This window comes from Somniosus microcephalus, chromosome 4 (genome assembly GCF_052327205.1).
Source record: "Somniosus microcephalus isolate GS21.2 chromosome 4, FLI_Smic_1.0, whole genome shotgun sequence".
Classification (NCBI taxonomy): domain Eukaryota; kingdom Metazoa; phylum Chordata; class Chondrichthyes; order Squaliformes; family Somniosidae; genus Somniosus; species Somniosus microcephalus.
In genome coordinates this window covers 283,123,811-283,247,075 of record NC_140990.1, presented here as the reverse complement: position 1 = coordinate 283,247,075, position 123,265 = coordinate 283,123,811, and the positions used below count along the sequence as shown (strand labels likewise).

General features: G+C 45.8%; 1 protein-coding gene and 1 long non-coding RNA gene across 5 annotated transcripts; one reads left to right on the top strand and one right to left on the bottom strand.

Moving 5' to 3' along the window:
• Positions 1–18,820: 18,820 nt before the first annotated feature.
• LOC147120517 (uncharacterized) lies at positions 18,821–39,374 on the bottom strand. Its single transcript, XR_015078203.1, has 3 exons — positions 39,164–39,374; positions 19,958–20,209; positions 18,821–19,811 (listed from the first exon to the last, which is right to left on the bottom strand). It is a non-coding gene; the product is annotated as an uncharacterized LOC147120517 (long non-coding RNA).
• Positions 39,375–39,417: 43 nt separating this feature from the next.
• On the top strand, positions 39,418–76,157 carry insig2 (insulin induced gene 2). 4 transcript variants are annotated; one of them, XR_015078202.1, is made up of 7 exons: positions 39,433–39,586; positions 47,801–48,159; positions 51,790–51,914; positions 52,320–52,486; positions 65,248–65,347; positions 74,040–75,349; positions 75,402–76,157. XR_015078202.1 is itself a non-coding variant. In XM_085986557.1 (6 exons), exons 2-6 carry the CDS (start codon positions 47,910–47,912, stop codon positions 74,079–74,081), a joined length of 555 nt encoding a protein of 184 aa, XP_085842683.1. In that variant the 5' UTR covers positions 39,433–39,586; positions 47,801–47,909; the 3' UTR covers positions 74,082–76,157. The 4 variants fall into 4 exon arrangements, 3 of the variants coding, with proteins under 3 accessions (XP_085842684.1, XP_085842683.1, XP_085842682.1); XM_085986557.1 differs by having other exon boundaries at positions 47,801–48,030; positions 74,040–76,157; XM_085986556.1 differs by having other exon boundaries at positions 74,040–76,157.
• Positions 76,158–123,265: the final 47,108 nt, after the last annotated feature.

The window sequence follows — 123,265 nt, the reverse complement described above, 5'->3', positions numbered from 1 at the left end:
GAGAGAAGTGTAGGATTGGTCAATGGTCCTGTCACTCAACTGTAGGATGGCCCGCCCGCACACACATTGAACCCGCCCCCACTCGATGCAAATAAGCGGATAATGAGCAGAATTTGAACGTTCTTTGGATACCGTCGGCACAATTTTTGTCCGACCAAAAAGTAAATATGCCTACAAGAGTCCCCTAATGATGAGCTTTCTTTGATATAACACATGTGTAGGTACGCTCTATAACTTTTGATTGTATAGCCGGACAGAGAGACAGACAGAGAGACATATCCTTTTATATATATAGACTAGCTGAAGTGCCCGGCGGTGCCGAGGCTTTTTTGAGGGCATGTTGTTGTTGGAAGAGAGAGAGAGAGAGCGACTGGGGGGGGGGGGGAGAGAGAGAGAGAGACTGGGGGGGAAAAGAGAGAGCGACTGGGGGGAAGAGAGAGAGCGACTGGGGGGAAGAGAGAGAGCGACTGGGGGGAAGAGAGGGAGGGAGTGGAGTGGAGGGGGAGGGGGGAGGGGAGGAGGGAGGGGAGGGGGAGGGGGGAGGGGAGGGGGGAGGGGAGGGCGTGGGGAGGGCGGGGGGAGGGGTAGGGAGGGGAGGAGGGGGGGAGGAGGGAGGAGGAGAGAGGAGGGGGGAGGGGAGGAGGGAGGAGGAGAGAGGAGAGGGGGGAGGGAGGGGGAGAGGGGAGGGGAAGGGGGAGAGGGGAGCGGAAGGGGGAGAGTCCCCGAGCCCCCTGATCCCCGTCCCCCCAAACTCCCGAGCCCCCTGATCCCCACCCCTGAACTCCCGAGGTTGGCCCCCCCCGAGACTCGCCGCCCCCACCAACCAAGCACCGAACTCCGGAGGCGCGATCTTCCGAGCACCGGCCTCCCGAGCTGGCTTCAGATTGCGGCTGTGCGAGACGGCCGGCGGGCCCGGTTGCCAGGGTAACCCTTGACGCTCACCAAGCCCCGCCCCCCGGCCGAGCCAGAGAGAGAGACGCCGCGTCTCAGCTGCTCCTGCTGCGCGCGCGCGCACCCTTTAGTCAGGTAGCGGCGCTGGGCTGAGGCCCGCCCCTCCAGCCTTCAAGTGGGGGCCGGGAGGTGCCTAGCTCGGGCGTGGGTGCAGCGGAGAGGCCGAGGCTTCGAGGCCTACCTGGAAAAACGGGGAAAGGTAGGAAAATTAATGAGATTAGATAAGTTAATGACTTTCTAAATCATCATTTTTTTTAAAAAGAATATGTGTTTTAAAAGCAACGTTTTTTTAAAGACGCAGAAAGCGGGAAAAAGGAAAAGTTTGGAATCAAGATGGCGGCGACTCACCTCGGTTCAGAACGATAAGGCCCGCCCACACACGCACCGATTGGCCCGGGCGGCACACGCCAGCAACCCGGCGTACGATTGGTCGAGCTCGAGGTCACTCTGTCGCTAATGAGCGGATAATGAGATGCTAATGAGCGGAATGTTAAGGTTTTTCGGATACCGCGGGCGCGATTTTAGCCCGGCCGAAATGTAAGTACGCTTAAAACCATTTTGGAAAGGTAAGCTTTCTTTCGACGTAACGCACGCGTAGGTACGCCCTGTAACTTTCGAGCGCATAGCCGCCCAGACGCACACGTGCAGACAGACAGAAGGACAGACAGAAGGACAGACAGAAGGACAGACAGACAGAAGGACAGACAGATTGACCGATTTATATATATAGATAGATAGATGAGGCTGTGAGTGAAGGAACACATCCAGCTGACGACTGGGGGGTGTAAAGGCCACCTTGCTACATCTTGGGTATTGATGATAAACATTTTAATGGGTGTGAGGGGAGGTCACTGTAAGTGGCAGCCATCCTTATTAAGGTACATCCTTAGAAAGTGTGCTGACTTCTCTTTCTTGCCTGACTTTATAAGGTCTCCGTCTCCATCTCCATCGTTTTCAACTTCTCCATCTCTGGGGATAGGTTATTGACCAACATTCACTGCAAGCCCACTGACTCCCACAGCTACCTGGACTACACTTCCTCCCACCCCACCTCCTGTAAGGACTCTATTCCATTCTCCCAGTTTCTCCATCTCCGCCGCATCTGCTCTGATGATGCCACCTTCCACACCAGTACTTCCGACATGTCTTCCTTTTTCCTCAACTGAGGATTTCCCTCTACCGTGGTTGACATGGCCCTCAACCGTTCTATCTTCCGCACTTCTGCCGTCACCCCTGCCCCTCCCTCCCGGAACCACAATAGGGTTCCCCTTGTCCTCACCTTTCACCCCACCAGCCTCCACATTCAACGGATCATCCTCTGCCACCTCCAATGTGATCCCACCACCAAACGCATCTTCCTCTCCCCTCCCTTCCCCTTTCAGTATTCTGTAGGGACCGCTCCCTCCGAGACACCCTAGTCCACTCCTCTATCACCCCCAGCACCCCTTCCCCTTCGCCCGGCACCTTCCCATGCAAGCGCAAGAGATGTAACACCTGCCCATATACCTCCCTCCTTCCCACTGTCCAGGGCCCCAAACATCTCTTCCAGGTGAAACAGCGATTTACTTGTACTTCTTGCAATCTAGTATACTGTATTCGCTGCTCACGATGCGGTTTCCTCTACATTGGGGAGACCAAACACAGGTTGGGTGACCGCTTTGCGGGACACCTCCGTTCAGTCCGTAAGGGTGACCCCGAGCTTCCGGTCACCTGTCATTTCAATTCACCGCTCCATTCCCACTCAGACCTCACCGTCTGCGGCCTCTTCCATTGTTCCACGGAAGCTCAGCGTAAACTCGAGGAACAGCACCTCATCTTCTGATTAGGCACTTTACAGACTTCTGGACTTAATATCGAGTTCAACAATTTCAGATCATAACCTCGGCCCCGATTATATTTTTATATTTTTTATCCACACTTTTGGTTTGTGCCTTTTCCTTTTTTTCTCTCTCTCTCCCACATGGCCGCTGTCTCTCACTCTGCCGGCGCATTTCACACTTCATCTGGAGCCAGTCTGTTTCTTTACCTGTCCTATTACCATCTCGTCTCACCTTGAATATCTCTTAATGTCTCTTCTTTCATCCCCTCCCCCATTTCCCAGCCCCCAAACTGCCTTTTAATCTCTTTCATTTCCTGCCTTTTTTTCTCAGTTCTGTCGAAGGGTTTCGACCCGAAACGTTGATTGTTTCTCTCTCCACGGATGTTACCTGGCCTGCTGAGTTTTTCCAGTGTTTTCTGTTGTTATTTATGAGGTCATAACCTGGCTAGTTCCCTCCACTGACTCTGCACTGGCTGATTGGGGCCCTCCATAAGTCCATTCCTTCCTGTCTCTAACCTCCTGCAGGAGCACTTCCACATTTTCATCAACAGAATGCCCTGTAGCAGACCTTTCAGAACTCCTATTTAGCAGATCTTTGTGGTTGCTAGCAAAAAAGTCTTCCGAGGATGGCCGACACTTCAGCTGCTGCAGATGTGCAAAGCTTGCATATTATTTTCAAATGAGCAAGCTCCCAATCAGAGGCGTTTCCAATGTCTGGAACTCACCCGAATTATGCAAATCATGCTGACCCCAGAAACTACAGTGGCATTAGCACTCATAACATTGAGCAATTGGAAAACCTGCTCATCATACTTCCAGTGGGATAGCACCCCCATGGAAAATCTAAAGTGGAATATCTTGTTTGCGGCTGGTATAAGTGGAGTAAAGAGGCAACAGTGCCATGGAAGTGGACTGTTGAGTAGAGTCTAGAGAAGGATGGTGTAATAAACAGTGTAAAAGGCAGTGACGAGGTTGACAAGAAAGAGGAGAGATAATGAGCCATGGTTGCAATTACACAGGATGTTGCTTATGCTTTTGATGGGTGTTCTCTCGGTGCTGAAGCCAGGTTGGAAGTTCTGGAGTGGTGAGAGAGGTGGAGTGAAGTTACAAGGCAACAATACATTCCAGGACTTTGGAGAGAAAGAGAAAGATGGAAATAGGTCTGTAATGAGAGAGTGGAACTGTTAAGGTTGAATTTTTCAAGGAAAGGTCAATCATGGTAATTTTCAAGGTGATATGAATAGTGCCTGAAGATAGAGCCCGGTTGATAATGTTGGCTGAAAGGGTCTGAGGCGGGGAACTTGGGTTGTCAGGAGCTGGGACATGTGAGATCAAAGGAGTAAGTGCAGACTTCACTCATCGCCAATGGATTCTTCTTCCCTGTCTTCAGTCACCTCCAGAGTGTCTTCAGTCACCTCCAGGCTGCCTCCTAATCCTCGTTTATATGCAGCTCGTTTACATGATGGCTTTATGGGTCAGCTTTACATGAATTCTGAAGACACCCAACTTTACTTCTCCACCACCACCCTTGACTCCATTAATGTTTCTATGCTAATATAATTGCAAAATACTGCAGATGCTGGAAATCTGAAATAACAACAGAAAATGCTGGAAATACTCAGCAGGCCAGGCAGCATCCGTGGAGAGAGAAACAGAGTTAACGTTTCAGGTCTGGGACCCTTCGTCAGAACTGGTTCAGTTAACTCTGTTTCTCTTTCCACGGATGCTGCCTGGCCTGCTGAGTATTTCCAGCATTTTCTGTTGTTATTTTTAATGTTTCTATGCTGTTCGATTGCAAGCTATGGATGAGTTCAGAAATTTGTCCAGCTTAAATCGGCAAGATTGAAACCATTCTGCTTGGCTCTGAACAGGAACTGAATTTCTCATGTTCTGATTCTCTCGCCTTCCCATCTATTGCTCAGGTTGAACCTGATGATATGGATCACTGGTGTCTTGTTTGACCATGACTCCAAATCCCACATCTGGCCCATCACCAAGACTGCCTGTTTCTATCTTTGGAATATCACCCACCTATATCACTACTTCACCCCACAGTCATCAAGCCTCATGCACAACTTTGCCTCCTTCAGCCTTAATTTCTTGAATCCTTTCTTTACTGGCCTCTGAGCGGTACCTTACAATAACAGGAATGTTTCCAGACGCTGTAGCTCATTTCTTACCACATACAAAGTCTCATGCTTCATCATTCCTGATATTCACTAGCTGTCTGTCTCCCAGCACATCAACTTTGAAATCTTCATCTTCAAATCCTTCCATGGTCACATTCCTGCCTACCTATGCAATCTGCTCCAGCCTTACATTCCAGCACTCAATATCTGCTCTTCCAGTTCTGGCCAGATGTGTGTTTCTCCTCTCTCTCCGTTCCACCATCAGAGGCAAAGCTTTCAGCCACGATGACCCTGTACTCCAGAAATCTCTTTCTAAATGCCTTTGCCTTGCTACCCCTCTCCCTAATTTTAAAAAGTTCCTGAAAAAATACCTCTTTGATTATGCTTTATCTCCCAAAACTTCTCTTCCTCTTCCTCCTTCAGTCCTCTGACCCTTTTGTAAAGCACAGGTGAATGTTTTGTGGCAGGTATTAAAAAGTTGTTGTTTATCCCTTCTTCAAATTTTGTTTTATTTCAATTTTAGTTGCAACACTTGTCTTCTACTCTTCCGTCTTTGTTTCGGTCATACTGTTCACATCCTGTATTTCTCGCTGTTAATCTTCTCTCTCACTGATTCCTTTTTCTCCATTTACTCTCTTAATCACCTTTTACATTTTCTCCCAATCCGTCTCTATTCACTTATCTCCCTGATTCCTCTTCGGTTGCTCATTTATTTTCCCCAATCAGTCTGCTCTTTGCCTTTCTCCAGATCCTTTTGCTTATTTTTCTTTCAAAAGTATATAATTCAGAAGGATGGTGGTGATGGCATTTGGAGGGAAAAATTATTTATTACTTAGAACAGCATGAGTGAGTACAGTAGTGAAACACTGTGAGGATGAAAAGTGCCTGATAGGTATAGCACTAGAACAAAAAGTATACTGCAAATACCAGCAAGCATTGTGATCTAACAGCGGACACATGAGGGCTAAACCTCCAGGTGCCCTTACACACTTTCACAGATACCAGAAGATGGACTAGTTTGAATACGGATGAAAGCAATACAATTCTTCACGATAACTGCAGATATCTATTCGACCAATTAAACACCTCAACCAACCAGTGGAGAAATTTATCTGATCCAAAATGTCACGTGTTAATCAGAACAAGTCATCATAAGGCTTAATTATCAGAAGCTAAATGAGATAATTCAAGGATTCCCCAAGAATAGGTTGATACCATGTACTGGATTATCCTCCCATTGGCGAGTTAGTGACAAAGTGGGCCTACTGCCCATCCACATGACTGATAACTAAAGGCCCTTAAACTATGGACCAAAACTGAGCACAGTATTCTAGATGTATTTGGATGAAGGCCTTGTACTTATTTGACCTAGCTATACATCCTAACCCCCTATCAACTTTCACAACAGTTCCACATCACATACAAGGTTTAAGTTGGAATAACTGGATGTCTAACAAAGTAAGTTGAAATAACTGTGAATATTTAAATGTTCAAGACCTATTTGAAATTTGACTTGGTTGAAGGCCAGCTAAGTTCCAAGCTCCTGGACAACCTGAAGCTCAATTTATAAATAGGCTGAGTCAGAGGTGTTAGCTGATGAGGTCTACTCAACTCTGTGAACATGCCACAGGAAACCAACTGATAAATTATTGAAATACTGTGGAAGTTAGCAACGTGGCTATATTTTAAGGTCAATTAAGTTGGTGACTCATAATGATGCAACTTTATGCTCAAGCTGTCATCAATACCATTTTCTATCCGGCTATTGGAAGGTGTGTGAGAGTATACGTAGTTCTTAGGAGTAGCCTGGGGTGGCTCATTAGAAAATAGAAAGGAAGTTTTGAGAAAAAAGCCATAACGTTCTTTTTCTAGCGGACCTGTTTTCTGATTCACTGTACACCCCTATGGTGTAGAGCATTGCTTCCACTTTACACCTCTTCCTGATAGCACAGTTGAACTCAAAGGGGGTCATTTTCACATGAAAAAACAGGTGGGTTGGAGGCAGGGGATGGGGGGTGGGGGGGGTTAAAGTTTAAAAAATCTCAATCCTGGCCCCAACCCACCCATGTTCAACTATTACTCAGGTGGGATGGCGGGGGTGGGGGCCGGTGCTGCAGTGGGGGCAGCCAAACCCCACCCACTGCCAGGGGGCGGGTTGGCATTTTAAATATGATAATGAGGTCTGAAGCCTCTGCTTTAAACTCCTGTGCAGGTTTTACTGCAGGTGGCTGAGGATCCCGGGGCTCGGGAATCCCGGCAGCTGCAGCAAGGTGAGCACATTCTCGGGGAGCAATCCTTGTGGGCCAGGAAGAGCAGGAGTGCTTCCTCCCGGCCCCCCAAGCTCACCCACCAGCAGCCCGCCACTCCCCGGGGTCAGGGATCGTACCCCGGGGATTGAAGTCAGCCCCGGGGTTGGGGATTGGACATCCACAGCATGCCGGGTAACCCGGACTTCAGAGTTTCCCACAGTCTACCCCCCGACCCCTGCCAGGTGGGTCGGAAACAGAAAAGTCCAGGCCAAAGACTCAATCATCTACATTCTATCACCCTGTGGTGCAGTGCATTAGTACACCATCACATGGCAGTAGAAATTTGATAAAATGTAAATAAAATTACAATCATAGGTTAAAAAAAATTTCAGTTCAAGTCTACGCCTGGAACTTAAAAAAATTTCCAAATTGTTTTAAAATCTGTAATAGTGATGAAAGAATTTGTAAGTGATCTAGTCTTAATGAAGTATAATGTGAAAATTAACAATCTGTAACATTCTGAAATTTGCTGCTGTGCACAGTTCTCAAATATTAGAGCTAATTTCAACCAAGAAGCAGTACTCTGTGTATTAACTATTTCACCGCTGGCAGAGCTATGAGGATGGATGAATATTCTGGAGTTTTGCTTGATTACCTTTGGAGTTTTGTGAGTTTTTAATGCAGAACATTCTTTCAAAGGATTAAATGGTAGACAAGGGACCTTGATAAAATAAAAACAGAAAGTGCTGGAAATACTCAGCAGGTCAGGCAGCAACTGTGGAGAGAGACAGAAACAGAGTCAATGGGCTGAATTTTGCCTGTGCTCAGAGGGCAGGTTCGGAGGCAGGTCAGCTGTCAAAATAGCAAAGATTGACAGCGGGTAGGGAACCCACGCAAGTCTCCCAGGTGTCGGATCTGTCGGCGCTGAATAAACCCGACACCAAGTGGCAGGGGAGGCAATTCACTTCATTAAATAGGTGGTTAACATCCAATTAACTGTTATTTTAGGCCTATATTTCAATTTTACGTGCTCCCCCCACGGGTTACAGAATTTGTTCATCCCTGTTTGGCATAAAAATAAAACAAAAAAGGTGAATCAACCGTGGCTAACAAGGGAAATTAGGGATAGCATAAGATCCAAGGAGAGGATATATAAATTGGCCAGAAAAAGCAGCAAACCTGAGGATTGGGAGCAGTTTAGGATTCAACAAAGGAGGACAAAGGGATTAATTAAGAGGGGGGAAATAAAGTATGAGAGTAAGCTTGCAGGGAACATAAAAACTGACTGTAAAACCTTCTATAGATATGTGAAGAGAAAAAAATTGGTGAAGTCAAGCGTAGGTCCCTTGCAGTCAGAATCAGGGGAATTTATAATGGGGAACAAAGAAATGGCAGACCAATTAAATACATACTTTGGTTCTGTCTTCACAAAGGAGGACACAAATAACCACCCAGAGATGTCGGGGAACATAGGGTCTAATGAGAGGGAGGAACTGAAAGAAATCAATATTTGTAGGGAAATGGTGTTAGGGAAATTGACGGGATTGAAGGCCGATAAATCCCCAGGGCCTGATAATCTACATCCTAGGGTACTTAAGGAAGTGGCCCTAGAAATATTAGATGCATTGCTGGTCACCTTCCAAAATTCTATAGACTCTGGAACAGTTCCCATGGATTGGAGGGTAGCTAATGTTACCCCACTGTTCAAAAAAGGTGGTAGAGAGAAAATGGGGAACTACAGACCGGTAAGCCTGACATCGGTAGTGGGGAAAAGGCTAGAGTCCATTATAAAAGATGTAATAGCAGAGCACTTGGAAAACAGTGACAGGATCGGACAAAGTCAACATGGATTTACAAAAGGTAAATCATGCTTAACTAATCTACTGGAATTTTTGAGGATGTAACTGGTAAAATAGATAAGGGAGAACCAGTGGATGTGGTGTATTTGGACTTTCAGAAGGCTTTCGATAAGGTCCCACATAAGAGATTAGCGTGTAAAGTTAAGGCACATGGGATTGGGGGCAAGGTACTGACTTGGATAGAGAACTGGTTGGCAGACAGGAAGCAAAGAATTGGAGTAAACGGGTCTTTTTCCGAGTGGCGGGCAGTGACTAGTGGAGTACCGCAGGGGTCGGTCCTAGGACCCCAGCTATTCACAATATATATTAATGATCTAGACGAGGGAACTAGATGTAATATCTCCAAGTTTGCAGATGACACAAAGCTGGGTGGGCGTGTGTGCTGTGAGGAGGATGCCGAGAAACTCCAGTATGATTTGGACAGGTTGGATGATTGGCCAGATGCATGGCAGATGCAGTATAATGTGGATAAATGCGAGGTTATCCACTTTGGTGGCAAAAACAGGAAGGCAGGTTATTATCTGAACGGCAATAGATTGGGAGAAGGGGAAGTGCAACGAGACCTGGGTGTCCTTGTGCACCAGTCGCTGAAGGTAAGCATGCAGGTGCAGCAGGTGGTTAAGAAGGCAAATGGTATGTTGGCCTTCGTAGCGAGAGGGTTCGAGTACAGGAACAAGGATGTCTTGCTGCAGTTGTACAGGGCCTTGGTGAGACCACACCTTGAGTATTGTGTGCAGTTTTGGCCACCTTATCTGAGGAAGGATGTTCTTGCCATGGAGTGCAGCGAAGATTCACCAGGCTGATACCTGGGATGGCAGGAATGACGTATGAGGAGAGATTGGGTCGATTGGGCTTATACTCGCTGGAGTTTAGAAGAATGAGAGGGGATCTCATCGAAACTTAAAAAATTCTAACAGGAGTAGACAGACTTGATGCAGGAAGGATGTTCCCGATGGCCGGGGAGTCCAGAACCAGGGGTCACAGTCTAAGGATAAGGGGTAAGCCATTTAGGACAGAGATGAGGAGGAATTTCTTCACCCAGAGAGTGGTAAACCTGTGGAATTCTCTACCACAGAAGGCAGTTGACGCCAATTCATTAAATATATTCAAGAAGGAGTTAGATATATTTCTTAAGGCTAAAGGGATCAAGGGATATGGGGAGAAGGCAGGGACAGGGTACTGAATTTGGATGATCAGCCATGATCTCATTGAATGGCGGAGCAGGCTCGAGTGGCCGAATTGGCTATTCCTGCTCCTATCTGCTATGTTTCTATATTACCCGCTGCTCGGGGAACCCGTCAGCTCAGCATGTCGTGAGTGGATTCAGCATTGAATTATCTCATGACCTGACAGCTGCCAAAATTGTATAAAAGATCCCATGTTACAGCTGTTCACTTTCAAAGCTCAGAAGCTGTTGGTTACTGCATTTGGAAGACATATTGAGCTTTCTGCAGCTTGCAAGTGTTTGGAACAAAATCTCTATCCAGTGCCACCACATTGGAACAACCTCTCTCACCATTGACAGATCACTCTGTCGTCTCAACCTCACCTGCTTCTATTCCATGAGCATTGTTGCCCTTGAAAATATCTCACCTTGGTCCTCAGAATCCCACCAAGATCAGCCTCAACACCAGCATCACCAGGCATGCCAGCAGCAACAACAACAACACCAACCTTCTCCATAATCAACTGATGTTGCACAGGACACAGGGCATCAGCACCCGACCACATTGCTGCCAGGGATGGCCTCACCATGGCCAGATTTACTTCACTTGACGCTGTACACCTTGGATGCCACATGATGTGCCAAGTGGGCACCACCCCACACCATAAAGAATCCTTACAATACCCAAGCCATTCCTTTCACACTCATGACCATAGCGGGGGTACCCTTATGTCTCACCATTTACTGCAACTCTCTAAGCCACTTCCAAAGGTGCACACACATCTGTCCAAGAACACAAAATGCTGAAAATAAAGGTTTAAATGTTTGACAGCACATTACCAGAAACTTCAAATGAACATTGGCTAAACCACCCAAGTGCCTACACCCTTGTGTGTTGTTCGTTGGTATGCTTGCAGTAGGATGAGGGTGACTGTGAGGGGTGGCTAGTGAGATGGGAAAGTGATAATGTAGATAGAGAGGGATGGGTGGAGGTGCAAGGTAAGTTGGTGTGAGTAAAGATGTGCAGGAGTAAGTTAGGGAAGTCAGAGTGATGTGGAAGTGATGAGTGGCACAGCAGGATGAGGTTGAGTGTGACTTGGCAGTAACGTTTCGTGATCTACTCAGATCATTGAAAGGCTTGCACCACTGCAGCCTGGTCCTCCTGACGACATCCCTGCTTGTGTCCTCCTGTGCAATGTGCAACCAGGCTGCGTTGATCTCGTGGGGAGATCTCTTCCATCCATGGGAAGGGAAGGGAACCTCCCTGCATGCTGTGACTCCCTCCATAAGCATATGGAGGGAGTCATGGGAGAGCCTGGGTGCAGCCGTGCAACTTTGTGCAGTGCTTGTCAGTGTTTGCAGCACCTCAATGCTGTAAAACACTGACAGCACAGCTGTCAAAATCAATTTGGACATGGCCCCTTTAAGGAAACCGACTGATGACGCGTCACCAAATTACGTCATCAGACCCGCTTCCTTTTAATTGGCCGGGAACCTCACAGGGCGGGGGCTTAATAGTTAGCCCAATCAATGAAAAATCACTTGGAGAGTGCGGGCTGCAGTAGGCAGCGGGCTGGGACTGCGACACCGACCCCGGCCGCCCCGGACACGCCTTGGTCAGCAAAATCACGACCAACGTTTCAGGTCGCTGCCCTTTCATTAGTCTTTGATAAGGTAGATTGTACAGGGTCTGCAGAAGGCATGACACTGATGAGCCAACTACCCTTTCATTCTATCACTACAGTCATTAACATTTTTTTTACTCCATTTATCAAAAATGGGCTTTTAATATGCACCATATTTTTCTACATCAGATTTATATTAGAAAGATATGGTAACAAAAATTAAGCATTTTTATCTAAGATTTAACTTGGTACTGGCTTCAATTCTATCATGTATGTAAAGGTTTAAAAAACAGTTTTACTCACAGAACAATGGGCCAGAACTTCGGGTCCCCACGGGTGAGTACGCGCTGGGTGCTCACGTGTAGGCCCAACGAAAGTGCCGGTTTCGTGTGAAGTAAGATGAAAAAATGAGCGTAACAGGGCACATTTAGTAGAACGCAATTGCAGCAGCAAAATGTGTAAAGATGAGATGTACTAATTATTTTATGTTTAATTGCAGAAATGACCATACCAGTTTAGAGAGATGAAACTTACAAAAAGAGACACTGACATAACCCTTTTCTGGAAAAACGAAACTTAGTAGTGGTCAAGAGAGAGAATGACTCATTTCTCAGAAATCACATGTCCTGGATGACTCATTTCCAAGAAATCAGAGGGTCTACAGGCCCCTTCAGTGAAAAGTGAAACTTATGTTATAGGCTACCTTGTATAAGTTAGACACACCTAGTTAATGATTAATGTATAGACTTTTAAATCGATTGGATCTCTGAAGAAGGAGAGATTGGAAAATGTGTATAATTGTGTGGACTTTGAGAAGCTTGTTAGAGTTCGATTCAGACGTGATCTGGAGGCTCTCCTCAGGCCTGAGTAAACCGTTTTGACTTCAATTAGTGGTCTGTCTTTCTTTCGACAAGCTAGTGACGTCGACCTTGTATATCACTTGGTACGCACTTTGGGGGCTTACATCATGTGCATGCACTGGAAACCGGAATTTCCGTTCCCTTAAAGGAAGGGGTTCAGAGGTCGAACGCGTGCGCTGGAGAGGCACTGTGAACGCATGGAACTTCCGTTTTTTTTGCAGGTTTCTCCGGGAGGGTAAGTCTCCAGGAGTTACGCTTTTAAAAAGCAGTTGCAAGGCCTGCTTTTATCAAGGTAAGTGGTGAATTAAGTAAAATTAAAACATTTTTTCCACAGGTTTATTATTTTTGAATACTTTAAAGAAAGGTAAGTTTATTTTTAGCCCCGTTAGAAACTGTAATTAATTTTTTCAAAAATTTAAATTGTTGTTTAAAATTGTTATTTTAAAAATGTGATTTAAAAAAAAAATGTATTTGAAGTTTTAGTTATGTTTTGGGGCTGTCCAATCTATGAATACAGATTCCCTGCTACCATTGGTCCTCCATGGCCCACGTGATCCCAGGGGACGCTTCGAACTAACTGCGCCCCTGGGATACGCAAGCACTGCGCGCCGGCAGTTGGAGCAGGCCCAGGATCGGAATGCCACGCGGGCCCACAGCACAACGGCCGGCGCGCTAGGTAAGTGCAGGTCGGAGGCTTGAACCCGCGGGAAGCCTCCGACCCGAATTTCTGGGCCAATGTCCCAGGTTAACTTGATATATTGTTCTGACAACTGTTCAGTTGATTGCCAGGCAGTTTACTGCAGGGAGGAGCCAAGCCATTCAATTCAGATACAAACATTCTGTCTTATTTTTCAGATACACATTTAATTGGCAGCTCCTATTGAATTTAATAGACAGTTATTTAACTTCATGAATTCCTGGTCATCTTTTCAGAGTTATTTACTAGTCTTCCCTTTTCAAATCAATGAGTTTGATGAGGAGCCTTTGAAGAGAAGGCAGTGGGGGCGATCTTTTGAAACGGGCATGAAGTGGCTGCTAGCATTGGGATGTATGAACTTTTTTTAGTTTGGGCTTCATTTAAATGCTGCCAGTGATTTGAGGGTGTGGGTGAGGACAGAAACTGGGTGAGCAGGTAGTTAAAATCATCTGTGGGACTTAGCCGTCAAGGTTCCACTGTATTCCTACGGGTTCTGGTTTTAACCTCTTCTGAGCAGATGAGAGGGACGCCTGCTGAAAGCCAGCGGGGTCCTTCTTTGAATATGCAGATTGGTCTCTGATTACATCATCAGGGTCCCGGCTACAATTTTAACTGGAGGCCTGCACAGGAAAGCCACTGTGGCTTCCCCGCCGGGCCAACCTAGCATGAATGGGAGCTGAGCCCAGAAGAGGACTAAAGAGGGAAGTGGTTTTCCATTTTTATTTACTTTCCTTGTGGGGCCAGAAGAAAAATATATTCCACTGAGGAAAAAGGGGCGTAAAAGAAAAGACAGCCATCCGTGGCTAAGTAAAGTAATAAAGGATAGTATCCGACTGAAAACAAGGGCATATTAAGTAGCCAAATCTAGTGGGAGGATAGAAGATTGGGAAGCATTTAAAAGCCAGCAAAGAATAACTAAAAGATTAATTAAGAAAGGGAAGATACATTATGAAAGTAAACTAGCAAAAAATATAAAAACAGATAGCAAGAGTTTCTACAGTTATATAAAAAGAAAAAGGGTGGCTAAAGTGAATGTTGGTCCCTTAGAGGACGAGACCGGGAAATTAGTAGTGGGGAACATGGAGATGGCAAATACGCTGAACAAATAGTTTGTATCAGTCTTTACAGTAGAGGACACTAAAAGTATCCCAACACTGGACAAACAGGGGGCTATGGGGGGAGGAGCTAAACACGATTAAAATCACTAAGGAGATGGTGCTCGGTAAGATAATGGGACTTAAGGCGGATAAATCCCCTGGACCTGATGGCTTACATCCTAGGGTCTTGAGAGAAGTAGCGGTAGGGATTGCGGATGCATTGGTGGTAATTTTCCAAAACTCCCTGGATTCAGGAAAGGTCCCAGCCGATTGGAAAACTGCTAATGTAACGCCCTTATTTAAAAAGGGAGGTAGACAAAAGGCTGGAAACTATAGACCAGTTAGCCTAACATCTGTGGTTGGTAAAATGTTGGAGTCCATTATTAAGGAAGCAGTAACAGGACATTTGGATAAGCATAATTTAATCAGACAGAGTCAGCATGGTTTTATGAAGGGGAAGTCATGTTTGACAAATTTGCTCAAATTCTTTGAGGACGTAACAAACAGGGTAGATAAAGGGGAACCAGTGGATGTGGTGTATTTGGACTTCCAAAAGACATTTGACAAAGTGCCACACAAAAGATTACTGCACAAGATAAAAAATCACGGGATTGGGGGTAATATACTGACATGGATGGAAGATTGGCTATCTAACAGAAAACAGAGAGTTGGGATAAATGGTTCATTCTCGGGTTGGCAATCAGTAACTAGTGGTGTTCCGCAGGGGTCAGTGCTGGGACCCCAACTCTTTACAATCTATATTAACGATTTGGAGGAGGGGACCAAGTGCAACGTATCCAAGTTTGCCGACGATACAAAGATGGGAGGGAAAGCAGTGAGTGAGGAGGACATAAATAACCTGCAAAAGGACAGACAGGCTAAGTGAGTGGGCAGAAATTTGGCAGATGGAATATAATGTTGGAAAGTGTGAGGTTATGCATTTGGCAGAAAAAATCAAAGAGTAAGTTATTATCTAAATGGAAAGAAACTGCAAAGTGCTACAGTACAAAGGGATCTGGGGTGCATGAAACACAGAAGGTTAGTATGCAGGTACAGCAGGTGATCAGGAAGGCCAATGGAATCTTGGCTATTATTGCAAGGGGGATGGAGTATAGAAGCAGGGAAGTCTTGCTTCAGTTATACAGGGTACTGGTGAGGCCACACCTGGAATACTGCGTACAGTTTTGGTTTCCATATTTAAGAAGATATACTTGCTCTCGAGGCAGTTCAGAGAAGGTTCACTCGGTTGATTCTGGAGATGAGGGGGTTGACTTATGAGGAAAGGTCGAGTAGGTTGGGCCTCTACTCATTGGAATTCAGAAGAATGAGAGGCGATCTTATCGAAACATATAAGATTGTGAGGGGGCTTGATTGGGTGGATGCGGGGAGGATGTTTCCACTGATGGGTGAGACTAGAACTAGGGGGCATAATCTTAGAATAAGGGGCTGCTGTTTCAAAACTGAGATGAGGAGAAACTTCTTCACTCAGAGGGTAGTAAATCTATGGAATTTGCTACCTCAGAGAGCTGTGGAAGCTGTGACATGAAATAAATTTAAAACGGAGATAGACAGTTTCCTAGCTGATAAGGGAATTAAGGGTTATGGGGAGCGGGCAGGGATGTGGATGTGAGTCTAGGTTCAGATCAGCCATGATCTTATTGAATGGCGGAGCAGGCCCAAGGGGCCGTATGGCCTACTCCTGCTCCTACTTCTTATGTTCTTATGAACAGGAGTGCTCATCCAGGCCCCACAAGGAATGTTTAGACCTCCCCTACTCCAGGCTTTCCACCTTCTTCACCACCCCCCCACCCCCTCCCCCCCCCCCACCCCCAACTACCACAATGGCCTCCGGAACCCCCTCCCAACCACTTACCCGAGTGCTAGGGACTGTTCCTTAAGGTTCCCAGTGGCAGCCTCCTGCCACCCAACATTCTGCTCCTGCCAGCCAGCTAGCTGCTGCTTCCTGCTGGTTTCGGGCAGGAGACAGGCGAGGGCTATGCAGATGATGCCCAGGAGTTGAAATCTCCCAGGCCTCATGTTGCCCAGGTTGGGATGGCTCCTCTGCCTCCGCCTGCAAGTCAGCCGTCCCGAGTTAAAGGCAGGGTTAATAATTTAAATATAGTTTGAAGACTTCAGCACTGAAAATATGAATTTTATTAGTATAAATGAAGTACATTTGCTCTGTGCTAAAATGTATATAAACAACGTTGGTTTAATTATTTCTTTCTTTCATGTTCTTTCTTGCATGATTATGTTCTTTGCTTCTTTATTCCTGTTACTGTCATGCTCTGCCTGTTTCCTTTTCTTTCTGTTTCTTCCTTCCTGTCTCTGAAATTAATAATTTTTCTTGTTCTTGCCCTCAGCAGCAGGATGTCCTGTAACTTGAGGCACTATCTGATTTAATTAAACAAAAATGCTTTCTATTGGTGACAGACTATCTACTCGTCAATGCAGAGAAGATTCACCAGGATGTTACCTGGGATGGAGCGCCTCAGCTATGAAGAAAGACTAAACAGGCTGGGGTTGTTTTCCTTGGAGCAAAGAAGGCTGAGGGGGGACCTGATTGAGGTGTACAAAATGATGAGGGGCATAGATAGGGTAGACAAAGAGGAACTTTTCCCCTTAGTAGGGGGGTCAATAACAAGGGGGCATAGATTCAGGGTAAGGGGCAGGAGATTTAGAGGGGATTTGAGGAGGAACTTTTTCACCCAGAGGGTGGTTGGAATGTGGAACTCAATGCCCAAAAGGGTGGTAGAGGCAGGAACCCTCACAACATTCAAGAAGCATTTGGATGAGCACTTGGAATGCCAATGCATACAAGGCTATGGACCAAATGCTGGAAAATGGGATTAGACTGGACAGGGATGGATGGGCGGCGCAGACACGATGGGCCGAAGGGCCTCTTTCTGTGCTGTAAAACTCTATGACTCTATGACTCTATTCATTCCCTCCTCCTTCAAAAAGGAACCTGCAGCCGAGAAACCTATAAACTGCTCTTTCTACCCTGTTCACAAGGAAACAATGAATGCGTCTGCTGAAAAGCTGAGTGGTGTTTTGTGGGTCAACATTGCATGAAGTGTGAATAAACGCAAGAAAAAATGCTCAGTATGATTAAATTTGTAGTTTCTTAGTAGAGTTAGTTGTAGAGGTTCAGAATCAAAAGAATCCCTATAGCCAAGAGTTCCAAACAGTATCTTAGGGTGTACTCTTTTGTGCAAACAATAAACTGTATCTTAACAAAAAAACATTAATAACTTAAATTAAAATTTGGTTGCCGGGAGTGATGATGCACTCCAGTCCCCACGGCGCCCACCGGTCGCGGAAGACCTCGAGTGTGCCGGCGGACACCGCGCGCTCCATCTCCAGGGCCACCCGGGCGCGAATGTGACCGTGGAAGAGAGGCAGGCAGTCGGGCTGAACGACCCCCTCAACCACCCGCTGCCTGGACCAGTTAATGGCCACTTTGGCCTGGCCCAGGAGCAGTCCCACGAGGAGGTATCTTAGGGTATATAGTCAGAGGCAACATACCTTTAATTGTACCCATCAAAAAGAGCAAAAGCCTCAGTAAATGATAACGAACTTGTACAAAGCCCCAGTCCAGCCCTATTAAGAGGCACAAGTGCAGATTTTTAAATTGGACCTCTGATCAGGCGTTAGTTGGATTGGGGCATTATTAGCACTTGCCCAGCCATTGATGTGCTGACGCCACCTGGTTTTGGGGGTAGGGGGTCACTTTCACTTACTTAATGCGGGTGCGCTCCCAACCCATATTCGGCCTGGTGTTGGGAGCTCGCCGGATTGAGTGGAGTGATGGATAAAAATAAAGGGATACAATCACCTAAAAGTAAATAGCCACATACGGGGACAAAAATGTTGGGAGCATTTACAAAGGATTCTAATATTTTTTATGTATATTTCAGCCTTTCCAAAAGCCATTTGGGTAACAAAATTGGCTGGCACATCTGAGCGATTGACACAACAAATGTGGCTGAAAACCGAGGAAAAGAGCGGCACAATAATCGAACCCTCTGTTTAATAAATGATGAAATAGAACTGGCACTGTATGAAGTGAAAATGAGGGGTTGCGAGGGGGGCAGGAATAACCCTGTTTACCTCTCCATGCATAGTGCAAATATATCAGCCTGGAGTTTCCTTACATTTGCGACCAGAAAGGTGTGCAATCTGAGCGCAAAAAAAATTGGTAGCTTAAAAGATTGCAGAATTTTGTGCGTAATAAGTTACGCACAAAAATACAATACGCCCAAGCAGGGCTGTCGGAGAGTAGCTTGTGGCAAAGGCGTGCACCCACTGTGCCCCTCACCCACAGCAGTCGCAACCAGAAGAAGTCTCAGACACAGCTCTCTTCAAATTCAAATAACATTTTATTACAAAAATGTTAAAGTGCAAATTGTTAACAACAAATAGAACATCTCTAAAAAAATTTAACTTCTTATATTTTTCAAAATATCTTCTATTATTACATTTAAATAACAAAAGTGTTTATTTTAAATCTAAAATGCTGTTTAGAAATTTGAAAAAGCATTTGCAAAAATATAACTTATAAACAAGATCAAATGTTTGAACAGCTGTAAACCTGAGTTCAAACAATGTAACCATTTTGATTATTTTGTGCAAAATTTTGATAATTTTCAAAAAAATAAATACTTAACATTTTCAAACCTGTATCTTTTTTAAGATCAGAAACAGCAAGACAGTAGATATCTTCCAGCCTGACAGCTTCCCCCCCTTGACAACAAAGGAGGAAAAAGGAGGTCGTGGAGACAGGCTTAAAATTTCCACTACTCCCTCAAGGCACCTCGCTTGGCCCCTGTGCCCAGACGAGCTCTTCGGCCAGCTGCCGCCATGCACTGTCTACCAGTTACTGTGGATGGGTCGGAAAGTTGGGTGGGATGCCAGTTTGATGAGTAGTGGGCCTGTGGTTCCATCTGCTCCTGGAACAGGGATGCTGCCACTTGCATCGCAGGACTGAAATCCTGAGCTGCCTTGTGCAGCTGGCAATGTGCCTGCTGCTGTAAGGCAGGAGCCCAGGATGGTGCTGCCACCCATAGAGGTGGAAGCGTCAACCAATTGATCCACACAAGCCGAGGTACGGCTCCCAGCCAGCACCCTGATGGATGGAACGATGGCAGCCATGAGATCCTGCAAGGCCTCAGCTAGATCCTGAAAACCGTGATTCATCATGCACTCCAGTCTGTCTCCCAAAGCCTTAAGAGCTGAAGTTTGAGCCTCCATCAAGTTGGTGGGCCTGACTTCTCCATCATTGCCCATGACAGGGGATCTACTGGATATTCCAAAACAGTAGTCAATTGCTGGATTGGCACTTGCCGCGGTAGCATCACCTGTGGAGCAATTGAAAAAAGTCAGTGGTCTGCATCTATCAGGGCGGTGGGTGGTCTCAACAACGGGTCACTAATCAGAAAGTTTTGCCTGAGTATGGTGACCACATACGACATGGGAGACAGTTATGGCATTATGAGTTTGTTACCTTCCCTGCTATAGTCAAGTTGTTCAACTTCTTTCAGCACTGCTTCTCCATCCTGGGCACGATTGATGCGGCACTCAGTGGCTCTGCAACCTCAGTCCGCATCCTGACCGCAGTTGAGGGCTGGGATGTTGGGAAACTGATCAGCTGATCGCACCTCTCTTCTAGCTCATCCAAGACGGCCTCAAGGTCTCCAGCAGCAAAATTGAAAACCCTCTTTCTGGCAGCCTTCTCCTGTGATTCAGTAGTTGTCACCTGTGAGAAGTGAATTTGAGGCAATTCAGACTCCACAGAGCAATTGAAATGAATTAATTTAAAAATCTACAGGACAGAGAGCTCTTTGCTGCTTATTTTGCACTCTCCAGCTTCATTCTGAAGGATTTTTTCAACTTTTATAGGATCATAGCGCCCTGAGGCCCCATTGGCTTTATTCCAATTACGTTTCAACCACACTCGGATATCACGTGGATTCACATCTATTTCTATATTTGGATGTTTTCTCGTTAGATTGTGAGGATACTTGGGCACAATTCAACATCAGCAAAATAGGTGCAGCTTTGGGCATCATTTTGGTTCCAATTTTCCGGTTGCGCCCAGTAAGAAACTCCAGGGCATCCTTTTCAAACTCTAGGTGAGAACTCCGTTCTTGTAAGAATCAGAGTCATAGTCATAGTCATAGAGTCATAACGGCACAGAAGGAGGCCATTCGGCCCATTGAGAGTCCACGCCGGCTCTCTGTAGAGCAATCCAGTCAGTCCCATTCCCCCGCTCTATCCCCGTAGCCCTGCAAGTTTATTTCCCTCAAGTGCCTATCCAGTCTCCCCTTGAAAACATTGAGTGTCTCCGCTTCCTCCGCTTCCACCACTTCCTTTGGCAGCAAGTTCCAGGTCCTCACCACTCGCTGCGTAAAAATGTTTTCCCTCACGTCCCCCCTGTATCTCTTGCCCAAAACCTTAAATCTGTGTCCTCTAGTCCTTGTACTATCAACTAGTGGGAACAGCCTTACCCTGTCTAGCCTATCCAAACCATCATAATCTTGTACACCTCTATCAAATCACCCCTCAACCTTCTTTGCTCTAATGAAGACAAATCCAACCTGTCCTTGTAGCTAAGATCCCACATTCCCGGAACCATTCTGGTAAATCTCCTCTGCACCCTCTCAAGTGCCTTCACATTCTTCCTAAAGTGTGGTGACGAGAACTGGACGCAATACTCCAGTTGTGGCCTAACCAGCGCTTTATGAAGGTTCAGCATAACTTCTCTACTTTTGTACTCAATACCTCTATTTATGAAGCCCAAGATCCCATATGCTTTGCTAACCACTCTCTCAATATGTCCCACCACCTTCAGGGACCTATGCACATTAACTCCCAGGTTCCTCTGTCCCTGCACACTCTTTAAAACTGTGCCATTAAGTGTATATTGCATCTCCCTGTTCCTTCTGCCAAAATGTATCACCTCACACTTCTCTGTATTAAATTCCATCTGCCATTTGTCTGCCCATTCTGCTAGCCTTTCTATGTCCTGTTGCAGTCGATTGGTATCATCCTCACTGTTTGCCACACCCCAAGTTTGGTGTCATCAGCAAATTTAGAAATTCTACTCTGTATTCCAATATCCAGGTCATTTATATATATCAAAAAAAGCAGTGGCCCCAGCACTGACCCTTGGGGAATACCACTGTCGACCATCCTCCAGTCTGAAAAACAGCCACTTACCACAACTCGCTGTTTTCTGTCCTTAAGCCAATTCCTTATCCAAGCTGCCATTGACCCACCTATTCCATGAGCCTCAATTTTATTAACCAGCCTTCTATGTGGTTCTTTGTCAAACGCCTTCCTAAAATCCATGTAGACAACATTCATTGCATTCCCTTCATCAATCTTCCCCGTTACTTCATCAAAAAATTCAATTAATCAAACACGATCTGCCTTTTACAAATCTGTGTTGGCTCTCCTTAATTAGCTTAAACCTCTCCAAGTGCCTGTTAATTTTTTCCTTGATTATTGTTTCTAAAACTTTACCCACACCTGATGTTAAACTGACCGGCCTGTAGTTACTGGGATTGTCCTTACACCCTTTCTTGAACAATGGTGTCACATGTGCCACTTTCCAATCCTGAGGAACCTCCCCCGCATCTAGGGAAGATTTGAAAATTATAGCAAGTCCTTCTGCTATCTCCTCCCCCAATTCTCTTAGCAACCTGGGATGCAAGCCATCTGGATCAGGTGACTTATCCACTCCAAGCATACCCAGTCTTTCTAGTACATCCTGTCTATCAATTTTCACCCCTTCCATTGCTTCTACCTTTTCCACTTCTACCGATATTTTGTCAGCATCCACCTCCTTAGTAAACACCGATACAAAGTATTCATTGAGTATTCTAGCCTTGCCCTGCACCTCTAAGCATATATCATCTTGGCGGAGCAGGCACGAAGGGCCGAATGGCCTACTCCTGCTCCTATCTTCTATGTATCTATGTATCTTCTTTGTCCCTAATAGGCCCCACCCCAGCTCTTAGCACCCGCTTACTGTTTACATGCCAGTAGAAGATTTTTGGGTTCCTTTTTATGTTAACCCCCATTCTACTCTCATATTCTCTCTTTGCCAATCTTATTTTCATCTTCACTTCCTTTCTCAACTTATTGTATTTGGTCAGGTTCTCCCTTGAAGAATTCACCTGACATTCATCATACACCCTCTTTTCTTGTTTCATCATCTTCTCAATCTCCCTTGTCATCCAAGGAACCCTTGCTTTGGTTCCTTTACTCTTCCCTCTTGTTGGAATGTACCTAGCCTGTACTTGGAACATCTCCTCCTTAAAGATCACCCATTGTTCTGTTACAGTTTTTCCTGTCAGTCTTTGGTTCCATTTTACCCTGGCTAGATCCTTTTGCATCCCATTGAAGTTAACCCTATTCCAATTTAGAAGTTCCACTCTAGATTGTTCCTTGCTCCTCTCCATTGCTAATCTAAATCTTATGATACAATGATCACTCGTACCCAAGTGTTCTCCCACAGACATTTGGTCGACCTGGCCCACCTCATTCCCCAGCACCTGATCCAGCAATGTTTCCTTCCTAGTTGGGCCAAGAACATACTGGTCAAGGAAATTTTCCTGAACACATTTCAGAAATTCCTCTCCCTCCTTTCCCTTTACCCTAACATTATCCCAATCAATATTTGGGTAATTAAAGTCCCCCAGTATCACCACCAGAGTTCCTGTCTACAACATGTAGGGCTCGACTTTAACTCAGCCGTTAGGCGGGCTTTGAGGCGTGTGGGGGGTTAAAATTGCAAAACATGGGGGTCGGGACCCCCCCCCCGCCTAGTTCCCGACACCTAGCCATTTTAACCCAGGCGTGTCTGATGGTCCCGAATCAGTCCCGCCTGCAACAGGTGTGACTGGTCTTTAGGGCCCTTAAACAGCACTCATTGGCCTTTATAATCCCATTTTAACAGGCCCTTGCCTGTTTAACCCTTTTCCCACATAAAACACGCCTGGTGGGGATCACGCCTGTGAAACCTGGCGTGAGCACTATTGGCTTGCTGACTATCAGCTGCAGGTCAACCATTAAAGAGGAGATTTGATCAGCCATCATTTGCAGGTGGCAGGACTTTGTTGTTTCAGGCCTGGGGCAACTTTTACCAGGCTTAACCACACCTGTGGAAGGTTGGAGCCTCACACACTTCTCCAGTGTGACCTCCTGCAAAACCCCTCTCGCCAGCCTCACTCAGCACTTCCTCAACTGAGGCATCTACCAGAAGCATGGGAGGCCTTTTTTTCCTTCCCTTCTTGGCATTAGAGGACCTCCAGCCCCATTCGCGAAATGACACATGCCACAACTGCAGAAGTTGCCATCAGAATTTTTATGCAAATCAAACAACTGATGGCGTTTTTACAGAATACACAACATTTCACCCAAGTGACTACCCTTGTGACTATTTGTGCTTTATTTTCCTCTTACGCGTGCTCCTACGTAGTGGTTCCCCTGTGGCTTCAGCAGATGTGGAGGCCCCTTGCTCACTTTCCTGCTGCTCCTGTCTCGACACCTAATTGGTGGGCGTCCTCTGGGGTGGCGAGCCTGTGAGGGCTCGTCAGCAGTCTGCTGCTCCTGCGGCTGTGCAGGAGTTGAGACGTCTATCTCAGTTGGGTGTGGACTCCGGCGGGGCTCTGACCGAGGGCTCTGCAGTGGCATGGAAGTGTGAGCGCTTAAGGGAGGAGCCCCCACTTCCTTGAGGTCTGCCACCAACCTCCCTCTCATGGGTCAGGTCCCCCTCAGTGCCTGCAAGTGGCTTGAGAGCACCTTGCTGCACATCAGGGGGGCCATGGGGACCCGTATCTGCAATGGCAGTCCTACTCAGAAGGACTTCCATGAAGGTCTGGTTTCTCTGTTCAATAGATGCCCATCGCTCCTCAAGAGATGTCATTCTATTCTGAACACTCACCATGTTTTCCATACCCTGGCGACTAACCTCCTCCATGGCCGTAGCCCTCCTCTCCTCTCCCGTAGCCAGCCTTACCACGGAGGCAGCAATCATTTCCACGTAGGTAGCCATCCTTCCGTGTTGATGCGTTCATGCGCCAATGACTCCACAAAGGCTCTGCTCATGTTCGCTATGGACTCCTCCATTCGCTCCACACTCGCAGCGACCCTAGAGACAAAACCTGCCAGAGACTCCTGCATCTGTGCCTGGAGTTCCATCACCTCTGATCTTACGGATGGACCCAGAGGCAGAGGGTTGACATGCAGCTGAGCTGAGCTGGGAGAGTCCTGCGCCCTCCGACGAGGACTCTCCACTGCTGTCCCTGTCTCCACAATCTGCTGATGCTCACTTGTGAGCTGTGATACACCAGGTGACAACTCTACTCTATGTCCTGAAGGCACAACCAAGGTGTGAGTGTCTGCGCTGGTGCTGGGTGCACTTATTTCTGATGACGCTGCGCCCTTAGAGGTTGCAGATTCCTCTGAGGAGTCTGGCATCTCAGGCTCTTCCTCCTGCACACTGGGGACGGGGGCTCTCGATGGTCCTGTGGGGGAGTCAAGGATGCTCTGATGATGTGGAATCTGTATGGGTAGAACTGAGAAATACCAAAGGGCAGAACACATTAGTGGGAGTGGTGTATAGACCCCCAAACAGTAATGCAGAGGTTGGGGTTGGCATTAAAAGGGAAATTAGAGAAGTGTGCAATAAGGGCACAGCAGTCATCATGGGTGACTTTAATCTACATATAGATTGGGCTAACCAAATTAGTAACAATACTGTGGAGCAGGAATTCCTGGAGTGTATACGGGATGGTTTCCTGGACCAATATGTCGAGGAACCAACTAGGGATCAGGCCATCTTAGACTGGGTATTATGCAATGAGAAAGGAAAGCAATCTTGTTGTGCGAGGCCCCTTGGGTCGGAGCGATCATAATACGATAGAATTCTTCATTAAGATGGAGAGTGAAGTAGTTGACTCAGAGACTAAGGTCCTGAATTTAAACAAAGGGAACTATGATGGTATGAGACGCGAGTTGGGTAGGATTGATTGGGTAATGTCACTCAAAGGGTTGACGGTGGATAGGCAATGGCAAACATTCAAAGATCGCATGGATGAACTACAGAATTTGTTTATCCCAGTTTGGCATAAAAATAAATCAAAAAAGGTGACTCAACCGTGGCTAACAAGGGAAATTAGGGATAACATAAGATCCAAAGAGAGGACATATAAATTGGCCAAAAAAAGCAGCAAACCTGAGGATTGGGAGCAGTTTAAGATTCAGCAAAGGAGGACAAAGGGATTAATTAAGAGGGCGAAAATAGATTATGAAAGTAAACTTGCAGGGAACGTAAAAACTGACTGTAAAAGCTTTTATAGATATGTGAAGAGAAAAAGATTGGTGAAGTCAAGCATAGGTCCCTTACAGTCAGAATCAGGGGAATTTATAATGGGGAACAAAGAAATGGCAGACCAATTAAATACATATTTTGGTTCTGTCTTCACAAAGGAGGACACAAATAACCTCCCAGAGATGTCGGGGAACATAGGGACTAATGAGAAGGAGGAACTGAAAGAAATCAGTATTTGTAGGGAAATGGTGTTGGGGAAGTTGACAGGATTGAAGGCCGATAAATCCCCAAGGCCTGATAATCTACATCCTAGGGCACTTATGGAAGTGGCCCTGGAGATAGTAGATGCATTGCTGGTCATCGTCCAGAACTTGATAGACTCTGGAACAGTACCCATGGATTGGAGGGTAGCTAATGTTACCCCACTATTCAAAAAAGGTGGTAGAGAAAAAGCAGGGAATTATAGACTGGTAAGCCTGACATCGGTAGTGGGGAAAATGCTAGAGTCCATTATAAAAGATGTAATAGCAGAGCACTTGGAAAGCAGTGACAGGATCGGACAAAGTCAACCTGGATTTACAAAAGGTAAATCGTGCTCGACTAATCCACTGGAATTTTTTGAGGATGTAACTGGTAAAATAAATAAGGGAGAACCAGTGGATGTGGTGTATTTGGACTTTCAGAAGACTTTTGATAAGGTCCCGCATAAGAGATTAGCTTGCAAAATTAAGGCACATGGGATTGGGGGCAAGGTATTGACTTGGATAGAGAACTGGTTGGCAGATAGAAAGCAAAGAGTTGGAATAAACGGGTCATTTTCCGAGTGGCAGGCAGTGACTAGTGGGGTACCGCAAGGATCGGTCCTAGGACCCCAGCTGTTCACAATATATAGTAATGATCTGGACGAGGGAATTGGATGTAGTATCTCCAAATTTGCAGACGACACAAAGCTGGGTGGGAGGGTATGCTGTGAGGAGGATGTCGTGAAACTCCAGTATGATTTGGACAGGTTGGGTGATTGGGCAGAAACATGGCAAATGCACTTTAATGTGGATAAATGTGAGGTTATCCACTTTGGTGGCAAAAACAGGAAGGCAGATTATTATTTGAATGGCAATAGATTGGGAGAAGGGGAAGTGCAAAGAGACCTGGGTGTTCTTGTGCACCAGTCGCTGAAGGTAAGCATGCAGGTGCAGCAGGCGGTTAAGAAGGCAAATGGTATGTTGGCCTTCGTAGCAAGAGGATTCGAGTACAGGAACAAGGATGTCTTGCTGCAGTTGTACAGGGCCTTGGTGAGACCGCACCTTGAGTATTGTGTGCAGTTTTGGTCGCCTTATCTGAGGATGTTCTTGCCATGGAAGGAGTGCAGCGAAGATCCACCAGGCTGATACCTGGGATGGCAGGAATGATGTATGAGGAGAGATTGTGTCGATTGGGCTTGTACTCACTGGAGTTTAGAAAATTGAGAGGCGATCTCATCGAAACCTATAAAATTCTGTCAGGACTGGACAGACTAGATGCTGGAAGGATGTTCCCGATGGCCGGGGAGTCCAGAACGAGGGGTCACAGTCGAAGGATAAGGGGTAAGCCATTTAGGACTGAGATGAGGAGGAATTTCTTCACCCAGAGAGTGGTGAACCTGTGGAATTCTCTGCCACAGAGGGCGGTGGAGGCCAGTTCATTAAATATATTCAAGAAGGAGTTGGATATATTTCTTAAGGCTAAAGCGATTAAGGGATATGGGGAGAAGGCAGGGACAGGGTACTGAATTTGGATGATCAGCCATGATCTCATTGAATGGCAGAGCAGGCTCAAGGGGCCGAATGACCTACTCCTGCTCCTATCTTCTATGTTTCTATAAAAAGTTAGAGATGTGATGCCAAGGTTACATGCACATTGCATTTTGCAGATGATCATAAGTCCATATGATGTAGCTTCAGAATCATTATCAGCGACTCATGCAATGCCAATGAGAGAGATGGAAAACTATTCTGTCACCAGCTTGCGGGGATGCACCTCTCTCTCCTTCCCCAACTTCCGCATCTATGTCAGCCCCGACATTCTCCAGGACGCCTTCCTCCCAGGTTGTGAGCTGGGCTAATGAGGGCGGCCCTCCTCCTATCCTGGCTTGCTCTCTCCTGTTGTGAGCTCTCTTTTCCTGCAATGAGGGAGACAATTGGAGGTTGAGTGAGAATGAAGGAGTGAGTGCAGAGATTGCATAGAATACATACGTAGAAGGAGACAAAGATGGAGTGCGGTTGCAAGACCAAGGGTCCTCCCTGTGTGTTGTAAGTTGTGTTCAAAGCATCAGAGTGAGAGGGAGTGTGAGGGCTGCATGGTGGAATAGTTCTGTGATTATGAGCATAGAGAGAGAGGGAATGGGTAAGGGTGCATGGATGTGAGTGTCTAGTGGGATGTGGAAGAAGAGATTGCTAAAGCTGAGTGCTGGTGAGGAAAGGCAATGGGGATCAGATTGAGGGTGATGGAAACTTCATACAGTACTTACTTTTCCAGTGCGATGAAGGTCATGGAATCTTTTCCTGCACTGCATCCAGGTGCGCCATGTGAGCCCCAAGGAGTTGACTTCACCAGCCACCTGTAGCCACACAGCCTTGGTCTGACTGGGAGGCCTCTTCCTTCCTGAAGAAGGGAACAGGACCTCCCTGTGGGCCCTAGCACCATCCAGCAATGCCTGGCGTGATGCCTCATCAAATTTGGGGGCAGCTCTTGCCCTCCCGCTGGTCGTTGCTCCTGCAGGCTTCTGTGCCATCTCAATGGTGAAGTTTGGAAGCCTGCAGAAGAAGCAAGGCTTGCTGTGGACCTTAAAAGCAGCAGCAATGATGGCGTCATATTCTGCGACTTTCTGACTGGAAATACTCAATTGCCAAGGCTTCCCACACGTTGGAAATCAATTGGCCAATTGAGTTAAAATTGCATCAATCTCACAGACCCATTTAGATTCGTGTGGGAAACACCAAATTCGGGAACCCGACAATTCCCCGCACCCGAATTAAAATTGACCCCGTAAAGTCCGCAATTCCTGCCATCAGTGCTGGGAGTGGCAATGAGAGAAGAGGGACTCGATCTGCTGTGATAGCAGTCGGATTGGTCACGAGTGGGACTGAGGGTTATGGGACCCAGTCTGCGCTAATTTTCATCAGAGAAAGCTGACACACTGCCTGCCTGGCTCCCATTACAATGCCTGTCAGCACTGAAGGTTGGCACGCACAGCACAATGTCAGTTTTTTTTAAGCTGTTGGCTGGCTTATGCTAGTTTACTAGTTTGGCACGGATGCAGCATGGTTTATTTTTATAACTGAAAAAATATCATTCATTGTTCAAACATTACAAAACAAAATATTTAAAATTAGAAAATGACACCATGTACTTATCTATCTATCTATCTATATATATATATACTAGCTGAAGTGCCCGGCGGTGCCAAGGCTTTTTCGAGGGAATGTTGTTGTTGGAAGAGAGAGAGAGAGCGGCTGGGGGGGAAGAGAGAGAGCGACTGGGGGGAAGAGAGAGAGTGACTGGGGGGGAAGAGAGACTGGGGGGAAGAGAGGGGGGAGGGAGGGGGGAGGGGGGGGAGGGGGGGAAGGGAGGGGGGGAAGGGAGGGCGGGCGGGGGGGGAAGGGAGGGGGGAAGGGAGGGGGGAAGGGAGGGGGGAGGGAAGGGAGGGGGGAAGGGAGGGCAGGGGGGGAAGGGAGGGCGGGGGGGAGGGGGGAGGGATGGGAGGGAGGGCGGGGGCCCCCCCCCGAGGGTCGCGGCCCCCCCCGAGGGTCGCGCCACCCCCCCCCCCCCAAGTGTCGCGCCACCCCCCCCGAGTGTCGCGACCCCCCCGCCCCCCGAGGTGAAGGCCGCCGATTGCGTGCGCAGCAGGAGCTGAGACGCGGCGTCTCTCTCTGGCTCGGCCGGCGGGCCCGGTTGCCAGGGTAACCGTGACGCTGACCAAGCCCCGCCCCCCGGCCGAGCCAGAGAGAGAGATGCCGCGTCTCAGCTGCTCCTGCTGCGCGCGCGGCCACCCCCCCCCCGAGGGTCGCGGGCCCCCCCCCCCCCCCGAGGTGAAGACCGCCGATTGCGGCTGCGCGAGACGGCCGGCGGGGCCGGTTGCCAGGGTAACCGTCGACGCTCAGCAAGCCCCACCCCCTGGCCGAGCCAGAGAGAGACGCCGCATCTCAGCTCCTGCTGCACGCGCACCCTAGCGGCGCTGGGCTGAGGCTCGGCCCTCCAGCCTTCGAGTGGGGCCGGGAGGTGCCTAGCTTGGGCGTGGGTGCGGAGGAGACGCCGAGGCTTCTAGGCCTACCTGGAAAAACGGGGAAAGGTAGGAAAATTAATGAGATTAGATAAGTTAATTACTTTCTAAATCATTTTTAAAAAAAATATGTGTTTTAAAAGCAACGTTTTTTTTTTAAGACGCAGAAAGCGGGAAAAAGAAAGGAAAAGTTTGGAATCAAGATGGCGGCGACTCACCTCGGTTCAGAACGATAAGACCCGGCCACACACGCACCGATTGGCCCGGCGGCACACGCCAGCAACCCGGCGTACGATTGGTCGAGCTCGAGGTCACTCTGTCGCTAATGAGCGGATAATGAGACGCTAATGAGCGGAACGTTGAAGGTTTTTGGGATACCGCGGGCGCGATTTTAGCCCGGCCGAAACGTAAATACGCTTAAATCCGTCTCGGAAGCGTAAGCTTTCTTTGGAGGTAACGCGCGCGTAGGTACGCCCTGTAACTTTCGAGCGCATAGCCCGACAGACGCACAGGCGATGACAAGACAGAATGACAGACAGACAGACAGAATGACAGACAGACAGATGTACCGATTTATTTATATATATAGACTAGCTGAAGTGCCCGGCGGTGCCGAGGCTTTTTCGAGGGCATGTTGTTGTTGGAAGAGAGAGAGAGAGCGACTGGGGGGGAAGAGAGAGAGCGACTGGGGGGAAGAGAGAGAGCGACTGGGGGGGAAGAGAGAGAGCGACTGGGGGGAAGAGAGGGAGGGGAGGGGGGAGGGGAGGGGAGGGGGGTGGGGAGGGGGTGAGGGGAGGGCGGGGAAGGGAGGGCGGGGGGGAGGGGAGGGGGGAGGGCGGGGGGGAAGGGAGGGCGGGTGGGGAAGGGAGGGGGGAAGGGAGGGCGGGGGGGGAAGGGAGGGCAGGGGGGAAGGGAGGGCGGGGGGGGAAGGGAGGGGGGAAGGGAGGGGGGAGGGCGGGGGGGGAAAAGGGGGGGAAGGGAGGGCGGGGGGAGGGGGGGCGAGGGGGAAGGGAGGGCGGGGGGGGGAGAGAGGGCGGGGGCCCCCCCGAGGGTCGCGGCCCCCCCGAGGGTCGCGCCCCCCCGCCGTGTCGCGGCCCCCCCCCCACAAGGTGAAGACCGCCGATTGCGCGCGCAGCAGGAGCTGAGACGCGGCGTCTCTCTCTGGCTCGGCCGGCGGGCCCGGTTGCCAGGGTAACCGTGACGCTGACCAAGCCCCGCCCCCCGGCCGAGCCAGAGAGACGCCGCGTCTCAGCTGCTCCTGCTGCGCGCGCGGCCTCCCCCCCGAGGGTCGCGGCCCCCCCCCCCCGAGGGTCGCGGCCCCCCCCCAAGGTGAAGACCGCCGATTGCGGCTGTGCGAGACGGCCGGCGGCCTCGGTTGCCAGGGTAACGCTGGACGCTCAGCAAGCCCCGCCCCCGGCCGAGCCAGAGAGAGACGCCGCGTCTCAGCTCCTGCTGCGCGCACACCCTAGCGGCGCTGGGCTGAGGCTCGGCCCTCCAGCCTTCGAGTGGGGCCGGGAGGTGCCTAGCTCGGGCGTGGGTGCGAAGGAGAAGCCGAGGCTTCGAGGCCTACCTGGAAAAACGGGGAAAGGTAGGAAAATTAATGAGATTAGATAAGTTAATTACTTTCTAAATCATTTTTTTTTAAAACAATATGTGTTTTAAAAGCAACGTTTTTTTTTAAGACGCAGAAAGCGGGAAAAAGGAAAAGTTTGGAATCAAGATGGCGGCGACTCACCTCGGTTCAGAATGATAAGGCCCGGCCACACACGCACCGATTGGCCCGGCGGCACACGCCAGCAACCCGGCGTACGATTGGTCGAGCTCGAGGTCACTCTGTCGCTAATGAGCGGATAATGAGATGCTAATGAGCGGAACGTTGAAGGTTTTTGGGATACCACAGGCACGATTTTAGCCCGGCCAAAACGTAAATACGCTTAAAACCGTCTCGGAAGCGTAAGCTTTCTTTGGAGGTAACGCGCGCGTAGGTACGCCCTGTAACTTTCGAGCGCATAGCCCGACAGACGCACAGGCGATGACAGACAGAATGACAGACAGACAGACAGAATGACAGACAGACAGACAGATGTACCGATTTATATATATAGATAAAAAATGGTCCATCTCTCTTTCCGTCTGTCTTTCCGTCTTTCTGTCTGTCCGGCTATACAATCAAAAGTTATAGAGCGTACCCACACATATGTTATATCAAAGAAAGCTTATCATTAGGGGACTCTCATAGGTGTTTTTTCTTTTTGCTCAGACAAAAATTGTTCGGACACTATGCAGAAATCGTTCAAAAATCCTCAAAAATCCACTCATTAGCGGTTGACCAATCCGACCTCTCATTAGCGTTGAGTGACGTGCTGCTTCACCAATCCTACAGTTCAGTGACCTGATGGTTCAACAATCGGTCCCTAAACTTCGCCGCCATTTTTTTCATCCCCACAGGGACAGCACCAGCCAAACAAACCCCCACATTGCGACTCCGGGAGCGGCAGGTGAGTTTCCACACAGCGGGCGGGTCATCGGCAGTGGCCGGCCGTCAACCGCGCAATTCGCGGGGGAGCTCAGCTGGGGTCAGTCTCGGCCCCAGAGCCCGGCCGGGCCTCAAGCGCTAGGCCCGAAACACGCAACGGGCGGGCGAGCTCTAGCTGCCGGCCGTCAACCGCGCGATCCCCTGGGGAGCTCAGCTCGGCTCCGTCTCCGCCCAAGATCCCGGCCGGCCCTCAACCGCTAGGCCCCGCACTGCCGGTATCACAATGGCACCGGGCCTGACGCACTACGCAGGGAGACGGGTGGGAGTGACAGAGAGAGGGGGAGGGACGGGAGGGAGGGAGAGGAGAGGGGGAAGAGGGAGGGAGAGAGAGAGGGGACAGACACGGGCAGGGAGACCGCGCTGCCCAAAATTGCCCTGGCAACGCCGGGCACCCCCTATAGTTTATAATTAGGACATCCTTAATTCTAAACACGGATTATCAATCAGTGACGAGAGGTACTGAAACATTTATTCTGTTTCTCTCTCCGCAGATGCTGCCTGACCTGCTGAATATTTCTAGCATTTTCTGTTTTTATATCAACCAGCATTGGTTTTCATGGTCTCCCCATTATTTTTGTTAGGCAAGGGTATTAAGAGATATGGAGCCAAGGTGGGTAAATGGAGTTAAGAGATAAAAACAGAAAATGCTGGAAATAGAATCATAAAATGGTTACAGCACAGAAGGAGGTCATTCAGCCCATCAAGCCCATACCGACTCTCTGCAAGAACACTCCAGCTAGTCCCACTCCTCTGCCCTTTCCCCATACCTGCAATTTATTTTCCTTAAGGTACTTATTCAATTGAATCTGCCTCCACCACCCTTTCAGGCAGTGCATTCCAGATCCTAACCACTTGCTGCGTAAAAAAGTTTTTCCTCATGTCGCCTTTGGTTCTTCTGCCAATCACCTTAAGTCTGTGTCCTCTGGTTCATGACCCTTCCGCCAATGGGAACAGTTTCTCTCTATCCACTCTGTCTAGACCCCTCATGATTTTGAATACCTCTATCAAATCTCCTCTCAACCTTCTCTGCTCTAAAGAGAACAACCCCAGCTTCTCCAGTCTATCCACATAACTGAAGTCCCTCATCCCTGGAACCATTCCTGTACATCTTTTCTGCACCCTCTCCAAGGCCTTCACAGCCTTCCTAAAGTGCGGTGCCCAGAATTGGACACAATACTCCAGTTGAGGCCAAACCAGTATTTTATAAAGGTTCATCATAGTTTCCTTGCTTTTGTACTCTATGCCCCTATTTATGAAGCCCAGGATCCCATATGCTTTTTAACTGCTTTCTCAACCTGCCCTGCCACATTCAAAGATTTGTGCACATATACTCCAAGGTCTCTCTGTTCATGCACCCCCCCTTTAGAATTGTACCCTTTAGTTCGTATTGCCTCTTCTCGTTCTTCCTACCAAAATGTATCACTTCACAATTCTCTGCGTTATATTTCATCTGCCATGGGTCCGCCCATTCCACCAGCCTGTCTATGTCTTCTTGACGTCTTGTCACTATCCTCCTCACTGTTCGTATAGTTCTAAGTTTTGTGTCATCTGCAAACTTTGAAATTGTGCCCTGTGCACCCAAGTCTAAGTCATTAATATATATCAAGAAAAGCAGTGGTCCTAGTTGTAGTAACCTGGGAGGTTATTAGTAACCTGATCCACCAGGTGGTGCTGTGGCAATTGGTCTCCTGAGTTAAGTCTGATTTGTACTGGTTGTACTCTTTGTTTTTGCTGCCTCATGGCAGAAGCTTTATGTGCAAGTGTTGATTAAACCATGTTATGGAGTTAACCTGTGTCTGTCTCCATCTATGGCCACCTTAAGATACCACATATGGCGACGAGAATAAAGGACGGAAAAGTTTTGGTGGATCAGTCATAGTTAGGGAGTATTCGGAAGAGGTGCTCGGGTTGGTTAGCAAACTAGTCGGAAAAGCACGAGGCTAGGCCGCAGGAGTCGAAACGGAGTTTGATTTTTTGGCTGAAGTGACCGGACTTCAAGGATGGCAGGAACGGTAGGCTCCGTGGCACCTTTTGACAGCAAGTCGCAGTCTTGGGAGGAGTATTGTGAAATACTGAGCCATTTCTTTATGGCAAACGAGGTGGACAGCGCTGAAAAGAAAAGGGCCATTTTACTGAGTTGTGTGGGAGTGCAAACCTATACACGGATGAGGAATCTGCTGAGCCCGGAGTGGCCAGGAGAAAAATCTTTTGACGAGTTGGTGAGCCTACTAAAGAATCATTTCAATCCGAAACCTAGTGAAATAGTACAGAGATGGAAATTCAATTTGAGGATTAGGAGGCCGGAAGAAAGCGTTACTGAGTATGTGGAGGAGCTTCGGAAGCTCGCACAGGACTGTAATTTTGGAAATACGCTCACAGTCATGTTAAGGGACAGACTAGTATGCGGAGTTAACGACGACAGTATACAGCAAAGGTTGCTGTCAGAAGAAGGATTAACGTTTGAGACGGCACTTAAAAAAGCACAAGCCATGGAGACGGCTAACAAGGACATTAAGGACGTAAACAGTATGAGCAAGGAGAAATGGAGTAAACCAGTGGGAGGAGCTGTTTTCAAGATGGAAGCTGGCGTGAAAAGTCCACCAGTCGGGGTTGGGGATTGCTACCGATGTGGCGGGACGAGCCATTATGCAAAGGACTGCAGGTTTGCAAAGGCAAAGTGCCACAATTGTGGAAAAATAGGGCACTTAAAGAAAGTCTGTAAAAGGGCAGTGAGTGAGAGACGCAGTGCTAAAGGGGCAAAGCATGCTAAAGGGGGGAGGGAGAAGTACACAAAGCAGGCAAATTACATACAAGAGGAGGAAGAGTCTAGTGAGTCTAGTGAGGAGGTTTTCACTATATACAGTATAGACACTTCAAGGCCCAACGTACCCCCTCTCACTCAGTATTTGATAGTGAACGGAGGTCAAGTAAAGTTTGAGATTGACACCGGATGTAGTGTAACCATAATGTCGCAGACTGAGTACGCCAAGCTATGGGGGGAAGCAAAAGTACCAGAGCTAGGTACATGCCCCATTAGTCTCAAAACCTACACAGGACAGAAGGTGGACATTTTAGGGGCGGCCGAAGTACAAGTGGAACACAAAGGAGTCACCAAAGAGCTTACGGTGGTAGTGGTAGCAGGGTCAGGGCCAAACCTGTTAGGGCGAGGGTGGATCAGTGAGTTGAGTGTGGACTGGCAGGCAATGAATAAAATGGAGGACAGTACAGAGGCACTGCAAGAAGTGCTGATGAAGCATGAGTTAGTGTTCAAGGATGAACTGGGCACCTTAAGGGGAGCCACAGCCAAGATTCATGTAGCCAGTGATGCCACGCCTCGTTTCTTTAAACCAAGGTCGGTACCTTTTGCAATGAAAACCAAGGTTGAGGCGGAACTAGATCGCCTGCTAAAGGACAAAGTAACAGATCCAGTGAAATTTTCAGACTGGGCGGCACCAATAGTCCCGGTATTGAAGCCCGACGGTAACGTAAGGGTGTGTGGTGACTATAAGTTAACAGTGAACAGAGTATCATCACTGGAACAGTACCCCATTCCGAGAATGGAGGACATGTTAACATCGCTCGCTGGGGGAGAAAGATTCAGCAAACTGGACATGAGTCATGCGTATCAGCAGATATTGCTAGATGAAGAATCAAAAAAGTTTGTCACGGTGAACACGCACAAGGGGCTGTTCACGTATGCCAGGTTACCATTTGGTGTCAGTTCTAGCCCAGCAATATTCCAACGGACTATGGAGGGCATTCTGCAGGGCATTCCAAAGGTGGCCGTGTACTTAGATGATATTCTGCTAACAGGAAGTGATGATCAGGATCACTTAAAAACACTGGACAAAGTGCTACAGCGGCTGGAAGAGGCGGGGCTACGCCTGAAACGGAGTAAGTGTAGTTTCATGGAGAAGGAAGTTACATTCCTGGGACATCGAGTGGATGCCACAGGCCTCCATCCATTACCAGGGAAAATGCGGGCAGTGCAGGATGCACCTGCACCCACCTCAGTGACTGAACTGAAAGCCTATCTAGGGCTCCTGAATTATTATAACTGGTTTCTTCCAAACTTATCGATGCTGCTGGCACCCCTGCACAAACTGCTGAGAAAGGAGGAGCCATGGCGTTGGGGGCCAGAGCAAGCGAAAGCGTTTCAGCAGCCAAAGGAGCTACTTCAGTCCAGCAGGGTGTTAGTGCATTACGACGAGAAGGAGGAGCTGATAATGTCCTGCGACGCATCACCCTATGGAGTGGGGGCAGTGTTGGCCCACCGCATGCCAGATGGAGCGGAAAGGCCCATCGGGTTTGTTTCACGCACGCTCACAGCTGCGGAAAAGAACTATTCACAGCTTGAGAAAGAGGGGTTAGCCATTATATTTGGAGTAAAGAAATTTCATAAGTACATATATGGGAGGAAGTTTGTAATCAGTACTGACCACAAGCCTCTTATTAGCTTACTGAATGAGATGAAAGCGGTGCCTCAAATGGCATCACAGAGAATAATGAGATGGGCAGTAATACTAAGAGCCTATGAATATGTGATCACGTACAGAGCCGGCAAGGAAAACGGGAACGCTGATGCTCTTAGCCGCCTGTCCCTCTCAAAATCTCCTCGCAGTACTTCCCCTGAGGAGCACGTCCTGATGCTGGATCAGGAGATCAGTCCCCTGATGACTTCAGCGCAAATCCAGGGCTGGACAGCCAAGGACCCCGTTCTGTCAAGGGTCCGTGAGTATGTGTTGAAAGGCTGGCCAGATCACCGTGAGGGACCGGAGTTCGCGCCGTACAGACAGAGACAGCACGAGCTCAGTGTCCAAGATGGATGTGTGCTATGGGGAGCACGCATCATAGTCCCAGAGTGGGGACGCTCTACTTTGATGGAACAGTTGCATCAATCGCACCCAGGAATGACTAGAATGAAAGGACTGGCTAGGAGCTACCTGTGGTGGCCTAACTTGGATGCTGAAATTGAGTCAAAGGTAAAGTCATGCACTATATGTCAGGAACAGAGGAAAGCACCTGCCGGGGCACCACTCCATCCCTGGGAGTGGCCCAGCAAACCCTGGAGGAGAATTCACATAGACTATGCGGGACCTTTTAGGGGCAAAATGTCTTTGGTGCTGGTAGATGCTCACTCAAAGTGGATTGACGTTTATCCAGTGAGCTCTGCAACGACTGATGCCACACTGAATTGTCTCAGGAACAGCTTCAGTACGCATGGTATTCCAGAAATGATTGTATCCGACAATGCACAGTGTTTTGTTAGTGAAGAGAGCAAAGAATTCATGGTAAGGAGTGGAATCACACGTCACCTCGGCTCCATATCACCCAGCCTCAAATGGGTTAGCCGAGCGAGCCATGCAGACTTTTAAGGAGCTCATGAGGAAAAGCTCAGGTGACACCCTGGAGACCAAGCTCAATAGAGCCTTGTTTAGTTATCGTATAACACCCCAAGCTACCACGGGGCTTTCTCCGGCTGAGTTGATGATGGGGAGAAAGTTGCGGTGCACGTTAGACCTGATACACCCAGATCTCAAAAGCAAGGTTGAGACAAAACAGACAAACCAAAAAACGTACCATGACAAACATACGAAAGCTCGCCATTTCGCCATAGGGGACTCTGTGTACACCCGGAACTTCGGCTATGGACCTAAATGGATACCAGGACTAATCCAGGACATTACAGGACCTGGAAACAACTCCGTGTTGCTAGGGGATGGTCGAGGGGTTCGTCGGCATGTGGATCAGCTTTTCAGCCGGCAGCAGGGGGAACTGCCTCAGATGGAACAAAGGGCAGTAGAGGAGGCTGTTCCAGGACCCAGCACGACTTATAAGGTGCCAGTGGACACTGGTACTGCCAGGTCACAGCGGGACAGAGTAAAACCAACATCAGAGACAACTCCAATCTCAAGTGCGAATGAATCTGAGAATCCACCACAAGTGGAATTAAGACGTTCACAAAGGATTCGCAAGCAACCAGAAAGACTTATACAAACCTGTTAAATTAGTCAGGGGTTAACCATGGTTATAGCATACTGGTTAATTAAAACGTAGTACCTAGTAAGGGTTATTGTTTAAGAATTGCATACGGCAATCTTAAGGGGGGAGGAGTGTAGTAACCTGGGAGGTTATGAGTAACCTGATCCACCAGGTGGTGCTGTGGCAATTGGTCTCCTGAGTTAAGTCTGATCTGTACTGTGGTACTCTTTGTTTTTGCTGCCTCATGGCAGAAGCTTTTATGTGCAAGTGTTGATTAAACCATGTTACGGAGTTAACCTGTGTCTGTCTCCATCTATGGCCACCTCAAGATACCACACTAGTACTCACCACCGTATACCTTCCTCTAGTCCAATAAACAACCATTCACTGCTATTCTGTTTCCTGTCACTTAGCCAATTTCGTATCTATGCTGCCCCTGTCCCTTTTATTCCATGGGCTTCAACTTTGCTGGCAAGCCTATGATGTGGCACTTTATCAAACGCCATTTGGAAGTCCATGTACACCACGTTAACTGCATTGCCCTCATCAACCCTCTCTGTTACCCCATCAAAAAATTCAGTCAAGTTATACTCACCAGGTCAGGCAGCATCTGCAGGGAGAGAAAAAGAGTTAATGTTTCAGGTCGACGACCTTTGGTCAGAATGGAGTTAGGATACAGATCAGCCATGACCTCACTGAATGGCGGAACAAGCTGGAGGGGCTGAATGGTTGGCCACGTCCTCTATTCCACCCCAACCTGCCTAACAAGGACGCGCACGCGATCTCTCCCGAACCCGTGCGTCTATCGGGAGTGCGCGCGCACACAACCCCCGCACGCTGGTGGGGGCACGCGCCTCTGTGTTTGTGCTCGGTGTTTGGGGAACGATGCGGTCCGGCAGACAGTAGCGGCGGCGGTTGGAGGAGGAGGAGGAAGAAAAAGAGCGGCCTGGACAGACCCGGTTAAAGCGGATGCCTTCCCGTTGCGGGATCAGAGAGCGGCCGGATCGATTGGACTCGGGTAAGGGGCCTGGTTGAAGTTATTTGGCGGAAGCAGGCTGCGCTGCGTGTGGCCTACAGTGCTGCTGGGATCCAGCAGGAGAGGTTTTAGGTGCGGTGAGGGCAGTGGGCCGGAGGCTTGGCAGCGGCGTACACTCATTTTTAACGAAGGAAACTTTTTTTTTACTACTGATACCATTAAAACTGTTCAGGTGCCTCGACCAGGGTTAAATGAATGTGCTCCGATGTATCTTGTGTGCCGTTTACCATTGAGGCGAGACGGTTCCATTTACTCAGACATCAAAGCTACTGAACGCCGCGGGGGTTATTTCACACCTGTGCCACCAAATTTTCTACAGCACTCAGTCCCGATAGAGAGAACTCTGCTTCGGACTGGATCCAACCGACACTGTTCAAACTTGCATTGTTTTATTAATCACTCACTGTAGTACTAGAAAATATACTGCAGGCATGTTACAGGATGTCATACAGATCTCAAGCCCTGGCCCAAGACCGCACAAAGTGGAGGAGAAGCATCCAGGAGGGCACCGAGCACCTCAAGTCTCTTTGCCGGGAGCAAGCGGAAGCCAAGCGCAAGGAGCGCACCCCACCCACCGTCTGCCCCACCTGTGACAGAGGCTGTAGGTCCCGTATTGGACTAATCATCACCTGCGAGCTCATTTTTAATGTGGAAGCCAGTCATCCTCAGTTCCGAGGGATTGCCGAAGAAGAGATCGCAAGGCTCTGTCGACACCATATACCGCAAGAGCAAAGATTGTGCTGCAGCTGGTGGTTTTATAGGGAGGTTTGGTGATGGGGACCCCGTAGACTATCGAGAAGTAAACCTCCAAGTGATGGCAGCCCAACCATAGCTCATAATCTAACCTGAAACTCCAGTGCAGTCCTGAAGCAGTGCTTCATTATCAGAGGTGCTATCCTTCAGATGAAATGTCAAACCAAACCTGCCTATTCAGGTGGGCATTAAGGATCTCCTGGTAATTTTGAAGAAGAGTAATGAGGTTTCCTGGCCAACATTCCCCTCTCACCCAACACCAACAAAAAATAACTGGTCACTCAGCTCTTATTTGTGGGTTCAGACTGCATGCAAAATGGCTGGTGCATTTACCTACATAATAATGACTGCAGAAGTAATTCATTTTGTTGTATGACTTGCTTTGGGATGTTGTTGAGAATGTGTGATTTAAATGCAAAATTGTTTCATAAACCTAAAGGATTTTAAAATTATCCTCCACAAAAAACATCTATTCCCCCACAGGAACATCTATACACAATCAGTCCACAGTTGTGATATAAACTAATGTAGCTTGTTGACTGATCTGCTTCAGTGCCCTAACAATCTAGAATGTAGTTAAATTTAGGAGTGTAAAAAAACCTCATAGTCTGCTATATGATTTCAAACAATACAACAGCAGTTATTAAATTTCATCACATGGCGTCAGTGATCTAGACCATGTTAGTAAAGCCCAAGCACTTTACATATACCAACAAAATTACATGATTGAGTTACTGTCTTTTCATTCCTCATCAGATAGTTATCACACTTTGTAGTGCATACGGTTGATTTATTAAAAAAATTGAGCTTTCTTACTACTGAGTGGATTTTATGAATGGAATGGAGGCAGCTATTGCAGGTAGTATTTATTTACCCCCAGGTAGCATTTATTTTCTGGTAAAGTTTAGAAAGTCTGTCTTGTGGAAATTATATTGGAATTGACATGAAGCCGAAGAGTTCATAGCTTAGAAATTCCAATATATTTCAGTGTCCTGCCATATTTGCCACCACTGTGTTCTAATATTTAGGATTTTCTAACATGAATTTCTCTGTACCCCTTTAAGTATGGGTTGTGTTCTATGTGGAACTGCAGAAGAAATGTGTTGTTCATAAAAACTGTTTGCGAGAAATGGCAGTTGTGGTTTCGTGTAGGTTATTAAATATTCATGTTTTATACAGATCAAATATTTTCTTAAATATGCTAACATTGCTCAAAGAATGTAACTGTAGGAACTTGAATCAAAAATTTATACCACAGAAGGATGTTCCGCCCATCGTGCCTTCACTGGCTCTCTAAAGGAGCTTTCCACTTAGTTACATTCCCCCGCCCTTTCTTCATGCCATTTTGAAATGATTATTTTTTTCAAATATTTATTCGCATTCTTTTTAAATGTTGTTATGGATTCTGTTTCCACCACTCTTTCTGAGAAGACATTCTCTGCCTATTTTCTTATCCTAATCGCACTCTTATTTTTTGGATGACGAGCTTAAATTTATGCCTCTAGTTATTGATTTACTGGCCAGTAACAATTGTTCTTCGCTAGTTACTTTTCAAGACCACCTCATAATTTTGAACAACTCTATCATATTTACTTGAAGTTGCATGCTATAAAGAAAGAAAGAATGAACTTGCATTTAACTAGCACCCTACATAACCTCAGGATGTCCTAAAACACTTCACCGCCAATAAAGTTGTCACTGTTGGTAAATGCAGTGGTCAGTTTGCGCACTGCAAGGCCCCACAAACAACAGTGAGATAAATGACCAGATGATCTGTTTTTTAAGTGATTTTGCTTGAAGGATAAATGTTGACCAGGACATTGGGAGGACTTGCCTGTTCTTCTTTGAATAGGGAATGAGGTGGGTCAAGTGGAGCAAGTGTCAGTAGGGGAACATTTAGGGAACAGTGATCATAGTATCATAAGGTTTAGGTTAGCTATGGAAAAGGACAGGGAGCAATCTAGAATAAAATTACTTAATTGGAGGAAGGTAGATTTGGCCCAGGTAGACTGGAATCAAAGATTGGCAGGCAAAACAGTAATCAAACAATGGGGTGTCTTTAAAGAGGAGATGGTTTGGGTACAGTCGAGGTACATTCCCACGAGGGGGAAAAGTAGGGCAGCTAAAACCAGAGCTCCCTGGAAGATGAAAGGGATAGAGAGTAAGATGAAGCAGAAAAAGAGCATGTAAAACAGCTATCGGGGTGAGAATACCAGTGAGAATCAGGCTGACTATAGAAAGTAAGAGGGACAAAGAGAGAGTATGAGAATAGATTGGCAGCTAACATAAAAGGGAATCCAAAAGTCTTTTATAGGCATATAAATAATAAATGGGTAGTAAAAGGAGGGGTGGGGCCGATTTAGGGACCAAAAAAGGAGACCTACGCATTGAGGCAGAGGGCATGGCTGAGGTACTAAATGAGTACTTTGCAACTGTCTTCACCAAGGAAGAAGATGCTGCTAAAGTTATAGTGAAAGAGGAAGTAGTGGAGACACTGGATGAGATGAGAATTGATAGAGGAGGTACTAGAAAGGCTGTCTGTATTGAAAGGCTGTCTGTATTTAAAGTTGATAAGTCACCAGGACCCGAGGGGATGCATCCTAGGATGCTGAGGGAAGTTAAGGAGGAAATCGCGAAGGTACTGGCCATAATCTTCCAATCCTCCTTAGATATGGGGGTGGTGCCAGAGGCCTGGAGCATTGCAAATGTTACACCCTTGTTCAAAAAAGGGTGTAAGGATAAACCCAGCAACTACAGGCCAGTCAGTTTAACCTCAGTAGTGGGGAAGCTTTTAGAAACGATAATCAGGGACAAAGTTAACAGTCACTTGGACAAGTGTGGATTAATTAAGGAAAGCCAGCATAGATTTGTTAAAGGCAAATTGTGTTTAACTAACTTGATTGAGTTTTTTAATGAGATAACAGAGAGGGTTGATGAGGGCAATGCGGTTGATGTGGTGTACATGGACTTCCAAAAGGTGTTTGATAAAGTGCCACATAATAGGCTTGCCAGCAAAGTTGAAGCCCATGGAATAAAAGGGACAGAGGCAGCATGGATACGAAATTGGTTAAGTGACAGGAAACAGAGAAGTGGTGGAAAGTTGTTTTTTGGACTGGAGGAAGGTATACAATGGTGTTCCCCAGGGGTCGGTACTAGGACCACTGCTTTTCTTGATATATATTAATGACTTGGACTTGGGTGTACAGGAGGACTATTTCAAAATTTGAAGCTGACACAAAACTTAGAAGTATAGTGAACAGTGAGGAGAATTGTGATAGACTTCAAGAAGACATAGACAGGCTGGTGAAATGGGCGGACACATGGCAGATGAAATTTAATGCAGAAAAGTGCAGTGTGATACATTTTGGTAGGAAGAACGAGGAGAGGCAATATAAACTAAAGGGAACAATCCTAAAGGGGGTGCAGGAACAGAGAGACCTGGGGATATATGTGCACAAATCATTGAAGGTGACAGGGCAGGTTGAGAAAGCAGTTAAAAAAGCATATGGGATCCTGGGCTTCATAAAGAGAGGCATAGAGTACAAAAGCTAGGAAGTTATGATGAACCTGTATAAAACACTGGTTCGGCCTCAACTGGAGTATAGTGTCCAATTCTGGGCACCGCACTTTAGGAAGGATGTGAAGGCCTTAGAGAGGGTGCAGAAAAGATTTACAAGAATGATTCCAGGGATGAGGGACTTCAGTTACGTGGATAGACTAGAGAAGCTGGGGTTGTTCTCCTTTAGAGCAGAGAAAGGTTGAGAGGAGATTTGATAGAGGTGTTCAAAATCATGAGGGGTGTAGATAGTGAGAAACTGTTCCCATTGGCGGAAGGGTCGAGAACCAGATGACACAGATGTTAGGTGATTGGCAAAAGAACCAAAGGCGACATGAGGAAAAACTTTTTTACGCAGAGAGTGGTTAGGATCTGGAATACACTGCCTGAGTGGTGGAGGCAGATTCAATCGTAGCTTTCAAAAGGGAATTGAAGAAAAAAATTGCAGGGCTACGGGGAAAGGGCGGAGGAGTGGGATTAGCTGAAGTGTTCTTGCAGAGAGCTGGCACAGGCTCGACAGGCCGAATGGCCTCCTTCTCTGCTGTAACCATTCTATGATTCTATGATAATCGTGCGGTGGGATCTTTTATGCCCACCTGAGAGGGCAAACAGGATCTCAATTTAACATCTCCTCCGAAAGATGGCACCTCCGACCGTGCAGCACTCCCTCAGCACTACACTGGTGCAGAAGAGACTTATTGTATGATACGTAAGATGAGAGACTTTAGTTATGAGTAGAGTGGAGAAACTAGAGCTCTTTTCATGAGAACAGAGAAGATTGAGTATCACTTGAGAAATGTATTGGCAGAGCACTAAAGTGTAGCAGCTTAAAAGTTTAATTTTCATGTAGTGTATTGGCACCAATATCTAACCCTACTGACAACATTGGGAACATTTAAAAATATTGAATTTCAGATCCTCTATCAATCTTAATTTTATAAGGGTGAAATAAGATTTTCTTCAAAACTTAGTTTCTTAGAAAATATAACATTCTTTAGATCAAGATTGTATGCCTGAAAGTTGCTAACTTTTTTCCCTTCTGGATCCCTGTATTATATTATATTTACTCCTCTCCATGTTCCATTTGTATTTAATTTGTAGTAACTTCACTCAGTTGGGTAGGGTTTCGATTAAGAATATTCAACAACTTGTATTTATATAGCGCCTTTAATGTAGAAAAATGTCCCAAGGCACTTCACAGACACAAATTGATTATGAAATGATTATTTTTGGTTAATTATTTATTTTCTTGTATTATGCCCCTGAAGCACTTTGGGATATTTTACTACGTTAAAGGCACTGTATATTTTACTACGTTAAAGGCACTATATAAATGCAAATTGATGTGATGCTGAATACCTGTTCAGGATAGGTAAAAATCTTAGCTGCCAGCAGTTAAATTTAAAATTGTGAAATGACAGTTAAAGCTTTTTCTCTGATTTCAGTAACAAAATTAATGCTTTCTATTCATTTAGAAAATATTTGGGGCAAAAAAATATTTTATATAGAATAATTCAATTTAACTTGAACCAGCTAATCATTCCTTGTCAAAGTGGTCCAGATGGGCATTGCTAATATAATTCCAATAGTACAAATGGATATAGATGGAGAGGTAGAGCATGGATAATATGAAAGCTACAGTATGTGACACCTAGTTCCCATTACAGGCATAGTTCAGTGTTGAGTAGCAATATAAAAGCTTTTTGAATACTGATTAGGATTGTTCAAGACCACTGGCCAGTGAGTTCTATAATATGGTACTAGAAAAGGCAAAGGCTGACTTTCCCAAATTGTGTAGTACTTTTGGGGTGAAAAGGTAGATCCAGCTGAAGCTCGCTATATATCTGTTTTTCTCCCTTTTGTGAAGGTGCTGACTATATTAGAGTACAGTTCCACGAGTGCTACCACCATCCGCAGTATCTTTCTCAAGTGGCCATTCTTCATGTGTGATCCTAGACAGTGAGTTTAGGTAGGCTATTTGACCGTGGACGATATAACAATTGCACCCAATCTGGCATTCACCCAAGATCCACCCAAACACTCATACATTTTCCAAAAGGGGTTACTAGATAGTTATTAGGAGTGGGAAAGTTGCATGACTTTTCCACACCATAAGGTGCTATTAGCAATATTGTTGTACAGAGCTACAAGTTGATAGATCATGGTTCTGGGTAGTGTTGGACTGCACTCCCCTGGGATCACGTGAGCCATGGGGAGCCAATCGGAGCAGGGAATGCGACATTAAATAAATTTAAAATGGAGATACAGTTTCCTAGCTGATGAGGGAATTAGGGGTTACGGGGAGCAGGCAGGGAAGTGGACGTGAGTCTAGGTTCGGATCAGCCATGATCCTATTGAATGGCGGAGCAGGCCCGAGGGGCCGTATGGCCTACTCCTGCTCCTACTTCTTATGTTATATAAAGTGGGGTGATGTGTACAAGTTGAACTTTGTCATAAACATTCTACTATTTAAAGAGACTTGCAGTAGAATTCTGTAACATCCTTTTATTAGCTGGGTAAGAAGTAGGTCATTCTGCCTAAAATTCTGCAATGACCATTTTTCATCAGTTGCCTACAGGGAGTGCTCAATTACAGAGTTAATTCTTTCGATGATGGTACCATAGTACAAAACAATACTTGAGTTGTACAAACAGAGTAATGAATCAAGTCATTCAAATAAGACAAAAACTGATTTTTTTCTCCCTGGATTTAGTGGTCAGATAACATTGTGAATTTTAATCCTCGAGATGGGTTATTGGCAATTGAATGACGTTCTGATATCATTTACAGATATGGAATTTGCTTGAGCAGAACGTTTTATAGGAAGAAGATTGTTATAATGTCTAGAACATAATTTATTTAGTCTTAAAGCTTAAAGATTTTTGACCTTGATCAGATTCCCGAAATGCATTGTGCTTATGAAAGGAAGAAAGGGGATTGCATGAACAAACAGAATTTGGGCAGAATTCAGAAAAAGTTTGAGCAAAAAAAGAACTACTCAGAACTGTCAATAATTTGCGTAAGATACCTTTGAAATAAAGACACTTGGATCCACAGCGGAAAGGGCAAATCAATTGCCATTGCTAATGAAGAGACTAGAATTGTCCCTGAATCATTGCCGCATATCAGTTAATCTGTCATTAAATTAAAGAAATCATAGTCTTAGCTCTACAATTTAAAACATAAAACTGCTATTTTTGAGTGGGCCTCGATTCAGGCTTCCTTTGGAAACAGGTGGGCTTCTCATTTACCATTGCATAGCGGGGTCCTTTCACATAGTTGGGTCGCCAATGCTATTTTAGTGCTGTACATGCTGTATGCTGGAACTGTCCACTACACGGAGCGAGAAACGACCAGAACCAGTGTCCCTTAAAGGGACTGTTGGAAGCAGCTCTGGGAACATAGTTAGCTCTTTGAGTAGCAGAATGAGCATAATTGCTCATTGACACATCTCGCTGCTAATCGCCCCACCCCCTTCAATAAATACTCTTAAGTCACCCTTCTCTAGTCCCTTGCTGGCAACATAGTGACCTTGCTATGTAGGCCCACGCCCTGTGGGTGGCCTGCCAAATTTGCCACCTATATCTCTTCCTTCCACGAAAATGGCAAGCTGTCTATCAGCACTCAATGTGTTGGCAGCTTGCCAGTTGAATGAAAATGTGTCCTGACCGTCAAAATGGTTCGGCCTCTCGCTGGCAGCATAGTGATCTGTCTGTCCACCACCTGCATCAATGCCTATAGTATTTTTCATCTCGCGTAGTTCAGTAGCTCATTTGCTTGTTAAGGGGACTACTCCATTATGTAGAAATAATCCTTGTTTCATGTAATCTGTCATAGATTGTTTACTGTAGTAATTGTATAGCATGTTGTATTTCAATTCTTTGTAGGTTGCATACACGATGTGTATTAAAGGGCGAAAATAGATCCAGCTAAGTGGAGGTACACTCCTACAGCCAACATCTGTGAGAAGACAGATACTCAAATACCCTTACATAAATGGCAGAGGAGGAAAGAAACAAAACCACAACTGTGCAGATCGGACATGGCCTATATCTTTCTGTCATCACAAACCAGAACATGAACTTGCTTATTCGGGGAGTGGTCCTATTTTCTATTGGTGTGTTCTTAGCACTTGTATTGAACTTATTACAGATACAAAGAAATGTTACCCTTTTTCCTCCTGATGTCATTGCCAGCATCTTCTCTTCTGCTTGGTGGGTTCCACCATGTTGTGGTACAGCATCAGGTAAGTAATCACAACACGTTCTGTTTTGTGATACAGGTCCACAATCCCTTATCCGAAACCCTTGGGGCCAGATGTGTTTTGGAATTTGGAATTTTTCGGATTTCAGAACGGTATTACGGTAACATCCTAGCGGGGGTCTGGGCAGCACCCCGTAAGCGCAAACATTAATATTTTCACAGTGAAATTAAACTCAAAATCACAAAATAACAAAAAAATATCAGAGAGCAGCAGACGCATGTGTGTTTGCCGCCACTCGGGTCATGTCGTGCACACGGGTGACGCTCCATGAAAAAACTTTCGGTTTTCAGAGCTTTTCGAATTTCGGAATTGCGGATAAGGGATTGTGGACCTGTATTGTATTTTAGGAAGCACCTGTTACCAAAGAATGCGTGAGCAAAACAGTTACACCTTAACAAAACTTATTTTACAAGGGCATGCATATCAGCAGTTTGATCCACCACATTATTTCATGATCATTATCCCAAGAAAATTAAAGGCAACATAATAGGTTCTATTTGTGAGTAGTTGCATTTTGATTGTGTGTGTGACCTTTGAGGTCTAGAGCAGAATAATGCCAAGGGTGTTTTTTTTTTCATTTTTTAAAGCAACTTTATATATAGAATTCCTTTACTTTATACTGTAAACTTACAGATCTGTCTAGTTTTTATTTTTACTTTTTTGTAAGACACTAAACTAGTTTTGGTTTTATGTAAGGGCTGCAAGAAAACTATTATTGTTCTGTCCTTGTCATTGTACTATCACTGTCCATATAGTTATATGATTTAATTAGTGATATGTTATCTTTTATATTTTATGAAAGTTGAAATTTGTTGTACAAGGCTCCCTGACCCCCACTCATCTACAGAAATACAATTGAGTTAATTGGAAATTTGAGCTACCAAAGCAGTACATAAAATCACTTTTTTAAGAAGAAAAACTTCTTACAAATAACCTTAATGAAATATGTTGAGAGAACAGAGCATTTGTGCTACTGACTGACCCCCACAATGAACAAGTGGAAACTTTTGCTGCCTTACGTTTGAACACCTGTCAGTAACCATATCTGGTTATTGGCAGCTGTTTGAAGATATTGGCCCAGAGTTTGCGGTGGGTAATGACAGCGAACGAACAGCATTTGCTGTTATTACCCCTTTGAAACTGATTGCAACTTCAGGATGTAGTGCATGCGCATCTAAATGTGGAAATCCTGAAGTTGCGATCAGTCATTCACTGCTCCGACACAGTTTACGCTGTGCCGGCAATCAGTGTAATCAGTGAAACTGACGAAAACTTGCGCTTTCCGCAGTAATATCGCTGTTAAATACCCCATTAAAAGAGTTAGACCTTGTTGGATTAGGTGTTTCTGGGGTTGTAACAGTGTATTGACTACTAAACAAACGTTATGGCCCTGAAAAACTAATTTTACTTTTGTGGAGTGTCATATTTCTCCATTGTAATAAAAATTACAATTTTTAAGAAACTTAAATATATATATATTTCAAACATTTGTTCATGTTTATTTCAGGTTTACCTTTTCCCCATGTGAGAGCCCCATCTTTGTTTTGCTCTCTTTAGCATTTTTAAAAAGTCAGAATAAAAGCTGCTTTACATTTCTGCTTCCCTGTCTGAGAATTCCCCATTGTGATTGGCTGCTTAGACAGCTTGTTGACGTCACAGCAGATCGCCCTATGGGATTTCCACTACACTGTACTGACGTCAAAAAAGCCGAACTTCTCGCCACAGAGATCGCAAGATCTTTGTGGGCAGCTTTATTCCTGTGCCAGCGGCGATTGACTTTGCTTCGCCGCTGACCACAAATTACGGGCCATAAGAGTGACGAAACAACATTTTTAACTTCTGTGTTATGGGGTCAATTAGTATTTAGATAAGTTTTCCTTTTACAAATATCTCTGTTTGCTCTGGTACACCTAAAGGAGAGGTGCACATTCCATTTAAAGGGGAAGGGCACTATAAAGGTGAGAGCTATTGATCACATCTCTTCACGTGATAATGTAAATGCCAAAAGTAAAAATAAAAGTGGTTAGAAGGTAACATGTTGGTCTACAACCACAATTTTTTGGTTATATGGTTCAATTCCAGCATTCATTCATTCATTTAACTCTACCCCTGTAACTTGCTGCATGATATCATGGTTGAGAGTTTAAATATATTGAAGCTCAAACCAATTTGTAGTTTTGTAAAAACACCTGGTTCATTTTTCCACATTTAAATGACCAACATTCTGGAATCATTTATTATGTTACCCCACAATATTAGTTCAACAAACGTGAATGGAAAAAGTTAGTTGGAATTTGCCTTGTGGGCATTTATTACCACATTTGCCACATTTAGTATTGCTTTTAAAATATTTTATGATGGTGATTTTGTTGCTGTGTGCATGAGGTTAACATCTACTTCAAATAATTTATTTCAATTGTAGCTGAATGAAATTTGCACAGCAGTAAAAGAACTTGTGATTCTACAGGTGCATTTGAACTTTTTTAATGAGGAAAAACCTGAAATTGTAATCAATTTACTGTTTCTTAAACACAAACTGAATTATGAATATGGAAACAAATTTTGGGGATTTTGAAAATTGTACAGTAGATTCATAATTCTATATAGTTATTTAAAATATACTGTAAGCCTTCAGCAGTCCTTTGTAGCAGAACTCTTTTAAAAAGGCGCAGTGGTCTAATAGTGCAGTAGTTTATTTATAGAATGATAGCACCCGAGTTCCTGGTACAGGAAACTTTCGATTTACCGGCACCTAAATAACCGGAAATCTCGGTTAACCGGCAAAATTCAGGAGTAGGTTCAGGTAACTTTTATTACTTGCCTTCCTCCATATGTTGCTGTGCAAGGGTGTGGCTGCAACTGTTGCTAAGCTACAGAGACACTTGCAACTTGTGGCCATTGTTTTGAACCTGTTGGCAACAGGTTTGTTGCTTTATACGGAGCTCTCGGCTCCGTATCTTTTACTATAGCTTTCTGTTATCCGGAATTTTTGATGAACCGGCACCACGTCGGTCCCGTCCGTGCCGGATAAAAAAAAAAGTTTCCTGTATTAATGATGCAATTGGGCAAGATGAAGGGAGGGAGGGAAAGGAATAAAGTGAATCAGTGACCAATCCACTATTCCAGTGCTACTGGTATTAGGGCAGTGTTGGCAGATGTTTATCATTGGTCCATCCTCAGCAAGGAAATGGGATTCAGGTTGATTTTGGGGGGTGGGGGGACTTTAATTGGGAGACTAAATTACAAAAATGTCAGTGAAAAAGCAAGGTGAAAAAATGCAAAACTAACTTTACCCACACTGCTCGGTAAATTGTTTCTTTTTGGCAGTACAATTGTTCGTCTATGACGCTTGAAATCCTAAATTTTGACAAATCTTACACAGTAAGTTGATTAGCTGGAGAGAGTCATCAAGAGCTTATCCACTTGGCAGTGTTAAATATTCATTTTAAATGTTATACTGTATGGTGTTAGCTGAGTTTATGCTTGCTGAAACAACTGTTTTTTGTGTGTTTTTGAGCAGTGCTGTTGAACTAAAGTAACCCTAACTCCTTGTATGCAAAGAAAGTGCTATTTTAGGTCATAAAAATCAATGCTGTGTTTCTGTTCTTGCAGCTGTGATTGGTTTACTTTACCCATGCATTGACAGCCATCTGGGAGAACCACACAAATTCAAGAGGGAATGGTCCAGTGTAATGCGTTGTGTGGCAGTCTTTGTGGGCATCAACCATGCTAGTGCTGTATCCTTATCTTTGCTTACCAAACCACAAAATATGGATTTTGTTTTGAATTCATCTTAGAAAAATGTCCTGCATTTTTAGTTGTAAGGTTTTAGAATCTGTACATGTCACAAAACTAAACAAATTAGTTACTATGAATTAATTCCAAAAAGTAATTACCTCCAACTGTTTAGAAAATTATGAGATGAACTTTTTAGAAATTCTTCAAAACATTACTCCAGCATAATCGCTCTTCACCATAAGATGGAAACATAGTTTTGATAGAAGCTTCTGTTGAGATTTTTTGTGGTTTATCAACTTCTATATTTGGGATAAATGATTTCTTTCTTTATGGATATATAATTAAGAAAAAATGCAGTGTTAAATGCTGTCTCTGTCTCTCTAACCTTAACAAGTCTCTCATAGAAGGTGGACTTTGCCAACAATATGCAGCTGTCCCTTACATTAGCAGCACTTTCCATTGGACTGTGGTGGACCTTTGATAGATCTCGAAGTGGCTTTGGGCTTGGAATAGGAATTGCTTTTCTTGCCACGTTGGTCACTCAGCTTCTAGTCTACAATGGTGTTTACCAGTAAGTGCAAAATAGAAGATTTATCTAATTGGAACAATTTCAGTGTTTTTCACATATAAAGTTGCATTTACTGTGGGCATCAACTTGGTTGACTTCTTTTGTCTTGTGGTGAGTATTGTAGAAAACTAAATTCTATTGTATATAGATAACTCCAGTTGTGTTCTGTAAAACCGATACAAGGAACATTTTAGCTAAATATTGTAATACCCAGCCAAACATTTTCTGAGTCATAGATGCGAGTTTATACTTAAGATGAGAATGCACACATGGTGCTGGTGGGGCTCATTCTCCAGTAGGCAGGTGCAGGCCTGGGTTTGTAGAGATTGTGTGGCCTGTTTTGCTCTCTGGAACTTCCCAGACTTCTACCTGGAATGGTTTGAATCTGGGGCAAGGACTCGAATATATGTAGTAATGTGCTCTTCTGACCAGGAACAACAACAATTTGAATTTATATAGTGTTTTTAATGTAGAAAATGATCCACGGTGCTTCATAGAGGTATAAGGAAAAATTTAGTGCTGAGCCACAGGTGCAGATATTAGGAGGGATGACTAAAAACTTGGTCGGCGAGGTAGATTTCAAATTGGAATTGGATGAGGACAGGGATACAGTATGGCCTACAGAGTTTTGGAAGAGCTGGAGTTTATGGAGTGATGAGGATGGGAGACCAGTAAGAAGACCATTGTAGAAATTGAGTTTGTAAGTGATGAAGGTGAATGAGCTGAGGTAGGGTCAGGTAGGTGATGACACAGCTATTTGACACGGAGGGCATTGTGCACTCCTACCTGATCCAATCCTTACCTTATCTTGAATTTGGGGGTGGGGGAGGGGAGACAAGTACCACTTTAAACTGGGGAAAGAGAGAGAAAAGTGCTAGCTTGAACTGAGGGGGAGGGAGAAGAACACCATCTTGAACGAATACAAAAAGACCTGCTGCGTGTCTCCGGCATTTTCTGTTTTTATATCCCCTTGAACTAGGTGGGAGAGATGAGAATACCATCTTGAATAGCGGGAGGGAGAAGTGCCACCTTGAACTGAGGAGGAGGGGGAGAAGTGTCAAAGTATTAAAAGGATGTGAAATGGGCAAGAAACCCTGGCCTACCCTAAGTAGGTTTGTGCTGGTGGCAGTGGTAGTCTTTCTTTGTGATCCACATGCTTCAGAATAAGCACTGAATGGCCTGTGAAGAGAATTCGTCTGGATACCCCTGGTTTAGTGCTACCTGGGGAGCTATCTTTATTCAGTCGGCCATTAGGAGATCTAATAAGAGAATTTTTGTTTGGATGATTGAATAGTAGAATATCAGTTTTAATAAACTATTTGCTACATGCCAATTTGTTTACACTGCTCTTTTAAAGGCAATTTATTCCTAGTTTCCCATTGCTCTGTTACTTTATTTGAAAAATTCTGAAATTACAGTGCATTTTACAAGCGCTGGATGAGACACGCTGTTAATTTGATTTGCAGCACAGCTTCTACAAGGTCTAGAACTGCTGAACAAAAAGAGACGGGTCTGGCTATTGGGAGAATAATTTCAAACATCGTGGAAACATTTATTTCGCTGAAAACTTTGGACATATGCATATTTTTGTGTGTCCAAAAATCAATCATGGTTCATTCTTACAAACATTGACTTCCCATTTTTGTATCTGTCATTGTTCTTCTGTTTTGTTTTTACAGCCTGACTAACTGAACCACAGTTTCTATTGAATTTGATGGTCAAAGGCAGGTTGGGTACAGATACATAGTTTAAACTTTCTACTCCCAGGGGCTCCCTTATGAGCTAGTGGGTTAGAGAATGCAAAGGTAGCTTTGCCAAATTCACAGGTCACACCAAATTACTATGAACTCAAAGGAAGTACTCTTATTGCCTTATGGTATGCTTGGCTGAAAATGCTTTATAACAGATTAACTTTGAAAAGTTGAATAGATTAAAAACATTGTTTGGAGACAATAATTTGTTACCTGTTGTAAGTCAGTTTGCACAGCTGTGAAAAGCTTCAGTTGCACACCAACACAAATTGTTCTGTAACTCTTGGTCAGGTCAGCTATCTGCAGACTATTATGGCACGAAGTATGAGACAGCCTCTACAAGGTAGTCTCGCAGCACTTGGCCAACTTGAGTATAAAATCAGTTGAGTACCAAGCCAAGTTATTTTCCAATGTTTTTAATATTAGAGAGGTAATAAGTGGAGCTCTGCACATATATGCAGGTCAACATTGGTAGGTACAGAGAAACTATTTCCCCTGGTGGGTGAATCCAGGACAAGGGGGCATAATAATTTTAAAATTAGAACTAGGCCATTTAGGAGTGAAATCTGGAAGCACTTTTTCACACAAAAGATAGTGGATATTTGGAACTCTCCCCAAAAGGCTGTGGATACTGGGTCAATTAAAGTTTCCAATACAGAGATCAATAGATTTTTTTTTTTTTTTTTAAATAAGTACAGGTAATGAGGTACACGGAACAAAGGCTGGTTGAGGTACAGATCAGTTATGAGCTAATACAGTGACAGAACAGGCTCGGGGATCTGAATGGCCTAGTCCTGTTCCTAAAATAAAAACAGAAAATGCTGGAAATACTCAGCAGGTAAGGCAGCATCTGTGGAGAGAGATACCGAGTTACATAGAAACATAGAAGATAGGAGCAGGAGTAGGCCATTCGGCCCTTCAAGCCTGCTCCGCCATTCAACGAGATCATGGCTGATCATCCAAACCCTAGCACCCGGTCCCTACACCGACAGCCATCCCACACAAGCCCTATCCCCGTAACCCCACGTATTTAATCCCCCCCTAACACTAAGGGCCAATTTTTTTTTGTCATGGCCAATCAACCTAACCCGCACATCTTTGGACTGTGGGAGGAAACCGGAGCACCCGGAGGAAACCCACGCAAACACGGGGAGAATGTGCAAACTCCACACAGACAGTCACCTGAGGCCGGATTTGAACCCGGGTCCCTGGCGCTGTGAGGCAACAGTGCTAACCACTATGCCACGTTTCAAGTGGATGACCCTTCATCAGAACTCCTGACGAATCTATTGATCTCTGTATTGGAAATTTTAATTGACCCAGTATCCACAGCCTTTTGGGGAAAGTTCCAAATATCCACTACCTTTTGTGTGGAAAAAGTGCTTCCAGATTTCACTCCTTCACGTCATCGACCTGAAACGATAACTCTATTTCTCTCTCCACAGATGCTGCCTGACCTGCTGAGTATTTCCAGTATTTTCTGTTTTTATTTCAGATTTCCAGCATCCATAGTATTTTGCTTTTGTATTAGTCCTGTTCCTATGTGCCTATTGCAGTGCTGCATTTTGTCTGGGCAGAGAAGCAGTGTATTACCAGCAGTATAATTTAAGACTGCCAGCCTGCCATAATTGGCTTCTTACTGTCAGTAGTATTTGATAATTTTACTGTCCTAAAATGTGTGAACTGCAGTGACGTAATGCACATTAACTGCCTTCTTCAGACAATGTATTTGAGCATTTATGTGTTAGAAAAACTCCTCTTCACTAAGATATTGAATTGTTGATGTTGCTCTGGAGGTTCTTTCATTTGTGTAAATGACATGGAAGATAGTGTCTTTTATTAATGAATTAACCTCCCAACGAGACAAGTCATTTCGGGTCACTTACAGTAAGGATTATTCTGATGACTTGGGTTACAGATGTGTCTGGGAGCAGCTCTATTGAGTAACTCAGAAATAAATACTTGGGACTAGCTTTCATATCAAGCCAGATGCACTGGAGCTGGAAATATTGTACTAACTGGTACTGATTTTCCCTGGTTCCGGTATTTCCATCCACAGCAGTCCCTAGAACTGATTTCTGGGTTACTCTACGGAGACATTTATGAATGCCCTGATATCTTTGACTACTGGAATGGCTCCATGCAGTAACCACAGAGTAGCAAGGGCACAGAATGTACTCTGGGTGGGGGACTTCAATGTCCATCACGAAGAGTGGCTCGGTAGCACCACTACTGACCGAGCTGGCTGAGTCCTGAAGGACATAACTGCCAGTCTGAGCCTGCGACAGGTGGTAAGAGAACCAACGCGAGGGAAAAAGCTATTTGACCTCATCCTCTCAAATCTACCTGTCGCAGCTGCATCTGTCCATGACAGTATTGGTAGCAGTGACCACCGCACAGTCATTGTGGAGACGAAGTCCCATCTTCACACTGAGAACACCCTCCGTCATGTTGAGACACCACCACCGTGCTAAATGGGATAGATTCAGAACAGATCTAGCAGCTCAAAACTGGGCATCCATGAGGCGATGTGGGCCATCGGCAGCAGCAGAATTGTATTCCACCACAATCTGTAACCTCATGGTCTGGCATATCCCTCACTCTACCAATACCATCAAGCCAGGGGACCAACCCTGGTTCAATAAGGTGTAGAAGAGCATGCCAGGAGCAGCATCAGGCATACCTAAAAATGAGGTGCCAACTTGGGGAAGCTGCAACACAGAGCTACATGCATGCTAAAAAGCAGAAGCAGCATGCTATAGACAGGGCTAAATGATCCCACAATCAACGGATCAGATTAAAGCGCTGCAGTCCTGCCACATCCAGTCGTGAATGGTGGTGGACCATTAAACAACTAACGGGAGGAGGAGGCTCCATGAATATCCCCATCCTCAATGATGGTGGAGCCCAGCACGTGAGTGCAAAAGACAAGGCTGAAGCGTTTGCAACCATCTTCAGCCAGAAGTGCCGAGTGGATGATACATATCGGCCTATCCTGAGGTCCCCACCATCACAGAAGCCAGTCTTCGGCCAATTCAATTCACTCCATGTGATATCAAGAAACGGCTGAACACATTGGATACAGCAAAGGCTATGGGCCCTGGCAACATCCTGGCTATCGTGCTGAAGACTTGTGCTCCAGAACTAGCCATGCCTCTAGCCAAGCTGTTCTAGTACAGCTACAACACTGGCATCTATCCGACAATGTGGAAAACTGCCCAGGTATGTCCTGTCCACAAAAAGCAGGACAAATCCAACCCCCATCCGTCTACTCTCAATCATCAGCAAAGTGATGGAAGATGTCATCGACAGTGCTATCAAGTGGCACTTACTCACCAATAACCTGTTCACTGATGCCCAGTTTAGGTTCCGCCAAGTCCACTTGGCTCCCGACCTCATTACAGCCTTGGTCCAAACATGGACAAAGGAGCTGAATTCCAGAGGTGAGGTGAGAGTGACTGCCCTTGACATCAAGGCAGCATTTGGCTGAGTGTGGCATCAAGGAGCCCTAGTAAAACTGAAGTCGATGGGAATCAGGGGAAAAACACTACACTGGCTGGAGTCATACCTAGCACAAAGGAAGATGGTTGTGATGGTTGGTGGTCAATCATCACAGCCCCAGGACATCACTGCAGAAGTTCCTCAGGGCAGTGTCCTCGGCCCAACCATCTTCAACTGCTTCATCAATGACCTTCCCTGCAACATAAGGTCAGAAATGGGGTGTTCGCTGATGACTGCAGTTTTCAGCGCCATTCACAACTCCTCAGATAATGAAGCAGTCCATGCCCACATGCAACAAGACCTGGACAACGTTCAGGCTTGGGCTGATAAGTGGCAGGTAACATTTGCGCCACAGAAGTGCCAGGCAATGACTATCTCCAACAAGCGAGAGTCTAACCACCTCCCCATGACATTCAACAGCATTACCATCGCCGCACCCCCCACCATCAGCATCCTGGGGGGTCACCATTGACCAGAAACTTAACTGGACCAGCCACATAAATACTGTGGCAACAAGAGCAGATCAGAGGCTAGGTATTCTGCGGCGAGTGTCTCACCTCCTGACTCCCCAAAGCTTTTCCACCATCTACAAGGCACAAGTAAGGAGTGCGATGGAATACTCTCCACTTGCCTGGATGAGTGCAGCTCCAACAACACTCAAGAAGCTCGACACCATCTAGGACAAAGCAGCCCGCTTGATTGGCACCCCATCCACCACCTTAAACATTCCCTGCCTCCACCACCGGCGTACCCTGGCTGCAGTGTGTACCATCTACAAGATGCACTGCAACAACTCGCCAAGTCTTCCTCGGCAGACCCTCACAAACCCGCGACCTCTTCCACCTAGAAGGACAAGGGCAGGAGACACATGGGAACACCACCACCTCCAAGTTTCCCTCCAAGTCTCACACTGTCCTGACTTAGAAGTATATCGCTGATCCTGTATCGTCGCTGGGTCAAAATCCTGCAACTCCCTACCTAACAGCACTGTGGGAGTACCAACTGCAACGGTTCAAGAAGGCGACTCACCACCACCTTCTCGAGGGCAATTAGGGATGGGCAATAAATGCTGGCCTTGCCAGCGACGTCCACATCCCATAAACAATTATTTTTTTAAAAACCTGGTGTAATGTTAAACACAAAGTAGCAGGTTCCCTTGGAGGAAAATTCTACTGCACTATTCTCACTTAATCTTTAATATACAGTGTAGGCTATAAAAGATAATGGCCCTGAAATTGCGGTGTGTATGATGGCGTGAGTACACCGTCGGATTCCCTTTGAAATCCATTGCAAGTTCGGGATTTCCGCTTGCGCATTTGCGAAATCTGGAACTTGCAGCCTATCGACGCATGCGCTGACAAGACATCCGCGGGGGCCATGAAAAAGCAATCGCTGGCGCAGAGTTGGGATATTTGCCCACCAACTGGCCAGCGATTCCACACGGAAGTCTTCTGGTTGATGCAAGCAGGCGCCGGACCTGTTTGCAACAGCATAAGGGGATATCGAAGCTATTAATTAAACATTTTCATATCCTAAATTATGCACATACACTGTATGAAATGAGTTTATGCAAATATTGACCTGAATTACAGTGTAAATGATGTATAAAATTATCACAACATTTCATTTTTAGTGAGGTTGGTGGAATGAATGTAATTACAAATAAAATTCCATTTCTGTAAATTGTATAATTATTAGATTTCGGGATTCCATTGCATCTCATTAGGGGATTCCCTTTGTAAATGATTAAAATGAATTCTGCTTATTAATTGGAGGACCAGGCCCATGTGACCCCAGGTACGCTTCTGCACTGCCTGCATCCCTGGGATCCGTGGGCCATTACGTTGCCCTCCGCCTCAAGGCCCGAGACCGCAAGTTTTCGCAGTCTGGCTGCCAGCAGGTACTTTCATAATTCTTTCCCGGGTCGGAGGCGTACTCCGGAGGTACGCCTCTGACCACAATTTCTAGCCCAACAAAGATAGCTGAGTTTAATGCATAAGTTCAATCTGAAGTTCTAGTGACATTCATATATCACTTAACCTTTGCTCTCATGATTTGTAGAATCACTCAGACTGCTAAATTGAATCACTGCCGTCTGCCTAAATGCTAACAGAATGTCTGTCTTTCTCCTTATGTTGCATTATTTTTAAGGACCCTTTAAAATCATTAAAAAAAAAAAAAAATTATTTTAAAAAAACCTCTGGTTTTCAAGTTTTTCAAATATCTTTTTAGCATCAAAACGTGTGTGGAGTAGAATCAGAGCCCAAAAAAGGGTCAATTCAGAGAAAATTGGTAAAAATATTTTACATCAGTAAGCCTCAAGAAAACAAGCAACCAATTAACCAGGAAAAGTTAAACTGTTTCATAGAGCATGGCCGAGGGACTGAGCTCCATTGTTACTTTAACAGAAACATTGAGGGATCATTAAGTAATGTCCAGACGTGGCGTAGTCATTTTCTTTTGCCAATTATCTTTAGGTGTTTAAGTGGAACATGATTTCTTACAAACTAAAAGGTAGTTAGCAATTATGTCTAATCTAGTTTAACTCAAAGAAGAGACATAAATTTACCCAAATGTTTTGAAGCATAGAGGTGCTATTTCCCTGGCAGTCTAGAAATAGTTATTTGTATTGGCCACACTTGCCAACAGAAAATAAATTGTGTGATCAAAAAGATGTTGGTGCTAGATTGTTGCATCAATGAGATGTAAGGTAGGAATATGAAGTTATTACTTGCATACTATTATTTTTACCACTTTCTTCAGAAGTGGTCCAATAATATACTTGAACTGCAATTAGCCAAACAGATTTTAAAACAAATATCGAGATCCAAGAATTACATTTTAGAGTGTTATCCTTTATTTTGATAATTCTGAATGGCCCAAGTGTTTAAAGAACTTGCCTCATATTGCCTTCCTTCCAGAATTTGGCGCTGAAAGTCGGTTCCCGAGATGCATATGTATTGTGTTAATTATGTCATTGCGCAAATTGCGGCATGTCATGCACTGTGTGAAATCATATTGCTTATTCCCCCACTAAACAATGCTATAAAATGTAGCATTATCACTTTGAATTTATAAAAAATATATTTTATATTGTGGCTATTTTACCAGCAAGACTGCAATTTAAAAAAAGGTATGGTTTTATATTTTGTTAGTGTGGGGCATTACAGCTTATCATTGCAGGTATTTCTGGTAGTTTAATTGCTTCATTACCCTTAATAATGAATAACAGAGTTTGGAAGCTTTGAAGTTTTTTTACTGCAGGAGAGTGAAACTTCAAAGCTTTGGCTGCCACTTTAAATAAACATTCTGTCCATTGCAGAAAGAGTGAAAGAAAATTTGGCCTGGGGTAGCAGAATGAGTATAGGAGAGTTATGCTAATCTTTTTGGAAAAACTCCTCACTCTCATTTTTCAAACCAAAAACTAGCCTGGAAAATAATTTTCTACTTTTAGATGGCTTTAATTGCAGGTGGAAATTTAGTGTGAAATGAATGGACCCAGAACCTATTTTGTTCATAGGTTTGAAATAATTACCACCATTAAATTTCTTCCTTCACTGTTTACAGCTGTAAGGTTACAAAACTGTCCTGCATGTAGAAAATAAAATTTACATAACGTTGACGTGACCCCATGGAATATCAAAAATAATTTTGATGGAAGATATCGTATAGAGTTCAATGCAATAAATAATTGCACTCAATTACTTTTAATGATAGGAATGAATAATTATAACGATCGCATCAAACAGAAGGCAAGTGTCTTTATAACTAACAGTTGGTCCATGTGATCTCCTGGACTGGTTTTGATCACCTGAAGGTTGGAGAGGAATTTTACAGAGTTTTTTTCCCTTATTGGCCCTGTTTTTTTTTTGCCTCTCCTAGGAGATTGCATGGCTGCAGGGAGATTGTAAGGAAGTGTCAAGTCAAAATGCTCCAGCCATCGTGGTGTGGGGCAGGCTTGATGGTCCAGCTGGTCTTCTCCTGCCTGTCAATTTTGTATTTTTCGTATTGAGAAAATTGGTTGTAAAGTGTTTCAGAACCTACCTCCTGGAAGAAGTTTTTTTTAAAGTGTTGTATATTATTAATTTTATATTGGCCCAGAAATTTGGGTCGGGGGCTTCCCGCGGGTGCAAGCCCCCGACCTGCACTTACCTTGCATGCCGGCAGTTGAGCTGTAGGGCCCCGTGGAATTCCGATCCGGGGCCTGGCCCAGCTGCCGGCGCGTAGTGCTTGCGTATCCCAGGGGCGCAGTTAGTTCGATGTGTCATTCATAAGTCTTGACAGGAAGAGCTGTCAAGACTTATAAATACTACGGCCCCAAAATAGCAGTAAACCTTCAAATAAATTTTTTAAAAATCACATTTTTTAAATAAACTATAAATTACATTAAATAACTATTTTAAACAATAATTTAAATTTTTGAAAAAAATAATTTTATATTCTAACGGGGCTAAAAATAAACTTACCTTGCTTTAAAGTATTTAAAAATAATAAACCTGTGGAAAAAATGTTTTAATTTTAATTAATTGAGCACTTACCTTGTAAAAAGCAGGCCTTACGCCTCCTTTTTAAATTTCTAAATTCTAAAGACTTAACCCTCACGGAAAAACTGGTATAAAAAAAAACTTAAGTTCAAAGCGCATGCGCAGACTCCCCCGCGCACGCGTTCGACCTCTGAACCCCTGCTTTCAGAGGAACGGAAGTGCCGGTTTCCCGCGCATGCGCAGTGCATGCAGGAAACCGGCACTTCCATCGGGCCTACGGCTGAGTACCCCGTGCGTACTCATCCGTGGAGACCCGAATTTTTGGGCCATTAAAGCACAAACCTGCTGATGGCTAATGTGCTACAGTAACAACATGGGAAACCTGTCATTGTTAAAACCTACCAGGTACTGCACTTGTTTTAAAATTCAAGCTTTTAAGTTCTATGGCAGCATTCATGCACCAAAATTTAGATAAATCTACATTTAACCCGTTTTCTCATACCAACCATCTTCATCATTAGCTGCGTAAATAGTTGTAAAACCACAGTGCTATAGTCATTACATGATGGTTTGTTATTTGAAAACTGTAAAGGACATTCATTATTTAAACAGTTTGTTGTGACAAATCAAAAATATAAAACCAGAGCAAAATCAACATATCACATTTGGCAAGGACAGAACACACAGACTAAACAATACTTTTATTCCTGTGTCTGAAACAATGGCCCAGAATTTTCCAGGGCCTATCGTAAGTCCCCGCAAGTTCACCGACAGATCCACTGCATCCACAGGAAATGGACATTCGCTGGCGCATAGTTGGGCTATTTGTCCAACTACTGCCCAGCGAATTTTTAATTTTTAAAAATTTCTTTATGGGATGTGGGCGTCACTGGCAAGGCCAGCATTTATTGCCCATCCCTAATTGCCCTTGAGATGGTGGTGGTGAGTCACCTTCTTGAACCGCTGCAGTCCATGTGGTGAAGATACTCCCACAGTGCCTACAAAACTCTTACGTCTGGTAAAAGCAGGTGTTAGGCCGCCTTTCACCTGCGTAAGGGTTTAAATAAATACATTTTTTAAATGATTTAAACATTCAGAAACCTTTAAAATTAGTTTAGGTTATTTTTGGCCCCTTTAAAAATGTTTACTTTTTTTTAAATTAAATTTTTGTTTTAAATGTTTAATTAAATGGTATTTTAATTAATTTTGAACATGTGATTTATTTTTATTTAAGTGGTGTGAAATTGTATTTTTTAGGGGATTCCTATTATGCTTCTGGGGATTCTGTATGTAAAGCGGATCCCCATAAGCATAATGGGAATCCTCTTTTGTGATTGGTTGGGCTGGTTCACATGATCCCAGGGACACTAGCGAACCACATGCGCCCCTGGGATACATGGACCTTTACACAGGCATATCCCTGCAGGCCCAGGAGTGCAAGTTTTCAAAGGTCCGGAGCAATCAGGTAGGTGCATACATTTCTTGCGGTTCGGAGGTGTTTGCCCGCGGCACGCCTCCGACTATAATTTGCACCCCAACATGTGGAAGGCGGTGCTGTGCTATATACTGATAGAATGCAAGTGCCAGACAAAACTAGGATCATGGTCAGGGCTGTATTAAATTCCCACAGAGATGTGCGTGCGTGCGCGTGTAGTTCCAAGTTTGCTGATGACACAAAACTAGGTGGGAATGTGCGTTTGGAGGATGCAAAGAGGCTTCAAGGTGATTTAGACAAGTTGAGTGAGTGGGCAAATACATGGCAGATGCAGTATAACGTGGATAAATGTGAAATTATCCACTTTGGTAGGAAAAACAGAAAGGCAGAGTATTATTTAAATGGTGATAGATTGGGAAATGTTGATGTACAAAGGGACCTGGGTGTCCTTGTACACCAGTCACTGAAAGCAAACATGCAGGTGCAGCAAGCAGTTAGGAAGGCAAATGGTAATAACAGCAAATGCTGGAAAAACTCAGCAGGCCAGGCAGCATTCGTGGAGAGAGAAATAGTCAACGAAACCCTTCTACAGAACAGGCAAATGGTATGTTGGCCTTCATTGCAAGAGGATTTGAGTACAGGATCAAGGATGTCTTATTACAGTTATACAGGACCTCAAGGGGTATAGGGAGAGAGTGGGAATATGGTATTGAGATAGAGGATCAGCCATGATCATATTGAATGGCGGAGCAGGCTCGAAGGGCTGAATGGCCTACTCCTATGTTTCTATGTCTATGTTTCTAATCAGGGATCACATTTGTAATTTGTGGGGTCAGTTTGAATGAGATAAAAATCCAAGATTAAAAATTAGAACAAGCTGAAAATTCTCAGAAAACTAAAAAATACCTGAAGTTAAATATTTTAAAAATTCTTAGGGCATTAAGATGTCACACTGAGTCAATTACAGCAGTGGGTGACGAATGCTCAGTAATCTACAAATAAATGGAAAAATTAAAGAAAATCTGAGAAAATAAATGAATTAAGCAGATAAATTTGCACACCACATGTATCAAAGCTGGGACCTGCTGCACCTATTTGGTTCAGATGCACATTAATTCTTCACAATTAGATGAAAATTTTCTTAATTCATTGCATATTGAAGCAAATACCAAATAATTGAAATAGTTCTCTTTTTGGTTTCAAAGCTGCAGCAGTCCTTAAACAGTTAAGCTCTATGCAGTCTGTATGTTTAGATGTGCCCACATTTTAGTGGTATATGTAAATGTGTTTATATTTTTAACTGTCAGCATAGCTTAAATTCAGTATAAAGTCTATCTATTTATAATGGAATGCTTCCTCAGAGTTAATTCATGTGATTGAAAATTTGCTGTTCTTTGTTCGTTGTGCACATGGGTTTTTATAGGATTCAGTCCTTATCACTAAGTTCAGAATAGAGATTCTTTATAAAGAGCGGAAACTGTTAGTGCACTGGAGGTTTAATATATTGTACGTAATTTTACATTAGAGTTTTGAGTTAATTGGTTATCTGTATATTGGGGAAACTAATTTCACCTATTACACCTTGTTTTGCAGATACACATCTCCAGACTTCCTTTATGTTCGGTCTTGGTTACCTTGTATATTTTTTGCTGGTGGAATAACAATGGGAAATATAGGACGCCAGTTAGCAATGGTAAGTGAACAGGCATGTCCTTTATACATGTTGATTTCTTGTCAGTGGATATTTGGTGGTGATCCCTCATTCCTTCCCAAATCCCCAGATAAAGAATATTTATAAATTGTGGTGCTCAAACATTTTAAAGACAGAATATATTTATGCTTCAGTCTTTTTTGTTCTTAAATAAAATTTCTGCAGTATGAATCCTCTCAAAAATGTTTTCTATTGCCTAATGAGTGAGTTTCCATCTTTGTACTGGACAAATGCTTTCTATTTCCTGCAGCCTGTGCGTGTGTAATATTTCTGCCTTTTATAACTGAAATTAAGTTAATGAATACACATCGTTTATATAGCTGCTCTTGCCTCTGTCGCAAGCAGCAGAATAAATGATGTGATAGTGAGTCTACTGCACCAATGTGTCCCACAGGCAGTCTGTGGAATAGTATGAATTTTAAGTTGTTATGGGCCAAATTTAAAAAATGTATATAGCCAAGAATAGAAAAGTGTTTTTTACCCTTAAGTGTTAGCTTTCTGCATCAATCTGGACTTGCATTTATATGGTACCTTTTACATTATCAGTGTGACCCAAAGCACTTCACAGCCAATGGAATACTTTTAAAGTGTGATCACTGGTAGGTAGGCAAGCACAGAAACCAGTTTGCACAACTTTCAATTACAAGCCAAAAGTTAGTTGTTCTTGCCTTGTATAGATCTGATGAAGCCAGATTTGGAATATTGTGTGCAGTTTAGGTTACCTTGTCTTTAAAAGGACATCAGTGCATAGGAGAAGATTCAAGGAAGAGTGTGCCAGGATGATTAAAGAAATCCATTTTAAAAACATTTCTGTAATGAACCACTGAAAATATTGGTCCATTCCAGGGACACCATGCAAATATTGACATGCTCGCAGGGCCCCCATGAAAACATTGACCAATTCTTGGGGTTCCGCTATTCGAACGTTTGAAAGACAGATTAGCTACCCAAGAAAATGTGCTAGCAAGGCAACAAATACAGACTTTTTATAATACTTGATATACCCAGATATAGACGGGCTTAAATCTAATCATCTTCTTAAGGGGATCCACAGACTCTAGTTTGAAAAGCTCTGCTGTAAGTAATGGGATGGTGTTTGCAAAATGTAACATTTTCATTGGAGGAAAGGAGGAGAATGGGAGGCTATAATCTAGTTCTTTCAAATTTACAGAGGCGTACATCAGGGGTTCTCAAGCTTTTTGCTTCTGAGGCCCCCTCCTGTTATAAAAGTTCCACGGACCCCCTGTAACACCACACACATATTTTTTCTGTATAAAAAAGAGTTATACAATTAAACATATTATTAATTTTGTTTTACTTACTTAATGTGACTAATTAGAAAGAGAAATTACAATCATATATTAACCCCACCTTTAATCGACACCTGGAAATTAGATGCAATTTTATTTTCCTTTACTGTCAAGTCAGAGACAAACAACACAGGATATGACCTGAACTAGGCCCTGAACCCCAGTATTACTGGCGCCCACCAGAGTAAATGGGTGTAAAGAAGAAGCTCTCCTTTGGGGATTATATTGTTACTGCTGGTTATTTATTATTCACTGGCTGCTGCTCCTTACCGAATGAATTGAGGAAATACGCTATCTTTTTGATGCTGCTGGTGATAATAACCTCAATGTACTCCCTGTTGGCCCAGGCCTGGTGTATCTCTCTCCGCACCAGATCGCCCTGCCCTGCCATATCTGAAGCAGAATGACGTCCCACGACCTGACCCCACCTGTAATTGCTGCGCTGATTGGCCTAGCATCGCATGACCAAAGTGCCAAATAAACCAAACAACCAGATTGGCCACATCTAACCCAGAAGTGCGAGTTAGGCAAAGAATATTGGTCAGGAAGGTGGCGGATTGAGACGACGGATGAAACAAGAGTTTCTATTGGTTAAACGTGAAGGAGGGCTCAGACTTTGGAGCAAAAGAAGAATCTGATTGGTTAATTGACAAAAGGTTACGTCTGGATTTCGATTGGTTTCATTGAAGAAGCAACAAAAAATATGATTGGTTTAACTTGGGTTAGCGCTATTTTGGTGGACCCCTTGAAACCTTCTTGTGGAATTCTAGAGGGCCGCAGACCTCTGGTTGAGAGCCCCTGGCATACGTGATATAGATGCAAGTCAGATTTGGACTGCAAGGTCACATGTTTAAAATTAACTCCTCAACGGAGACTACAAGTCTTCTCGCCGCCCCCCCCCCCCCCCCCAAACCACCAGAACAGTGGACATGCAGAACCGAGTCCCAAAAAAAGCGACAAATGAAATTGGAGGCTTATATGGATAGCTGTAGACTGAGATGATCAAATACTGTATAGGAACAGGAGTAGGCAATTCAATCCCTCGAGTCTGTTCTGATTCAATTAGATCAAGGCTGATCTGTACCTCAACTCCATTTATCTGCCTTTGCTCCATATCCCTTGATACCCTTACCTAACAAAAATCTATCAATCTTCATCTTGAAAATTTCAATTGACCCAGCATCCACAGCCTTTTGGGGGAGTGAGTTTCAGATTTCCACTACCCTTTGTGTGAAAAGCTGCTTCCTGATTTTACTCTTAAATGGCCAGTTCAAAATTAGAGATTAGCCTGTTTTGTTTTGGTTGCACTACCAGAGGAAATAGTTTCTCTGTATCAACCCTATTGAATTGCTTTATCATTTTAAACAGCTCAATTATACTTTCCCTCAACCTTCTAAACTTAAGTGAATGCAAACCAAGTTTATACAATCCGTCCTGATAATTTAACCATTTAAGCCCTGGTATTCTGGTGAATCTACATTGTACTCCTTCCAAGGTAAATATATATTTCCTGAGGTTCTGTGCCCAAAACTGAATGCAGTACTCCAGATGGGGTCTGACCACTTTTGAATTCCAATCCTTTGAGACGAAGGCCAACATTCTATTAAACTTTTTGTACCTACGCACTAACTTTTAGTGATGTGTGTACACGGACACTTGAGTCCCATTGCTCCTCGCCTATCACCATTAAGAAAATATTCTGATCTGTCTTTCTCAGATCCAAAATGGATAACCTCATAGAAACAGAAGATAGGCGCAGGAGTAGGCCATTCGGCCCCTCGAGCCTGTTCCGCCATTTAATAAGATCATGGCTGATCATCCAAATTCAGTACCCTGTCCCTGCTTTCTCCCCATATCCCTTGATCCCTTTAGCCTTAAGAAATACATCTAACTCTTTTTTGAATATATTTAATGAATTGGCCTCAACTGCCTTGTGTGGTAGAGAATTCCACAGGTTCACCACTCTCTGGGTGAAGAAATTCCTCCTCATCTCAGTCCTAAATGGCTTACCCCTTATCCTTCGACTGTGACCCCTGGTTCTGGACTCCCCCGCCATCGGGAACATCCTTCCTGCATCTAGTCTGTCTAGTCCTGTTAGAATTTTATAAGTTTCAATGAGATCCCCTCTCATTCTTCTAAACTCTAGCGGATATAAGCCTAATCGACCCAATCTCTCCTCATACGTCATTCCTGCCATCCCAGGTATCAGTTTGGTGAATCGTCGCTGCACTCTCTCCATGGCAAGAACACCCTTCCTCAGATAAGGCGACCAAAACTGCACACAATACTCAAGGTGTGGTCTCACCAAGGCCCTGTACAACTGCAGCAAGACATCCTTGCTCCTGTACTCTAATCCTCTTGCTATGAAGGCCAACAAATTATTTGCCTTCTTAACCGTCTGCTGCACCTGCATGCCTACCTTCAGCGACTGGTGCACAAGGACACCCAGGTCTCGTTGCACTTCCCCTTCTCCCAATCTATTGCCGTTCAGATAATCTGTCTTCCTGTTTTTGCCACCGAAGTGGATAACCTCACATTTATCCACATTATACTGCATCTGCCATGCATCTGCCCAATAACCCAACCTGTCCAAATCATACTGGAGTTTCTCTGCATCCTCCTCATAGCACACACGCCCAGCCAACTTTGTGTCGTCTGCAAACTTGGAAATATTACATCTAGTTCCCTCGTCTAGATCATTTTTTTAATATATATATATAATATATATATATATATATATATTGTGAATAGCTGGGGTCGAAGCACCGATCCCTGCGGTACCCCACTAGTCACTGCCTGCCACTCGGAAAACAACTCTTTGCTTCCTGTCTCCAACCAGTTCTCTAGCCAAGACAGTACCTTACCCCCAATCCCATGTGCTTTAACTTTGCACGCTAATCTCTTATGCGGAACCTTATCGAATGGTAAAAGGGTGAGGAACAAAAAACGAAGGGCCAAACTAATTCATAAAAATTGTGAGCATAAAAAAAGCCTGAGGGTTTTATACCTTAATGCGAGAAGCATCAGGAACAAGGTAGATGAATTAGCTGTGGAAATAGAGGTTAATAATTATGATCTAATTGGGATTACGGAAACATGGTTGCAGGGTGAGCAGGGCTGGGAGCTTAACATACAGGGGTATTCAGTATTTAGGAAGGATCGACAAAAAAGAAAGGGAGGAGGGGTAGCATTGCTAGTAAAAGAGGGGATAAATGCAATTGAAAGGAAGGATATTAACTCAGTTAATACAGAATCTATATGGGTGGAGCTAAGAAATAGCGAGGGGCGAAAAACATTAATAGGAGTGGTATATAGGCCTCCAAATAGTAAAATAGAGGTTAGGGAGGGCATCACGAGGGAAATTAGAGAAGCGTGCAATAAGAGCACAGCTGTCATCATAGGTGACTTTAACTTACATATAGATTGGACTAGCCTAATCAGTAAAAATAATGAGGAGGAGGAATTCCTTGAGTGTTTGAGGGATGGTTATCTGGATCAATATGTCGAGGAACCAACTCGGGAACAGGCTATATTGGACTGGGTACTGTGCAATGAGAAGGGACTAATCAGTAATCTTGTTGTACGGGGACCCTTGGGTCAGAGCGATCATAACATGATCGATTTCTCACTCGAAATGGAGAGCGAAGAAATTGACTCAGAGACTAAGGTCCTGAATTTAAACAAGGGGAATTATGATGCCATGAGACGGGAACTGAGTAGGTCTGATTGGACAACGTTCCTGGGAGGACTGGAGGTAGATAAACAATGGCAAACATTTAAAGATAGAATGACAAAATTGCAAAAATTGTTTATACCAATCTGGCATAAAAGGAAATCTAAAAAGGTGACTCAACCGTGGATAACAGGGGAAATTAGAGACAGCATAAAATCCAAAGATAGGGCGTATAAAATAGCCAAAAAAAGCGCCAGAGCGGAAGATTGGGAACAGTTTAAGATAAAGCAAAGGAGGGCAAAGGGCATAATCAAGAGGGGCAAAATAGCTTACGAAAACAAGCTGGCGGAAAATATAAAAACTAACTCCAAAAGCTTTTATAAGTATATCAAAAGGAAAAGACTGGTGAAAACCAAAGTTGGTCCATTGCAGTCAGATACGGGGGAATATATAATGGGAAATAAGGAAATGGCAGATCAACTAAATGCATACTTTGGGTCAGTCTTTACGAAGGAAGACACAAAAAACCTCCCTGGGATATCGGGAAAAATAGGGACATTGGCAAAGGAGGAACTGACGCAAATCAATATCTCTAAGGATATGGTGTTAAGGAAGCTAAAGGGATTGAAGGTGGACAAATCCCCAGGGCCTGATAACATGCATCCTAGGGTACTGAAGGAGGTGGCCCTAGAGATAGCGGATGCACTAAGGATGATTTTTCAGAATTCATTAGACTCGGGAACAGTGCCGATGGATTGGAGGGTAGCTAACGTTACCCCACTATTCAAAAAGGGGGGTAGGGAAAAAGCAGGTAATTACAGACCTGTAAGCCTTACATCAGTTGTGGGCAAAATGCTGGAGTCCATCATTAAGGATGAAATAGCGGAGCACTTAGCAAATGGGGACAGGATAGGACAGAGTCAACATGGATTTACAAAGGGTAAATCGTGCTTGACTAATCTATTGGAATTTTTTGAGGGAGTAACTGGTAGAATAGATGGGGGAGAGCCAGTAGATGTGGTGTACCTGGACTTCCAAAAGGCCTTCGATAAGGTCCCACATAAAAGATTAGCATGGAAAATTGAGGCTCATGGGATAAAGGGGAAAGTTTTGGCGTGGATAGGGAACTGGCTGTCAGATAGAAAACAGAGAGTTGGAATAAACGGCTCATTTTCTGAATGGCAGGCAGTAACAAGTGGGGTACCACAGGGATCTGTCCTGGGCCCCCAGCTGTTCACAATTTACATTAATGACCTGGATCAGGGAGTCGGATGCAGCATTTCCAAATTTGCAGACGACACTAAACTAGGAGGGGGGGTGGGCTCAGAGGAAGAGACCAGGAAGCTCCAGAGCGATTTGGACAGACTGGGCGATTGGGCGGATAAATGGCAGATGCACTATAATGTGGACAAGTGCGAAGTTATCCACCTTGGGTGCAGGAACGGGAGGGCAAATTATTATTTAAATGGCAATAGATTGGGAGAGGGGGAAGTACAGAGAGACCTGGGTGTTCTTGTACACCAGTCACTGAAGGCGAGCATGCAGGTGCAACAGGCGGTCAAGAAGGCAAACGGTATGCTGGCCTTCATAGCAAAAGGGTTAGAATACAGGAACAGGGATACCTTGCTGCAGCTGTACAGGGCACTGGTGAGACCACACCTCGAGTACTGTGTACAGTTTTGGTCGCCTCATCTGAGGAAGGATGTTCTTGCCATGGAGGGGGTGCAGCGGCGATTCACCAGGCTGATACCAGGAATGGCGGGAATGACCTATGAGGAGAGACTATGTAGTTTAGGGATGTACACACTGGAGTTTAGAAGATTGAGAGGGGACCTCATAGAAGTGTATAAAATTCTGACAGGTCTAGACAGACTGGATGCAGAAGGAATGTTTCCCTTGGCGGGTGAGAACAGAACTAGAGGACATAATTTAAGGATAAGGGCTAAACCATTTAGGACAGAGATGAGGGGGAATTTCTTCACTCAGAGAGTGGTGAACCTGTGGAACTCATTGCCACAGAGGGCAGTGTATGCCAGCTCATTAAATATATTTAAGAGGGAATTAGATATATTTCTACGGGCGAAAGGGGTTAAGGGTTACGGAGAGAAGGCGGGGACGGGATACTGAATTAAAGGATCAGCCATGATCTCATTAAATGGCGGAGCAGGCACGAAGGGCCGAATGGCCTACTCCTGCTCCTATCTTCTATGTATCTATGTATCTATGAAAGCCTTCTGAAAGTCCAAATACACCACATCCACTGGTTCTCCCTTATCTATTCTACCAGTTACATCCTCAAAAAATTCCAGTAGATTAGTCAAGCATGATTTACCTTTTGTAAATCCATGTTGACTTTGTCCGATCCTGTCACTGTTTTCCAAGTGCTCTGCTATTACATCTTTTATAATGGACTCTAGCATTTTCCCACTACCAATGTCAGACTTACCAGTCTATTATTCCCTGTTTTCTCTCTACCACCTTTTTTAAATAGTGGGGTTACATTAGCTATCCTCCAATCCATGGGAACTGTTCCAGAATCTATAGAATTTTGGAAGATGACCAGCAATGCATCTACTATTTCTAGGACCACTTCCTTAAGTACCCTAGGATGTAGATTATCAGGCCCTGGGGATTTATCGGCCTTCAATTTTCCTAACGCCATTTCCCTACAAATACTGATTTCATTCAGTTCCTCCCTCTCATTAGACCCTATGTTCCCTGACATCTCTGGGAGGTTATTTGTGTCCTCCTTTGTGAAGACAGAACCAAAGTATGTATTTAATTGGTCTGCCATTTCTTTGTTCCCCATTATAAATTCCCCTGATTCTGACTGCAAGGGACCTACGCTTGACTTCACCAACCTTTTTCTCTTCACATATCTATAGAAGCTTTTACAGTCAGTTTTTATGCTCCCTGCAAGCTTACTCTCATAATCTATTTTCCCCCTCTTAATTAATTGTCCTCCTTTGCTGAATCCTAAACTGCTCCCAATCCTCAGGTTTGCTGCTTTTTCTGGCCAAATTATATGTCCTCTCCTTGGATCTTACGCTATCCCTAATTTCCCTTGTTAGTCACGGTTGAGTCACCTTTTTTGTTTTATTGTTATGCCAAGCAGGGATGAACAAATTCTGTTGTTCATCCATGCAATCTTTAAATGTTTGCCATTGCCTATCCACCGTCAACCCTTTAAGTAACATTCCCCAATCCATCCTAGCCAACTCGTGCCTCATACAATTGTAGTTTCCTTTATTTAAATTCAGGACCCTAGTCTCTGAGTCAACTACTTCATTCTCCATTTTAATGAAGAATTCCATCATATTATGATCGCTCCTCCCCAAGGGGCCTCGCACAACAAGATTGCTAATTAATCCTTTCTCATTACATAATACCTCTCACTTTCCTACATTGAACTGGATCTGCTGTAGTTTGTCCACTCACTTAGTCTGTCAATGTCATAGAGGTTCTCCAGGAAATTAAATGGGTGAAGTAGAGTCCGCAATAGGGTAGGTTGTAGAATCTAAGGAAGGGACGATGTTGATGTGCCAATTTTCTTGTTCTATGTTTTAATATTCCAGTTTAATTTAGAAAGTAGATTACAAGTGAATAAACAGCAAAGTGTTTGTGATCAGATTCTTCGTGTGCACTACAACCTATGACCCATGATCTCTTTATATTTTCTTTCTGATTACAGTATGAGTGCAAAGTTATTCCAGAGAAACCTCACCAAGATTGAAGTAATATTGTGGAAATTTTAAGATTTCAAATGGACAATTAGAAACGAGGACGATATGCCAAATGAATGTAAAAAGATGTAAATAAGGGTTCCGGATGTAAAATTGCAGAAATTGCAGTTTATTTTCATCTTCACTCTGCTACATGAAATGCAATCTGTGATTGCTAATGGTATAAAATGTTTTGTTAGAGCATTGTTGTAGGTAATACACTTGTAAGACCATACATCTATATGCAACTCTGGATTCAATTTTAGTACATGGTGAACATTCATTTTATTCCCATGGAAAGATTTTGGAACATATCTACAGATGTGTGGTGCCAACAAAGTATGTAATTTCATTGCTCTGTTAGTTTTAATCTGGATGAGCAAAAGCTTCAGAGTTTATACTTCATTTAAGTTAGTCATTGGACAGTATACTGCAATAATTTAGCTCGCTTAATTTTTAAATTCTTAAAGTTGCATTTGTACTGTTTTCTCATATCACCAGTTTGCATGTGTGTTTATAAATCTTTAAAGTTCAGAAGATTCAACAATATTTGAATGAAATGCAAAATTAGTATTCCTGATTTTAAATATATATTTTGTATAAGGGTAATATTTCATGGTTCTGCCTTACAGGGAACGTAATATCTGAACTTTTGGCTCATACTCATTTTTAGTGTCCTGCTTGTATCAATAGAAATAGGATATTTGTAGATGCATGAAACTGCTACCAATGTATATCTGCACAAATGTGTAATGTTATTGAAGCAATATACTATTTATTGATACTTCAAAACATTGTGAGCTCTGTGATTAACTATTGTAGCGGGACTTTGGTATCTCCTTCAGCAAATCTGAAATCGATCTGCATTTTCAGTTGAATATTTTGTGAAAAATTTAAGAATGCCTACTACTGTACGCGTTTTGTTTAGAATAAAAGTATTTAATTTATGGTGAGGACATCTTGAATAGAAGCCAAATGGTTAAATTAACAAATCTATCAGTTAAAATAAGACATTTGTGTAGAAAATGATGATGCAAATTATTCTTATTTATCAATTCTGGGTTTTCTCTCGTGGGACTTCTGTCCCTTCCAAACAAAGGCCTTCAATTGTAAGTGGGGTAAAATCATTTGGCCTCTTAAGTATTTTGGACTAATTTATTCTGATTAAATATATACTGAATATTCCAATAAAATATATATTTCAGTAAAGCTGGCTGTTCCAGTCCTGTGACAAAAAACTCTTCCTGTTACACAATACAACCCTTGATTGCTTTTAATGGTAGTTGGCAGTGATTATAGAAAATTATGGTCAAGTGACAAAATTCAATCAGAAAAGCTTTCTAATTGTATGGGATTGCGGAAGGAATTTAAACATGCCTGGGATTGTTGTATACTCTTAACTGTTTATTTTTCTCCACATAAATGGTATCCCTATATATCTAAAGAGTAATTTTGTATTTTGCTACGTTTGCAACAAATAAGAATCACTCTTCATTGGTACATTTAACCTGCATTGTGGCAATTACCAAAATTTGAAGTACAAATTGATATGATTTCAGGTTAGCAATAAGTTACATGGATAGAACCACATATTAATGCAGTGCATTTATTCATTTTAACATCGGATCCAATAGCTGGCTGCAAAATTCTGTAGTGTTTTCTTCCCCTGCCCACTTTTCAGGTTTGCAGCTTTTCAAAATAGTTGATTTTAACAAGTTACGTCCAACGTCCAAGGTTTTGCTAAATGAAGCAGTGAACAAGTGGGAACTTTTCAGTTTGCTATTTAACATATAATCATTTATAACAGCCAGGATTTTATTTTGTTAATTGAAGTAGAATAAATATAGGGTACAAATATTGAAGCATTTTGTATGTATTTTTGTTCTGAGTGAAATATTAACCATCAAATGCTTCAACAGTGTTTATTAAATGTGTTTTTAATTTTGGTTTACCAGTATGCAAAAAGAACTAGGGATTCTGTAGTAGCCATAGTATAGTATCACAGTGGTTATGGAAATTTTGGGGGAACTGTGAGATAACAAAAAAAAATGCTGTCATATTTTTCACAATAAAAGTTTATACTGCAAGTGTGAAGAGTTTTTTGTGTACATGTAAAAATGTGTTTTGGAGTAGTATTGGCTTACGTTATAGATACAGTCCTGCCTTAATGTTTGATTTCATTAATGCTGACGAGGTTGCAAAGACTAATCTTCAATCTCCATTCATTATCAGACTTTCCATTTGCCTCCATACTACCAAAGTCAATCAGCGTTTTAAAAAATCTGTATAGGAAGATAAGTAGGCCATTTAGTCCCTCGAGCTTCCGCCATTCAATGAGATCATGGCTGATCTGTGACCTAACTCCATATTTGTCCAATTTTTAAAAAATTTGTTTCTGGAATCTGGGTGTTGCTGGCAAAGCCAGCATTTATTGCTCACCCCTAATTGCCCTTGCGAAGGTGGTGGTAAGCCACCTTGAACCGCTGCAGTCCATGTGGCGAAGGTAGTCCCATAGTGCTCTTGTATTTCTTTGTAGCGGTTTGGTACAGCTGAGTGGCTTGCTGGATCATTTCAGAGGGCAATTAAGAGTCAACCACATTGCTGTGGGTCTGGAGTCACTTTCCCTAATGGACATTAGTAAACCAGGTGGGTTTTTACGACAATCTGGTAGTTTCATGGTCTCCATTACTAACACTAGCTTTTTATTCCAGATTTATTTAGCAGAATTTAAATTCCCCAGCTGCCATGGTGGGAGTTGAACTCACGTCTCTAGATCATTAGTCCAGGCCTCTGGTCTACTAGTCCAGTAGCATAACCACTCTGCTACTTTACCCTACTCTCTCTTTCCTGCCACTCAGCCAATTTCCTAACCAGGTCAATAGTTTGACATCAATTCCATGAACTTCAACTTTAGCTAACAGTCTCTTATGAGGGACTTTATCAAATGCCTTCTGACGTCCATAGACATTCCCCTGTCCACTACTTTAGTCACCTCTTCAAAAAATTCAATCAGGTTTGTCAGGCATGACCTACCCTTTACAAATCCAAACACATTTTCAAGGTGTTCAGTCACTCCTTAATTGTAGACTAGTAATTTCCCGACAACTGGTGTTAGGCTAACTGGTCTATAATTCCCTGGTTTCCTGCTCTCACCCTTAAATAGTAGAGTGATGTGCAATTTTCCAATCTAAAGGAATGGTTCCTGAATCGAGAGAACTTGGAAGATTATAGTTAGGGCATCTGCAATGTTCTCACCTTCTTTAAAACACTGAGATGGAAACCATCTGGTCCTGGGGATTTGTCACACCTTAGTGCCATTATTTTCTTCATTACTGTTTTGCTTACGTTAAATTTGGTGAGTCCCTGTCCCTGATTCAATGTTAGTTCCCTTGGGGTGCTATCCTCTTCCTCTACTGTAAATACTGATGCAATGTAATTATTCAACATGTCTGCCATTTCCTTATTTTCATTGACAGTATCACCGTTATTAGTTTTCAAGGGGCCCGCATTGCTCCTGACCACCCTCTTTTTCCTAATATAATTGTAAAAAAATATTGTGAATTTTGATATCCCTTGCAAGTTTCTTTTCATGCTCCCTTTTTGTAGCCCTAACTATCTGTTTTGCCACCATTTTCTGTTCTTTATATCTCTCCCATTCACCAGGATCTGTGCTATTTTTTTGCATTTTTGTATGCTTTTTCTTTTTGCTTTATGGTTGTCCCTTACCTCTTTAGTCGTCCATGGCTGTGCTTGCCCCTCAGGTATAAACTGGTTCTGTATCACAAATTATTTTTTGAACACCACCCACTGATCTTGTTGTTTTACCCATTAACAGATTTGCACAGTTTACTGTGGATAGTCTTTGTCTCATCCCGTTGAATTTGGCCTAACCTAAATTTAGAATCTTAGTAGCTGTTTCGCATTTCTCCCTTTCAAGCACTATGTTGAACTCGATCATATTATAATCGCTATTGGATAAATGTTCACGCACCGTTAGACCGTTAACTAAATCTGGCTCATTACTAAATCTAATATGGCCTGCCCCCTTATTAGTTCTCTAGGACATATTGTTGAAGAAAACTATCCTGAACTCACACCAAGAATTCACTACCTTTGTGACGTGTGCTTGTCTGTTTATCCCGATCTATATGAAAGTTAAAATTCCCCATTAAAACCACTCATAAATCTTCCTTCTTCTGGCAGTGTGAATTTTTTTTTTATTCGTTCACGGGATGTGGGCGTCGCTGGCAAGGCCAGCATTTATTGTCTATCTCTAGTTGCCCTAGAGAAGGTGGTGGTGAGCTGTCACCTTGCACCACTGCACTCCGTTCTGGTGAAGGTACTCCCACAGTGCTGTTAGGGAGGGAGTTCCAAGATTTTGACCCAGCGACGATGAAGGAACAGCAATATACTTCCAAGTCAGGATTGTGTGTGACTTGGAGGTGGTGGTGGTGTTCCCATGCATCTGCTGCCCTTGTCCTAGGTGGAAGAGGTCACGAGTTTGGGAGGTGCTGCTGAAGAAGCCTTGGCGAGTTGCTGCAGTGCATCTTGTAGAGGGTACACACTGCAGCCAGGTACATCGGTGGTGGAGGGAGTGGATGGGGTACCAATCAAGCGGGCTGCTTTGTCTTGGATGGTGTCGAGCTTCTTGAGTTGTTGGAGCTGCACTTGCCCAGGCAAGTGGAGAGTATTCCATCAGTCCTGACTTGTGCCTTGTAGATGGTGGAAAGGCTTTGGGGAGTTGGGAGGTGAGACACTCGCTGCAGAATACCTGCTCTTGTTGCCACAGTATTTATGTGGCTGGTCCAGTTAAGTTTCTGGTCAATGGTGAGGTACAGCTCTTAAAAGCATTAGCAGGCTTCCAGCCCCTTACTCTTGCAATTTCCAATCATGAGTGGAATTCCTGACTGGATGGTTTATTTTCCCTTTGCTTCCTTTTCTAGGTCATTCCCTGCAAGAAAGACTTGCATTTATATAGTGCCTTTAACGACCACCGGATATCCCAAAGTACTTTACAGCCAATGAAATACTTTTTTTTTTGAAGTGTAGTCATTGTTGTAATGTAGGAAACACAGCAGCCAATTTGCACACAGCAAGGTGATAATGACCAGATAATTTTTGTGTGTTGTTTGATTGAGGGATAAGTATTGGCCAGGACACCGGGGATAACTCCCCTGCTCTTCGCAATAGTGCCTTGGGATCTTTTGCATCCACCTGAGGGCAGAGGGGACCTCGGTTTAATGTCTCCTCCGAAAGATGGCACCTCTGACAGTACAGCACTCCCTCAATACTGCTCTGGGGTGTCAGCCTAGATGTTTGCTCAAGTCCCTGGAGTGGGGCTTGAACCCACAAACCTCCAGACTCAGAGCGAGGGTGCTATAAAGTGAGCCACAGTTGACAACCTGTGTCCCCATTGCTTTCCTCGGTGTGATCGACTAAGTCAACACAGACCAGGAATTGCACCTGGGTCTTTTCTGATCTTTATAGTTCAACAGTGCATTTACCCACTGAGACATTGAAGAGCTTCTCTAAAATGTTACATAAATAGGGAGCAGAAAAAACATCTGATTTAAATATTTTCTCTCTAGGTCTAAATCAAGAAACTATTTACAAGAAAAAGTGTGAGTGTGTGCATACTAAATTTTGTTTGGACTAGAAAAAAAAGAACTTGCATTTATATAGCAACTTTCACAACCTCAGGATGTCCCAAAGCACACAACACCCAATGAAATACTAACACACTGAGCATGCCTAGTCATATATCCACCTGAAGAATTTGGGACAAAATATAACTATGAATAATAACTACAGCATCCAAAAACTGTCTAACCTACTGTTTTAAAAAAATTGGTGTGCTCCCTAAACAATAAACAATCTTTGAAATTGGTATCAAAGAGCAGGGAGAACCAGTCTGTTGCAAAATTGAGACATCAAAAAGCACTATCTTACCAAATTACATATCCTGGAAGACAAACTAGTAGTGTTGTTAATGTATGCTAAGTTCTTACACTGTTTATTTTAAAAGAACACTTGAAACCTGGCCCATGTCATGATGACTGTCCTTTCCATGCTTCCCAGGCTTTGTCAAGATTAGAGATGTGCCAGAGCAGTACAGTTAAATGACAAGTACACCAAGTAGTTTTTGCAAACTGATCAAAATCCTAATTTCAGAGTTGTGATTTTCTGTGTTAACATAAAATGTCCTTTGTGTTTACTGTAACATCCCAAGGAGATGGGAAATTGAGTAAAATAGAGTTAAAGCAACTTAACATAAGGTACATTACTTAGTTTTGTAAGAAATGTATTGAAATAATGTATTTTGAGAAGGAGATATGAATAAAAGAAAAATATAATAACTGAGCTGATGTATTGGGTTTGGTGGGAATGCCTTGGAGAGGGGTTCTGGGATCTAGCTGTACAGGAAAGGGCACCAGCTTGTGGTGGTAGGACTGAGCGGGGTGTTATGGTATGGGAGAATAGGAAGGGTGTCTTGGAGATGTGAGGAGTGGTGCCACCAAAGGGGTTTTTCAGAAATGTGGGGAATAGTATGGGTGTTCTGTATGGGGTGGGGTTCAGGAGCAGCAAAACACAGCAGGAGGGAGTGGCAGGTGGAGAAACTGTCAACTTAAAACAGTTCTTTTTTTAGCTTTAAAACTAGTACTTTAATTGTATTTGCCAGCTGTAAACAGGTGGGGAATGAGAGAAAGCAGTGGGAACTGGTGTGGGAAGAGGGCTTGATGAGGGAAGAATATTGTTAAGAGTTCAAGTGGGTCAGAAAAAGGTCAGTGCATTTGGAATGGATCTCATCAGGCTGGGATGGGCGACATGTACGAAGCCGAGGCTTTTGACAGAGCTTAGTCCTCGGATGGCAAATCTTAATTGGATCATTTTCTGATTAAGTTAAAATATTTTTTGCAATTTATTTTATACCTTGATGCATTATAAATGGCAATTTTGACCTGGTTGTATTTGAAGAAATAAATTGTCAAGACACACGTTCTTAGTGATTGTTTCACATTTTCTTTCCTTTACATATAACATATAAATAAAAACCAGTAATTCACAATTAAGAACTTTTCATATTAATTACCATTTTTTAAATAAATACATAATTTTGGTGGTGAATGAATAATTTCAGCCAACTCGATTAATGTATTGCTTAAATATTTCACAAGTTTGCTGATGATTACATGCGCCATACAACTGTGAATGTAACATTCAACTGATGCTTGAATTTTGATGGGCAGAAAGTACGTTAAATCCCTCAATCCTACTTAAGGTAGCCGTTGTCATGTAGTACAATACCATGCAGTATAGGTGATTTGATCAATGCCTAGCAGAGGATGAGGTCAGCCAAGAAAATTAGACAGAGTAACGGATCAACTATTTTTTAGTAAACAATATGGAATGGTGAAAGAACAAAGTATCAGTGGATGTGAACAAAGTTTTATAAACATAACAAGAATGAGGACACGAAAGTGCATGATAGTAAGATAACCTACGGTTTGAACAGTATTTTGTTAAGAGTTGCTGTTATAGTATCACTAGGAAGACAATGTTCATCGAGCCACGAGGAAAACAAACTACTGTTCTGATACGTGCTCAGCTTTTAAAGCAAGCAAGTGTCGCCATTGCCCAATGCCACAAAAGTTAGGAGGTTTCTCTCACGGATAATTAAAGCCTGCACAATTCCAGTGATATATCAAGTCTGTTGAGTTAGGAAGAAGGTGGCATGGGATCTGAGGGGTGAATGATCCTTTTGCAATTATGACTATGCTTACATTCTGGTGACAATTTTCCCATTTCCCACAACATTCCTTATGTTACCTCTGAGTGAAAATGCTGCTTAGGGCTGGGGGCAGTTTTTGCTATGGGCCCATACCCACTGGGACCTGTACTGAGGATTACACAAACTTACTTTACCTAACAGCCAGCAGACAGAAACTTCCATTCCATCTGGACTGGATTTGAACCCAGATGTGAAAGTCACTACTTATTTCTGGAACTGGAACACTAATGTGATTGACTCTTAACTGGCCGAGCATGCCAGTCTGTTGTATCAAAGTGCTACTGTAGCAGTTGAAAGCCCACCACCACCTTCTCTGGGCAACTAGGGATGGGCAATAAATGCCACCTTGCCAGCAGCTTGCCCACATCCTGAGAATTATTTTTTTTAAATGGGATAATGACAGTTGAGGGGATAATTGAGCAGTGTGGATGGTAGGCACTTGAGGGGACTGAACAAATTGGGGCTGCACAGTGGGGATTGGGAGATAGTGGGTTCTGCAGAATGGAAGGAGGAGATTGTTTTTGCTCATGCTGCACCTAGATTCATAAATAGCATAGCTAAAACTAATTAGAATGTTTACATTTCTATAAACAAAACACTTGATGGCAATCAAAATTCAATTCATTTTTGTTATGTTGGTGGGAGGAAAGCGACTGTCCTCTCTATCTGTTTGCCCAACTAGTGTCTCATTTATGATGTCTGTGAGCTATAAAAAAAAATTAATAGTTTGTGGTGGAGACCACATAGGGACAATAACACAATTCATAATGTATAGCCAATGTGGTTATATGTACGTACTTGGTTAGGTTATCGGGGCAGGGTCCCTTTAAGAGCGTCGGTAGCGTGATGACGTCATAGCCCTGCAACGAGGCCGAGACCCTCAGTCCTCATGGAGAGTGAATAAAGTAACACGCGTTTTGCCTTTGCTGCAACAAAAGTCTCAGAGCCTGTTGATTTCTAGCGACTCCAACATTGGTGACCCCACTGCTCTTTTGGACGATTCCAAAGACTGCATCCGAAATGGCGACGAATGCCGTTTCCATCAAATTACCCGAGTTTTGGGAACGACAGGCTGTCGCTTGGTTCGCCCAGGCCGAGGCTCAATTTGCACTCCGGGACATCACTGCGGATGACACGAGGTACTACTACGTCGTCTCTGCTCTCAGCAGCTCCACCGTGGCCAGAGTCGTGAGCCTGCTCGAGAACTCCCTGGTGCTCAACAAATTTGAAACGCTGAAAACGCCCCTCTTAGAAACTTTTGGACTCACTGAAGCCGAGCACCCACGCCGGCTTCTCTCTCTACCCGGGCTTGGCGACTCCAAGCCCTCGGAGCTGATGGACCACATGCTGGCCCTCCTGGGCACACCAGGCCGTGCTTCCTCTTCAAGGAACTGTTCCTTCAACAGTTGCCAGGTCAGGTACGGTCGGCTTTAGCCAACTCTTCCATTACCGATTTCCGCGACCTGGCCAAGGAGGCCGACAAATTTTTCTCCGCCGGGCAACAGTACTGCACGGCCACGCGGAGCCCTGCCCCCACCGATACAGCCCGACGGCGGCAGCCCCCAAGCCTCTGCTTCTATCATGCGCAGTTCGGCCCCAAAGCCAGGAAGCGCCGGCCCCCGTGCAGTTTTCCCGTGTCGAAACTAACGAAAGACCACGCGGCGGCTGCTATGGCCGTCAGCCATTCAGGCAGTTTGTTATTTATTACGGACACCGACTCCGGACGTTGTTTTCTTTGCAACACGGGTGCCCAGGTGAGCGTCCTGCCCGCGTCAACCATAGATATGCAAGGGGGAACCACGGCCCCGTCCTCGAAGCTGCCAACGGCAGTTCCATCCGCACCTTTGGGAAACGGAGCGTGGCGCTTTGTTTCGGCGGGCAGCGGTTCATTTGGGACTTTGTCACGGCAAAAGTGTCCACCCCCCTTCTCGGCGCTGACTTCCACTGCGCCAATGGCCTTTTGGTGGACGTCAAGAACCGACGTCTCATCAACGCTGAGACTTTCAGCTCGCTCCCGTGTTCCCTCAGTGGGTCCAGCACGACGAAGTTGTCCAGCGCACTCTCGGCCTCCGACGAGTTTTCGCGCCTCCTCGCCGAGTTCCCGGACCTCACGAAGCCCACGTTCTCGTCCGCCACCACCAAACACTGGGTAGAACACCACATCTCGACCACCGGTCCACCCGTCTACGCCCACGCTCGGCGCCTCGACCCGGGGAAACTCGCCATCGCTAAAGCCGAGTTCGACACCATGGAGCACCTCGGCATCATCCGCCGGTCGAACAGTCCATGGGCCTCGCCCCTCCACATCGCTCCGAAACCAGGCGGCGGGTGGCGCCTGTGCGGCGATTACCGGCACCTCAATGACGCTACGACCCCTGACCGCTACCCGATTCCACACATCCAGGACTTTTCCGCCCGCCTGGCCAGGAAAGTGGTATTCTCGAAAGTGGATCTCGTCCGGGGTTACCACCAGGTCCCTGTCCGGCCACACGACGTCCCGAAAACCGCGGTGATCACCCCGTTCGGGCTGTTCGAATTCCTTCGCATGCCATTCGGCCTCAAAAACACCGCCCAGGCTTTTCAACGCCTAATGGACACCGTGTTATGGGACCTGACATTCCTGTTCGTATACCTGGATGACATCCTCATCGCCAGCGCCTCCAGGACGGAGCATGTGTCGCACCTTCGGACTCTTCCAACGCCTCAGCCAGCACGGCCTAATCGTCAACCCGGCCACGTGTCAGTTCGGGCTGTCCTCGATTGACTTTCTCGGGCACCCCATCATGAAGGACGGGGCGGTGCCACTGCCATCGAAAGTGGAGGCCATGATGGACTTCCTGCGATCCCTCACCGTGAAGGCCCTGCAGGAGTTTTTGGGCATGGTGAACTTTTACCATCGCTTCGTCCCCCGAGCAGCCCAGCTTATGCGGCCCCTTTATGAGGCCCTCAAAGGCAAGCCCGACAAGCTCGCCGTCGACTGGTCCGAGGAGATGGCCAATTCTTTCACGGACACGAAAAGGGCCCTGGCATAACGACCATGCTGGCGCATCCGTTACCTGATGCGCCGATCACTCTCACCACCGACGCCTCGGACTATGCGGTCGGCGCCATCCACGAACAGTGGGTCAATGGCACCTGGCAGCCGCTCGCCTTCTTCAGCCGGTAGCTCTGCCCCAACGAGCGGAAGTACAGCACCTTCGATCGCGAGCTTCTCGGCCTCTACCTCGCCGTCCGACACTTCCGTTTCCTACTGGAGGCTCGCCCGTTCACAGCGTTCGTGGACCACAAACCATTGACCTTCACCATGGCCAAAGCTTCCGAGCCGTGGTCGGCCCGTCAGCAATGCCAGCTGGCCTTCATCTCAGAGTTTACAATGGACATCCAGCATGTGGCTGGGGAAGACAACCCCATCGCCGACTGTCTCTCCCGAGCCGTCGCCAGCGCTGTACACCTTGGCAACAACTACACCCGCATGGCGGCCGACCAGGCCTCCGACCCGGACGTCCAGGCCTACAGGATGGCGGTCATGGGCCTTCAATTAGCGGACGTCGCGTTCGACGATGCCGGCACCACACTTCTGTGTGACATCTCCGTTGGGCAGCCGCGTCCCGTCGTGCCCGACGGGTGGAGACGGCAAGTTTTCGACGCCGTCCATAATCTTTCCCACCCGGGCAGGAAGCCGTCACAGAAGCTGGTGGCGGCTAAGTTCATCTGGCACGGGCTCAGGAAGGACGTTCGCGACTGGGCCAGCACCTGCGTGGTATGCCAACGCTCGAAAGTGCATCATCATACTAAGGCCCCGTTGGCGCCTTTCGCGGTGCCCGAGAGGTGGTTCGACCATGTTAACGTGGACCTGGTGGGGCCCCTGCCGCCCTCCCGCGGGTTCACCCACCTCCTCACAATGGTCGACAGAACCACCCGATGGCCGGAAGCCGTCCCGCTGTCTTCAACGATGTCCGCCGATGTGGCTCGGGCGTTCATCAGCACTTGGGTCGCCCGGTTCAGCGCCCCATCTGACATTTCCTCCGACCGGGGGCCCCAGTTCACGTCGGAGCTCTGGAACGCTGTCGCCCGAGACCTCAGGTTGAGACTCCACCACACCACAGCATACCACCCTCAGGCTAACAGGCTGTGCGAACAGTTTCATCGCTCCATGAAGGCCGCGCTCCGGGCCAGCCTCCGGGATGACAGTTGGATCGACAGACTCCCGTGGGTCATGCTGGGACTCGGGACCGCCCCCAAGGAGGACCTCCAGTCCTCGTCCGCCGAGCTCGTCTACGGACAGCCGCTGCGGGTTCCCAGGGATTTCATCCCCAACGCAACGGAACCTTGGTCCGCAGCCCGTCAGTGGTCTGACTTTCTGGACAACGCCAAGGATTTCGCGCCGGTGCCCACATTGCAGCATGGCCTCCTGCAGTCCCATGTTCCGCTCGACCTTCGTGCAGCGGAGTACGTTTTCATCCGCCACGACGCCCACCGGGGACCTCTTCAGCCACCCGACGATGGACCATTCCGCGTCCTGGAAACCGGGGACAAGACCTTTGTAGTGGATGTCGGCGGTAAGCCGGACTGCATTTCCGTGGACCGTCTTAAGCCGGCCCACCTGGATCTGGACCGACCCGTTGAGTTGGCACAGCCCCCGAGGCGGAGCCGACCTCCGGTTTCTGCACCCTCAGTCCACCACCGAGCGCCCGAGGTCCCTCTGACGAACCCCCCGGTCCCCGCCCCGGAATTGAGGAGCCGTTCCGACCGTGTGATCCGGCCCCCCCAGCGACTGACATTGCCAGTGCTAGTGAATTCTGGGGGGACGTATGTGGCAGAGACCACATAGGGACAATAACACAATTCACAATGTATAGCCAATGTGGTTTTATGTACCTAAACACAATTCACTATGTATAGCCAATGTTGTTATATACTTGTTATGTACTTGGTTGGGTTATCGGGGCAGGGTCCCTTTAAGAGCGTCGGTAGCGTGATGACATCATAGCCCTGCAACGAGGCTGAGAACCTCAGTCCTCATGGAGAGTGAATAAAGTAACACGCGTTTTGCCTTTGCTGCAACAAAAGTCTCAGAGCCTGTTGATTTCTAGCGACTCCAACAAGTTGATAAAATAAAACTTTATCTAAAAATTCATTCCGCATCTTGTTTTCAAATAATTTGGAAAACCTTAAAGAAACTCGAATGTCATATTACACAGGGAAATATACCCTTCCACTTGTGTCAGCCTGCCACTCATACTGACAGAATGCTTTTAGTGCATGACAGGAAATTCTGCACATGCACAGAGTGCATCAACTTGCTGAAGCGAACTGCAAAAAATCTGCGTTAAAGCATCAACGTCAAACTCAGGTTTTTGAGAGAGGCTGAATCCTGAACATGAAAACATTAATGACACTATTCAAATATAAATGACAAGTTTATAGTTAAGCTTTTATTGTGTTACAGCCCTTATTTTAACTCATATTTGCAGGGTTGAGGACAAAATAAAAATAACATTTGTTTTTAATTTTGGAGTAATTTCAATTTTGTCTTCCTTGCCAGCATTTATATCTGTGGTAGCCATAGTGCCAAAGGGTTGCATTAGCTCAAGCTTTTATCTCAAGACTATAGAATATAAAAGCCAAAAGGTAATGATAAACCTATATAAAACCTTACTAAGATCTCAGAGTACTGCAGACGGTATTGGGCTCCATGCTATAGGATGAATATTGAGGCTTTAGAGAGGGTACAATGCAGATTCACTAGGATGTGACCTGGTATCAGAAAATACAAATATGAAGAAAGACTTGAAAAATTAAAACAATGCAGATTAGAGGGCGATATAATAGAAATGATTAAAATGCTGAAAGGATGGGGCAGAGTACATGTTGAGGGGTCAACAATGATGGGCCATTGCTACAAAATTAAATGCAAGAGATTTAGAACAGAGGGCAGGAGAAACTTTTTCACACAGGGTAGTGAGGCTGTGGAATTCACTTCCCGGGTTAGTGGTTGAGGCAGAAGTTATGTGGATGAAGGAAAAGGGGTTGAAGGAATATGAACAGAGTGGGGTAAATGTGATTACTGTTAGATCCGTGGTTCAGTGGATAAAGAATTACACGGATGCTGTATATAAACAAACAACAGGTCTTTACTGGAGGAGGGTCATCTCTAGACTGGAGTACAGAGGCATACGCACAGCTTATATACCGGTGTGGTTACTGCCGGTACTACAGTATACAGGAGCTGTAAAAAGTAGTTCTGACTTAAAGCACATACACTACAATTCCTCCCTTTTTAGATTAATAATACCCCCTTAATATTCAAATAACAACTACATTTTTACATGTACATTCAATAACAAAAAGTCCATTTATAGATTCAGTCTTTGGGGCGGCTTCCTGACCCTTTCGGGATAGCGCCTTTCCGGAGGTTCTTGTTCTTGGTGCAGAGGCGATTCTGACCCCTTTTCATCGGGTTCCACTGCTACTGGGTCTGAAGTAGATGCTACCGGTATGTCGGGTTCATCCCCAGGTACTCGAGACATGGGGTTGACGCCTTCCTGTGACGCTAAGATCTGATCGACGTGGTGTCTCACAACGTTCTCCCCGACATCCACTGTGTACATTAATGGCCCCTGCCTTGTACATATCGTTCCGGGTTGCCACTTCTCTGTTCGATAGTCACGGGCCAAGACTGGTTGCCCTACATTGAAGCTCCTTGTCGCCTTCTCGTTGATGTGCTGGAATTGTTTGTCCTCAACATTTCTTCGCACATTTGGCCTGAGCAAGTCCAGACGAGATCTCAACCTTTGGTTAAAGAACATCATGGCCGGGGTCTGGTTGGTAACTGCATGTGTCGCGTTTCGGTAGGCAAATAAGAAATTGTCCATCTTATGCTGTAGTGGAATTTCCTCATCGCACATGGCCTTTATCGCCTTCTTAAAGGTTTGTACGAACCTCTCAGCCAATCCATTGGTGGCTGGATGATACGGGGCGGATGTGTAATGCCTTACCCCATTCCTTTTCATGAATTTTTGGAACTCGTCGGACACAAACTGTGGTCCATTATCAGAGCAGATCTGCTCTGGCAAACCGTTTCTGGCAAATATGGTCCGTAGGACTGCAATCGTTTTCTCTGTAGTGGTTGAAGACATCTTTATCACCTCAGGCCACTTTGAATGAGCATCCACTGCTATTAACATTGAGTCCATGAATGGACCAGCGAAATCAATGTGCACCCGTTGCCATGGAGAGGAGGGCCACTCCCATGGGTGTAGAGGGGCATGTGGTGGTGCATTTTGGACCTTCTCGCATCCTAAGCAGCTCTTAGTTAGGTCTTCGATTTGTTGATCGATTCCCGGCCACCACACATAAGCCCTAGCAAGGCTTTTCATTTTCACTCCCCCCAGGTGACCTTCATGTAGCTCCTTTAGCACTCTCTCCCTTAACTTGGGTGGAATCACCACTCTGGATCCACACATCACTGTCCCCTGGCATACTGACAGCTGTTCTCTTCTGGATGAGAATGCTGGCAACAGTGAGTCGCCATGTGTTGGCCATCCCCTCACCTTCAATTCATATACCCGTGACAGCGTTGGATCATTGCGGGTCTCCTTCTCTATATCCGCGTTTGTTACTGGCAATCGTTCAATTATCGACGAATAAAATATCTCGATAGGGTCCACTGCAGGTGCTTCCTCCACCGTAGGCAGTGGCAGGCGCGATAGCCCATCAGCGTTCCCATGCTGTTTCGTGCCATTATATTCTATTTCATATTGATTCGCCCCTAGAAACAGGGACCATCTTTGTAACCGCTGTGCAGTCATCACTGGAACGCCCTTCTTTGGATTAAAGATGGAGACAAGTGGTTGGTGGTCAGTCAGCAAGGTGAACTTCTGCCCATGCAGATAATGGTTGAATTTTTTTACTCCCCATACTAGGCTGAGGGCCTCCCTGTCAAGCTGGGCGTAGTTGCACTCGGCTGAGGTTAGTGACCGAGACGCAAAGGCCACTGGCCTCTCCAACCTGCCTGGGAATTTGTGCGACAGCACCGCTCCAATGCCGTAGGGTGATGCATCACATGCCAAACGAATTGGTAGTGCTGGGTTGAAATGGGCCAACACCTCTTTTGATGTGATCAATTCTTTACACTTCTGAAAAGCTCGTCTACGTTCGTCATCCCATGTCCATGGTACCCCTGTTTGCAGTAGGGTGTTCAGCGGGTGTAGTACCGTAGACAAATTTGGTAAGAACTTGAGGTAATAGTTTACCAGCCCAAGGAACGACCTCAGTTGTGAAACATTTTCCGGTGCTGGAGCCTTGACTACTGCCTCAATCTTGTCAGGGGACTTATGTAACCCCTCTTCATCGATGACGTGGCCGCAATATGAGATCTGTTTCTGGAAAAACTCGCACTTGTGTCGATTAGCTCGTAGCCCATATTCCTTTAATCTGGCGAGCACCTTCTCCAAGTTAGCGAGGTGATCACCGTCATTTTCGCCCGTGACCAAGATGTCGTCCAAATAACACTGGGTCCCTGGAATCCCTTGCAGGACCTGATCCATCGCCCTTTGCCAGATAGCCGGAGCCGAGGCTACTCCAAACACCAGCCGGTTGTATTGATAGAGACCTTTATGGGTGTTGATCGTAAGGTAATGTTTCGAAGCTTCTTCTACCTCCATTTGCAAGTACACCTGGGCTAGATCAATTTTGGTGAAGCGTTTACCTCCAGATAACGAGGCGAAAATATCCTCAATTCGTGGAAGCGGATATTGCACCGTGTGAAGGACTGGGTTCACTGTCACCTTAAAATCCCCACAGATGCGGATCTTCTTTGGTTCCCCAGGCGTATTACTCAACGACCTCTTCATCACAGGGACGATGGGTGTAGCCCACTCGCTCCAGTCCACTTTGGACAGTACTCCTGAACGTTCCAACCCTTCCAGCTCTGCTTCAACCGCTGGTCTGATCGCATAAGGCACTGGTCTGGCCTTCAGAAACTTTGGGCTTGCATTATCCTCTATTTTAATTGTTGCTGTTATTCCTTTTTGTGTTCCTAGTCCCTCCTGGAACACTTCTTTTGCGTCAGTTAGCATTTTTGACAGTCGTCCAGGTGTGACGTCGTCATCCTTTTTGGCCTCCACCTTCAGTGCCTGTATGGAATGCCAATCTAAATGTATCTTCCGGATCCACTCACGTCCTAGCAGTGGTGGTCCTCCATTTGGCAATACATATGTATCCATTTTAGGTATTTCCTGACCTTTATATGTCACTTTCACCCTTATTTTTCCTTTGGGGTAGACTTTTTGCCCCGTATACATCTTCAAGACAATCTCTGTAGCTTTCAAGGGTATGTGTGAAAATAGCCGCTTGTAGTCTCTTTGAATTATGACTGTTAGAGCTGACCCTGTGTCCAATTCCATTTCCACTTGGACTCCGTCTATCTTGAGTGTAACTCAGATAGTCTGGTGATCCTCTATTTCGGTTACATTATGTAGTTTCAGACAACCCAGCTCCTTGCTTCCGGAGTCTGTGTCACTTTTCTGTTCGTCTGAACCACTGTCCATCACCTGGTGTACCTTTTTGTACTTCTCCTGTGGAGATTTCTTACTGTTGGTTTTCTTCCCAGACCTGCAGACTCTTGCTATGTGTCCTGCTTTCCCACACTGTCTGCACACTTGGTCCTTGAACCAACAATCTTTCTGGTCATGTGTTGTTCTGCTGCAGCGATAGCACTTCCCTGTTCCATAGGTCATTTCATTGGTGCCATATTCTTGCGGTCTCCGTTGTATCTCTGCAGCGCCCCTTGCGGCTGCTTCGTGTGATACTGCCATATTGAAAGCTTTGTCCAGCGTAAGGTCCTTTTCTGATAGAAGCCGTTTCTGGGTTCCTTCACTTTGTAGCCCACACACAAACTTGTCCCTTAATGTGTCTGCTAGTCCCTCTCCAAACTGGCAGTATTTCGATAGCTTGCGCAGTTCTGTTAGGTACTCAGCATTGCTTTTGTCTTTGTGTTGGTTCCTTTTATGGAACTTAAATCGTTCTGCTATCAGCAGCGGTGTGGGGCTTAAGTGGTCCTGTAGGATTTCTAGTATGCTTCCAAAATCCTTATTTACCGGCTTCTCTGGGGTTATTAGATTTTGCAGTAACCCATAAGTTTTTGCACCCATGGAATTTAACAGAACCAGTGCTTTATTAGCATCAGTCACTTCATTCGCCCTGAAGTATACCTCAATACATTCCACATATGTCGCCCAATCTTCGACTTCATTGTCGAACGTAGAGATACTGCCAGTCTTCGGCATCCTTGGTTGTGTGTTAACTATCCCCAATGGCGCCTCCCGCGCTTCCCCTTCTTCTCCGCTGGCACAAAATGGCGTCTCCCGCGCTTTACTTCCTTCCCGCGCTCGCCCGTCTTCTCCGCTGCGGCTTTGCAAAATGGCGTCTCCCGCGCTCTTCCTTCTTCTCCGCAGCTCAATGGCGCCTCCCACGCTCTCCCTGCTTCTCCGCCGCTCAATGGCGTCTCCCCTTGTTTCGCCCCGCGGACCCTGATCAGCCCGTGATCCCTGGCTGTGCTCTGCGCGTTCTCTCTTGATATTTGTCGACGCCGCTCAGTCTAGAACCCGGCTGTTTCTTACCCTCTCTCTCTCCGGTTTGCAGTATTTTTCCTCGACGCCGCTCGGTGATCAATCCCCGGCTGCGCCCTGCTCTCTTCACCCTCTTTCTTACCCCGTCAACGCTGCCCGGCTCTCTCTCTCTGCCGTCGGTCGGCTCCAGCCGCCGCTGCTCGGGAAGGGTCTGCTCTGGACCTGTCGTCGGTCTCTTACTGCTCGTTGTGGCTGGGGATCCAAGCCCAGCTCTCCACAGCCTCCCCAGCGAAGTTGGATCTCTGCCTGACTGCTGGGCGGTTGCTCGCGGTCGACGCCCGTGTTCCTGGACTCGACTATTTTTTTTGTTTTTTTTGTTTAATGTTGCAGGTAAATTCGCATCAACACTCGTCGCCACTGTTAGATCCGTGGTTCAGTGGATAAAGAATTACACGGATGCTGTATATAAACAAACAACAGGTCTTTACTGGAGGAGGGTCATCTCTAAACTGAAGTACAGAGGCATGCGCACAGCTTATATACCGGTGTGGTTACTGCCGGTACTACAGTATACAGGAGCTGTAAAAAGTAGTTCTGACTTAAAGCACATACACTACAATTACCTCGTATGGAGGGTAAACGTTGACATAGGCCGAATGTCCTGTTTCCGTGTTGTTACTTCCAGGTTAGCTTGTTCAATACTACATTTAAATCTGATCAGGGACCAAAATGTTTGCAAAGAAGCTTGGCATGTCAAGTCTATTACACAAAGTGCAACATTTGGGCTGTATCATTGTTCACAGGCAGGCAAAAAAATGATTGTATGGAATCGCTGCATACATGCTGATGGATTTAGGTTTTAGTTCTCTCTGCTAATGTAGCGCCTGTTCTTCCTGAAATGAAACAGTTTACATGTGTATAGCATCCTTAATTTGACAAGACATCCTAAAGTGCTTCACAGATGGAGGGGGGAGGGAAGCATGCAGACAAAAAAAGTGATGAAACCTTGGGACATCTTGAAGTTGACCATGCAGGGACAGGGACAGGATTACATTAGGGTAATGTGATAGTTATATTGGCACGTATTGGAATGGAACCATGAGAGGGTAGTACCAAGGAGGAGAGGCAATGGTGGAGGATAGAGTGTATTGAGGGCTGCAGAGAAGTCAAGGAGGACAAGCTTACACTAGAATCAAGACTGTATTCTTGGTACAAAGGACACATTATTTTTCCATTTATCATTCATATAAACCTCTGAATGGAAGACTTTGAAAAAGACATTGGCCCGGATTTTCCTCTCAGCAGTGAAGGAACAGCTTTCATCGTTCACCTTGCGAACAGTTGCCCACAGACCTTTTATGGGTTTGTCAGTGAAGACTTCCAGTCATCCACCATCTATTTCAATGTGGCGCCCTCTACAGGGGATCTGTGGCATCTGTGAACAGGGAAAGCAACAGCGAGGCACTTCAACCAATCAGATTGAAAAATCCTCACTGAGCCTCGCAGGGTCTAAACCAGGAAGTAAAAAGCAGGAAATATAAATTACATTTAAATCATGTACAGAAAGCAAAATAAAGATTGGCAAATACAGATGGGATTAAGTCAGAGAGATAAAAGAGACAGACAGAAAAACATTAAAAAAATTACTTTAATTTTTTTTAAATCTCCAACATTAATTTTCTTCTGAGGGAAAAAGACTCCACATTTATAAAATTATTTTTTGAGGGCCAGAGAGGTTGTTCAGCAGTAATTATCACTTATTACGCCATTAAAAACTCACTTACTCCTAAATGTACCAGCCCTAACCTTTTCAGCCGTTTTAGTGCAGTAATTACCCCAAATTCACGCCATTACAGTGATTTCAATGCTGAGTCTATCGGCGAGGATTGCAACAGCGCATCATGTGGAGGAGCAGAGTATCTCTGATGGAGACTTTTGGATTTCTGCATTTAACTTCGCATGTGCAGACGCCAGCAATAACTATCAGATTTACCCTGTAATAACGGTGACACTGAAAGCCTCACCGTTATTATTACAGCAAAATCCAGGCCAATATGCTCAACCTGAAGAGGTGGTTCTCAAAAGTTCTTATTCAATGTAATTGTACCAGGTAGACCATTTGCTATGTTTTCTATTCTTTGAGAATTTCGATCCAGTTATCACCAACTGGGAGTTTGTTCATTTGTTTTAAGGGAGAGGCAGCATGTTGTATTAGCGATATTAAAATTGACCTATTCATACCAGCTTGAAGGTTTAGTGAACTTTGTTCATCAGTTGTGAATTCACTCCCTCAATTTTAAGATAAGTTACTGCTGAAATGCTGTAACAATTGGGGACTGTGCAAGGTTCTTGCACACACTAATGAGTCTTATAAACATAGAAAATTCAATTTCTACCAGTCCTACTGTATGCCCATAAAAGGAAGCAGCCATCAACTTGTAATTATGGGCCCTATGGTTCAGCAATAGAGTATGGTCCCATTTTTATTAGTAATGGTACTGGAGTTTAGCACTCTGTTCCTGGGGAGGACAATGGCAGGAGACAGGATAATGAATGTTTATGGCATGTTAGGTGCCACCAATATTATTCTATTTTGATATTGCTTTTACACCTGCTATTAAGACCACTTATTTGGTAGTAAGACCTTGACCACTTTCAGGTCATGAAGTATCTCTTATCCTTAATAACATCTTACAAAGTTTTGTGTTAAATCACAACAATTACAAATTTCTGTAAAATTTGGGAAGTAGCTTTTCTTTCTCTGGAAAGTATAATGAATAATGGCAGCAGAATTATAAAAACAAGTCAGAAGAAAATGTGAATTGTCATTTACAAATGGCAACACATACAACTATGTTTTACATAGGATAACATAGGAGTGTGCCAGGAGCAGCACCAGGCGTACCTAAAAATGAGGTGCCAACCTGGGGAAGCTGCAACACAGGACTACATGCATGCTAAAAAGCAGAAGCAGCATGCTATAGACAGGGCTAAGCGATCCCACAATCAATGGATCACATCAAAGCTCTGCAGTCCGGCCACATCCAGTTGTGAATGGCGGTGGACCATTAAACAACTAACAGGAGGAGGAGGCTCCATGAATATCCCCATCCTCAATGATGGTGGAGCCCAGCATGTGAGGGCAAAAGACAAGGCTAAAGCGTTTGCAACCATCTTCAGCCAGAAGTGCCGAGTGGATGATTCATATCGGCCTCCTCCTGAGGTCCCTACCATCACAGAAGCCAGTCTTCAGCCAATTCGATTCACTCCACGTGATATAAAGAAATGGCCGAGCACACTGGATACAGCAAAGGCTATGGGCCCCGACAACATCCCGACTGTCGTGCTGAAGCCTTGTGCTCCAGAACTAGCCGCGCCTCTAGCCAAGCTGTTCCAGTACAGCTACAACACTGGCATCTATCTGACAATGTGGAAAACTGCCCAGGTATGCCCTGCCAACAAAAAACAGGATAAATCCAATCCAGCAAATTACCACCCCATCAGTCTACTCTCAATCATCAGCAAAGTGATGGAAGGTGTCGTCGACAGTGCTATCAAGCGGCACTTACTCACTAATAACCTGCTCACTGATGCCCAATTTAGGTTCTGCCAGGACCACTCGGCTCCAGACCTCATTACAGCCTTGGTCCGAACATGGACAAAGGAGCTGAATTCCAGAGGTGATGCGAGAGTGACTGCCCTTGACATCAAGGCAGCATTTGACTGAGTGTGGCATCAAGGAGCCCCAGTAAAACTGAAGTCAATGGGAATCGGGGTGGGAAAACTCTCCACTGGTTGGAGTCATACCTAGCACAAAGGAAGATGGTTGTGGTGGTTGGTGGGCAATCATCACAGCCCCAGGACATTGCTGCAGGAGTGCCTCAGGGCAGTGTCCTAGGCCCAACCATCTTCAGCTGCTCCATCATTGACCTTCCCTCCATCATAAGGTCAAAAATGGGGATGTTCGCTGATGGCTATACAGTGTTCAGTGCCATTCACAACTCCTCAGATAATGAAGCAGTCCATGCCCACATGCAACAAGACCTTGACGACATTCAGGCTTGGGCTGATAAGTGGCAGGTAACATTCACGCCACAGAAGTGCCAGGCAATGACTATCTCTAACAAGCGAGAGTCTAAACACTGCCCTTTGACATTCAACGGCATTACCATCACCGAATCCCTCACCATCAACATCCTGGGGGTTACCATTGACCAGAAACTTAATTGGACCAGCCACATAAATACTTTGGCAACAAGAGCAGGTCAGAGGCTAGGTATTCTGTGGTGAGTGTCTTACCTCCTGACTTCCCAAAGCCTTTCCACCATCTACAAGGCACAAGTAAGGAGTGTGATGGAATACTCTCCACTTGCCTGGATGAGTGCAGCTCTAATAACACTCAAGAAGCTTGACACCATCAAGGACAAAGCAGCCCGCTTGATTGGCACCCCATCCACCACCTTATACATTCACTCCCTCCACCACCGGTGTACTGTGGCTGCAGTGTGTATCACCTACAAGATGCACTCCTGCAACTCGCAAAGGCTTCTTCGGCAGCACCTCCCAAACCCACGACCTCTTCCACCTAGAAGGACAAGGGCAGCAGGCGCATGGGAACACCACCACCTCCAAGTTCCCCTCCAAGTCACACACCATCCTGACTTGGAAGTATATCACCGATCCTTCATCGTTGCTGGATCAAAATCCTGGAAATCCTTCCCGAACAGCACTGTGGGAGTACCTTCACCACACGGACTGCAGCGGTTCAAGAAGGCGGCTCACCACCACCTTCTCGAGGGCAATTAGGGATGGGCCATAAATGCTGGCCTTGCCAGCGATGCCCAGATCCCATGAACGAATTAAAAAAAGAAACACGTCACAGAAACAGGCCATTCGGCCCAACCAGTCCATGCTGGCGTTTATGCTCCTCACGAGCCTCCTCCCGTATTTCCCCACCTAAATCTATCAGCATAACCCTCTATTCCCTTCTCCCTCATATGCTTATCTAGTCTCCCCTTAAATGCATCTATACTATTCACCTCAACTATTCCCTGTGGTTGTGAGTTCCGCATTCTCACCACACTCTGGGTAATGAAGTTTCTTGGTGACTATCTTATGTTGATGGCCTCTAGTTATGCTCTTCCCCACAAGTGGAAACATTCTCTCTCTATCCACTCTATCAAAACCTTTCATAATTTTATAAACCTCAATTAGGTCACCCCTCAGCCTTCTTTTTTCAAGCGAAAAGAGACCCAGCCTATTCATCCTTTCCTGATATGTAGATCCTTGCATCTCTTGTATCATCTCTGCAAATCTTCTCTGCACCCTCTCCAGTGCCTCTATATCCTTTTTATAATATGGTGACCAGAATTGTACGCAGTACTCCAAGTGTGGTCTAACCAAGGTTCAATACAAGTTTAGCATAACTTCCCTACTTTTCAATTATATCCGTCTAGATATAATCCCTAGTGCCTGGTTTACTTTTTTATCGCCTTGCTAACCTGTGTCGCAACGTTTAGTGATTTGTGTATTTGTACGCCAAGATCCCTTTGCTCCTCTACTCCACCCAGACCCGCATCCTCCAAGTGATAAGTGACCTCCCTATTCTCCCTACCAAAATGTAATACCTCACATTTGTCTGTGTTGAATTTCATTTGCCAATTATATGCCAATTCTGCAAGTTTATTAATGTCTTTTTAAAATTTGTTGCAGCCCTCCTCAGTGTTGACTATCCCCCCAATTTGGTGTCATCCACAAATTTAGAAATTGTGTTTTTGATTCCAAAGTCTAAATTGTTAATATAAATTATGAATAACAGGGGTCCCAGCACTGATCCTTGTGGAACACCACTTCCTATCTTCTGCCACTCTGAATAGCTATCCTTTACTCCTCCTCTCTACTTTCTGTCTTGAAGCCAGCAAGCGATCCCTTCTGCTATTTGTCCCGACTCCACATTTTCTGACCTTATTCATTAATCTATTATGTGGTAACTTATCGAAGGCCTTTTGATAATCCAGATAAATTACATCTACTGCATTACCCTTTTCTATTCTCTCTGTTACCTCTTCAAAAATTCAATGAGGTTGGTCAAGCAACTGAAATCCATGCTAACTATTCATTGTTATATTTTTGGCTTCTAGATGTTCTTCTATTTTCTCCTTTAGTAGGGATTCCAATATTTTTCCTGCCACCAATGTTAAGCTGACTGGTCTATAGTTCCCTGGACTATAGACCAGTCTACATTTCCCTGTTGTATCGGCAAACAAAATGTAGTTTGTACATGTTGGTGTTGAAGATCACTATAATTACCCATACTAATAGATGAAGGATTGTAATTTATATTTAAGGATCATCAAAACTGTTTTTAATACCAATTTCCACCATAAATTCTTGGATATTATTTGGGTTGAGGGATTGGTTAAAAGCTGATTCTCTCCCACTTTTTGAATCCCCCTCAAATTCTCTCTGTTCTTTGTGCTGAAAATCAGCTCCAAAGATGCACAAGCATCGTCTTGAGGTGATTTTCAGTACGAAGAACAGGGAAAATTGTCTTGAGGTGAGTTTAGGTCTAGAAAGAAGAAAAAGTTTAAGCGGTGACTGTTCTCTTTTGGCGGTCATTCTATCTGCTTTGCTACTCAAAACTCTATTGGTGGGCTATGGATAATTAGGTGTATTTGCAAACAATTATGTTGAATTATTAATTTAACAAATTTTTTTTTTAATGCTTTTGCAAATTGTAATTATTTTATAAAACTTATATGCATACTGTCACATTTACAACTTTTTAAAATAATAAACAATTTTTAAAAGGCATGAAAGCTTGTGCTAGAAAAAATGGTTTAATCTCTTATCCCTAACAATATTTGCAATGAGTACATTAAATCACATCCGTTACAAAAATATTTCAAATCTATTATTTCTACAACCTTCTGACCAAAGTACAGGGCTCTGTAAATAATGACATATATCAACATATATTTCCAAGGAAATAATACAATGGTACAAACCTCAGATTCCTAACAATAGATTGCCAAGCATTCCATATTCCCAGTACATCAAACACAATTAAAAGGAGTGCTTAACAGATAACAGAAGCACATAGGTTAAAGTGAGTTGTGAATCAAATGACTACAAAACAAAAGCAGTAGTAAAGCATATGTTTGCCGAAATTTTGGAACTGCCGCTGATGCACATAAAAGTTGGGCCCATGAACCATGTAAATAATTGCGTTTATTAATTAGCTTAATTTAGGCATTTTTAATCCCGTGCATGTTTTCTAGAGTTTTAGCAATGTAAAATCAGTAAAAGCTGATTTTTACTGATTTTCTCCAATTTACCTGGGTTTTGGGGTTCCAATTATTCTTCCAATTTACTCCTAGTTTTGATTCTAAAAGTAAAACTTATAAAATTGAGTTGAGGTCGATGATCGGCCATGATCTTATTGAATGGCGGAGCAGGCTCGAGGGGCCGTATGGCCTACTCCTGCTCTTACTTCTTATGTTATGTTCCTAAAATCACCTGAAAAACTCCAGAATTTAAAAAGAAATACATCCTTCAACCCAACCAATTTATCCCATTGTTTAGATTTTCATTCAAAGCCAGTTTCATCTCCCTCCTTGTGTGGTGTCAGTCCTGTATTTGCCTGCTTCATGTAAATGAGTTTTTTTGTTCTCTTTTGTATGCTTGAACTGAGTCAGTATTCACTGTGAGAGATGCAGTCCATTCCATTCATCCATAACCAACTGTGAAGTTGCTCCTTAGATTGTTTAATTTCCGGAGCTTTATCTTATTATCATGCCCCCTGCTTCTCCACTATATACTTACATTCACCCTACTGATTCTCCTCATGATTTTAAAACGTCATGGTCAAGTTCATCCTTAGTTTCTTTTTTTTGAGTGAGCATCTCTTCATAGCTCAATGATTTAAGACCTAGAACCAGCCTTATTCTCCTTCTTTTATTCCATTACACTGTCTGTCTCTTTAGTTCTGTGAACAAAACTGGGCACAATGCTTCACATGTGGTCCCGAGTGCTTTGAATGTCAGTCGACTTATGTGGGGCAGATTTTCCTGCTCCTGACCCTGGGCCTATAGAATTGCCTGGGTACAGCAAAAACAGGGAAATCAAGCAGGGAGGACTGCATGCCTGTAAGAGAACCCATTCAGTTTTCTGTCCATTGATTTAAATGGACAGAAAATCAGGTGGGCTCCATGAGAGCCATGTGCTGCACTTCATCTGATTTTCCTGTTTTTGCTGTTCCCAGGCACAGGACCAGAAAACTCTGCCCCTTATACTCTAACATGCCATCACCTTGATTGTGTTATACAATAAGATGACACTTTAACATTTGATTAGGTATTATATCTAGTTATGCTCCATTTTCCTGCACTATGGAAATATCTTTGTTATTTTTAGCACAATGTGCATTTTCACATATATATATATAATATATCATTTTAACACGATACCTGTCCTTCATGTGCCTGGATTCCAATTCTGAAGATCTCTTTCTAACTTTTTGTTGTCTTCAGTACATTTTTTTTTGCAAAACTAGGGGACTCATTTGCAATCTTAGAAATTCTGGCTACAATGCCCCCAATGAAGTCACTGACACATATAATGAATAGTAGATTTCAGATACTTCTGCAAATGTGAGACCAGTATCGAATCCATTATCTACATGTTCATGGGGTTTTGCCAACTTTGTCTATTTCAGTCTTCTTCCGGTATGGCAAACCTAAAAGAAACACTGATACTGGAGGGTCTGGAGACATATGCAACCCATTTGTCTACTGAGAGGATATGCTGCTTAGTGCTGTTGACAGAGGACGGAAATAAATTATTGACTGCATCAGTTCATAAATGTCCAGTGTGATAGAGATAAATGGATCTGCTTCTGAATAGAGGTTCAGGAAATCCATACTAGGCCAAACTAGTTTAATGTAAATCATCCTGTAGATATTTATAAGAGAAATGTGGACAGTTAGCAAGGAAGGAAACTTTTCTCTCATCAGCATGGCTTTTCCCAGGGTGAAAGGGCAGTGTGCTCCACACACTGTGCCACCGTGTCCAAAGTTAGTAATAGAAACATTAGTTATTTCGAAAGCATTTTCCTGCTCTTGCAGTTAGAGTGTTAGAGGTTTATTAAACTAAAGATCTGTTTTCTAATTTGTGCAAGGAATGTTGGCAACACTGGCATGAGTGCATTTATTGCCCATCCCCAGTTGCCCTGAGAAGGGCAGGTGGACTGCCTTCCTGAACTGCTGTAGCCCCCATGGTTTTGGGTAGGGAATTCTAGGATGTTGATCCAGTGACAATAAAGGAATGATGATATCTGTCCCAGTCATGCTGGTGTGTGATGTGGCGGTGATGATATTCCCATGACATTGCTGTTCGTCCTTCTTGGTGGAAGAGGAGGCGGAGCTGGGAAGTGCCACTGAAGTAATCTTGGTGCAGTGCTGCAGTGCATTCTACGAATAGTACATATTGTAGCCAATTGTAGTACTATTGTATAGTTTGCGAGTGAGGGGGTCAATTTGAGTCCTGTCAGTCATTATGAAACAATTGCATTTCATGTCTGTTCAGCTGCTTCGTTTATGATAGAAAATAACAAAAACAACAAAAACTTGCATTTGTATAGCACCTTTAATGGAGTAAAATGTCCCAAGGTGCTTCATAAGAGCATTATCAAAACAAAATTTGACACTGAGCCATATAAGCAGATGTTAGGGCAGATGACCAAAAGTGGTAGGTTTTAAGGAGCGTCTTACAGGAGGAAAGAGAGGTAGCGAGGCGGAGAGATTTAGGGAGGGAATTCCAGAACTTCGGACCTAGGCAGCTGATGGCAGGCAGCCAATGGTGGAGCGATTAAAATTGAGGATGTTCAAGAGGCTAGAATTGGCGGGGGATTGTAGGGCTAGAGGAGATTACAGAGATAGGGAGGGACGAGGCCATGGACGGATTTGAAAACAAGGATGAGAATTTTAAAATTGAGGCATTGCTTAACTGGGAGCCAATGTAGATCCGCGAGCACAGGGGAGATGGATGAGCAGGACTTGGTGCGAGTTAGGACATAGGCAGCAGAGTTTTGGATGATCTCAAGTTTGTGGCGGTAGAACTAGGGAGGTCAGCCAGGAATGCATTGGAATAGTCAAGTCTAGAGGTAACAAAGGCATGGATGAGGGTTACAGCGGCAGATAAGCTGAGGCAAGGGCGGAGACGGGTGATGTTACAGAGTTGGAAATGGGCAATTTTAGTGATGGCATGGATATGTGGTAGGAAGCTCATCTCATGGTCAAATATGACACCAAGGTTGCAAACAAACTGGGTCAGCAGCAGAGAGTTGCCAAAGATGGGGATGGAATTGATGGCAAGGGAATGGAGTTTGTGGTGTGAATCAAAGATAATGGCTTCAGTCTTCCCGATATTTAATTGGAGGAAATTGCAGGTGATTCTATGGCTATGGCTGGAAAGATAGGAATGGAACCAGATGAATGCAGTCCCATCCAGCTGGGCGATGGTGACGAGGCATTGGAGCAGAATTGTGTGGTCAATCATGTCAAAGGCTGCAGACCGGTCGAGAAGGATGAGGAGGGATAGTTTACCTTTGTCACACTCATTTCTGACCTTGGTAAGAGCTGTTTCAGTACTGTGGTGGTTGGGGGTGGGGGGTGGGGTGGGGTGGGGGGGGAGCGGAAACCTAATTGGAAGGATTCAGACAAGGAGTTCTGGGAAAAATGGGCATGGATTTGGGAGGCGAGTACACATTCAAGGACGTTGGAGAGGAAAGGGAAGTTGGAGATGGGGCAATAGTTTGTAGGGACGGAGGGATCAAGGGTTGGTTTTTTGAGGAGAGATGTGATGATGGCAGATTTCAAGGAGAGGGGGACAGTACCTGAGGAGAGAGAACCATTAACAATATCAGCTAACATGGGAGCCAGGAAGGGAAGTTGGGTGGTCAGCAGTTTAGTGGGAATAGGGTTGAGAGAGCAGGAGATGGGTCTCATCGACTAGATGAGCGTTGAGAGGGCAAATTCAGGGTTAGTGCAGGGGGAAAACTGAGAGAAAGTTAGGCTCCGAGAGCGAGGGGAAGGGAGGGAAGTAGTAGAGGCAGCTGAACGAATGTTCTCAATCTTTGTAACAAAAAAGCCCCCGAGTTCCTCGCATTTATTGTTGGAGGTGAGGGAGGAGGAGGCATGGGAGGGTGGTTTGAGAAGATGGTTTGTGGTGGAGAAGAGAAGCCAGGTGTTACCTTTGCCATCCTGGATGACCTTAGAGTAGTGGGCAGTTTTAGTGATGGAGTGCAGGACCTGATAATGCTTTATGTGATCCAGCCATATCTGGTGATGGATGGTTAAACCAGTTGTCTGCCAAAAACGTTTAAGCCTGTGTCCCTTGAACTTAAGGGAGCAGAGATGAGGGGTATAGGTGGAATGACTAGGGTGCGAGAGTGTAATGGGGACAAGGACATCAAAGGTGGTGGCGAGGATGTGATTTAGCAGCAACAACAACGTGTATTTATATAGCGCCTTTAACACAATAAAACGTCCCAAGGTGCTTCACAGGTGTATTATAAGACAAAAATTTGACACCGGGCCACATAAGGAGAAATTAGGACAGATGACCAAAAGCTTGGTCAAAGAGGTAGGTGTTAGATCCGTGATTCTGAGAGTATGATGTTTTTCAATAACCACACGGATGCTTTAACTTAACAATCAACAGGTGTTTACTGGAGGAGGGTAGTCTCAAGACTGGGGTACAGAGGCATGCTCAAGGCTTATATACAGGTGTGGTCACTGCCGGTACTACAGTATACAGGAGCTGTAAAAGTAGTTCTCTCTTAAAGGTACATACACTACAATTCCTCCCCTTTTAGATTAGTAGTACCCATAATATTCAAATAACAATTAACACTTTAACATGTACATTAAACAACAATAGTCCATTTATAGATTCAGTCTTTGGGGCGGCCTCCTGACCCTTTCGGGATAGCGCCTTTCCTGAGGTTCTTGTTCTTGGTGCGGAGGCGATTCTGGCCCCTTTTTATCGGTTAGTTCATCGGGTTCCACTGCTACTGGTTCGTAGGTAGATGCTACCGGTATGTCGGGTTCATCCCCAGGTACGCAAGACATGGGGTTGACTCGTTCCTGTGACGCTAAGATCTGATCAACGTGGCGTCTCACAATGTTCTCCCCGACATCCACTGTGTACATTAATGGCCCCTGCCGTGTGCATATCGTTCCGGGTTGCCATTTCTCTGTTCGGTAGTCACGGGCCAAGACTGGTTGTCCTACATTGAAACTCCTTGTCGGCTTCTCATTGATGTGCTGGAATTGTTTATCCTCAAAATTTCTTTGCACATCTGGTCTAAGCAAGTCCAGACGAGATCGCAACCTTCGGTTAAAAAACATCATGGCTGGGGTCTGGTTGGTAACTGCATGTGTCGCGTTTTGGTAGGCTAATAAGAAATTGTCCACCTTATGCTGTAGTGGAATTTCATCGTTGCACATGGCCTTTATCGCCTTCTTAAAGGTTTGTACGAACCTCTCAGCCAATCCATTTGTGGCTGGATGATACGGGGCGGATGTGTAATGCCTTACCCCATTCCTTCTCATAAATTTTTGAAACTCTTCGGACACAAACTGTGGTCCATTATCAGAGCAAATCTGCTCTGGCAAGCCGTTTCTGGCAAATATGGTCCGTAGGACTGCAATCGTTTTCTCTGTAGTGGTTGAGGACATTTTTATCGCCTCAGGCCACTTCGAATGAGCATCCACTGCTATTAAGAACTTTGAGTCCATGAATGGACCAGCAAAATCAATATGCACCCATTGCCATGGAGAGGAGGGCCACTCCCATGGGTGTAGAGGGGCATGTGGTGGTGCATTTTGGACCTTCTGGCATCCTGAGCAGCTCTTGGTTAGGTCTTCGATTTGTTGATCGATTCCCGGCCACCACACATAAGCCGTAGCAAGGCTTTTCATTTTCACTCTCCCCAGATGACCTTCATGTAGCTCATTTAGCACTCTCTCCCTTAACTTGGGTGGAATCACCACTCTGGATCCACACATCATTGTCCCCTGGCATACTGACAGCTGTTCTCTTCTGGATGAGAATGCTGGCAACAGTGAGTCGCCATGTGTTGGCCATCCCCTCACCGTCAAATCATATACCCATGACAGCGTCGGATCATTGCGGGTCTCCTTCTCTATATCCGCGTTCGTTACTGGCAATCGTTCAATTATTGACGAATAAAATATCTCGATAGGGCCCACTGCTGGTGCTTCCTCCACAGTAGGCAGTGGCAGGCGCGATAGCCCATCAGCGTTCCCATGCTGTTTCATGCCTTTATATTCTATTTCATATTGATTCACCCCTAGAAACAGGGACCATCTTTGTAACCATTGTGCCGTCATCACTGGAACACCCTTTTTAGGACTAAAGATGGAGACAAGTGGTTGGTGGTCAGTCAGCAAGGTGAACTTCTGCCCATGCAGATAGTGGTTGAATTTTTTTACTCCCCATACTAGGCTGAGGGCCTCCCTGTCAATCTGGGCATAGTTGCGCTCGGCTGAGGTTAGTGACCGAGACGCAAAGGCTACTGGCCTCTCCAACCCGCCTGGGAATTTGTGCGACAGCACCGCTCCAATACCATAGGGTGATGCATCACATGCCAAACGAATTGGTAGTGCTGGGTTGAAATGGGCCAACGCCTCTTTTGATGTGATCAATTCTTTACACTTCTGGAAAGCTCGTCTACGTTCGTCATTCCACTTCCATGGTACCCCTGTTTGCAGTAGGGTGTTCAGTGGGTGTATACCGTGAACAAATTTGGTAAGAGCTTATGGTAGTAGTTTACCAGCCCGAGGAACGACCTCAGTTGTGAAACATTTTCCGGTGCTGGAGCCTTGACTACTGCCTCAATCTTTTCAGGGGATTTATGTAACCCCTCTTCATCGATGACGTGGCCACAATACGAGATCTGCTTCTGGAAAAACTCGCACTTGCGACGATTAGCTCGTAGCCCATATTCCTTTAATCTGGTGAGCACCTTCTCCAAGTTGGCGAGGTGATCACTGTCATTTTCGCCCGTGACCAGGATGTCGTCCAAATAACACTGGGTCCCTGGAATACCTTGCAGGACTTGATCCATCGCCCTTTGCCAAATAGCCGGAGCCGATGCTACCCCGAACACCAGCCGGTTGTATTGGTAGAGACCTTTATGAGTGTTAATCGTAAGGTATTGTTTTGAGGCTTCTTCTACCTCCATTTGCAAGTACGCCTGGGCTAGATCAATTTTGGTGAAGCGTTTACCTCCAGATAGCGAGGCGAAAATATCCTCAATTCGTGGAAGCGGATATTGTACCGTGTGAAGGACTGGGTTCACTGTCACCTTAAAATCCCCACGGATGCGGACCTTCTTTGGTTCCCCAGGCGTATTACTCAACGACCTCTTCATTACAGGAACGATGGGTGTAGCCCACTCACTCCAGTCTACTTTGGACAGTACTCCTGAACGTTCCAACCCTTCCAGCTCTGCTTCGACAGCTAGTCTGATCGCATAAGGCACTGGTCTGGCCTTAAGAAACTTTGGGCTTGCATTTTCCTCTATTTTAATCATTGCTGTTATGCCTTTTAGTGCTCCGAGTCCCTCCTGGAACACTTCTTTTGCGTCAGTTAACATTTTTGACAGTCGTCCAGGTGTGACGTCATCATCCTTTTTGGCCTCAACCTTCAGTGCCTGTATGGAATGCCAATCTAATTGTAGCTTCCAGATCCATTCACGTCCTAGCAGTGGTGGTCCTCCATCTGGCAATACATATATATCCATTTTAGGTATTTCCTGGCCTTTATATATCACTTTCACCCTTATTTTTCCTTTGGGGTAGACTTTTTGCCCCGTGTATGTCTTCAAGACAATCTCTGTAGCTTTCAAGGGTATATGTGAAAATAGCCGCTTGTAGTCTCTTTGGTTTAAGACTGTTAGGGCTGATCCTGTGTCCAATTCCATTTTCACTTGGACTCCGTCTATTTTGAGCGTAACCCAGATAGTCTGGTGATCCTCCATTTTGGTTACCTTATGTAGTTTCAGACAACCCAGCTCCTTGCTTCCGGAGTCTGTGTCACTTTTCCGTTTGTCTGAACTACTGTCCATCACCTGGTGTACCTTTTTGTACTTCTCCTGTGGAGATTTCTTACTGTTGGTTTTCTTCCCAGACCTGCAGACTCTTGCTATGTGTCCTGCTTTTCCACACTGTCTGCACACTTGGTCCTTGAACCAACAATCCTTCTGGTCATGTGTTGTTCTGCTGCAGCGATAGCACTTCTCTGTTCCATAGGACATTTCATTGGTGCCGTATTCTTGCAGTCTCCGTTGGATCTCTGCAGCGCCCCTTGCGGCTGCTTCATGTGATACTGCCATACTGAAAGCCTTGTCCAGCGTAAGATCCTTTTCTGATAGAAGCCGTTTCTGGGTTCCTTCACTTTGCAGCCCACACACAAACTTGTCCCTTAACGTATTTGCTAGTCCCGCTCCAAACTGGCAGTGTTTTGATAGCTTGCGCAGTTCCGTTAGGTACTCAGCATTGCTTTCGTCTTTGTGTTGGTTCCTTTTATGGAACTTAAATCGTTCTGCTATCAGCAGCGGTGTGGGGTTTAAGTGGTCCTGTAGGATTTCTACTATGCTTTCGAAATTCTTGTTCACCGGCTTCTCTGGGGTTATTAGGTTTCGCAGTAACCCATAAGTTTTTGCACCCATGGAATTTAACAAAACCAGTGCTTTCCTAGCATCTGGCACTTCATTTGCCCTGCAGTACACCTCAATACGTTCCACATATGTCGCCCAATCTTCGACTTCATTGTCGAACGTAGAGATACTGCCACTCTTCGGCATCCCTGGGTGTGATTTAACTGTCAAAAATGGCGTCTCCCGCGCTTCCCCTCCTTCTCCGCTGGCAAAAAATGGCATCTCCCGTGCTTTCATTCCTTCCCGCGCTCGCCCTTCTTCTCTGCTGCGGCTTCTAAAAATGGCATCTCCCGCGCTCCTCCTTCTTCTCTGCAGCTCAATGGCGTCTCCTGCACTCTCCCTTCTTCTCCCCGCAGACACTGTTCAGCCCTTGAGCCCTGGCTGTGCTCTGCGAGTTCTTTTTTTTTGTGTGCCTTTCCCGTTTCCACCGCTCGGTCCTGAACCCGGCTGTTGCTTTACCCTCTCTCTCTCCGTTTTGTTTTTCCTCGACGCCGCTCGATTTTCAACCCCTGGCTGTGCCCTGTGCACTTCACCCTCTGTCTTACCCCGTCGACGCTGCTTGGCTTTCTCTTCGCCGTCAGTCGGCTCCAGCTGCCGCTGTCCGGGAAGGGTCTGCGCTGTACCTGTCGTCAGTCTATTGCTGATCGTCGTGGCTGGGGAACCAAGCCCGGCTCTCCACAGCTTCCCCTGCGATGTTCACTCTCTGCCAGACGACTGGGCGGTTGCTCGTGGTCAACACCCATGTTTCTGGCCTCAACTTTCTTCCACCGCCCTCCCAGAGCGAATCCTCGAAGGGAAATGCAGAGTTGCAGGTAGATTTGAATCGCCACTCATCGCCACTGTTTGATCCGTGATTCTGAGAGTATGATGTTTTTCAATAACCACACGGATGCTGTAACTTAACAATCAACAGGTGTTTACTGGAGGAGGGTAGTCTCAAGACTGGGGTACAGAGGCATGCTCAAGGCTTATATACAGGTGTGGTCACTGCCGGTACTACAGTATACAGGAGCTGTAAAAGTAGTTCTCTCTTAAAGGTACATACACTACAGTAGGTTTTAAGGAGCATCTTAAAGGAGGAAAGAGAGGTAAAGAGGCGGAGAGGTTTTAAGGATGGAATTCCAGAGCTTTAGACCTAGGCAACAGAAGGCACGGCCACCAATGGTTGAGCGATTATAATCAGGGATGCTCAAGAGGCCAGAATTAGAGGCAGATATCTGGGGAAGTTGTGGGGCTGGAGGAGATTACAGAGATAGGGAAGGGCGAGGCCATGGAGGGATTTGAAAATAACGATGAGAATTTTGAAATCGAGGCGCTGCTTAACTGGGAGCCAATGTAGGTCAGCGAGCACAGGGGTGATGGGTGAGTGAGACTTGGTGCAAGTTAGGACATGGGCAGTGTAGGGAGTTTGCAAAATTCCCCCACCTCGCCTGCTTTCCGAATCAAACAAAGTTGGCCACTTTTTAAACGTACAAAATGGAGTTCTGGGACACGTGACCAGAAAGCTGCTGGAAGTGAGTCATTTTTCTCCCCAGCAACAAGACTGGAGACAGGGCCTGGAATTCCACAGTCCCTATGTGGATTCCAGGCCAGACATGGAATTGAACATGTAATAGCAAGTCGCCAGTAGGCTGGTAAGAACAATGAACCTGGTTGCACTGCAATCAGGGTTAAGCTAGTTAAAACCATCATCGGGCCCATCCTAACAGATCCAATCATATCAGAAACCGTTTTAGAGGACTAGGCACCAGAGACACCATTGTGTGACTGAAACCAAAAACAATGAGGGCCGGTGATAAGGCCGTTAGTGGGAAATCGGCCGTTTTGCAGCCATTTACAGTTAACGAAGTAACCTGGGACACCTCTCGATCTGGGGGAGGCAAGGCAGATCGAGAGAGTATAACTGTTTTTAGTAAGCAGACAGAAAGAGCAGCTCGAGACACTTCGACTTGGAACACACTTCGGGAGAGACAGCTTCTACACTTCACTTCAATTTCATCCTGGGACTTCGCTGCAAAAGGGAAACTTCGAGGACTCTACTGGGAGAAGCAGTCTCCAAGACGGGGAAGGCTATGCGCAGCAGGCCCATGCTTTGGTAAGCAGGCGAAGCTCCCGGTCCGTACTGCCTCCCGATTTAAACCTGACTGTTCCCCCCCGCCCCCGTGCCCACCACCTCAGGCAGGGATTCAGAGTGGAACCAGGAAGACACGGGACGGAGTGCACCATCCCGGTATGGACCGGAGCCCAGAGCAGGCCTCGCTAAACGGCGCAGCCCGACCCAGGAGGGAAGCCTTTTCGCCCAGCCAAGGAGGAAGATCCACTACCTGACTGACGGGAGAGTGTGTGGCCAGTGCACACTGAACTTTACCAGGCCAGACCAACTAAAGCTGCAGGCCCAGGACAACTTAAAGGCCTTTGTTCCAATGCGTTGGGTGAGCATGAGAGTCTGACCCCCCTTTAGTTCGACCTAGGTTAGGGATAGTGTAGGAGGTGGGGATAAGGCTAAGGGGAGTGTTAATGTGTGATACCCCTAGATGTGTCGTACTCCTTCCCGCACTCGCGTGCCCTCTGTTTTGAATATATAGTATTCCTTTTTTTTCTCTTTTTAAAGTGTATAGAGCTGTAGCCTTGGTTTAGTATCATTGAACCAATTAATTTCTCTGCTTGCTTGTTTTGTTTTATTTTTCTCTCAATAAAACCGTTATTATTTGAACCTTTCACCTGCTTGTCTGTCTCGAGCTTGTTATTCTGCGCATCAGTTGCCTGGTAGGATCCCAGTGTCAGAACTGAGTGGGAGTGTGGGGACGCCTCGAAAACATCCACTGGGTCAGGCCCGGGCCAAACCGACCACCCAACCAACAACCCCTACAAAATGGCGACCACGGCAGGACACTGGGCGCAGGCATCTGGTATTGTAGATGGCGAGTTGAATGAGACAAGCTTGATGGACGAGAGTATCTTGGACTATGTGTTCAGGAAGGTGAATCTCACTAAGAAGTGGATCACCGCTCTGCTGAAGGCTGGCCGTCCGGTGGACGCCGCAACTCAGTGGACGCAGGGGAGGGAACACAAGAGATCTCTTGAAAAGGCTGTGTGGCTGTGCTGCTACAAAAAGCAGGTACAGCTCCTGGATGGGCTCGTCGCAGCCCAGGCAGCCAGGTTAAAGGAGCTGGAACTGGAAGTCCAGGAGAAGGCTCAGGCAGGAGAGAAGTTAGTTGTGGCGCTGCAGGCTCTCGCACAGGAGAGGGTGCAGCTCTTAGGGGATTATAATTCCCAGTTGGAATACCTGCGGTGTCAAGTCACCGAGGCCAAGGGGAATGAGTTTAGGCTGCGGGACAAAAGTGCCCGCTTGGTAAAGGAAGTAAAGGAACAGGAGGAGAAAGTCAGGGAAGTGAAGGCAGCCTATAAGCTGGCCAGTGAACAGGGGTTCGGGGAAGCTGACCACAGCCCCTGTCAGGAGAAGATAGAGAGTCTTAGCCAAGCCCTCCGGAAGGCAAAGGGCATGGTATGCCTGATGAATCTGAAGGTGGGTCAGGCGGATTTTCTGGGGAACGAGGGTAGGACCATTTCACCATCCCAAGTGGTACCTAGGGAAGCAATAGAGGAAAGAGAGGAAACCGCGCGTCCACCACCCACTACTCCGAGTTTTGGGGAAGTGTGGCACCAAGGGCAGGTGAAGGTGGAGGTGGTCCAAGCCCCAGCTAGGACAGGAGCGGGGCCCATGTGCCCGGCCCGGCAGCTGAGGTTAGGTCCGCCCACCGAAGGGGAAAGGGAAGGGCCTCTCCAGAAGCAGTTTGTGGTCCCTTTTAATACCCAACAGCTTAGGAGTATGGTGAGCCATATTCCAAAGCTCCCCCAGAAGGGAGAACCCTCGGTTCATTTTAGGGAGGTTGAGTAGGCAGCCAGCGTCAACGACTGTGATGACGCTGAGCAGGCCAAAATGCTGCTATTTTCCCTAGAAAGCAGCCTCCTCCAGTCCCTCTCTGACGGGGATAAAAGAGGTCAGAGTGGGTACGAGGCGCTCAAGGACGCAGTCTTAGAGGCATTGGGCATGGATGAGGGACCGTGTGGAGAAAACGGTCCAATTGGTGGAAGAGACTCCGCAAGCTTTCGCGGACTGGCTGTGGCCGGTGTACCGGAGAGCTTGCCCAGGGACACCCAACCGGGCGTTCCTGAACGGAGATCTCCTGACCCATTGGCTCCGTTGCTTGGTGGCGAACAGCCTGCCGCAAGTTAGAGCAAAAGCGGAGGTTTGGTTTGACCCCAAGGACCCCGGGGCCACAGAAGCCGGGGTGATCCGGCAGCTCACCCTAGCCTACAAGAACGGTCGGGCAGCTGAAGCGCTCCCAGCGAAAGGGAAGCTGAATGAGGCAAAACCCGGGCCGGGTAGGAAGGAGTGGCGCCAGGAAGGGACTACCCCAACACACCCCAAACTTAATTGTTACGGGTGTGGTAAAGATGGCCACTGGCGGAAGGAGTGTAGAAACCCTTGGAAAGAGACCAGGGGGAAGGTGCCCACTGCCCCAGCCCAACCGGCGGGGGCAGGACCCAGCCAGGTCGAGATAATACTTGACGCCGTACGGTCCGTATTGTCTGGCCAGGGGAAGGTAGCAATGGCCACCGGTGCTCTTACTCCGGCAGCCCCAGCCAATTCCCAACCCTGACTAGCAAGAACGCAACCGGTCCACCTGTGCTCTGTCCGCTATGATGAGTGGGGGAGACCCCTCGTGGAGATGGAGGTGGAGAGGCTGAAGGGGACCTATCTGCTGGATACGGGAGCATCAAGCACCGTAATCTATGCAGATAACCCCGCCGCCTCGCCCCTCTCCAGTGGGATCCCCTACAGTCTATCGGGATTTACAGGGCAGGAACAGGCTGGGTCGGTGTCCATCCCGCTTGCCATCAAGTTGGGACCACTCCACACCACATGGAAGTGCATCCTGATGAGGTGGGAGGTGGAGGGTGGAAGGGGAGTCCTGGGGGTCAACTTCATTGTCGGTCACGGGATTCTGGTGGATCTAAGGAACCACTGCTTGTGGGGAGCAGGTGGAATAAAGGATGGTGAGGTAGTAGTGATCCCGGGAAAGGAAGGGAAGGGGACTCTCTGCACCATGAAGCCAAAGGGAGGCTACGACCTCGGGCTTATGGTCAGTGGTGTCCCCGAGGAGTTTCGGGCATTCGTGAAGGCGCACCTGGCCACGTTTGCCACTCACCAGCACGACTGCGGTAGGGTCACGGGGTTTGAGGTCACGGTAGACGGGGATCCCATGGCCAGACCACAGAAACAGTATAATTTCCCAAGGGAAGCTGAGCCAGACATGGAAGCAGCCATGTCCTCCCTAGTGCAGCAGGGAGTTCTGAGACCTATAGCAACCCACGTGAACTCTCCATTGTGGCCGGTGAGGAAACCGGACGGTGCCTGGAGAGCCACGGTGGACTATCGGGTCCTCAATAGTAACATTCCTGCCTGCGCCCCCACCGTGGCAGCAGTCGCTGACCTAATTGGGAGTATCCCAGCATCCGCGACCACGTTCACGGTACTGGATATTTCAAACGGGTTTTGGTCCATCCCTGTATGGAGGGAGGACCAGTACAAGTTTGCCTTTACGTTTAGGGGGCAACAGTACACTTGGAACTGCTTGCCACAGGGCTTTCACAACAGCCCCAGCATCTTCCATCAGTGCATGGCAGGTAGCATCAAGGAGTTTAGCCAGCCCAGACAACTAGTCCAATATGTGGACGACCTACTCCTCTTCACTGATTCAAAGGAGGAGCATGGCCCGCTATTGGCCGAGTTGCTGGAGCTGTTAGGGCAGAAGGGGTTTAAAGTTAACCCCAAGAAAGCGCAGATCGGCCGGCAGGAGGTAAAATTCCTGGGCCTGACCGTTCGCGCTGGAGAAAGGGCCATAGATAAGGCCAGGATGGAAGTGGTGCAAGAGCTACCGACCCCAAAAACAGTATCGGGTGTGAGGTCGTTTCTAGGACTGACCGGTTACTGTCGAGATTTTATTGAGGACTATGCAGCCTCGGCAGCTCCTCTGCTCCGACTCCTGCACAAGGGAGTGGAGTGGCGTTGGGATGAGGAGTGCCAGGCAGCGTTTGTCGGGCTCAAAGAGAATCTGCAGACCGCACCAGCCCTGGGAGCCATAGATGAGGGAAAGGAGTTTTTTCTGGAGGTAGCAGCCAGTGGGGACAGCCTGAGCTCAGTGCTGCTTCAAGAACGGCACGGCCGGCTGCGGCCCGTGGTATACTCCTCCAGGGTGCTCACTGATGTTGAGAGGAGCTACTCCAATTGCGAGAGGCATCTGTTAGCCACGCATTGGGCTGTGAAGAGGTCCCTAATCTTCACAGGCACCTCTCCCATCACCCTCCTCACGCATCACACGCCGACTCAGATGCTACTGGATGGGAGAATTAAGGATGGGACAGTGAGCAGTGCCCACATTGCTCGCTGGACCTTGCTCCTCTCCCAGATGGATCTGAGGGTGAAGGGTCTCTGCGAGCCAAAGCTCACGGCCAATTTGGTCTACCCGGGAACAGCCCATCGGTGTTCCGTAGAAGGGGTTTGGGAGGTGAACATAGGTTTACGGGCCGGGATACATCCCACAGGCCGCAAAATCTATGTTGATGGTTCCAGCACGGTGTCCGCTGGCAAGCGTCTCACGGGATGTGGGATTTATGACCCTACGGCAAGCATTGCCCTGGCAATTAAACTCCCCAGCACCATGAGTGCCCAGCAGGCTGAACTGTCCGCGGTGGTGTATGTCGTTACACACCCCGAAATCTTCCCTACCCCCTACACGATTTGCTCGGACAGCATGTTCACGTGCAACTCGTGTACGGAATATTTGGCCATCTGGTCCCGCCTCGGATACACCTCCGCTGACGGGAGACCCCTCACAGTGAAGCCCTTGCTGGAAAAGATTCTGGCAGCCGTGGGGGAGGAAGGGGACGTGTTCATCCATAAGGTGAAAGCTCATTCCTCCACAGAACCCCGCGGTCAGGGTAACTAGCAGGCTGACCTGCTTGCCAAGGAGGGTGCCCGCACCGGCACTTTCTGGGATCCATTCGGGTCCGGACCTGTGGCAGCAGTCAGAGGTAGGGACGGGACACAAAGGAGGGTAGGGGTAGCATTAGCCCCGGACCTTAAGTCCGTCCAGGCTCAGGACCCGGCCCTGAAGGCTGTCCTCAGCGCAGTCATTGAGGGCAGGAGGGTAGAGGGGCCGTATGGGACAGCGACCCTCTCCGTTAAAGAGGGCATGCTGTTCAGGGGGGAGCAGTGGATTGTGCCGCAACAGCACCGGAGGGAGTTCCTGCAACTGGCCCATGAGGGACCGGGAGCGGGACACCCCGGGCCCGAGGCCACCTGGCAGCGGGTGGAACAGGCGGGATGGTGGCCGGGACCCAGGGAGGACGTCCGCGAGTTCTGTGCAGACTGTCTCGTGTGCGCTGCAAACAACCCTGACCCCCGGAAAAGGAAGTTGCCCATCGGACACATCAGGCGGGTAGAGGGACCATGGCAGTCGATCCAGGTCGACTACATCGGGCCCCTGCCCACCGCGGCTTTAAGTACTGCCTAGTCCTGGTGGATGTGTTCACCAAGTGGGTGGAGGCCTTCCCCTGTAGAAATGCCACGGCTCTGGGAACTGCAAGGATCCTAGTCCGAGAGGTGTTCTCGCGGTGGGGACTACCACAGTATGTGGAGTCCAACCGGGGGAGTCACTTCACCGGACAGGTGATGCAGACGGCCCTTATGCTGTTGGGCATTGAGGGAAAGTGGCATGTAGCTCACAATCCACAGTCATCCGGGATTGTGGAGCGCATGAACCGGACCCTCAAGGAACGGTTGAGAAAGGAGACGGTGGACTCGCCCCGCAAATGGGCCGAGATCCTACCGTTAGTGTTGATGGGGATCCGGGCCAGCCAGTCAAAAATCACGGGGTACTCCCCGTACGAGCTGATGACAGGCCGGGTCATGCGGACCCCCACCCATGTGTTAGCGCCGCTGCTTACGGAGGGGCAACTCCGGGAGGTGAATCGGGACAAGTTCGCCCAAACCCTCCATGAGCACCTGAAGCAGGTCCATGGGCAGGCAGCGGGGAACATGGGGAGGCAGCATCAGAGTAACCGATTGCTGCTGGAACCGAAAGGGCACCAAGAATGGGAAGTGGGAGACCAGGTCATGGTCAGGAATTATGCCAGAGTAGGAAGTTTGGAGCCTTTGTACATGGGGCCCTTTAGTGTGGTAGACAAAGCCAGCCCCATGGTGTACGCCGTGAAAATGCCCCGGCGTACAAAGTGGTTTCATATCAACCAGTGCAAGCTGTTTAAGCCAAGCAGGGCTGGACAGCTGGCTGGTCAGAGGTTGGGGAATAGAAATCCCCAGCCCGATATGGGAACCAGGTCACAGACCGCAGCAGGTCTGGTGATGTGTCTGAAAGGAGGAGCCACCAGCGAGTGGGGCGTTCCTCCACTTCTGTGGGATGTGGCTGAGGGGGAGGAACCCGAGAGCGGCGTCTCCAGCCTCAGCTCGGGTATAGACGGGGAGGAGCCCGAGGGCAGCGCCTCCGCTCTCAGTTCGGATGAGGAGGGGGGGGGGGGAAGACCGAGAAGAGTAGCCCCGCTCCTAGCTCAGGTGTAGGGAAGGAGGGACCTGAGGTCAGGAACCCCGCCCCGGACCCCGTCGTGGGAACAGGGGGTGGAGACCTGCGGGTTGCAGCAGTAGCCTGCAGCGGGACGTTTGTCCCAACGGTAGGAGGGGGGGATGGATGCAAGGGAGCAGCGGCCCGAGTCAGGGGACCTGTAGTGTATGTACCTTTAAGAGCCCCTGTGTACTGTAATACCGGTAGTGACCACTCGGGTATATAAGCCTGTATAGTGTCTTGTATCTTTTAGTTCACCTCCAGACTTTGTTCAGTAAACACCTGTTAAACCAACTCCTGCATTCCGTGTCTCCATTAATACACGGATACAACAGTGGCAACAAATTGGAAACGGACTTACCTGCAATTCAGCAGCACCTCAAGGAGGTCGATTCCTCAGACGAAGGTCGAAGAAAAAAAAAAAGAAAAACTGTGGTTTCACCAGCTAGCCGGGCTGGTGGCAGGTACTGCACTAATCCTTCCTGGTCGGTGGGCTGGGGCTCGATCGGGTGGCTCTGCTGCGGGGCCGAGCAGCGAGTCGGAAGGCGGAGGCAAACAGAGACGGAGGGTGGAGCATTCGGGAGACGGCCGGCGCTGCAAAGCAGGTCGGCGTTCGGACCAAGCAGAGGGAGGGAAAAGTCCCAGAGAGTCCGGCGGGAACGAGTCTCCAACTGTTAAAAATATCTGTGTAAATAAAAACCGCGGAGAACAGCGTTGTCAGCAGCGGCAGCGGCGGGAAAGCGCGGTAGGTGCCATTTTTTTCTCGGCAGGGAAGAAAGGAAAGCGCGGGAGGCGCCATTTTTGATTTTCAGGATGCCTAAGACTGGCAATATTACTGCTTTCGATAGTGATATAGAGGATTGGACCACATATGTGGAAAGAGTGGAGGTATATTGCATAGCGAATGAAGCAGAGGATGATAAAAAGGCATCGGTACTTCTAAATCTGATGGGCGCAAGGACATACGGGCTGTTACGAAACTTAATCACTCCAGCCAAACCGATGGACAAGAATTTTAAGGAGATTGTTGATACCCTACAGGAGCACTTAAACCCAACACCGCTGCTGATAGCGGAACGATTCAAATTCTTCAGGAGGAATCAGCACAAGAATGAAAGTAATGCTGATTACCTCACCGAATTAAGAAAACTGTCAAAGCACTGCCAATTCGGGGCAGGACTGGCAGATTCTCTACGAGACAAATTCGTCTGCGGTCTCCTAAGTGAAGGAACACAGAAAAGGTTACTTTCTGAGAAAGATTTGACACTGGACAAGGCTTTCAGTGTGGCTGTATCATACAAAGCAGCAGCAAGAGGAGCTGCAGAGATACAGCAAAAGCCACAGGACTTCGGCACCCATGAAATGACACGGGGTTTCGAGAGATGTTATCGCTGCAGCAGATCCACCCATGACCAGAGGGACTGCTGGTTCAAGGACAAAGCATGCAGGCAATGCGGAAAGATGGGACACATTGCACGTGTATGCCGATCTGGAAACAAAAAATCCACTGACAGAAAAAAAATCAATAAGGAAAAGTACAGAAAGGTACAAATGATGACGGAGAGTAGCTCCGAAGACCAGAAGAGCGATAGCGACTCCGGAAACAAGAGACTAAGCTGTCTCAAATTACATAATGTAATTGCCAAAGAAGATTACCAGACCATTTGGGTTACCCTCACGATAGCGGGGTCCCCAGTTAAAATGGAGCTAGATACAGGATCAGCTCTGACCGTCATAAGTCGACGGGATTACGAGCGGCTATTTCCGCATATACATTTGAAAGACACAGCCATTATCTTAAAGACATATACGGGGCAGAAAGTATACCCCAGAGGGAAAATAAGGGTGCCTGTTGTATACAACGGCAAGGAAATACAGAAGTTGTATTTATACGTTCTGCAAGATGGTGGTCCACCGCTGTTGGGACGTGAATGGATCAGGAAGATACGTTTAGACTGGCACTCCATTCAGGCACTGACGGTGACCAGTAAGAAAAAAATGATGATGACGTCATACCTAAACGATTAAAAGACATCTTGGCCAACGCCAAAGAAGTGTTTCAACAGGAACTAGGAAACTTGAAAGGCGTCACCGCCTCAATAAAAGTGGAAGATGCGGCAATTCCCAAGTTTTTTAAGGCAAGGCCGGTGCCATATGCAATTCGTCCAGCAGTCGAGGCAGAGCTGGAGAATTTGGAAAAGGCAGGCGTGTTATCCAAGGTAGATTGGAGCGAGTGGGCTACACCCATCGTCCCGGTCATGAAGAAAACGTTGAATAATGATAAATCTGAAGAACAGAGAAAAATTCGCATCTGTGGGGACTTCAAGGTGACTGTAAACCCGGTCCTTCACACAGTACAGTATCCTCTTCTGAGGATAGAAGATATTTTCGCCTCACTATCCCCAGGGAAACGTTTCACCAAAATTGACTTGGCACAGGCATATCTACAGATGGAGGTTGAGGAGGCCTCTAAAAAGTATCTCACGATAAACACACACAAAGGCCTGTACCAGTACAATCGACTGGTTTTCAGAATAGCATCAGCTCCAGCTATCTGGCAAAGAGCTATGGAGCAAGTCCTGCAAGGGATTCCGGGGACTCAATGCTACCTAGACGACATTCTTGTAACAAGAGAAAACAACAACGAGCACCTTGCCAATTTGGAGCAGGTGCTCACTAGGCTGAGAGAACGAGGCCTACGAGCAAATCGCCCCAAGTGTGAATTTTTCCAGAAACAAATATCATATTGTGGCCATTTAATTAACGAAGAAGGGTTGCATAAGTCACCTGAAGAAATTGAAGCGGTCATAAAAGCCCCAGCACCTGAAAATGTCTCACAATTAAGGTCGTTCCTGGGATTGATAAATTACTATCATAAATTTTTACCGAACTTGTCAACTGTTCTGCACTCTCTTAACGCACTGCTACAAACGGGAGTAATTTGGAAATGGAGCGAAGACTGTAAACGTGCCTTCCATAAATGCAAAGGCTTGATCACGTCCAAGGAAGTGTTGGCTCATTACAACCCATCACTGCCAATCAGACTGGCGTGTGATGCATCCCCTTACGGCATAGGAGCGGTATTATCGCATAGATTCCCTGATGGCTCGGAGCGGCCGATAGCTTTTGCATCACGCTCATTGAACTCAGCTGAGCATAACTATGCCCAGATCGACAGGGAAGCACTCAGCCTGGTGTGGGGAGTGAAGAAATTCAACCATTACCTACACGGACAAAAATTTACCTTGTTGACTGACCATCAACCCCTCGTCTCCATATTCAACCCTAAAAAGGGCGTTCCCATTATGACAGCACAAAGGCTACAGAGGTGGTCCTTTTTCCTAGGGGCACACCAATATGACATAGAATACAAAGGATCAAAACAGCATGGGAATGCTGACGGTTTATCGTGCCTACCATTGCCAACAGTAGAAGAGGCACCTACAGTGGACCCAGTGGAGATCACAGAAATCACAGAAACCCCACAGTGCAGATAGAAGCCATTTCGGCCCATCGAGCCTGCACCGACACATATCCCACCCGATCCCCGTAACCCCTACACCAACACATATCCCACCCTATCCCCCTAACACTATGGGTCAATTTTTATCATAGCCAATCAACCTAACCCGCACATTTTTGGACTGTGGGAGGAAACCGGAGCACCCGGAGAAAACCCACGCAAACACGGGGAGAATGTGCAAACTCCAGACAGACACTCAACCATAGTGGAATGTCTACCAGTAACAAATTCTACCATTGAAAAGGAAACGAGAAATGACCCGACTCTCTCACGAGTCTACAATTTAACGGTGAAGGGATGGCCAGCACATGGCGAACCACTGTTGCCAGCATTCTCGCAAAGAAGAGAACAGCTGTCAGTGTGCCGAGGAACCTTGATGTGTGGATCCAGAGTGGTGATTCCACCCAAACTCCAGGATAAAGTGCTAAAGGAGCTTCACGAGGGGCATCTGGGTGGAGTGAAAATGAAGAACCTAGCCAGAGCGTTTGTGTGGTGGCCAGGTATCGATGGAGACATCGAAGAAATGACCAAGAGCTGTCTAGGATGCCAGAAGGTCCAAAACGCCCCACCACAAGCCCCTCTACATCCATGGGAGTGGCCCTCATCTCCATGGCAAAGGGTACATATCGACTTTGCTGGTCCATTTATGGACTCAATGTTCTTAATCGCGGTTGATGCACACTCCAAGTGGCCGGAGGAAATAAAGATGTCCTCCACCACCATGGAAAAAACCATCACAGTATTAAGGACCATATTTGCCAGGAATGGGCTGCCTGAACAGATCTGTTCTGATAATGGACCGCAATTTGCGTCCGAAGAATTCAGGAAGTTCTTAAAAAACAATGGGGTTAAGCACTACACGTCCGCCCCATACCATCCCGCCACCAATGGATTAGCTGAAAGGTTTGTCCAGCCCTTCAAGAAGGCCATAAAGGCCATGGGTAATGAAGACATAAATCTACAATATAAGGTAGATAACTTCTTGTTTGCGTACAGGAATGCAACACATGTGGTTACAAACCAAACTCCCGCCATGATGTTTTTCAATAGAAGACTAAGATGCCGGCTGGATTTGATCAAGCCAAACATCAGAAGGGACGTAGAGAACCGGCAATTTCAAGGCATGAATGAAAGGCCAACTAGAACCTTCCAGATAGGTCAACATGTTTTGGCCCGGGACTACCGTCCCGAGAAATGGCAGCCTGGAACTATTTGCACACGACTAGGACCGCATGTATACCGTGGACATTGGAGAAAGTATAATAAGGCGCCATGCTGACCAGATCATAGAGTCATCCGAAAAGGGACAACCTACACCACAACTCTATACGCCTAATGACGAAGCAGAGATACCCATAGTATCTACCTCCGATCCGGTGATACTGGAACCAGATGAACCCGACATTGGCATTCAAGCCGAATCGACCTTGCCAAAAGAACCTACTACACCACCGAAAACTACTACACCACCGAGGTGTTATCCGGACCGAGTCAGGAAGCCTCCAGAGAGACTGACTTATAATTGATTAACTGCAGCAAATGTGTAGATTATTGTTCTTGTAAACATGTTAATTAATGGTTACTTAAAATGTTATGTACCAATTATCTAAAAGGGGAGGAATTGTAGTGTATGTACCTTTAAGAGCCCCTGTGTACTGTAATACCGGTAGTGACCACTCGGGTATATAAGCCTGTATAGTGTCTTGTATCTTTTAGTTCACCTCCAGGCTTTGTTCAGTAAACACCTGTTAAACCAACTCCTGCATTCCGTGTCTCCATTAACACACGGATACAACAGGACCACCGGCCAGGAAAGCTCCACCCGCCCTCAGGAGGTCTTCCCGCACACCCCAGCCCAAGAAGACGTGGTCACCCGTCTTCCATTTGCCCAGAGCTGTCCCGAGGATTAGGAAAGCTGAGGACAGGGGTCCCCAGCGACCGGCCACAGACCGCAAAGGGGCCATAGGTAGGGACACCGCGGGCCCGCCGGAAGCAATGGCAAGCCGGGGCCCTACCAGGGACTGACTTAGCCATCTGGAGACGGGCGGCGGATGTATCTATCTATATATATATATAAAGGAGTCGATCTGTCTGTCCTTCTGTCTGTCCTTCTGTCTGTCCTCGGGTGTGCGTCTGTCCGGCTATGCGCTTGAAAGTTACAGAGCGTACCTACGCGTGCGTTACGTCGAAAGAAAGCTTACCTTTCCGAAACGCTGGTAAGCGTGTTTACGTTTCGGCTGGACGAAATTCGCGCCCGCGGTATCCGAAAAACCTTCAACATTCCGCTCATTAGCATCTCATTATCTGCTCATTAGCGACAGAGTGACCTCGAGGTCGACCAATCGTACGTCGGGTTGCTGGCGCGTGCGGCCGGGCCCTCCTACGGTAGAGTGACGGGACAATTGACCAATCCTACGCTTTGGTGACCTGACGGTCGACCAATCGGTGCGTGTGTGGGCGGGCCTTATCGTTCTGAACCGAGGTGAGTAGCCACCATCTTGCTTCCATTCTTTTTCCTGCTTTCTGCGTCTTTCTTTTCAAATATACATTTCCAGCAAAATAAAATTGCTTTTATTAAATTGTTTAAAAAAAAACTTCATTCATTTGTAAATATTTTCTCTAACCTGAAGATTCTTTTTCCTACCTTTCCCCGTTTTTGTTAGGCCTCAAAGCCTGGGCCTTTCTTGCCCAGCCAGGCCCGAGCTAGGTAATTGTCCCACGGCTTCTGCTAAGCTCCTCACCCCCACCCGCCCCACCCCCCGGTGTCACGTTACCCGGGGCAACGGCGTCAGCCACGAGGGTCACGGTGCGCGCGCAGCAGGAGCAGGTGAGACGCGACGTCTCTCTCTGTTCCCCGCTTGGCTCGGGCGGGGGGGGCGGGGCTCGAGCGGGGCTTGGTGAGCGGGAAGGGTTACCCCGGCAACC

Bases quoted from the DNA above. Each gene is read 5' to 3' on its own strand.
- insig2 (XM_085986556.1), top strand. From the start codon at position 47,910: ATGGCAGAGGAGGAAAGAAACAAAACCACAACTGTGCAGATCGGACAT. The intron at 48,160-51,789 runs GTAAGTAATCAC...CTGTTCTTGCAG, and splicing joins ATGTTGTGGTACAGCATCAG to CTGTGATTGGTTTACTTTAC. The intron at 52,487-65,247 runs GTAAGTGCAAAA...CTTGTTTTGCAG, and splicing joins GTCTACAATGGTGTTTACCA to ATACACATCTCCAGACTTCC.